At 42.7% G+C, this 123,809-nt stretch overlaps 5 protein-coding genes across 5 annotated transcripts in view; 2 read left to right on the top strand and 3 right to left on the bottom strand.

The window, feature by feature from the left end:
• Positions 1-10,241: 10,241 nt before the first annotated feature.
• LOC145413477 (carboxypeptidase B-like) lies at positions 10,242-34,312 on the top strand. Its single transcript, XM_080283177.1, has 9 exons — positions 10,242-10,306; positions 13,915-14,127; positions 16,871-16,958; positions 17,594-17,695; positions 18,185-18,400; positions 24,193-24,322; positions 26,916-27,076; positions 28,535-28,619; positions 34,137-34,312. The coding sequence occupies exons 1-9, from the start codon at positions 10,242-10,244 to the stop codon at positions 34,310-34,312; spliced, it is 1,236 nt and encodes a 411-aa protein (XP_080139303.1).
• A 5,966-nt stretch (positions 34,313-40,278) lies between these two features.
• LOC145413470 (carboxypeptidase B-like) lies at positions 40,279-56,241 on the top strand. Its single transcript, XM_080283169.1, has 9 exons — positions 40,279-40,343; positions 43,221-43,433; positions 43,880-43,967; positions 46,266-46,367; positions 47,570-47,785; positions 51,340-51,475; positions 53,796-53,956; positions 54,773-54,857; positions 56,066-56,241. Exons 1-9 carry the CDS (start codon positions 40,279-40,281, stop codon positions 56,239-56,241), a joined length of 1,242 nt encoding a protein of 413 aa, XP_080139295.1.
• Positions 56,242-62,211: 5,970 nt separating this feature from the next.
• Positions 62,212-79,284, bottom strand: LOC145413879 (carboxypeptidase B-like). Its single transcript, XM_080283538.1, has 11 exons — positions 79,223-79,284; positions 76,835-77,047; positions 73,709-73,796; positions 72,997-73,098; positions 72,245-72,460; positions 71,206-71,341; positions 68,822-68,982; positions 66,433-66,517; positions 66,009-66,161; positions 63,632-63,778; positions 62,212-62,321 (listed from the first exon to the last, which is right to left on the bottom strand). The coding sequence occupies exons 1-11, from the start codon at positions 79,282-79,284 to the stop codon at positions 62,212-62,214; spliced, it is 1,473 nt and encodes a 490-aa protein (XP_080139664.1).
• Positions 79,285-95,409: 16,125 nt separating this feature from the next.
• Positions 95,410-108,596, bottom strand: LOC145413863 (carboxypeptidase B-like). The gene is made up of 9 exons (XM_080283537.1): positions 108,532-108,596; positions 105,912-106,124; positions 103,381-103,468; positions 102,856-102,957; positions 102,104-102,319; positions 101,055-101,190; positions 98,176-98,336; positions 96,893-96,977; positions 95,410-95,585 (listed from the first exon to the last, which is right to left on the bottom strand). The coding sequence occupies exons 1-9, from the start codon at positions 108,594-108,596 to the stop codon at positions 95,410-95,412; spliced, it is 1,242 nt and encodes a 413-aa protein (XP_080139663.1).
• Positions 108,597-118,181: 9,585 nt separating this feature from the next.
• The window catches only part of LOC145413855 (carboxypeptidase B-like), a 16,972-nt gene continuing 11,344 nt past the window's right edge, over positions 118,182-123,809 (bottom strand). The window contains exons 8-9 of the mRNA XM_080283530.1: positions 119,409-119,493; positions 118,182-118,357 (exon numbers count right to left, since the gene is read on the bottom strand). Coding sequence (XP_080139656.1) covers positions 118,182-118,357; positions 119,409-119,493 — 261 coding nt within the window. The remainder of the gene's footprint in view (positions 118,358-119,408; positions 119,494-123,809) is intronic.

The following is a 123,809-nucleotide window of genomic DNA, read 5'->3' as shown; positions in this document are numbered from 1 at the left end:
ATGCCTAACACAAGAGGAACTGGAATTACTGAAAGAGAAAAGGAGGAAGCAAAAACAAAAAATGAGGGAAGATCAGAGGAGGACAAGAAGAAATTTTTTTACAAAGTAATAGGATTGCAGGTACGAAAGTGGTACACAAACAGGATGGAAGAAAAAGGAGGAAGTTAGTAGAACCATGTCATGACAAGTATATAAACAAGATGATAAAGTTGATGTACTCAAATGTGGATGGAATGGTATCTAAATTACTAGAGATGAATGATTATGTCAGAGAAAATGAACCACAAATAATATGCCTAACTGAGACAAAATTAACACCAAGGATATCCAATGACATACTAAACTTAGAGGAATACAATATATGGAGAAGAGACAGAAACTTAAAAAAAGGAGGAGGAATTATAATATTAACTAAGAAAAATCTAAAAGTCAAGGAAATAAACCTAGATATACCATCACAAGTAGAAATGATTGCAGTAGAGATTGACACATCTGAAGGTAAAGTAATTGTAGCCAATTTGTATATGCCACCCAGATCAAACACATGGGAAAGAGACGAATATGAGGACCTGGCAGAGAGTACAATTTAGAGTATAAGATCCTTGCTACATAAAATGGAAGAGAAATCGGAAAGAATTATACTAACTGGGGATTTCAATACAAATATAAATTGGAATACTCTAGATATAAATAGCCAAGAAAGCTGTTGGGACTAAAAGCTCCTGGATCTCGTACAAGAGTTTTTCTTAACGCAACATGTGAGGGAAACCACTAGAAAAAGAGGACTTGATGTACCTTCAGTGCTAGATCTAATATTTACTAGGCAAGAAAATGACATTGACAGTTTAATATATCACCCTCCACTCGGCAAAAGCGATCATGCAGTACTAAATTATAACTTCAGGATAGCATATGACATAGTAAACAGCAATGACAGTTACAAAAAGAGACTAAACTATAAAAAGGAAATTATCAAGACCTAAAGAAGTATTTCTTAGAAGTTGACTGGGAAAATGAGCTTAGAGGACAAGATTTAAATGCTGTATATAAAAAATTTTGTGAATTTTATGAAATAGGAGTCCAGAAGTACATCCCACAGCACAAAGAAGCAGATAAGAAAATACAGAAATGGTTCAATACAGAATGTAAAAAATCAAAAGAAAGAAGAGATTTGTTGTGGAATAGATACAGAAGACACAATAGTGAAAGGGCGTATAATAATTACAAACAGGCAAGAAACGACTATACAAGAATAAGGAGGGAAGCCCAAAAACAGTTTGAGGAGGATATAATAAATAAAAGTAGTGATCAACCAAAACTGTTTTACAGCTATATCAGAAGCAAAACCAAAGTAAAAGATATAATACAGTCCATCACGGACGAGGGAATCACTTATACACAAGAGAAAGATATTTGTGAAGCACTAAATATGAATTTCCAATTAGTTTTTACAGAGGAAAAAAATTTTGAGAGGGAATATGTGGAACACGCATGTCCACACATACTACCAGATATACAAATAGCAGAAAAAGTAATACAGGAGGAGTTAAGTAGATTAGACAGAGGAAAAGCAAGTGGTCCTGATGAAATTTCATGTTGGGTGTTACGAGAATGTGCAAAGGAGTTAAGTAAACCATTATTTTTAATTTTCAAGAAATCCTTGAGTCAAGGGAAACTACCTGATATTTGGAAAAAAGCAAATATAGTCCCCTTATTCAAGAAAGGAAATAGACAAAATCCTCTCAACTACCGACCAGTATCACTGACCAGTGTTGTAAGCAAGGTATTAGAAAAACTTATCAGAAAAGCTTGGGTAAATCATCTAGAAGAACACAGTATGATAACAGAAAGACAGTTTGGCTTCAGAAAAGGAAAATCATGTGTTACTAATCTGTTGAGCTATTATGACAGAGTAACAAACACAATACAGGAAAGGGAAGGATGGGTGGACAGTATCTATTTAGATTTCAAGAAAGCTTTTGACACAGTACCACACCAAAGACTTTTATGGAAGCTGTACCATCAAGGAGGAATTCGAGGCAAACTGTTTTGTTGGATGCAAGACTTTCTCATAAAAAGAGAAATGAGGACAGTACTAAGAGGAAACTACTCATCATGGAAAGAAGTGACTAGTGGAGTACCACAGGGTTCAGTGCTGGCACCAATCATGTTTTTAGTGTACATAAATGATATAAACAGTAACACTGGAAATGAGAGCTATCTGAATATGTTTGCAGATGATGCAAAAATACAAAGGAGAATTACTAGCACAGACTCTTGTAGGGAGCTACAAGAAGAATTAAATAAACTTCATGAATGGAGTAGTACATGGCAAATGGAATTCAGTGTGGACAAGTGTCATGTAATCAAGTTTGGTAAAAGTGGAAAAAGACCTAATTGGGATTATAAGTTAGGAAATAAAACCCTATACACATCAGAAAGAGAGAAAGACCTAGGTGTGATTATCAATAACAGACTATCTCAGGCTGACCACATCAGCGAGAAGGTACGGAACATGTATACACTGCTTACAAATATGAGAATAGCATTCACATACATAAATGAAGACATGCTAAGAAGGATAATAACATCATTCATTAGACCAACCCTGGAATATGCATCAATAGTCTGGAGTCCTCATCTCAAAAAGCATATAGACAAGATTGAAAAAGTTCAAAGGGCCGCTACAAGATGGATACCAAACTTAAGGGACCTAAGCTACGAAGAAAGACTAAATAAACTGAATCTACCAACACTACAGGAGAGAAGGAAAAGAGGTGACATGATAATGCTATATAAGTGCATATCAGGAAAGGAGAAAATAGACATAAATGATTACTTAACATATGGAGAAGCATCAGCAAGAGGACACTGCAAAAAACTGCATAAGAAGAGAGGTGATAAAGACGTAAGGAAATTCAGTTTCCCAAACAGAGCAATTGATCAATGGAATGCACTACCGAATGAAATAGTGTGTGCCAAAACAATTCACAAATTTAAGGATATGTACGATAAATATGGTCTAAGACACGGGACAATACGAGCTTGACTCACTCCTGTAAAGATACAATTAGGTAAGAACAATTAGGTAAGAACACACACACACACACACACACACACACACACACACACACACACACACACACACACACAAAACAGTACTGTCTTGAACAGAGGGTTTATGAGTTGGAAATAAGATATTTAACTTAATTGCTGGTAAACTCCAAAAATAGATTAGGAGCTGTGCCAGCAATATGTTGTTATCATATGCCACCACAGACTAACTGTGTCTTACGATGAGTAACCTCGTACATTGAACATGATTAGTCACCTGTGGTCGTAAAAACCAGGAAAGTGGCAGAGTAGTGTGACCTGAGCCAGCTGCAGCCTCATCTCTTTACACACCCGTGCGTGACCTTGTTCCCACCTTCCAGTTCTCACATTTCCAAAGCACAGGGCCGTACTGATAAACTCTACCAAGCGAGGGTTGTGTTTATGATTGTAGAGACGCCATGACAAAGTCCCTGGCTATTTCTGGTGATGGTGAGGCGCTGTTTATAATTCCTGTTTTGTAGGCTTGTCTTCAATCATGCAGCTACCAAACATTTCACAATCAAATCACTGTGATTATTATTAAAGTTAATATAAAAAATGCGAAGACCAAAACGATGTGTGATAATAGTTAACTGTTCTGGAGACTTGTTTATCGTAATATCTTGGAACTTTACAATTCACTTTAAATACAGCCACATATCTAATCAAAGCTAGGTACTTTCTCACGCCCGCATGAAAATTGGTTTATCTGTATCATGTTATTACTGTCCCGTGACAAACTTAATGAGAATCTGAGCACATGCCTCCTATAGTATTCCCCATTGCTTAGAAATGAGTTGCCTACTTCTGGTAACAACATTGCCGTCAGTTCTGAAATCCGAGACTGTTAGGCATCATTAAGAATCGTTACTAATGTTTGAATGAATTGTATTGAAGCATTTACTGTACAGGGATACGAGTTCATTGAGCTGTGTAAATTCTATAAATATGTAATGCTTTTCATGGCTAGGGTAATGATTCCTCAGTAGCCTAATTTGGCTCTCTCTTGTATTTTGTTTTTCTCTTGAAAGGAACGGTTTTGCGGGCTCATGACCTTTGGTTCCTTCTTCTTCACAAAAAAAAAAAAAAAAAAAAAAAAGGTTGCTGTGAGCTTACGTCCTCGGCAAGTAACGATTTTATGACATGGACTCAGATGGTTTCCCAAGGCTATGAGCGTGGGTGTACTTAGTTTCTTCTCTCTGTCTTCAGACGAATTTATGAAGAGACGTAGGCTGGTGTCCGGAAGCTCGTGATTTCGATCCCAAGCCGGGGCAGGGAATATTATGATTTCAATTTCGTTTAAGCGACTTTGCTGCTCCTCCCGTACATCCACCGACATAATAAGACCCTCGTTAATCAGGAGCACTGATATAAAAAATGAGGTGGCTATGACCAGTGTCCAAGCCTGATTATGAGATGGTCAAAAGAGCTCATCAGGGGGTGGGGCATTCAACCAGGATTTTGGGGTGGCCAGGTGTGTTGTGGGGGTGGCCAGCGGCCAGTATCACCCTGACCACCCCTCTGACTGTACCTCTGCCGCTAATACCATTGCACCGGTCAAGAATGGGACAGCCCTAGTGTGCAAATATTTGGTATGGACGGTGGGTATGAGTGTCTTAATGGTGACATGTGAAGGCGTGTGATTTGTAGGACTGTTGGCTTTTAGGGAACAGACTATTAAGTCGATGCCTATCATCATCATAAGAAAAATCGTTTTCAAAGGGTCTCAGATTGAAAATAATCGTGTAAAGGCCACAAGAATGAAATAAAAATAGACGTTATCACAGCGAAGAGGTTCACCTGCCTCAAGACATGACAAGCCGAGGCCAAGATACGCCACCTGTTGACTGCTGTAGCCAAAATTTGCAGTTGTAGGAAAAACAAATTTTGGTAAGGAAAGAACTACCTTGTATGTGAATAGCACTAACTGTTTCCATAACCATAGGTCGAGAAGCAATTGCTCCATCACGTAATGTTATGTGGGAAGGAGTACCGACGCGTATTCCCGTTAGCACCACTTCTTTAGCGATTTATTTTGTGTATTATACTGCAGTGCCCCCTTGTTTGCTGCGTCTAACCCCCTCAAGTTCGGACTGTCTTTGCTAAGCTGAATGAAATCGTCCGGGGTTGGCAAGACGTGAACTAATACTGTATATGTATAAGGATATCGCCATGTTGTAGGCTGTATGTAACCCCAGTAATTGAAAAATCCCCCTCAGCTGAATATAATGGTTTGGATGAGTCAACAATCCACCAAGATAAGACATCATCGCACTGAAGGGGTTGTTGGGGAAGGCCAGCATCGCCCCACCACCATCTGGTGTTTCTCGTGGGTCTTTCCTAAGCCACTAGTGACCTGGATTTACAAACAACCCAAGATGAAGTCTGCGCTTTACCTCAGTTCTTTCGTCTTTACTTGGCTAAGATTTTCATCTTTTTGCAGAGTAATTCATGTAGCTCAGTGGCAGAAAAGGGGCGCTATGGCAAGACACGGGGCTGAAGCCAAGCTTCCGTATAAGCTTATAGGCCACAGAAAGTCCTCCATAAAAAGGCCTCGGCCACAACCTCGAGCCCTGAAGCTTGGCTTCACCCCCGTGTATTGCCATGGCGCCCCTTTTCTGCCACTGAGCTACATGAATTACTCTGCAAAAGATGAAAATCTTAGCCAAGTAAAGACGAAAGAACTCGAGGTAAAGCGCAGACTTCATCTTGGGTTGTTTATAAATCCAGGTCACTAGTGGCTTAGGAAACACCCTCGAGAAACACCAGATGGAGGTGGGGCGATGCTGGCCTTCCCCAACAACCCCTTCAGTGCGATGATGTCTTATCTTGGTGGATTGTTGACAACCATTATATTCAGCTGAGGGGGATTTTTCAACTACTGGGGTTACATACAGCCTACAACATGGCGATATCATTATACATATACAGTATTAGTTCATGTCTTGCCATCCCCGGACGATTTCATTCAGCTTAGCAGAGACAGTCCGAACTTGAGGGGGTTAGACGCAGCAAACAAGGGGGTACTGCAGTATAATACACAAAATATATCGCTAAAGAAGTGGTGCTAACGGGAATACGCGTCGATACTGCTTCTCACATAACAGTACGCGATGGAGCAATTACTTCTCGACCTACGGTTATGGAAACAGTGCTATTCACATACAAAGTAGTTTTTCTTTCCTTACCAAAATTTGTTTTTCCTACAAATGCAAATTTTGGCTACAGCAGTCAACAGGTGGCGTATCTTGGCCTCGGCTTGTCATGTCTTGAGGCAGGTGAACCTCTTCACTGTGATAACGTCTATTTTTATTTCATTCTTGTGGCCTTTACACGATTATTTTCAATCTGAGACCCTTTGAAAACGATTTTTCTTATGATGATGATAGGCATCGACTTAAATGTCTGTTCCCTAAGACCCAACAGTCCTACAAACCACACTCCTTCACATGCCATTAAGACGCTAATATCCACCGTCAATATCAAATAAATTACAGATGCCCTATTCACTGATTCATTACTTTTCCTTTCCATGTTTCACTACGATAGTCGTATCTCCTCTGGCACTTTCCTATATAATTTCCACGTCAGGTTTTCCATACAGCGTGGTCTTTCTTCACACTTTTCCCAGCGTATTTCGGCTGTTAGGTTTGGGTGGGTGGGGGAGAGCCTTTTCTTTGCTATCCTTGTCATATTCTACTAGGTTAGCCACCCCTGCAGGAGCTTCCCGGTATGGGCTAATTAGACTAGTACAGTTATGGTCTCTTTTTATTATGTTTTCTATTTCCAGCCCCCTCCCTCTACACCCACCTACCCGTTCATCATCCCATTCTCTCTCTCTCTCTCTCTCTCTCTCTCTCTCTCCTAATATACTTCATTCCTTTGTAGATCCGGGTCCTTAGCGCCTGGGGGTCACCTTATGGTCTCCCTCTTTCCTATTTTCCCTCCCCAACCCCCTCAGTCACACCTGTTTCCCAAATCATCTTTACTTAATCCATCCCTCGCCTTTCTCTGTCTGTCCGCCTTTTTTTTTTTTTTTTATGCGGGGAAGAAAAAACCAAAGGCCAGGGGTCCGTAAACCGTTCCTTCCAAGAAAAAAACAAAAACAATGCAAAATAGAGCCAAATTCTGCCTGTCTCTTTCTCCTGTTTTGTGTACCAGAACTTGAAGATATTTTAACCGCACTCCAGGAAGCTACAGTCAGTGGCATGATTAAAATACGAGACTAAAACATAGATAACAAAGAAGAGTGTCTCTATAATGTCTCTGGTCAAATACTCTGAGATGTAAATTTTGTCTGCGTAAAACATGTTCCATCATATCACTTTTTTTCTCTCCACAAGTCAGTGCTCATGAAGTATTGCTGTTCCTCATCACATTACTTGCCAGGCGTTTGTAGTTTAACCAGCGTGTTAGTCTTATCACGGTGTCTCAACCTTCATGCTTTCATCTTCCCTTCCATATCCACCGTCCCCTACTCCCGTACCCCACCGCTGCCCCAACTCCATCCCAAACTCACATATTTCCTCTTCACTGTTTTGCTATACTCTGTTTTCTTATTTGTCTTCATAAAATTCGCTTAGAACTTTTATCTCTTTATCGCTTTCTCGGATCGTCCCGCTCTTGTTCGTCTTTTCCTAAGTGTGTGTGTACGTGTGTGTGTTCTTCCCTAACTGTTCTTACCTAATTGGATCTTTACAGGAATGAGTCAAGCTCGTACTGTCCCGTGTTTTGAACCTTTTTTATCACACATGTCTTTAAATTTGTGAATATTTTGGCACACTGTTTCATTCCGTAGTGCATTCCAGTAATCATTTGCTCTATTTGGGAAACTGAATTTCCTTACGTCTTTATCGCCTCTCTTTTTGTACAGTTTTTTTGCAGTGTCCTCTTGATGTTGCATCCCCATAGGTTATATACTCATTTACGTCAGTTTTCTCTTTTCCATTGATGCATTTATATAGCATAATCATGTCTCCTCTTTTCCTTCTCTCGTTTAATGCTGGTAGGTTCAGTTTCTCTAGTCTTTCTTCGTAGCTTAGATCTCTTAACCTTGGTGCCAATCTTGTAGCAGCCCTTTGTACCTTTTCAATCTTATCTACGTGTTCTTTGAGATGTAGAATCCAGACTACTGATGCATACTCCAAAGTTGGTGTGATGAATGATGTTATTATCTTTCTTAGCATGTCTTCACTTGTATATGTGAATGCCACCCTCATATTAGCAAGCAGTTTGTAGGCCTACATGTTCCTTAGTTTTTTATTGATGTGGTCAGCCGGTGATAGCCTGTTATTGGTAATCACTCCGAAATCCTTTTCCTTTTCTGATGTGTGTGGGATTGAACTTCCTAAATTATAGTCCCACTTTGGTGTGTGTGTGTGTGTGTGTGAGAGAGAGAGAGAGAGAGAGAGAGAGAGAGACGACGTGTACAGTACACGGCCTTGGAAATATCACGAGGCCTTTCCACATTTCACTTGACCTCGATGTCGAGACCAAGGTCAGAGCGAATTCGGGGACCAAGGCCGAGTTCGATGCCAAGACCTTGAAAATGTGACCTTAAAACCGAGGTCAAGCCTCAGTCCTACACCTGACTGTGGTTTTACATCCTTTTTACAGCAGCTCATCGTGACTAGCATCACAGGGTAGCGTTAATCTGTTGTTATAACTCAGCATTCGTGATGCTGAGTTAAAGTATAAGAAGCTCCATTCTCATTGACTTCATGCACCTCTTCCTTAGCAATTTCTTCTCCATACTAGGTAGGTAGGGGTGCCCATCATCCACTCACTTGATGTTGTGCTGCCTACATCATCCTTCACTTTTATCACCTTGTTTCCTTATCTGCTCCAATTTTCCTTCCTGTCACTTTTTATTACTCCTCTTTTCACTTCTGGTGGCTCTACGCTGAGTGACATGCCTACGGTAATGGTTTCCTGTAACCCAGGAAGCCATTTGCAAGCTGGGTGGTAACCATATAACCCCAAAACGGGGTTGAGTGGAGCCTACTGTGGTGCCCTTGTTGATTAGGTGAAGAAACGCAAATGCGGCATCCACCCACGAACCAAACATCACTCTTCAACGGGACAGCGATGGGCTCATTGCAAAGTTCGGCCCTGCAGGGCGGTTGCTTGCCTGCGGTTGACGGATCTGCCGGGCCAGACAGACACAGGTTTATCATCAACAACAACAATAACATTTTTATATCCTTTTGTAGTTTATATCTTTTAACTGTCGATGTGTCGATGTTAGCAACGGACTACAGGAAATGGAGGTGTAATGTTCAAAATATGTCGCCACGGATGATACCTTACATAATCATTTGTTTGCGTAGGAAGAATAAAAGCTCTGGCAGTATTCTGCATTCTCCATCCCTTGTCCTTCCTGTAAAAGCAAATACAAATTACATCAGGGAATGGGCCGTAGATTTGTTGGTGAATTAGCAAGCCTTAGTTCAGTACTCGATCACCATTAAGTTTTATTTCGCAGGAAGGAGAAGAGAAGAATATTACGGAATTTTCCCAGGCTTCTTGTCCATCCTTCAAAAAGAAACCCAAAATTATCTCACTTTTGTAATTCCAGGTGAGTGGTGGCTTTAGGTAAACAAACAACATTCGAATTTACTGTGGCCCCTAGAAGGAAAATAAGCATGCGTTAAAAATCCCGATTCTGATATCACCAAGTCAGGCTGAATGAAGGTAACAGGCTTGATACAGTAAAAAAGGTCGGAGAGTCTTTCATCACACTGCCCTTTCTCCAGTCACCCCTCTCCTTCTATCACCTCACTCCCTTCCCTCGTCTTCCCTCACCACTCCCCTCCTGTCCCTCCACCTCTTCTCTCCCCCCCCTCCTCTCCCTTCCCCCCCTCCCCTCCTGTTATCTCCCCCGTTCCCTCCTCTGACCCCACCCCTTCACTAACTTTACCATCCCACCTTTTTCCCTTTTCGTTATCACAATCCCTCCCCTACCTCTCCCCCGCACATCTCTCCCTCCCCAGTTCCCCCTTTTCTCACACCTCTCACTACAAGGCCTTCTACTATCCCTCCCCTCCCCTCGTCACATCTCATTCCCCTCCCCAACCTCACCCGTCCCCTCCCTGGTCGGTGTAATATATAAGGCTGGGGTGCGAGATGAATGTTACACTTCCTACAAGATGAGAATCACTGCACTACTGTTGCTGGCACTGACCGCCCTCACCTCCGCTGTATCGTACCATGGGTGAGACCACACTCTTCATTACTGTATATTTCCTTATGTATCAGGCTGATGTAGTCTTAACCTTATTGAATATTAACACACACACACACACACACACACACACACACACACACACACACACACACACACACACCCTGATAGTAGTTATCGGCTCATACAGCTGCGGGTCATAGCCAGGGCGAATTCGGACTTTCATAGTGTCTTAAACGTACTGAATTTAATCTTCAGAAACTCGTAAACAACAAGTGAAGAATAAATAACATTCCTATGTTCTGAAGCAGGCTGTACGGGGATCGTGTGTAGTGCAATCTCATCTGCTGACTCTTCTAATGGTGTGATTTGACGAGCCTTGACCTTATCTCAAGGTTTGCTAGAAATCGAGGTAAGTTTCTCGTAGGTATAGGAATTGCCTTCCAATATTCACGTTCCTGAAGTAAATATCTAATGGACAGAAGCATATACAAATGCAGCGATATATATACAACAGCGCCACTAACATGATGCAGCTTTAACCCGTAGCCTATTCCACACCTGACCTCCATACATCTCGCAACTTCAACATTGCTGTAAATGTCACTATAAAGTGTAACGATATTCTGGTGCGTTGCTTGTGATATCTCCATGTATTATGCACCTGTCATTACACAACGATATGGCCTTGCGAGGTTCCAGTGCGTTATATGAAGCAGTATAAAACCGTGCAACTAAAGGTTGATTCACAACTGTGGGCCTCATAATGTTTTCAGTATTTTCTTTACTAATCAGCCGATTGAAGTGAAATTTGGTACATAGTCTACTTTCTTCACTTCGTTATAGTTTATCCAATGTAACTCCAAGTTTTGAAATCGGCCATAATCAGTGGATAAACATGATTAAACCCGGATTTTCAAAACTATCCATTGCCATGGCTGCATTGTTCCTAGTAATATTTTCTTTTCCCAAACCAGTTGTGTGAGGCATGTTTTTAAATCCTTTTCCCTGAAGGTAACTCCAAAACTAGGGGAAAAAATCCTTAAGTACACAGTCACTTATCAAGTACGGCATGATCACTGGCCTAGTACAATTGACCAACTGATGCCCGCTCAGTTCAGCGATGGTGGAAGAACAGCATTCTCTTTTCAGCTTCTGTCTGCTTCATTCCAAATGTCAGACTTCTAAAATCAGTATATGACTGATATAGACCGAAGTTTGTAAGTACGGATCCGTTCGAGAATAATGTCTACATTGACGGTATTCTGAGGTCTCAGAGTAGTGAATCACCCTGTACAATGCTTCAGAGCATTAGTGGTGTGTTTCTAACATTTGCTGTAAATAGGCTATTCCTGCTGCCTTTATGACAACCCAGCAGCAGGGTAGACACAGATTCTAATTTGGAGTATAAGTCATTTAATTCAACACAGAGAAACTGTTTTAACAAAGTCGTGACATGCATTTTATTTGTTCATTGGTATTATATTCGGCAAATCTGAGCTGTTGTAGTGATATGAGTATCAAATGTCAAAGCAAATCAAGCATACCACCCACATAGATGCATACTAAAGCCTGCCACCAGAACCCGTGGGAGATGCTGTTGAAAAGGACAAATTGCCATGTGCTGTACCTGTAGTTGTGCCACTCAGGGTAAACAGAAGATAAAATGTGTCTCACTTGTCTGCTGTTTCATCCAAACTACAGAATACTGTCACCATGATGCTGTGGGCGATTATTTACTGATTAAATCCCGGATATAATATCAACCTCGTCACAATGGAGACAAACAAAGGTATAGGAGGCGCAAATGACAGCCTTCTCAGGTCCGTTTTAGTGTATGAAGTAAACCCTCGATATAACGAACTAATTGGTACCAGACCCTTGACGTTAAAGTTGAAAGCTAAAGCCGAACACCATGCTGTTCGGTTATTTCCCAAGCGTCGTGGCTTTTACCAATGAAAGATCGTTAAATGTAGGGTGTCATTCGGCCGTACACTCATACACAGTAACATACAGCTAGTTCTAAATGGCTCATTATCTCAATAACTGCTGTATTTACTAACTTATGTGTTTATTCAAACCTTTCAGGAAGTAATTGCACTGCAAATAAAGACTGCAAGTAGGCCTTGGGAAAATCCATGTTCGATCATCACGCCACACTGATCGGTGTTTCCTGCCCATCCATTCTTTTACCAAACAAAATTCGTTAAATGAACATAACGTTCAGCCAACTTAAGGTGGTCGTTAAAACTGAAATTGGCTAAAACAGAGTTCGGTATATCGAGGGTTAACTGTACAGTATATGATCAAGTTGATCATGTTAATTACTGATTATAAGATTATGTGATTTGAAGCCAGAATAATGCAAAACGTACCTTATACATATTTTTCTCAAAATGTTGCCTAAGGAAGGGGTACAGTAAGCCAATCTGTGTGGCGTTGTCCCAATTGCAATGTAAGTAATGTATTTGACTGTGGCTTATGTGAATATAATCAGCTTAATTTGATACTCTACTATAATGTTGTTTATTGCAGTCATGTGTGTTTGGCGCAAAATACCATGCACAAGAGCAGATGCATCACAAGAAAAGCAGAATAAAATTACATGTAATCTAATATGTTAAATTTTTCATATCTTTGCTACAACTCAGGTTCTAAAGACCTTGCTGTATCGAATTTAGTCATGTGTGTGCATCATTATAATATGAGTGAATCTGTGTGACCAATGTGCTAAAGGACTCTTTAACAAATGCATATGTATGTGTAACTCTTACTACAAAAGTAATATAATAAGGCTGTGGGTAGGCCAGCTTATTTGATAAATAAAACACTCATAAACATCATGATATTCTGACAATTCAGGAAAACATAGTAACTGTGAATATAATAAGCCGCATGGGATGCCAGCACTAGGGAGATAGGGAAAGTAGGTATATCAAGATGGCAGCCATGTGAGGATTGTCCTCACATCCCACTACGCTCCGAGATACCGGACCCGCACTCTAATATGAATCTTAGCCTGAGTCACACTAAGTGCCTCAGTGTAGTATGAGGAGTAAGGAAATTACTGGAAAGTTATTTCTCTTTGCGTAAAAAAATACCATCTCCACCCAACCAGCATGAGCCTCATTGGCCATTTTCATAGCCGTCAACCATATTTTTCGGACACTTTAATTTTGTTTGTTTTACAGGGCTTTGAAAAGAAATGTATTGCATCCAGCACATCCTATATAAGTAATCATGGTGCCTGTTTCAGGCAAAAGGTTAAAATTATCATGCCGTGTATGCTGGTTGAGACGCAGGTATTGTAGGATTCACAGCAGTGGCTGCAGTTGCAATGGTGCTGGATGTGGTATGGTGTCGAATAATTTGTAGCGGTAGGTCTGTGTGTCCGATATATTTAAGTAAGTGTATAAGGTTGTGAGTGTAACACTGTGTATGATGGCCGAAGCACAGGCATTGCGGGATGCAGTGCAGTGGTTGCAGCTGCAGCAGTACATGTACGTCCGTGTGCTTAAGATACAAGGTTGTGAGTGTAACACCATGTTTGATGGTTGAGGCGCAGGTGTGGCAGGATGCAGTGCAATGGTTGCAGCTGTAACAGTACATGTACACGTACGTCTGTTTGCGTGTTTCAGGTACAAGGTTGTGAGTGTAACGCCACGTACGACGGCTGAAGCGCAGGTGTTGCAGAATGCAGTGCAGCAGTTGCAGCTTGAGCAGTGGACTCATCCTCAAAGTCTGGGAGTGCCTGTCGACGTCCTGGTTCCTCCCAGCCTCGCTTACGTCTTCCTAAGTGGACTCCGTGCCAGACACATCCCCGTCCAAGTCAAAATCACCGACGTACAGGCGTGAGTCTAATGTTGTCACACTCACTCTACTATTGCCCAATGTTGTCACACTCACTGCACTATTGTCCAGTGTTGTCACACTCACTCTACTATTGCCCAATGTTGTCACTCTCGGTGCACTATTGTCCAATGTTGTCACACTCAGTGCACTATTGCCCAATGTTGTCACACTCAGTGCACTATTGTCCAGTGTTGTCACACTCAGTGCACTATTGTCCAGTGTTGTCACACTCAGTGCACTATTGTCCAGTGTTGTCACACTCACTGCACTATTGTCCAATGTTGTCACACTCACTGTACTATTGCCCAATGTTGTCACACTCAGTGCACTATTGTCCAGTGTTGTCACACTCACTGCACTAATGTACAGTGTTGTCACACACTCTCCAAGTTGTCATACTCACTGCACAAGTGTCCAGTGTTGTCACGCTTTCCGCACTATTGTCCAAGGTTGTCACACTCACTGCACTGTTGTCCAATGTTATCACACTCACTGCACTGTTGTCCAGTGTTGTCACACTCACTGCACTATAGTCCAATGTTGTCACACTCACTCCACTATTGTCCAATGTTGTCACACCCACTGTATTGTTGTCCAGTGTTGTCACACTCACTGCACTGTTATCCAGCGTTGTCACACTCTCTGCACCGTTGTCCAATGTTGTCACACTGCACTATTGTCCAATGTTGTCAAACTCACTGCATTATTGTCCAGTGTTGTCACACTCACTGCACTATTGTCCAGTGTTGTCACACTCACTGCACTATTGTCCAGTGTTGTCACACTCACTGCACTATTGTCCAGTGTTGTCACACTCACTGCACTATTGTCCAGTGTTGTCACACTCACTGCACTATTGTCCAGTGTTGTCACACTCACTGCACTATTGTCCAGTGTTGTCACACTCACTGCACTATTGTCCAATGTTGTCACACTCACTGCACTCTTGCCTCATGCTGTTGTTAACACAGCAGACTTCGTAGTGATTTCTTTTAGACGCTGCACCTTAATATTCTCGCGTTTTTTTATGTCTGATTTTCAGCCTATGGATCTGGACCAAAAGGAAGGTTGCGAGAGGAATATTGAGTCGCAGAGACAGAACAGGCTAAATCTTTTCATTGTATTTCATTTATATTGTTGACATGATAATCATCATAACTACACTGTGGACATATAACAACACAATGGACTGACTACTACCTACTCACTAAAGATTGATGCAGAACGTTATTACACCTCTCATCTCTAAGTAGGCCGGTATCAAAGGTGTAGTTTGTCGTTTTGTTAGGACTGCTGCACCCACCCACACAGGACAGTTAAATGCATCATGAATGTCAAACTGACTCAGTAATACAATCAGTCCTATTGAGAAACTATTTTGTGCGTGCGTGCGTGCGTGTGTGTGTGTGTGTGTGTGTGTGTGTGTGTGTGTGTGTGTGAAATGTTGCATATGTTCGGTGATAGCACTGCACACGATAATATTAGCATCATGATATGGCACTGTGTGGATGGTAACGATAAGGGGAGACCGATGAAAAATAGGCTGGAGGGTGTACGATCTTCCAGCAGTTTAAAGTCAGTGTTTAATTTCCATGACTCAAGTTGTATGTATATTATTGACCGACTGAAACGTTTATTGTTGTAAAAGTAAATAAACTGCAAATACAACAAAAGAAGCTGCTAGTCTTGCCACTCACCTTCAGCAAATGGAAATATAATTACATACAGTCAGTGGTTGCATACAGTAAAATATAAGAGAATTCATAATTTCTTTTACTCACATAATATATAAAACTACAGTAGCTACAGAATAAAATAAAAATAGGAAGTAACTCATTATCGTAAACATAAAAATAGCTTTTCTTTTTTTCTTTTTTCTTTTTTTTAAGTAATCCTACTACCTAAAAAGCGAGTTGAAATTGTCTCTGACCAATTTACTGTGTTGTATATTAGTTTCTTTTCCCTTAATTAGTACAGAAACTCAGAATTTGGTAGACGGGTTCGGCATTATCAAGAAAATCGACACGGGGTAACTCGACCAACTCTCATGATAACACCAACTCAGCCAACCAAATTCTAAGTTTCATTACCATTTTTAAAAACTAATAGACAGCAGAATAAACTGGTCTCACGGTTTCAGCTTTCTCTTTATTACTACTTTGTATACTTCTAAAACTACTACATTTCAGTCAGTAACATACATATAACTTGTTGCAACGAAAAGGGACACTGTGAGCCGTCAGAATATCCCTAACCCCCAAGTCTGTTTTTCGTTGATCTCTCCTTATCCTTTTCTTATTTCTCAGTCCTCTCCATCCTTTTTATTGATGGAAAATAAGGTTAGGTTGATGATATGAATTAAGTGTTTCGTCTGCATTTATTTTTGTACACAGTTCGCATTTCCCTGATCATACTGCATCTGTTGACCATGTGCAGTAGAGGGTGTAATTAGAGACAAACTGAAAATTGAAGTGTGTAGTTGGCTGTAGTGTGTGGTTGTGTGGTGTGTGTAGAGTGGAGTGTGTCATTGATTGGTGTGTAGAGTGGAGGGTTGTTGTGGAGTGTGTACAGTAGATGGTTGGTAATGTAAGTTAGGTGGTTGGAGTGTGTAGAGTGTAGTGAGTAATGGTTGTTTTGTGTAAAGGTGGAGTGTGTAGTTACTGAAGATGGTTGGAGTGTGTAGTTACAGGAGGTGGTTGGAGTGTGTAGAATGGATGATATAATTGGGTGTTGTGTGTGCAGGATCATCGATGAGCAGGCAGCCACAAGGACCGTCAGTCAGTCACTGCCCCGCGCCTTTGACCACACCGAGTACCACAGCCTGGACGAGGTGAGTCCCTACGCCATATAATACCATGGTGGAGTCTGATATTATTAAGTGCTGACTCCACACATTTATAGTCACTGATTCATTAGTGTTAAGCTTCGTATTGATCCATCTCACTTTTTTCCAATTTTTCTTTGCTATTTTGATGCCTTTCCAGTATCTTTGTTTCCTATTTTATGGCACATTTTGGTGTATCATGTTTATATACAGGATGTCCTGGGTGGAAGGGGCATAACTTTGGGAAATGATAGGTGAAGTATGTTTAACCAAAAAATGTTATATCATGTGCCTTAATCTCGACCGATACTGGGCTACAGTTACTGATAACATGGGCGAATTTTTGAAGTAGACCTTTTTTCACCCATAAGGTCATCAGTATCTGTAGCCACGTAACGGTTCTGTATTGGATACGTGCTGATATAACATTTTTTGCTTAGAATTCCCTTATCTAGCATTTTCCAAAATAATGCTCTTTCCTTCCGGGACACTCAGTATGCATTGAGTCATTCCTAAGCATCCTAATCCCAACACATGGGTTGGAAGTATGTTAGTTAGCTCTTCAGCTTTTGGTGCACTGAAAGAACTGATAAATTCTGTCATGATGCCAGTAGCCTTACTTGGTGACTTGTTGTTCACAGATCTACTCCATCCTTGATGGTGTTGAGGCGGACTTCGGTTCCCTGGTGTCTTCTTACATTGCCGGCACCACCTACGAGGGCAGAGACATACGTGTGGCCAAGGTAACTAGCTATATACAGGCCATCAGTATATTTTAGAATAGTGTTACATAAAACTGGAACTCTTCCATAAAACGATTGCAATAAATTGGGAGAACAGGACGAATCTTAGTGGCCAAGGTAACTTGTTATTTCTCACTGCAAGTGGTCCACGTATGCAGTCAGATGAAAAATAAATAATTTTACGTAATATTTGACAGTTAAAGTCCCTGCCATCTACTGTGGAAATTTTCAGTCGATGGCTGTTAATGGTGTCATGTGCTTGGCTCACGAATGGCTATGAGACATGCATGAGATGGACCCAGTAAGGATAACTTGTCTTTGGATAAGAGACATCTTTTAGCGGTTGACTGCAACTCAGTCCATGGTGTGAGTGACGGCAAATCGGATGGTTCCAGCAGCCAATCCGGCTAATGTACAGAAAAACTTGTCTGTAAAAACTCGTGGTTACTCCAGTAGGTAAATACATGTCTGGTACACTAACACTTTCAGGTGTCAAGTGGCGGCGGTGACACAAGACCGGTGGTCTGGATAGACTGTGGCATCCACGCCCGTGAATGGATCACTCCAGCCTTCTGTCAGTACTTCCTGGACCAGCTGACTTCCGGCTACGGCAGCAACAGTGACGTAACAGCACTCCTTGACACATACGACTTCCACATCATGCCCGTTACCAACCCCGATGGCTACGAATTCACCTGGAGCGATGTAAGTTAGACCTGGGGTTGGATTGACTACACTTCCGTTGCGAAGATACAATCAGAAGTCTTCCGTGCCTCACCCAGATACGGAAACTTTCTCTGCGGTGGGATTTACTAAACACTCCAATCTGTTATACCCCAACCTGTTGGCGATCGTGGCCCAAGGAAGGTCGGAAGCATGAAATTCGTTCATAACTCTAAAGATAATATTTTTTAGTGCTTACTTAAAACAGTTTTGTAAGTAACGTATCGTACTTGCATAAAATTGAGTTATATTTAACCACCAATGCTATTTTAGGTTTTAAGAAGGAATGTAGGTATCATGAAGTCTGGAGACGACACGCAGGAGTATGATGGCTTTCCTTGATGATGATCATTTGTGCTGTGAACCTGCGCTTAAAGGTAATCAAAATCTTATTCAGACTACTGACGAACACTTTCTGAGATAATAATTATTTTGATAAAACTGAATGAGACTTCCTCAATCAATGTATCATTCAAACCAGATATATACATAGAAAATTTTGGCCATGCTTGAAACACCTTTATACAGTATTATGATTTATAACTTAATTCCTGCATACGTTTGTTACTTCATTTCAAGTTTCAACCAGGTTTCTGAGACAGGAAATATTCAAGTTGTGTAATAATCTATGTATGGCCGGTAAATTGAGACAAGCGAAGAGAAATGAAGCAGACACAGTGATTAACGCATCAGTCATAGCTTCCCTCACCACTTGATAAATTGTTGCAGTGTCAAAATTTAGACAGGAATCAATGCAGCCATGCCACTTTCATGTATTTTAAGGAAACTCCCTTTGCCCCATTTGTAACCAAGACAGTCGCACCACCAAGTGTTTATTGATTGATGGTTTCCACTCATTTCAAACTACAGCAATACGATGATTGGCTTTGGAGATCATTGACGACACCACTCACATTTATTTTCTCCATAGTCTAAGAAGTCGTAGAAGCAGACAGAAAATAACACCATAGAGAAATTCCGTAGCTGTTCGTAACTGTGGCAGTAAGAATGATCGTATCTATAGTCTTTCTGAAATATCGAGATCGTTTGGGCATTGTCCCTCACGAGAATTCACCCACCCTCGGTGCTGCCGAATCTTTACCAACACACACCTCTCTCTCATGTCAATTATTTAATACTTCTAAATGAAATTTATTTAGTGTATATATATATATATATATATATATATATATATATATATATATATATATATATATGTATGTATAATTCTCTAATAAGGCTATATAGTGTAAGAAATGTCTGTTGTTTTTAATAATAACAATGACTTTTTTTAAGTACCTCAACACTTGGCAACGTTGCTCTCCAACGCTGTCACGCTTGTAGGTGAGTCAGTGAGGGTGGGTCAGGTGTCACCGTGTCAGTCAGCAGGTCACTTCCTCTCTGACCGCCATCGAAGATGGAAGCTCCTACCCCTGCAACTCTAATAGACTTTTTATAGAACCATATAGACATTATATAGAAATCTCCATAAAATGTTGATTTCGTATGTTGAGAGAGAGAGAGAGAGAGAGAGAGAGAGAGAGAGAGAGAGAGAGAGAGGCAGTCAGGAAGCTCTTCCTCAAATTCTAATAATTCATAAAACCGGATATACTTTTTATAGAAATAAATCTACATAAAATGTAGATTTTATATGTATGCAGAGAGAGAGAGAGAGAAAGAGAGAAAGGGGGGGGGATAGTGAGCTGGGAGTGAGGGATGTCCCTTGAGCTTTGTTTCTAATCCAATATTTTGCCCAGTACAAAGTTTGGCAACGTCGCGGGTAGGGGAATGTCCATGAGGGACAACGCCCAAACGATCTCGATATTTTAGAAGGACTATAGGGGGTGTTAGTAAATCCAGGCCCGGAGGTGTGTGTGTGTGGGAATGATATCAGGTTGGGGTATGTAAGGTGAAGGTGCAATCAATTTCCCATCTTCCACACAGTAACCCATCAGCTTGAAACGACCCAGTTCCTGTGCACTTGAGCTATGGCTTTATCTTTGTCTTTGCCTGCACCTGTACACAAGAAAAGTGACGATTGTTGAGAGAGAAGTTGATTCTAAGTGTAATGTTATGGTGAATGAGGAGATTTGAATTGGTGAGAGAGTTGAAGTACTTGGGTGCAGTTATAGAAAAGGGAGATAAAGGTGCAGGAAAAGTGGAAAGTAGAGTGGCACGGGGTAAGAGGTTGGTGGTGCTATGAAAGTCTTAATAGAAACGGAGGTCTGAGTGAGGAGGCTGCGAGAAACTTAACTGTGGGAACTTTAGAACTCATTTAACATTAACATTCGGGTGAGAGGCTATGGTGTGACATAACACTGAATAGACAAGAATAAGAACAGTGAAAATGAAGTTGTTGAGGAATGTGTGTAGTGTGGGGAGTGGACTGGAGAAGGAATAAAGTGATTCGTGAAAGATGTGAAGTTAGGAATCTATGGACACCAGAGCTGAAGAGAGTGTGCACAGATGGTATGGTCACGTGCAGAGGACTGATGTGAATAGAACATTGGTGTTTGGTGCTTGTTGTCATAGGATGTGCTACAGTGGTCAAAATATTTTATGTACGAAATTTACTTTTATACATAGCCTGAACACAGCAGATTGCTAAGTATCTATCTAAATATCTATAGCCAGACGCCTTCATTCCCTAAGGGGTGGCCACAGACATATCGCCTCCATGTCGCCCTGTCCCCTGCCATTTCGCAGCCCTCCCGCCAGCTCACACTCCCCTCTCTCATATACCTCTCCACTCCATCCCTCCACCTCATCCATGGCTTCCCCATCCCTTTCCCCCCCTCCACCTCACTCACATAAACTCCCCTGGTCTGTCTCTCGCTCTCCATCCTCTCGACATGGCCAAACCACCTCAGGGTATTTCTCCTAACGCTTTCTATCACGTCCACATCGAAACCACAATGCTCCTTCCCGTCCTTTATTATCACTCTGTCTCTCCATGTAACTCCACATGCTTCTCTCAAATAACTCATTTCCACTGCTCACACTCGTGACTTGTGTCCTTCCGTCAAGGTCCAAGTTTCGCTTCCATACGTAAGAGTTGGTATCACAATACTGTTATGCAGCGACTCTTTCACTTACATGCTCACGTCCCTATTCCTTAACACTGCTTTCAAAGAACCAACAACCTTTCTTCTCTGTTGTACCCTTTCAAGCATTTCATCTTTCAAACTTCCATCCTTACTCGTAACACTGTCCAAGTACTGTACTTAAATGGACTCTTATTTTCCATTTCCTCATTATCCAACCTCACTGTGCATTCAGTGACTTCATTTCACTCGAAGACTACAACTTTGCTTTTCCCTACATTCACCTTTAGATTCCGTTTGTTATACACTCTCCCAAACTCATTCACTAAGTCATGCAATTCCCCCTCGACTTCACTTAACAGTACAGTTATCATCTGCAAACAACAGTACAGGGAGTTTCCACACACTGCCCTCTTTCATTAAGGCTGCTCCAACGTCCACTGCCCAACCTTGTATCTCTTTCTTAACTCCATTTAAATACAGAATGAACCATGGGGACATTACATATCTCTGTTTCAGTCCCGCATTGAGATAGGAAAATTCACCCAGTTCACCGTCCACACGCACTGCAGCCTTAGTCCTCTCACACTCATACCGGTATATACTCTTCATGGCATTCAGCAGCTTCCCATTTACTCCATTTATCCTTCATATTTTCTACATTCCTTATCTATCCACAATGTCATATGCTTTCTCCAAATCCATGAAGGCCGAATACGACTTCTTTCCCTTCTCTAGGAACTTTTTTACTAAAGATCTAAGAATGAATATCTGATCAACACAACCTCTTTCCTTCCTAAAACCTCCCTGTTCTTCTCCATCTAATTCATCTGTAATTTCCCTAACTCTGTCAAAAAGTATCCTATCATACACTTTTCTATTATACTAAGACGACAGTTCCCCTATGTTTACCACACACTTCTTTTTCCCCATTTCCTTTGTACATGGGAATAACTATACCTGACTTCCAATCCAAGACTCTACCTTCCTCCCAAACCAGTCTGCACATCTTCCATATCCATTCTACTATTATCTCTCCCCCATGCTTCAGCATTTCACCACACACTCCATCAATTCTGGGGCTTTCTCCATTTTGACTTTCTTTATTGCTTCCTCTACTTCCATCCTACTGATCTCTCCCTTCCGTCTCATCTCCCTCCTTCTCCCAGCCATTCCCCAGCCACTTACAGTATACTCGCATTACTCTCATTCTGTATGCACAACAATGCTATATAAATTTGTAAGCAGAGCAGGGTGTAACACAAAATTTATGACTTGAATTTAAGTCCATAAATCGCAGAAATGGCATGATAATGGGCGTCTGAGCACAGTCTCTTTAATACGTGTCTTGTCATGTCTGAGTCTGAGGGACGAATAGGGTTGTGGCAGTATAATACCGAATCCGTTAGCCAGATTCTCAGCTTCATTACCAAATTTAGAAAAATACTGGGCAACACAGTGAACTGGTCATATGCAGCTTTAACTTGTTGTTTAGGCAATTAGAATATTATAGCAAATATGACAATGATTCAAATAATGAATTGTATGCATCACAATATACGGTAAACAAGTGTTTGAGAAAGCCAGGTATGGGGATTACTGAGGCCAGACAACTGACAGTGGATCAAGCTTATTGAAAGGATGTGGTGGGAGTGTGTTACAGGAAATTGACAGTCGTCGGATTGACGCTAGCTGGTAGGTGGTATGAAGCCCATAAGTGAGGTTGTTTATACCTATGAGATGGGTCAGGATTCAGAGAGTTTCAGTAGCTTTTGAATTAGTGTGAACCATTTGCGTGGGCAGAGTGGTTAATTTTTCCCATCAGGTTTTTCCTTGCTGCCTGGACCCTACCTGAACTCAGCCTTAGATGGCATTACAGATATAAATGATGATGATGATGTGAAAATCAGCTTTCCAAAAACTTCGATATTTTTTTCGTTTTCATTAATCGGACGCTCCACTGTACGTTGACCAAACTTCACCAAGACCTCATTATTATTTGTTATTACTTATTAGTAAATATATTATTTGGATGTTAAAGGCACAGCACCAGCTGATAGAAGTTCAGGACCCGCAGGACAGGCTGTCAAAGCTTCTCTCGCTGTAGGATCCGTGAAGAAAACCATCTACCTAGTGTCTGTTGGTTAGGCAGCGCGACAACAAAACACGCCCATGTGTGATGATCCCTTGGTCACTGCTTCCTTTATGGGTTCCTCTTTTTTGGCGGTTTTCTATTTTAACTAATTTTTGAAATCCTTTGTGGGTTGATTTAATGTTGTAGGTTGTCGGAAAGGAAATGTTAGATGGTAAATAAACCTCATCTCTCCAAGTCAAAGTATATTATAACGTACGTACACAGATTACACTCCTTCATCATATGCAGCAAGAAACAGTGCTCATCCTCACCACAACACCTGCTTGTCTTTTTCATAATATATCTGGTGCAGGTACGGATGATGTTAGTATAATTTTAAAAACCATATTTCCCACCACCTACTACAACAACCCACAAAGGAAAAAAAAAGAACTTAAAAAAAGCTTATATGAAGACCCCATTATGTAAATATTGTTCTCTCTCCGCTAGTTGTTTCGGCTAAACAGTGAACATGTTGACCAAAAAATGCCCAGTGTCATGTCATAAGATATGTAGCTATACATAGATACAGTAATCGTAGTACATCTGATAGGTAAATCTAATCCCGCTGCTTCTTCATCTTCGCTTTCTCACAGGATCGGCTGTGGCGTAAAAATCGTGTGCCGAATGATGGCGGATGTCATGGTGTTGATCTCAACCGCAACTTTGACGCTGCCTTTGGCGAAACTGGAGCCTCTGGCAACCCCTGCTCTGATACTTACTACGGTGAGGGAGGTCAAGGAGTGTACTCTTATAGTTTTAATAGACTTTCAAGCATCTTTCATCCTTAACGATGTATTTAGTGTACACGGAGTCCCAGGAGTTGTACTAACTTTAGAAGGTGATTCCTGAGGTCATTCTAAGACATAAATCTATGTTTTACTCTTTAGTTTAACTGTTTATAGTGTATTGTTTTATTTTTCTTTGCGTAGTCTCAGTAAAAATGATGCAGTGAAGTGTATTGACGAGGGTAAAACGGGATGCAGGTGGTTAATTACTCCCATAGCCACCATTCTCGTTTAAATGTCTTTTTTGCTCCATAACCGTCGCGTATGAGACGGATGTTCGTAGAGTATTCGTTGTCTTAGAATGACTTGGAATCACCTGAAGTTAGTAGGTCAGCTCCTGGGACACCCTGTATATGCGTTTAATATTATCCTCTGTGGTTTGTATTATGTTATATCTACGCAGTTTGCATACTGATGGACCATACACAGAAATAAATTAGTAGCCTAAGGAGGTTGTGATAGGGAGCCCCCAGACCTGACAGGAATGCAGCACGAAATATGAGGCTGTTACACCAAGGCGCAGCGAGAGGAAAGTTACGCGTTTGGTCCAGTTTGCTTTTTTTTTTTTTTTTTTTTTTTTCAGTCTGTCCCTTTTTCTGTGTGTTGACAATATTATTAAAAACGATTATTGGATAGAATTGCACCAAATTTGGCATAATGATTTAGGACCATCAGAGAAAGATTAATTTCTGGCCGAAGAAGTCATCGGTATTAGGTCAGGGGCAGTGTCAACTCAGTTTTGACCCGATTTGACCAAATCTGGTAGAAGGGTTGAGGAATAAGAAAGGGTGATGTGAGTCAATTTCGAGAACAAACGGATAAAAGTACACGACTTTAAAAGACACACTGGGAGGTCAGACATAGCGTAAGGGTTAAGGGTTAGACGATTATGTACTAAATCTTATTTTCAGAACCATGGATCAAAGATCAGGGTCACAGGGTAAGGTCTGCATAAACAGATTTGACCCAGAGTGAACCAACCGTGATGGATGGGATAATGGTGACATGGTTCGGTATAGATGAAGTAATTTTGTTTTGAAAGCAATCGGCCAGAGGTCTAGGACATTGTGCAGGGTCAAACGTTGAGCCATAAAATTCACCCACCAGTGGTCGCCTGGCGTCCCAGCACCTTAAGTACTCATCAGTTGCGAAGCATGATGACGAATCCTCGATAGACAGCAGAACAGAGGCGAGGAATGTACTTCAGTTCATTACTTCTACACAGTTATTTTCCAGCATTTTTAATTGCCATACTCCTAAACCACAGGTGCCACCGTTCGTGTGGATGGGCCTTTAGACCGCTTTTACGGCGCGGAGTTACACTCTCTGATTTGTTTAGCATGAAGCAAAACAAATGTCACCAAAGTGTGTTTTTATTTCCCGCACCATAGAACAAAATTCTCCTCTACACTCTTGTCATCAGTACCTTCACCATCACGACCACAAAATGATTTTTTTTTTTTTTTTTTTTTGGGGGGGGGGGCCGGAAGAGGTTTGGCCGTAACCAAAGTTATATAGGAATCCTGTAGCGTCTCTTTCTATGTAATTTATTTTGCATATACCGTAACATGCTTTTGATTGTTATTCCTGAAGTAGAAGTCGAGGACCTTGAGGCAGCTGATGAGAGTGAGTTGTTCCATTCGTCCCTGAATTAGTTCGCAATATACTGTATAGGGCAAAGTTACCCGCGTTTTATAATGACTGATGTGTCAAAGGAATTCTCTCAAGCTTACTATCTCCTCTTGGTGTGACACGGTGAAATCAACTCCAAGAAGAATAAAAGTTTAGGTAAATCAGATGGGAGTCCATTGTTATGTCCCACCTGCGTTAGAGCCTGCCAGCCAACCAGTGGCCGACACCCTCACATATCCCGCCCACTCTCAGTGCACCCCAGGATTTGAATACAGAGATAGGTAGGTAAATATGTAGATAAGTAAGTAGGTAGGTACGTAGGTAGGTAGGTAGGTAGAGAGAGAGAGAGAGAGAGGGTGAGAGAGACTATTTATGGCAAAGGAATAAGATAAACTTTAATACCATCCAATGAGAGGATCACATAGTTTACCACTGGTTGTAAAACCTATACTCAGTTTTTTTTATCGAGGCGAAGATGCACTTAACAGATTGGTGATGATTGGCTGAATGCAACGTTACTTCATAATCTCTTTACTCGTTGGCATTATTAATTGACAACATATCTCTGAGGGGGAAATTTGGGTTAGTAAATGTTATTCGGACATGTTGCATTTAGCCAATCATCACGAACGTGTCAAGTGCATCTTCGCCTTAACAAAAATAAAATGAGTATAAGATCAACACATAACACCCAGATAACTGCACTCGACAAGGATCATATGAACCTTTGTCTTCGGCACTGGCACAGCATCACGCAGCTAATATCATTCCAATATCGACATCAGCAACACGCGAGAGGGTACTGAGTGGTTATGTGCAGAATAAATGGTTAAAAAAGAGGTGTTTGGAAATGTCAGAGCCAGGGACATTGATGCGACCCTATACCGTATCCTGAACAGGCACATCAGCTTTCTCGGAGAAGGAGACGCAGACGGTGAGGGACGCATTGGGGGCCCTGGGCGATCGTGTCGTCATGTATTACAATATGCACTCCTACTCCCAGCTCTGGATGTTCCCCTACGGCTACAACTATGACTTGCCCGCCAACTACGACGAACAGGTAAAATACATATACATTATTTTCCCTTCGACTTGGCCTTATATTGCGCTCTCTCCGTCATGAATGTTGAGCTGAACAAAAGATAGGTAGACAATGCTGGTAGTCACATAGTGAAGTGCATTGGCAAGGATGAAAAGCCATTGTATTGTCTTTTTCAGCCACAGGTACTTGAATTAAGATACAAATGAACGTAAATCTGGACCAAGTTAAAGTGAAAAGAGTGTGGGAAAAGTTGACCTCAATAGGCAAACGTCGTGAGTGTGAGAACTGGAGTAAGAGCAGTGGAAACAGGACTGGTGAGAACTGTGTGTTGTATGAGCTGATTGGAAAGGGTAAGAGAACCACAGTGGTTCGTGGAAGATGTGGAGAACGGAGGCATGTTAGTAATAGAGTTGAAGTGTGTGTATTTAGACAGTAGGGTTATATGGAGAGAACATATGTAGACAGGATGGTGAAACGGGTACATGAGTGAATTTTATGGGAGAACGATTTGTAGACAGAATGGTGAAACGGGTACGTGAGTGAGTTTCATGGGAGGAGGATTGGTAGATAGGATTGTGAGACGGGTTTATGAGTGAGTTTCATGGGAGGAGGGTTGGTAGGTCAAGCAGGTGGGTGGATATGGCGTATGAGTGTGTCAGAAAGCACGGAATTAAACCTTGTGAAGATAATGAATTGACAAGGGATCGCAATGGTTGGATGAAGTACGGATATAACTGTCATGGGGTTGACCCCTTTATTCTTAGTTATCTTGTGAATGGAATGACTTCATTTCATCGGTGTGAAGTGCATTTATAATCTCACACACACACACACACACACACACACACACACCTCGCCTCGTGCGTCATCGGTCTTGAGGGGTTAATCCCGAGGATCCCTCGGTTCCTTGTATGGGACGGCCCTGTGGGGGGCGGTCGCTTGCCTGTGGTTGATGGGTGTGGTCAGTCAGACAGACCGGAGATGATCAACAACAATAACTCTGGCACTGACAAGGAACCCACACGTGGTGGCGCTATGTAGCATGGGTGGAGCGAGGCAGGTGGGGCGTCCACCCGGGACCCAATATTTCACTGCATCACGGTGTGGGAAGGACCTTGGTCCAATCTTGATGAAACTCAATTAGCCACAGTGGAACGTCGGTTCCCTATAGGGTGTATATACTATACCGTACCCGTAGAACGGCTCCACAGAAGCATTTACTAATGTGTAGTCGACTGGTCAGCTCGGTCAGACAGACCTGGGTTGCGTAACAGCAACAAAACCATTTTTACTCTAACTTAGCCTAAAACTGACATCACAGAAGGGTGCCACAGAAAGATTGCACAGCCGTAGCATTGGCTTTCGTACTGCTGAGCTACGCAGAATTAGCTAGAGAAGGCCGAAAATCTGTGGAAAGTGAAGGCGAGAGGTATAGTGTTGGTGGTGCCAGTACTTATACAGTGCCTGTGTTGACAGAACCGTGTTGCCGGGGTGGGTGTGGCAGCGCTGGAGGCTGTCCATGGCACACCCTACGAGTATGGCCCCATCGCCAGCACCATTTGTAAGTACTGGATTGCTCCCTTGTGCCTCTGGTCTCCTCTGTGTAGGGCAGGAGGGCTTCTTGCACATCTTTTTATTCATTTGTTTCTGCCCGCAGCACCTCACAAATTTCTTCCATGTTAAATTTTTAATATCGACAGAATTTACAGCAATAATGTACAGGATGATTAGGTGAAAATGTAGGAGAATTCCCATGCACTTATTTTTTTTCTTATTTAGCTGTAGCGTATTTATGATAATGGCACTTTTTAAAAGTTGCGGACAAAGGGCACTTTTGAAGGTTGAGCAAGATTATGCAAGACCATCAGATTTACAAACTGTGGCAAAATGGCACGACGCCTTGTAGTTCTATTATGTCGACTTTGTACCAAGGTTAATCTGTCCCCAGTGGTTACGTTTCTGTTAACCTAGCCTAATCCTACCTAGCTTATCCTAATTTAATCTAACCTAACTTAACTTACCCTAACCTAACCTAACCTAACCTAACATATTAACCGAACCTAACAGAAACGACAGAAAGCCGAATGGATTTTTAGATATAGTCGCGGCGCACGACTCTGAGGTTGTCATTATCGCACCCTGGCAACCTACCATTCAAAAGTGCTTCCGATTTCGTATCATATTTTACACGAATCATATTTTTAGGCACGAATGTATTATACACGGATATGATTGTACACGAACATATTATACACGAATCACATGCGTCTCATATTATACACGAAATCACACGCATTTTTTAATGATAGGTTGCCAGGGCACGATGATATCAACCTCTGAGTCGCGCGCCGCGACGTTAATGGCCTATGATGCTTATTGTCATTGGATGTACTACTATGAAGGACCTAATCATCTGGTATAAGAATCACCAAATTATATATATATATATATATATATATATATATATATATATATATATATATATATATATATATATATATATGGTAGATACAGTACACAGTGTATCGATAATACTTCTATATTTATCCTGGTATAGACAGCAAATTGCCAAGTGAACCATATGAATATAATGAATAAACATAATGGATAAAAACAAAGCATGGACTGAGAAGTAACGTAAGATTTGAACTGAAATATATAAATCACTGAAATGGGTCGATAATGAGCGTCTGGGTACCACCATCGAGTCGAATCTTCCTACCATATTCTGAGTTTCATTACCGAAGTAAAACATATAACAAATTGGTCACACGCAGTTTAGCTCGCTTTTTAGGCTTTAGGATTATGATAAGAAATATAATAATGTTGAAAATGATGAGTTATTTGCTGCACAGTGTACATATGTGTTCACGGAATAGGACACTGGGAGTTGTTGGAAGATTGCTCACTCTCCAACCTAGTTTTCGTCGGTCTGCCTATATCACGACCATTTACTATACTGTATATTATACCATGGTGTTCCTAAGTATTAGCATTAGTGATTTCGGCGGATATTGGCTGCCATTAGTAATTTACACAACTATGAAAATTTTACTCCTAAATTTTCCATCGTAAAAAGTCTTCCATTGTTATGGGGAATATACTTTTTATCAATTCTTTAAGTCGTATGAGATGACAGTGAGTACGTTAGTTGATTATCCAGACTGAGTTGGGGTCCACGTGAAGGCGGACGTGTGAGTGAGTGTAGTACTATGACCTCACATATGCTCTCACCTTAACGCATTCTGTTATATCTCATTCGATGACATAATATACAGGTCCGTATTCTCGTGGGTATGGAAGCTCCCTGTCACCTTTCCCTAAGCGATTTACTCTTCTTATTTTACGTTACTATAGCCTACTCTTCCGCTTTGCTTAAATCGTTCTATTATCGCCATACCCTGCATATGTAAGGTACAAGAGGATAGTAAACAGTTAGATCCAAAAATAAATCGTAAAGGAAAAGGTGATAGGGAGCTTCTTTACCCGACCAGAATACGTGCCACAGACTGAGCACCTCTTAACACCCCTTCCATATCGATTTATTTTTGGATATACCTGGTTAATATCCTTATGTACGTTATTTATGCAGAGTATGGCGATATTTTAAGAATTTTTATAAGAATAGGTAACCCAGGTGTAATAAACAAAACAAATCGCGTAGGAAAAGGTGTTAGGGAGCTTCCTTAACCGATGAGAATACGGGTCAAAATGTGAAATACAGCGGCTTCAAAAATGTCACTACTTATTTTTGTATTTTGTAACCAGCTCTAATACAAGACGTAAACCCCGACACAAGACGTAAACCCTGACACAAGACGTAAACCCTGACACAAGACGTAAACCCTGACACAAGACGTAAACCCTGACACAAGACGTAAACCCCGACACAAGACGTAAACCCTGACACAAGACGTAAACCCTGACACAAGACGTAAACCCCGACACAAGACGTAAACCCTGACACAAGACGTAAACCCCGACACAAGACGTAAACCCTGACACAAGACGTAAACCCTGACACAAGACGCAAACCCTGACACAAGACGTAAACCCTGACACAAGACGTAAACCCTGACACAAGACGCAAACCCTGACACAAGACGCAAACCCTGACACAAGACGTAAACCCTGACAAGACGCAAACCCTGACACAAGACGTAAACCCTGACAAGACGTAAACCCTGACACAAGACGTAAACCCTGACAAGACGTAAACCCTGACAAGACGTAAACCCCGACACAAGACGTAAACCCTGACACAAGACGTAAACCCTGACAAGACGTAAACCCTGACACAAGACGTAAACCCTGACACAAGACGTAAACCCTGACACAAGACGTAAACCCTGACAAGACGTAAACCCTGACAAGACGTAAACCCCGACACAAGACGTAAACCCTGACACAAGACGTAAACCCTGACACAAGACGTAAACCCTGACACAAGACGTAAACTGACACAAGACGTAAACCCTGACACAAGACGTAAACCCTGGAGACGTAAACTCAGGAGACGTAAACTCTAACAGGACGTAAAGGCGTAATTTTTCGAAGACGACACGAGAAATTTACCAGTGCGATTACCAGTTATATAAAGTCTGTATAATTTTGTTTTAAAGTCCTACCCACGCAGCGCAATACAGGCTAGAAACCCACCATGTTCAAGGCCTGGATTCACTAACAAATTCGTGATCAGCTCTCTTGTTCCTAAGGCTCCCATTTTCAGAAGGAATTATAAACATGGCAAGATTCTGCATCAGAATTTCCCCTTCCCAGCTTCAAAAACAAATATAATGTACAGTAATTTTACCAACGTGACGAAGGTTGTGTTTTTACAGGAGAGACAAGAGGCATGGGGAACCTCTACACTTTCTCTTAGTCATCCCTCCTGCAAAAACAAATCATGGTTACGACAGAAAATTGACGAAGTGTGTTTCTGATTCCGGGTCAAAAACTTATAGAAAACTTTAGGTTCAACGGCCAGGTTACTATTCCTTTGTCCCTTCAATCCGAAAACGATTTTTTTCTTTTATTAATTTCTACCTCTGCACAATTTTATTTACTGTAGAGAGACGTTGAATTGGAGAGGCTAGATGTACTTTATTTACCCAAAGCTGAATAGTCTTCCTGAGGTAGCGAGAGTAGGTCAGTACATTATTTCACTGGTTGGCAAGGCTTTGTTATTTGATATTACCCCTTGTGATTGGCCAGGCTGTAGCGGCCACCGAAATACAACTAAATATATCAGTACTGGCTCTTCAGGTGCAGATAATGGTGTCCAGCGGCAGCAATGATTGGACTCCTACGTGACTTACTTTCTAGGACCATACAGTACATCAAGATACAGTACACCCCCAGGGTCAGCTCACTCAGGGTGCTTACAGGGACAGACTTTGGCCAACATACAGAATCAGTTTCTCTGTTCTAAAAACAGTTTATCACATCAGTGATGCTCCATGCCTTCCCGGCATTGGACGCCTGTCAAATGACCACTAAAACACTACAGATTGTACAGAACAATGCTCCACTCATCTTCACTGGCTGCACCAAAAGCACCCCTATAACCTACCTACACTTTGTAAAGAAAGTCTTCCCGGTTAAGGAATATCATGATTTGAGAAGCACATAGTTCTGTGCAGCAGTCCTTGCAAAGGCATAACACCCAACAGAACCACAAAGCACATCTAGGTGCGTAAGACAATCACCGCAAAACCATTATCAAATTCTCGTCAACAACATCCCACCTCCAGACATTCCAACACTAAAAATGGAGAAAAGCCTACATATTCACTTCAGGTGTTGGGCAGTACAACATTTCAGTCAGAACAATGTATTACAAACCTCTCCTCCCGGCACGCACTTCAGTCATCCTTAAGCAAAACTGAGTTCACCTAGCTAGGCTTAGATGAGGACATCACACATCCCTCCACAGTTACCAGTTCAGAATTCAGGTTGGGTGGAAGCACAGATGAGATGTTCATCCCTTGCAGAAAGGTCCACATGCTACAACGTACGTTATGAGGCACTACGGAGCACATACCACTGTAAGACACAACATAATCAGTGTAGGGAACCTATGGGACAATCCCAAAGGGGCAGGTCAACGGGTGTGCATACCCAGACAGACCATGATTAAGCAACAGCAACAACTACGACGTTTTCACGTCTGCATAATTGTCAGACCCTGCCAGCAGCAGGGGCCGGCTTAGGAACACAGTAGTTTTTGAGTCCCTGAGTCACTTGCTGTTCCCAGGAGAGAACTGGGTCAGACCAGGCCCCCACGGTTTCTCCAGCAATCTTCCTTGTGTCCAACTGGATGCTAGGCGATATTACCTGATCATGTCAGCTGTAAGCTGACGGGGTTCTTTGGGAGAACCTTTTTAGGTCTTTTAGGCCTTTCTCAGGCTCTTTATGTATTGTACATCAGCCAGCCTGATGCCCGTCATTCAGGCTGAGGCCTGACACCACCATTGCAGTTCACACTATTTTACCATAACAGTAGACTTCTCATGTGATTATGTTCACAGCCTCCAGATATATAAAATATATACAAAATACAATGTATGTTTCACAAAAAAATTAGTCATACAGACAGACAAATGAGCAAAAGCAAATGTACATCGTTGTCAGCTTGTAGACCCCTGACATCCCATAGCAGGCTGGGTGTATGACATACCCGTCTGATTCTCTCTCTCTCTCTCTCTCTCTCTCTCTCTCTCTCTCTCTCTCTCTCTCTCTCTCAGTGTGGCTGTAGAACTGGATAGGGAGACAATAACTGTTCTGCATCCTCCCTCTCTCCTTTCCCTAATCCCCTCTAATTATTGACATGTAAGTACAGCATATGAAACAAATATTCCTGTTTAGTTTAGTAGTGTCTTTTGAAGGATCAGGCAGAGACAACATGTATTTCACTACTAGCTCTTGAGATGCAGATGTCAGGCGGCAGCAACAACAGGGTCAGTGATGCTGTGGATATCAAGCACACTTATAAACCATAACTCTGTTGTCTAGTCCTTCCTGAAAAAACAGTTCTAAGCACAGGGAATCTATTGTATGTTTGTGAATTCCACCCCAGATATAGCGTCAGGCAGCAGCGTTGACTGGGTCTATGACTCTGCCGGTGTCCAGTACTCCTACACCATCGAACTGCGGGACCAAGGCAGCTGGGGCTTCCTCCTCCCGGCAGACCAGATATTGCCCACAGGAGAGGAGACCTTCGCTGGTGTCGTGGCTGCTATTAATGCCATCTAGACCCCTCAAGGAAGTCATGCATTTTATTGGCTGACCTTTGTTACTTCCAGAAGGTTTTAATCAACTTGGGGAAAGGATCAAATATTATTCACAGGAGAGGAAGCATCGGCTGGTGTCATGGCTACGGCTTACCCTCCATCAAGATAATGTAACTCACTACTGGTACTTTCAAACGATTTATTCAACTTAGGAAAGCTACATCTGACACTTCTGATTCAAAAAGCCAGTCATTAGCAAAATAAAAGCCTGTGGAAGAAGCAAAAACGAGGAAAACGACGCTACATTGCCAACAAGATGACATCGATGCGGCAAATGCTACTCTTACTCCTCAGTATTTTGGCGTTATTTTTTTTTATTTTTGTTATTTCTAGACGATTTTACCCAGTCTAGGAAAACAGTGTTAGTGAAGGGGTTGATGAAGGCTGTACCTGCCCTCCTGTGTTTGAAAAGTCCCCCTAAGTAAAATAACAACCTCTGAAAATTCAAAGATTCAAACAAGAAAGACGTCATCAGTGTGAATTAGAGTTAGACATAGCTTTAATCCTGTGCAGTGAAAGATCCTCCAGTAATTGAAAAAAGTCGTTTGTAAATAGGAAGTAAAAATAAACTGTCATCTGAGTGAATAGAAAAAAGTCGTTTGTAAATAGGAAGTAAAAATAAACTGTCATCTGAGTGAATAGGGTAAATCAGGCAACTCTCTTCAATCCCTGTGACGTCGACAATGTACCGGGCGGTTAAAAGAAATACAGATTACTTTTGAAATGTATCTTTTATTTCCCCATTTTTAGTCTTTTATTATTCTTGTCGCATATCAGATATTCTTGGACAGGTGGAGTGGAAGTGGAGTATCTGAAAGGAGTGTGTGGAGTTACGTGAGGACAGACAGACAAATGAGAAAGTTCGAGAGTGCTGCGGGAGTAATATTGATGGGCTGGAAGTGTTAGGAGTACCCTGGAGTGGTTTGGCCGTGTGGAGAGAACGGAGTATGAGAGATTAACTAGGAGAGTCTTTAAGTCGGGAAGAACGGTAGAGAGTCGGGATGAGGTGGAGAGACGAGATGGAGAGGTTTGTTGACAGAGGATGATGTAAGTTGGAGGAAGGGCAGTCTGATGGCGGAGAACATTGTGACATGGAGGGGATTTGTTTGTGGGCAACCCCTCCGGAATTTAGGCTCTTGGTTTGTAGATACACGTAGATGGAGAGAGAGAGAGAGAGAGAGAGAGCGGGCGGGCGTGAATCTTCTCTCTACAAAATAATTAGATAACTAGAAACGAGCAAAGTGGATGGTCTTGGTGGTGCTTATAAGATGGAACCAGATTCTGAAGGCTTGAGAGGGAGAGAGAGAGAGCGGGTGTGCGTGAATATTCTCTCTACAAAATAATTAGATAAATAGTAACCAGCAAAGTAGAAGGTCTTGGTGTTGCTTGTAAAACTGAACCGAATTTGAAGGCTTGGATGCAGGGACTATATTTTGGGTGTGTCGGGTCTGCTTCGCTTATCCACAAAAAAATAAATAAATAAATAAAATGTATCATAACTATTAGGTTCACGTAATGTAATTGATTCTAATGGGAAAGTAGTATTTAGTCTCTTTGAAATATTGTGGCAGGTGTACCGTGATAGCTCTGCACATTGGGTGGTTGGCGAGGATACGGAGAGACGGAGGGAAAATGGGATGGAGGATGAGGATGAGAGGCTGAGGAAAAATGGGGTGGAGGGCGAGGATAAGGAGAGACCGAGGAATAATAGGTTGAGGATAAGGAGAGACGGAGGAAAAATGGGGTGGAGGGCGAGGATAAGGAGAGCGAGGAAAAATGGGCTGGAGGGTGAGCGATCTTCATACAGTTGACTGATGATGTTCGTTTTTGTATGTATTTATGTTTATTTATTTATTAATTTATTTATACATATGCACAAGCATGGACGGTACAAGCAAGAGAGCGTGTGAACGTCTTCTGATAACGTGAAGGTTTGGGTGATTACGTGTAAGCTGAAAGTGTCTGTTTGCGTAAATCATGGGCAAGGACAGTACTTATCATGGGTTATATAATTTTCCATAAAAACTACTCCCATCTTCCCAAATTACTCACAGCTGTGAAAAGTTACGTGGGTTATTCATCAACGCTCTCAAGGGAGTCTTATAACTGTGAACAGCAGCACACTTAGCACTTGCTTGTGAGTATTTAGTCTTGCTACAGTTTGCAAAAGCGCTTCACCAGTCTACCTTGTCTGACTGATATTTTGGATGAGTGTTGGATTGGAAGTACATAATAAACACGTTGATATATCTAAATATAAACTCCGATAATTCCACAATTATACGCTCTTATTTTCAAATAAAAATATTTCAGCAGTTGCCAGTTGCATTATTTTGGACTGTTATCAAAGTTGGTCCTGGGAAAAACTATGGCAAGCTATGAATTTCAGTAAATTATGTTCTTTATAATAAACATTTCAATCACCTTGAAAATAAATGTGTTTCCAGTAGGCAGGGAAACCAAACTTATTGGTAGTGATGACAGGAGAGAAAAAATTCAAATTAATCTTTGAGGTTCGGTGAGATCAATCTTATTGGTCTCAGGAGCTTACCTTGCCTCACCTCATCTCACTTCGCACTTACCTTGCTTCACCTCATCTCACTTCGCAGCTTACCTTGCTTCAACTCATCTCACTTCGCAGCTTACCTTGCCTCACCTCATCTCACTTCGCACTTACCTTGCTTCACCTCATCTCACTTCGCAGCTTACCTTGCTTCAACTCATCTCACTTCGCAGCTTACCTTGCCTCACCTCATCTCACTTCGCACTTACCTTGCTTCACCTCATCTCACTTCGCAGCTTACCTTGTTTCAACTCATCTCACTTCGCAGCTTACCTTGCCTCACCTCATCTCACTTCGCACTTACCTTGCTTCAACTCATCTCACTTCGCAGCTTACCTTGCTTCACCTCATCTCACTTCGCAGCTCATGTCACATCGGAGCTTACCTTGCTTCACCTCACTCACTCACTCACTCACTGTCGGAAAACACACTGCATGTATATGCATAGATAAATAATACTGTAACTCAACTGTTGCAGAGTATGCAATGCCCTCATCAGCATTTCACTTTTGCATTTTCCCGATGGCTAATTATCTCATTGTTAAAGCCACATGTATATCTGCAATCACACCTTGATTCCTGTCAGTGGTGTTGCCAATCACTGTCGACCTAAATCAGTCATACGTGAGGTCAGCACGAGCCAAGCTGTAATCTGCGAGGACGACAATGGGAAGAGTGACGGATTCAGAGTTGTTGTTGGTTGATGATGTTAAACGCAAGAAAGGTATAAACTGTAGCCTGCTGACCTCGCTCATGTGACTGAGTTCGAGGGTGAACGGCAGCGGCACTGAGTGGAGTCAGGGATTAACAGCAGACATATAAGTGGCATTAACAGTGAGATAATTAGCCAGCGGGAAATGCAACAGTGCTGTGCTGATGACAGTATTGCATACTCTGGATGAATTGAGTTGCCACAAATGCTATTCATGTATGCACACACATGCAGTGTATTGTCCGAGAGAGTGAGTGAGTCAGGGAGTGAAGGAGTGATGTGAGATGCAGCAACGCATGTTTCTTGAGACCTAGAAGGTTCTCACCGGTTTTCAAGGATTAATTTTAACTTTTTTTCACCTTTACCACCATATGTTCTCTTTACCTATTCCAAACAGTTTTTATTGTAATAAAGTACCTGAAATCTGGATTACAACTAATATAAAAGGATGTCCCCAGCTGTCTCAAAATTGTTTTAAAATAGACCAAAAAGACGAAACCGGCAACTCCTCAAACTGTATTTGAATATAATTACGAATAATTGTCAAAATATCGATATGCTAGTATGGGTTCTGCCATGCCTATCAGTATGCTTATTTGTATTAATAACCAAGTATTTCTGCAAAATTGCTGTCAGACAAGCCGAATGAGTTATTTAAAGACAAAATTCTCATGCTAACTGAAACCCGTGTTTTTATCAACATGCTGGTGATACGAGTGCGTATGATTATAGTTGTGAGATTTTCCAAGTGTTGATGAATACCTCCGTGGAACTTTTCACAGCTGTGGGTAATCTGAGGAGATGGGAGTGTATACTTGTGTAAACTCATAGCATCTATGATGAATACGGATCCAGAAGTTTACATACATTTTGCGTTTCATACATCGTTAATGACCAAGACTTGGCTTCGTTTTTACGAGTTAATATGATATACTATTTGTTTACTGATGGAGTGGTACGTACCTTTAGGGAATGACAAAAGTTACGGCACCGTATGTGCTTTATCATGTTTCCTAGTATTTGGCCAGTGGCAAAGACGCTGCTTCTTGACGTATTAATATGCCTTAATAACATCTGAAAATATAAAGGTATACTACAGTTATCACTTTATATCTTTTTTAAAATAAAAGGGCAGATATAAAAGCTAAAGAAATTATAATATTTCCATGTAGTTTATTTTATATATATATCTATATCTATCTATCTATCTATCTATCTATATCTATATATATATATATATATATATATATATATATATATATATATATATATATATATATATATATTACAAAGTACCCACGTTTTTCGCGTTAGTTAAAATTAGACTTGCAAGTACCGACCCCTCACCAGACGGGAGGAGGAGGAGCTACTACGTATAGGGAGGAGCAGGGTCAGGTTACGGCGGGAAGATTAGGGTCAGGTCGCGACAGGACCTTTAGGTCAGGTCAACACAATACAGGAGGGCAGCCAGTCAGCAAAAGACACGACAAAGGTGCCAGGAACGTGCTATGTATAAATATTTCAGATGTCCTAACCTTTTGCACAGTCTCTCTGAGGATGGGTTCTGTTTAGTCCCAGACGATAGAGAAATATAGAACGTAATGCTCATTCCTGTTTATCCCTCCCACCCAGTGCCATCCATCAACACTTAATTCCCTAAAGGCCAGATAGGCAGCGATATTTGTGTGTATTATTTATTATTTACATTTTACTGGAGATAAATAGAAATTAATGAAAAACTAAATTTCTACTCACCGCTCTTGTATCACCAAAAATACACATACCATAAGTCCTGCCGTGTATGGAGCACCGCCAGTGTACGTCACTAGTGTACCGCCTGACTCGTAGGTTCCTACCTGTTCGCCACAGCACCTTGACAGACGTCCAGGTATTGTTATTGTGACGAGTTTCATTCTGACCAGCGATATAATATTATGGTCTAAATAGTCCGTACGGTTTAGGTCAGGCATCATACACTTAAGACATTGAACATGATGTGGGATGCGACCGTATTTTTGTAAAGTATATTATAATTACACTTAGCGGTACAGAAACAAGCGCTACAAGACTTATTAGCCTCGAGGGCCAGTGGGTAATAAGTAATTATTTTTCCTCGTTACTCAGCTGACTCCGATACGAATCCGATTATATAAGAATTTTCTATTACTATATTGATATCAGTATTAACTGGCCTTTGCTTGCCGGTTTACAGCACTGTTAACGTGTGTGTGTGTGTGTGTGTGTGTGTGTGTGTGTGTGTGTGTGTGTGTGTGTGTGTGTGGGTGGGTGGATGTGTGTGTGTGTGTGTGTGTGTGTGTGTGTGTGTGTGTGTGTGTTAGGAAGAAGGAGAGTGATGATTCTTCTCATTTGTCTTGTTGATCCTACGAAAAGGAATGATAGTTACGAGAGGGAAATTATCAGCAATTTACTTTTTTAATGAAAAGAAAAGGAGAGAGAGAGAGAGAGAGAGAGAGAGAGAGAGAGAGAGAGAAGCTTGCTCATCCGTCTTGCAGTTAAAAAGAATCACAGCTACACGACAGAACAGACAGCAGAGCGTGTTAGTAAATTTTGTCTCTGTCCTTGACCTGCCTAGACTGAGGTGGAGGTAATATAAAGCGAGGCGGTGAGCTGAGGGACACATTACAGCAGCGAGATGAGGACCACGGCGTTACTTCTCTTGGCACTGGCCGCTGTCACCTCCGCCGTTACCTACCATGGGTGAGCCCTTAACTTTACCATTGTCTTTTGTATTCTAACTTGGCCCAGATTTTCGTCCATTTGCAGCTTATTTCACGTACTTCATTGGTAGGGAAAGCTAAAACTAAGGCTCTTCATTCTTTCCAGTGCACTTCTTCATGACTAGCAGCATATTCTAGATTATTACAACTCAGTATTCAAGGTGGAGAGGTGGCACTTATGGCACTTTTGCTTCAGCTTGGAATAGAAAAATAATGTGCATTTTCTAACCATAACTTTGCCTATATATTTATCTTTTTGCAGCTTCCTTGACGCATCTCAGTTGCAGAGTAGGACAGTGCAACATCTCTGCATCTTTTCCAAAACACCCCCAGACGAGTACCATATTCTACGTTTAACCTAACCATACTCTTTTCACATTAACTTGAACTGAATTTCTTGTCGTTTTCATGCATCTTAGTAGCCGAGTACGACAAGGGTACGGTTCTGGGTGCTTTCCATAACACTTCTTGATTAGTATTTTATTTTGATTTTGATTTAGTGTTATAACTGAGCACTCGGGATGGAGAGAGCAAATTTAATCCAAGTTAGATTAAAAAGGCGTATAATACATTTTCCTTGCCAGTTTATTTCTTTTTGTGATTCGATAAGATATTCCTGTTGTGTGTGTAGTCTGTGTCGATGGAAAAGAGATGTTTATAATGTGCAATATTCAGATTAAATCCTTAGGGAAGACATGCTATACTCTTCTTACTCTAACTTGACCTAAAACTTCCATCTCTTCATCTCTCAGGCCGAGTTATAAAAATAGATCAACACTAGAACGCCATACTAGTCACGAAGAAGTGATATGGCCATGATGTAGCCCTGTAGCATAGTCTTACTGTGCCACTGAGCTACGTAAATTAAGCTGCAAAGGGGAAAAAATCTCGGCCAAGTTAAAGTAAAAGAACTATAGAAATTGAGAATACGAGTCTGGGGGTGATATTCTTGTTGGTTTAGGAGGCTCCCAAGCACCTGTTTGTTAGCGATTTATCCTGAATATTACACCTCGGTATTATTATTATTATTATTGTTATTATGTTATTATCATCATCATTGTTGTTGTTATTATTATTATTATTATTATTATGTCATTTATACATTTCTAATACTGATTTAACTGTGACTCCCTAGCACCTCCTTGTTAGCGATTTATGCTGACTGTTACACCACAGTATTATCTTTTGTGTTACTCATCTCCGTCATTTCCATCTTATCAAGGCAGAAAGGAAATCGTTGCCAGGTTTCCACACAAAATGAAAATCTGTTGTCGATATTTACGTTCTCTTGACCTTAGCCTAAAATTGCCATCCCTCCATCTTGAATGCTGAGTTGTAACAAGGGACTAACACTATAGTAGCCGCAGCGAAAAATGAACGCTGTGGTGGGGCAGCCGGTCATCCGGGGATTCCCCCACTGTAGCCATATCCTCATGTCACCGACCATAGAGGTAGGATGTCACCGACCATCGGCCACCGCTGCAGCCCCGCTCCATGATCCTTACCCTGTGTCTCTGGCTTTCTCTTTCTCTCTCGGTTTCTATATAAACTGGTGTATTTCCGAAACTAATTATGAAATTATTATGACTTTTGTTCCACACCACCTTTGAGGTAAAAATCAAGGAGAGTTTTCTGTATAAAGGTTTCCCCCCCCCTTGTCTGAGGGCAGGTCAGTTCTGGCGAGTGTATAATTATAGGTCAGGCGGAGGTATCGGCAAGGCCGCACTCCCCCGCTCATATGCCACATTTAGGAGGGGGGGGAAACCTTTATACAGAAAACTCTCCTTGATTTTTACCTCAAAGGTGGTGTGGAACAAAAGTCATAATAATTTCATAATTAGTTTCGGAAATACAGCAGTTTATATAGAAACCGAGAGAGAAAGAGAAAGCCAGAGACACAGGGTAAGGATCATGGAGCGGGGCTGCAGCGGTGGCCGATGGTCGGTGACATGTAAATATGGCTACAGTGGGGGGATCCCAGGTCATCCCGGCTGCCCCACCACAGCGTTCATTTCTCGCTGCGGCTGCTATAGAAGAAGACGCTAATCACGAGGAAGTGCTACAGAAGAGATGTAGAGCCACAGTATTGTCTTTTTTTCCTGCCACTGAGCTACGTGAAATAAGCCCCCCGAGGATGAAAATTTGGGCCAAGTTAAAGTGAGTGAAGTATTGTAGCAGTGCCATCACCAACTGTCCCTTGTCCAGTCTAGCAAAACTGTAGACTGTCTTAACACTGGACGACAGGTATTTATTTGATGTCATGCCCTGGCCACGACTTCCCTCCAGCTCGGCGTAGGGGTTGAGGGTGAGAGAGGGTAATGATTGTTAATGAAAGTACAAAGAAGTGTGTGTGTGTGTGTGTGTGTGTGTGTGTGTGTGTGTGTGTGTGTGTGTGTGTGTGTGTGTGTGTGTGATGTGGCAGGTGTGATGTCTGGTATATGCCGTACACTCCTGACCATCACTTTCCCCCTACCCATGCCTTTGACTGAAAGGAGGTCGTAAACATGGTAGAAAACGGGACGAAGATCTTTCGTTCAGTGTTGAGGTGGTTGTTTGAAGGTTTGTTAGACTGCGTGTATAATAGTGTCGTTATGCACTGTTACTCGTACTGTTAGTAAAGCTTCGACCTGCCACCCTAACAGTGGGCAGTAAAGGTTTTTTTTGTTGTGATGGTATGGTTCACGATTATACAAATGTCCATTTTGGTGTCCGACATGTCGTACTTCTTTTGGTGTGGTGTTCAGGTACAAGGTTGTGAGTGTAACGCCACGTACAATGGCTGAGGCGCAGGTGTTGCAGGATGCAGTGCAGCGGTTGCAGCTGCAACAGTACATGTACGTCTATGTACGTGTTTCAGGTACAAGGTTGTGAGTGTAACGCCACGTACGACGGCTGAAGCGCAGGTGTTGCAGAAAGCAGTGCAGCTGCTTCAGCTGCAACAGTGGACTCATCCTCATCGTCTGGGAGTCCCTGTCGACGTCCTGGTTCCTCCCAGCCTCGTTTACGTCTTCCTAAGTGGACTCCAAGCCAAACACATCCCCGTCCAAGTCAAAATCACTGACGTACAGGCGTGAGTCTAAGATCTATACCACAGTCATTACAGTACCGACTAGGGTGTTCTTGTTTGACCAGTAAGCGTAAAAGAATGTCTCGTGTGCATATATATATATATATATATATATATATATATATATATATATATATATATATATATATGTGTCTCTCTCTCTCTCTCTCTCTCTCTCTCTCTCTCTCTCTCTATATATATATATATATATATGTATATCTATATAGATGTATATACATATATATATATATATGTATCTCTCTCTCTCTCTATGTGTATATATATATATAAGTATAATTTATGAGCAAAATTTCAAAACCATCATTTAAGCGAATCAGTCAAACATAAGTTGAAGCTATCGCCCACCATAATGTATATACTCGTGTACTGTACATACGGCTGGAGTGTGTAGAGTGAAGGATGTAACAGGTTTGTTGTTGTGTGTGTAGGCTAATCGAGGAGCAGGTGGCCACCAGAACACCCAGCACGTCCCTGCCCCGCGCCTTTGACCACACCCAGTACCACACCCTGGACGAGGTTGGTGTCTGTGCTGTACACTTTCATTTATACCTAAATTATCATATCTCCATCTTGAATGCTTATAAGTAACTGTCATCGGTTGGTTTTCATATGACGGAGCTGAGCCACTCCCATGTATTAAATATTGTCACGATTGCATAAAATTTGACGAGTCGTACTTATGAGGCAGGAATGAGTCTTCTTGGTTACTAGCCGAATTAACGCTCCAGTCTGACCACACTTGGCTGTCTACGGAGCTAAAAGGGGCTATGAATCTCTGTTAGGTTTACTGCTCTCTAGAGACTAACACTACAATATGGTAATAGTCACAAAGAAATGCTATGGAAAGGATGCAGAGCCGTAGCATTGTCTCACTTCTGGAGTTTTTTTTTTTTTTTCTTTTTGTTGTCATTCACCTGTAAGAAGAATTGAGACGTAGAATATCATGCAGGTTACGAGTATGTGCTATTGTTTTATTATATGACTGAGCTCTAACTGTAGATTGACACTAGAATATGGTGCTAGTCACGAATAAGTGGTACGGAAAGCACACAGAACCTCATTGTTGTATTTTGTCACAGGATTGTAAAAAAAAAGATGTTAACTATACAATATCGTGAAAGTCACGAAGAAGTGCTATAGAAAGGATGCAGAGAACAGTGTTGTTTAATTCTGCCACTGAACTGCAACAATCAGTAAACACTAGAATATGGTACTAGTCACGAAAAAGTGCTTCAGAAGTGATGTCGATCCTTAATGTGGTCGTATTCTGTTCTTGAGCTGTAAGATGAGATTAACACTAGGTCACTAGAATATAATGCGAGCCACGAAGAAGTGCAATAGAAAGGGTGCAGAGCCTTAGTATTGTGTTATTTTGATGTTAAGAGATATCATTTACAAAAGGGCAAAAATATCCTCCACGTTAGGCGGACGAACGATGACAGAAAGATGGCAAATTAGGCCAAACTTGTGCAAAATGAATATAGTTTCTTTTATAAGCATGACCCACTAAATCATCACAGTGCTAAGAAAAAAAGAAAATCACCTATCTCGTTTCATCTGTCTATAGCCAGACGCCTAATCCCGTAAGAGGTGGCGACAAACAAATCGCCTCCGTGTCGCCCTGTCCCTTGCCATTACGCTACTCTCCCCCAACTCACACCTCCCTCTCCCATATACCTTTCCACCCCATCCCTTCATTTTATCCTCGGTCTCCCCCTCCCTCTCCCCCCTTCCATCTCACTCACTTACACTCTTCCAGTTAGTCTCTGTCGATAAATAAATAAACGAATTAACTAACTCAAGATGGTACACCTATAATAACAATTCTCTGTTCACTTTAACTTGGCGTGAAATTGCCATGTATTCATCTTAAATATTGAACTGCAACAAGGGGTTAGCTTTAGAATACGGTGCTAGTCACGAGGAAGTGCTATGAAAAGGGTGTATAGCCGCAGTATTGTTGGATTCTGCCACTGAGCTACGTGAAAGAGCTGCAGAAAGTCGAAAATCTGGGTCAAGTTAAGATGAAAGAACTATAGCTGTTTTGTTTTTGCTGCCTTATACAGTCGATAGTTTTTAAGACTTCATATTATTATTATTATTATTATTATTATTATTATTATGAACACATTCTGTTGAGCTCTTATTGATAATGTAGATATTTTTTTGTGGGAGGGGGGAGGGTTGATCTAGAAGGCTGGTATTCCAAGACCGTTGGAGATAGAGATTGAAATTTTCAGGGATGATGTATCTTGGTGTTAGGCTTCTTTTGGCACATTTTTTTTTTTTTTCCCTAGCACTAGCGCCGTCTGTGTTGTTTATCCAGTTCTTGCTCTCCTGCACAGTAAAAACTATTGAATCGATTGCTTTGCAAATATTGCAGTATGTAGTCGTCAACATATACTGGTGCACCTGGGTACTGAGATCCAACAAATACTTTCTGAGATATTGAAGAAAATCAAAATGGCCGCCTCATGCCTGAAAGTGATAAATCGTAAAGTGTTTTGCTGAATTTGACCAAACTCCATGGTCATGAGTGAACATGATTTTGCATAGTATGAATGACACTGACCTTGATCTCAAGGTCACAGATCAAAATCCGTAAAAATTTTTGAGTGATAACAAAAGTCCTTTAATATTAGGTATAGTGATAAAATATTTTCATCTAGAGAGTGGGGATCTTTGAATATCGCTTCAACAATTTTAGAATTCTAGTTATTATTATTATTAGTAGTAGTAGTAGTAGTAGTAGTAGTAGTAGTATTTTTATTATTATTAATCTCTTCCTCCTTCTCCTCCTCCTCCTCCTCACAGATCTACTCTATCCTTGACGGTGTTGAGGCGGACTACAATTCCCTGGTGTCCAGCTACACGGCCGCCACTACATATGAAGGAAGACCCATTCGTGTGCTCAAGGTATATACAAGCAGCCTTTAGTCCATCATCATCATCATCATCATCATCATCACATTGCCTCGATACCCTGTGTAAACCTAACAAGATCCTTCTAATCTAACCAGTTATAATCAAGAAGGTGGTGTTATAATCGCACCTTTTTTCGGAGCCACAGATACAGAGAGAGTATTGGAGAGGCACAAACAGATTATGAGAGACGTGCACGGGGTAAAGGTGAAATGTGAGCAAATTCCTTCACGTATCAGGTGACAGGAGTGACAGGAAAGTATAAAAACTCTGGTGAAGCAGGAATAGACTCTAGACAAGAAGTATTACTCAGGAATTGCAACACCCGCGTCCACCAGCTGATCTAAGGGCTGAACACTTGACTTTGCTTTGTGACCTTGACCTTCACCCGACTGCTGTCAAAACTTAATTAGCCTTTTCTTGCCTGATCCCTAACCCTTCTACAAACTTTGGTTCTGATCATATTAAAACAGTTTGGGTTGACCTTGTCCTGTTACCTTAACCTTTGACCCTTCCCTGTGGACTTGACCTTTGATTGATCGTCCTCAATTTCGAACCCTTTTATCCTTGGCACACCTTGAGCCGTTCCACAGAGCTTGGTGTAAATCGGATGAAAATTGCGTAAGCTGACCCTTCCATTGTGACTTTGACCTTTGACTTGTTGCTATATATATATATATATATATATATATATATAAAGTTAGCTCTTGTCTGATCGTCAACCTTCCCACCAAGTTTGGTCCAAATCAGATTTTTTTTTTTTTGACAGACACACTGATCAAAATTTTACTTTGCCCGGTGACCTTGACCTTTGATGGGTTGTTCTCAAAATGGAACCACATTGTTCTTGCCCTGCCCTCAACCCTTCAACCAGGTCTGGTCTAAATCGGCATATGTTGGCCTTGCGAGATCAATCTTTGACAAAGCCCTAAGATTTTTCCTTTGACTTGTTGCTCTAAAAAAAAATTTAATCATCTCCTTGGCCGCCCCTCAACCCCTCTAATTTGGTTATAATCGGATGAAAACTGCTTGAGTTATTTAGTTCACACACACACACACACACACACACACACACACACACACACACACACACACACACACACACACACACACACAAAACACCCGTTCTCTCTTTGCTAGTGCAGGTGTAATGACGTGTCCTCGTTAAAGAGACTCATGTAAACAAACCCCATCAGGTATCAAGCGAGGAGAGTGACACCAAACCTGTCATCTGGATAGACTGTGGCATCCACGCCCGTGAATGGATCTCTTCAGCCGTCTGTCAGTACATCCTGGACCAGCTGACTTCCGGCTACGGCAGCAACAGTGACGTCACGGCACTTCTTGACACATACGACTTCCACATCATGCCCGTTACCAACCCCGATGGCTACGAATTCACCTGGAGCGATGTAAGTTGCATTCCCGCTGTCCATTGCCAATCCCAGCAAAGTTTTAGCTACGTTCCCTCTCCTCATTGTCCTCCCCATTGGCTGCACCTGCGCTGCACCTGGGAAAGCCTCAGTCCAGCATCCTTGTGTCATAAAAAGAGGGGCCCTACCCAATGTTTATTTTAATCTTTTTTTTCACTGTTTTCCCCTCCTGTTTGGTTGAGGAGTGTCTGGTAGTCATACGAGTGAAAATGAAATTATTAACATTCTTGTACACTTATGAAACTCAGGAAACTTTATGAACACCGCCACTTCGTCTGCTAGTCCTAATAATAGTGTGAAAGGTAAATGGAATAAAATTATTAGAATTGTTTTCTTCTTGATACAAGGTAGGGCAGTGGATGTTGGAGCGGCCCTAATTAGGGTGAGCAGTTTGGAAACTTCGTGTTCTGTTGTTTGCAGATGATACTGTATTTTTAAAGGAAGACGAGTGGGAACTGAAAGAGTTTGTGGATGAGTTTGGGAAAGTGTGTAAGAAACGGAATCTAAAGGTGAATGTAGGGAAGAGTAAACCTTTGATCTTTGAGAGAAATGAAACTGAATGCACAGTGAGGTTGGATAATTAAGAAATGGAAAATGTAAGTACACTCAAATACTTGGGTATTATGATGAGTAAAGATGGAAGTTTGGAGGATGAGGTGCTTGAAAGGGTACAGCAGGGAAGACAGGTTGCTGGTTTTTTGAAAGCTGTGATAAGAAATAGGGAAATGAGCATGGAAGGAAAAAAGTTGTTTCATGACAGGATTGTGATCTCCACTCTAACTTATGAAAGTGAAACTCGGATCTTGCTGGAAGGACACACGTGAAGAGTGAGGGCAATGGAAACTAGAAGGGCACTCAGTGGAGCGCATCTCTCCGACAAGGGTAACGTAATCCCCAAACCAGTCTTCATAATGGGTTAGGGTTTCTCACCGTTGATCAGGGTTTTGCAAAAAGTGCTTTCCGGATCCAGAATCTGTAATACGATCCGGATCGGTCCCAAAAGTTAATCGATTGTTCCTTGGGACATGGGCATCTACCCACCAGATATGGGCCAAATCTCTCTTTTAGTTTCTGAGTAATCCTGCTAACGGACAAACAAACTAACAAACTAGAGGGGCACTCACTGGAGCGCATCTCTCCGACAAGGGCAACGTGATTTCCAAACCACTTTTCATAATGGGTTAGGTTTTCTCATCACTGATTCGGGTTTCACGAAAAGTGTTTCCCGGATCCAGAATCTGTAATATGATCCGGATCGGTCCCAAATGGTAATCTGTTGTTTAGTGGGACATGGGCTATCTGTCTAGCAATTTTGGTCAAAATCTTTTTTTTAGTTTTTGAGTAATCCTGCTAACAGAGAGAGAGAGAGAGAGAGAGAGAGAGAGAGAAAAAAAAAAAAACAGGTGAAAACATATTCTCCTTGTCGGAGAGAATGAGTTATTTGAGAGAAGCATGTAAAGTGGAGCTTGCACCTTGTTGGAGGGACACAAATCAGGAGTGAGAGCAGTGGAAATGAGTTATTTGAGAGGAGCCTGTGGAGTTACATGGAGAGACAGACTGACATATGAGGAAGTGAAGGAGTGTTGTGGTGTGGATGTGGATGTGACAGAAAGCGTTAGGAGAAACACACTGAGGTGGTTTGGCCATGTGGAGAGGATGGAGAGCGAGAGACTAAGGAGGAGAGTGTATGCGAGTGAGGTGGAGGTGGGGAGAGGGAGGGGGAGGCCGAGGATGAGATGGAGGGATGGAGTGGAGAGGTATATGAGAGAGCGGGTTGTGAGCAGTGAAGTGGCAGTGAAGTGGCATTGGACAGGGCGACATGGAGGCGATTTGTTTGTGGCCACCCCTTATGGGATTGAGGCTTGTAACAATAGATAGATAGATGTGGTTATAATGAAGAGACAGACTGACAGACGAGGAAGTGAAGGAGTTTTGTGGTGTGGATGTGGATGTGGCAGAAAGCATTAAGAGAAATCCTTTAAGGTGGTTTGGCTATGTGGAGAGGATGGAGAGTGAGAGACTAACTAGGAGAGTGAATGTAAGGGGGGGAGGCCGAGGATGAGATGGAGGGATGGAGTAGAGAGATATATGAGATGGGGGGGGGAGTGTAAGATGGAGAGAGGGCAGATAAATGGCAGGGGACAGGGCGACGTGGAGGCGATTTGTTAGTGGCCACCCCATACGGAATTGAGGCGCCTGGCTATAGATGGACTGATAAATAGTTTTCTTTTGAACAACTAAGTCTTGTCACTCGTAAAATTTCGTGAAGGTCTGAGTGAATATAGATGAATCCAAATCCCCGTTCTTTTTATAAACGACGAGTCTCGGACTCTGCCTTCCTCTAGAACAGCATTTCCCAACCTGGGGGAAATTTTCCCCTGGGGGGAAATTTCAGGATTCCAGGGGGGAAATTTATTGAGGGAAATACAGATTACTAGCTATTAGCCGACAACAAAAAAAGCTCATAGAATGTGGCGATTGACTTTTCTTCAAGTTCTGTATAAAAATATAAACATTTATGCTACGATTGCCTTTAGTCAGAGAGAGAGAGAGAGAGAGAGAGAGAGAGCGGGGGGGAGGGGAGGAATCCCAACAGGTGAACTGGCTGAAGGGGGAAACGACAGAGAAAAGGTTGGGAACCACTGCTCTAGAACATAATATTCTGCCTGAGACGCGCCGGGTTCAGTGAGTGTAAAAATACTGCCTCAGTCTGGTAAGGAAAACGTATACATATCAATATTTCAGTCTATATTCGCTCCTTTTAACGAGAACAGACATGAATTCAAATATCGATTCAGTCACTTGGGACCCTAAGATAGCAAGCGTAAAATATCTTAAATAATTCTTACAGTAAATAAGTCTCCCGTAACAACGCACACACCAACAGTGTGTGTGTGTGTGTGTGTGTGTGTGTGTGTGTGTGTGTGTGTGTGTGTGTGTGTGTGTGTGTGTGTGTGTGTGCATAGTCACGTTGCTGTACACAGACTCGCCATCTTGAACGGGGTGGAGACTGGATTCAGGTACACTCACAGACACCCATGAACTATGACGAGTGACAGTACCTTGGATTGATCTGCACTCCATTAATTATATGTGGATTGTTTATTAATTTATTCATGTGTTTATTTATTGACATATTTATTCATTTATAGCCAGATTTTTTATTTCAAGATTGGTTTTAGCGCAAGAGCCACTCCTCATCTTGTCTCCTGAGCTGTCACTGTGTCAACTCCAGCCAAACAGAATCTCCCCAACATTTCCAACTATAAAGAACTGCTTATCGGAAAAAATAGTCAACTTCCTTAACCCCTTTAGCCGGAGGAAGTCATATATTTTACCTTTGACATTTTTAGATGATTTAGGTTAGTTTAAGAGAGAATTTTGAGTTGGAGGAACTGATATAGTCTTCATCTACTCCTTCATAGCCAGACGCCCCTCTAAACTGAACTAAGAGTCGCCTAGAAGTAAGAAGATTTAAATAAGGAAATTGCCACCGTACCACAGGCGTTTACGTGGCCCTGTGTGTGTTTCAGGATCGATTGTGGCGCAAGAACCGGTTTCCCTCTGGCGGGGCTCTGAACTGTCACGGCATCGACCCCAACCGCAACTTTGATTCTGACTTCGGTGGCCCCGGGACCTCTGACCAACCCTGCTCTGACATATACCACGGTGAGGCCTGCAGGGGTTTCTTATCTTATTTTCACTGTTCTCTTATCTGACTTTCATCGTATTTTCATGGTTCCCTTATCGTATTTTCATGGTTTTCTTATCTGACTTTCATTATTCCCTTATCGTATTTTCATGGTTGTTTTATCGTATTTTCATGGTTCTTTCATCGTATTTTCATGATTCTCTTTATTGTGTTTTCATGGTTCTCTTATCGTATTTTCATGGTTGTCTTATCGTATTTTCATGGTTTCCTTATCGTATTTTCATGGTTGTTTTATCGTACTTTCATGGTTCTTTCATCGTAGTTTCATAGTTCTCTCATCGTATTTTTATGGTTCTCTTATCGTATTTTCATGGTTCTCTTTATTGTATTTGCATGGCTCTCTTACCTTACTCTCATGGTTCCCTTATTTTCATGGTTCTTTTACCCTACTCATGGTTTTAATACATGGTTCTCTAATCTTGCCTTCATAGTTATAATACATGGTTCTTTTATCTTGCCTTCATAGTTATAATACATGGTTCTGTTAGCTTTCCTTCATAGTTATAATACATGGTTCTGTCATCTTGCCTTCATGGGTTTATTTGGTTCTGTTATCTTGCCTTCATGGGTTTAATACATGGTTCTCTTGCCTTCATGGTGTTATTTGGTTCTCTCATAGGTTTCTTCACATGGTTCTCCTATCTCACATTCATGGTTTCCTTTTCCTTATATGTTTTTATCTTGCCTTCGTGTTTTTTTTTTTTTTGGTTCATATCTTTCATGGTTTTAATACATGGTTCTCTTATCTTGCCTTCATGGTTGTCTTACCTATAACCCATGCTCTGACTCGTACCATGGTGAGAGCTTGATGGTTCTTTAATCGCGTGACTCTTCGCTTCGTAGGTCCGCATTCTCATTGGGTAAGGAAGCTCCCTAACACCTTTTCCTAAGCGATTTATTAAGCTCCCTAACACCTTTTCCTAAGCGATTTATTAAGCTTTCTAACACCTTTTCCTAAGCGATTTATTAAGCTCCCTGACACCTTTTCCTAAGCGATTTATTAAGCTCCCTAACACCTTTTCCTAAGCGATTTATTAAGCTCCCTAACACCTTATCCTAAGCGATTTATTAAGCTCCCTAACACCTTTTCCTAAGCGATTTATTAAGCTCCCTGACACCTTTTCCTAAGCGATTTATTGAGCTCCCTGACACCTTTTCCTAAGCGATTTATTGAGCTCCCTGACACCTTTTCCTAAGCGATTTATTAAGCTCCCTAACACCTTTTCCTAAGCGATTTATTAAGCTCCCTGACACCTTTTCCTAAACGATTTATTAAGCTCCCTAATACCTTTTCCTAAGCGATCCATTTTGCCTATTTGCTTATTACATCTGACTGTCTTATTCTGGTACATAAATCCTTAAAACATTCCCATATTCTGCATAAACAGCGTACAAAAGAATATTAACCATCCAATCCAAAAATAAATCGCTAGGGAAGAGGTGTTAGGGAGTTTCTTTACGGCCCTTCCTCCTATGGTTCTCTTCTTATTTATTTATTTATTCATTCATTTGTGTGTTTGTTTTGCTACCTTAAGACAACTTCATTTAGCTGTGGGCGACTTTAAGAACGGAAGAGGTTGCAACAGCTGGTTTTCCTTCTGTGTACTGTTGTTTGCATTTTTTTTTTAATCCAGGAAAATCTAGGTTAGGGATGAAAGGTGAGAGGAAACAACGGCTCTCCAGTGTACAGGAAAATTTAGCAGTTGTGCACCGGCTTCTAAGGAAAGATTGGGAATTGGCTTAAGGTTAATTATCAGCCTTAATGAGCACATCCAGTTGGTTAATTATCAGTCAGTCGACATCACTTATTTTTTTTATATAAGCCCCCTCCAGGACATCACTTATTTTTTTTTCTAATCCTCCTCCTGGACATCACTTTTTTTTTTTTTATCTATTCTGGACATCACTTATTTTTTTTTTATCTGTTCTGGACATCACTTATTTTTTTTTATCTATTCTGGACATCACTTATTTTTTTTTTATCTGTTCTGGACATCACTTATTTTTTTTTAATCTAATCCTCCTTCTGGACATCACTTATTTCTTTTATCTAATCCTTCTTCTGGACATCACTTTTTTTTTTTTTTATCTAATCCTTCTTCTGGACATCACTTTTTTTTTTTATCTAATCCTTCTTCTGGACATCACTTATTTTTTTTTTCTAATCCTCCTCTTGGGCATCACTTATTTTATTATTATTTTCTTTTTTATCTACTCCTCCTGCTGGACATCACTTATTTTTTATATCTAATCTTCCTTCTGGCCATCCTCACACAGGCACAGCAGCATTTTCGGAGAAGGAGTCCCAGGCTGTACGTGACTCTGTTCAGGCCCTTGGTTCTCGGGTCAAAATATTCTTCACCCTGCACGCCTACTCCCAGCTCTGGATGACCCCATACGGCTACACATATGACCTCCCTGATAACTATGATGAACAGGTAACCACTGCTAATGACACTTGAAGATGTATGACCTATGTAACAGAGTGTACAGGGTGGTTCAGGAAGCATCACTGCCGCATTGCATTCGTTATCAAACATGCAGTCAGTGAACGTAAAAGAGTAGACACTATAAAGTACGAAGCAGGAAAAAATGCGAGGTAAACACTTACAGTGCTAGCTGAGCCGTGCCCGCAACACACGAGAATTTGTAAGGTAAAAGGCAAAGGTGCTTTATAGGGACCTAGAACTACCCTGTATAGATAGATAGACAAATAAGAGATAGATAGATATGCACCGTAGGAAAAGGATGGGTGTTTACTTTCTTCATGTTCTTGTTTTCAAAATTCATACCTCTACCTGGACCACCTTGACGCTTATCTGCTGTGCTTATGTTGTTTGATTTTTAGCTAAGGTTATGATTTTACAGTGGCATTTGTAAACCGCGTCAGCGCTGAGATCGATTGCCCCACTCCCTTGAACTTTCATATACATTAGAGTGCCACACAGCTTTTTCAGTGTAAAGTATAAGAATTATACATATCGATTGGAGATCTGAATTGCTTTCTTCAGCTCCTTAGAAAACAAGAGTATTCATAATCTTAGAGTGGCATTACGAATGATGTGTTATATATTTTTGGTGTAGGTCAGGGCTTGAACACACTTACCCAATGTGTGTGTAAGATCATAGGAAACGAAGCACCGAGTCACCTTTGATGGAACCCTGTGCCTCGTTTCCTCCTGCTGATCACATATTTTGGGCAAGTGTGTCGACGCCCTTAGTGATGTCAATACTAATTAAGACATGTTCGGCAGTATCGTGTGTCCAAGGTGGGTGTGGATGCCCTCATCGCCGTCCATGGAACCGAATTCATCTATGGCAACATTGCTGACGTCATCTGTGAGTGCCATATGCTTTTTGTTGTTTTTATTTGCATGTTTATTTTTTTAAGATAATGATGCAGGAGCTAACACATCCAGCTCACAGTTCGGATCGAGTGCCGGTACAATTCTTGCACTGGTCAGGTTGTTGGACAGTTTTCGTTTCCCCCATGTATTACGTCACACAGAACTATAATTAGGGATTTTGAGGTACAGTTCATGGGCTGTTGCGTATTGCATTTTAGGGCAAGACTGGGACATGTCTAAACTTGATTGTCAGTCATAATGGCCCAGTTCCAGTCATTAGGCGTCAAATGACTCGTCCTCAACATCCATGTCCCCCATGTAATACTGGTATGTTGTTGTTATTGTTTTGTTGTTGCTAATCCCCAGTCAGTCCGGCAGAATAGACCCTACGACCAGAGACGCAATTGGTTATGTGGAGCCGTCCTACGGGTTCAGTACAGTACACCTTGCAGGGAACCAGCGTCCCCATGTGATAGACAGTGCCTCGCTGGGATCGAACCAGGATCCTTGCCACTGTGAAGTGCAGGGCTAAATGAACAGGGACAATGGGAAACTGTTTACCCGGAGTACTGCTGGTCCAGTGGGTGACCTGAATGTAAATATACTGTGGCTTGTGTTCTAAGAGAAGATTTGAACTTGGTAAAAATTGACTGTCTTTATAACCCTCGTGCAGTCGATAGGCAGAAATCTAGCCCTACTTCCACGATTTCTTTGGATTAGGTCTTCGGTGCCAAGCTTTTTTACTCATAAATTGAAATAGGGACATGCACTGCAAAATGATGGTTGCGTGTCGTGGTCTGGGGAAAGGTTTGGAATGCCTTCTACAGCAAAATGATGAAGAATGTCTGTGTGCATGCCTTGTCAGCCACACTCGTCTTTCCGAGGTTTAGATATGGTAGTTGGTGGTAGCAGTGACTGGATGGAAGACGGGTATCCAGTTCCAATACGCCTATGAGGGACCTGGATTGTAAAACAGCAGTTGCATGGGGGAATGTATTGGTGGTTTCCGTGTCAGCCATGTTCCTCTTCATTGGCTTTAGACTTGATAGTGTGTGGTAGCAGTGGATGGGTGTAGGACTGCGCGGCCAGCCATCTAGCAGGTTTTCAAGAGACCTAGGCTGCAGGGTGACGGTTGAGCAGGTGAATGTTTTGATGCTTTCTCTACCAGCCAGTAACGCTTTTCTTCTTGCCTGTGTGCAGACATGGCGGCAGGTGGCAGCACTGACTGGGCATACGACGCCGCCGGCATCCAGTACGCCTTTGCTCTGGAACTCCGCGACCAGGGCAGCTACGGCTTCCTCCTGCCACCCGAACAGATCGTACCCACTGGAGAGGAGACCCTGGCTGGCATTGTGGCTGCTATTAACGCTGTGTAGCCTTGTAATATCACACTTTGGCCTTTATTATGCCCACGTGACCAACAATAAAATACAGGATATAGTAATACGTAACATCTCTTCGGTATATTAATGTTTTCCCTCCAAATAATCATCATTCAATCCTGTCTCACTCCTAGAATCAAGAGCATAAGGGACCAGGATTAGTCTGCTTAATCCAGACTTTGAAGGTGGTATTATAAGTGACACAAGAGGCTTTATAGCACCTCTTCCTTAGCGATTTATTTCTTCATATTACACCTAAGCATTTTTTAAGTTATTTATATCATTTTTGTTGTGTGTGTGTGTGTGTTTAAACTTGCAAGTCGTCTGGTGGAGGTTGATGGGTGGGTGGGTGGGATGACAAGGTGGAATGAGTAGGGAGGTCAAGGGTGAGATGAGTAGGCAAACAGGAAGGGTGAGTTGCGGTGGGTACGGTGGGGGTGAGGTGAGGTGGATGGGTGAACTGAAAGGGTATGTGGGCAGGGCTCGGTAAATAGATGGGTGTGTGGGTGGGGCTGGGTGAGTAGATGGATAGGTGGGTGGGGCTGGGTGAGTAGATGGATAGGTGGGTAGGGCTGGGTGAATAGATGGGTGGGTAGATGAGTTGGTGGGTAGTGAGCAAATAGATCCATAAGGAGTCAGTCTCTGGATCCAAATGGGTAAATACGTGTCCACAGCGGCAGTAGGTCCATGGTGGGAATAGGTCCATTGGAGAATCTAGGTCTATGTGCAGGTCCGGTGTTTCCCCTTAAAGAAAAAGTAGGTCCTTGATTGTTCATGGAGAAAATAGGTCCAAGGTGAAGTTACACTAGGTCTAAGGGGAGAATAGGTCCATGGAGAGAGAAATAGGTCCATGGTGGAAAATCGGTCCATGAGGAAAATAGGTCCATGGGAATGACAGGTCCATGAGGAAAATAGGTCCATGAGGTAAGACAGGTACAAGGAAGAAAACATGGGGTAAGGTAGGTACAAGGAAGAAAACATGGGGTAAGGTAGGTACAAGGAAGAAAACATGGGGTAAGGTAGGTACAAGGAAGAAAACATGGGGTAAGGTAGGTACAAGGAAGAAAACATGGGGGAGACAGGTACAAGGAAGAAAACATGGGGTAAGGTAGGTATAAGGAAGAAAACATGGGGTAAGGTAGGTACAAGGAAGAAAATAAGTCCATGCGTGAACAGGCCCCTGGGGGATGAAAAGGTGTTTGGGGGGATAACGAAAACGGGACGTAGCCGCGGATGGAATTAGGAGCTCCTGTAGTAAACAAAGCGATGAGTAATAAACATGTTTTGAGTCACTGAGGTGCAGGCAGCCTTAGAAGTCTGGTATCGTATTGGGACGTGGTAAGGGTAGAGTAAGGGTGAGGTGGGTGGAGTGTCGTGAACAGAATTGGTTACTGAAGGTAGCCTTAGAAGTCTGATAACGTGTTGGGACGTGGTAAGGGAAGAGTAAGGGAGAAGTGGGTGGGGAGTCGTGGACGGAACTGGGTATTGATGGTGGTAGATGTGGGTTGGCCTTATGGGCGTGACGATTATCTAATTCAGAGATTTCTTCAATACATATAAGAATAACAGGAACAGTAAACACGCATTGCACTCATGTACCTGGCACGTTGCGGTGCATTTTAAAATTAAGAACATTAAGTCATCCTGGTTATCAATCAGCTCAGTGGGTATTTTGTCACACGCCCCTCCTCATTTACATAACTATACGGGGCGATGGTACGCAACTAACCTTAACCCCTTCAATCCGGTGACGTAGTTATTTGTTACTCTTTATACCACCAGACAGTTTACTTAACGTAGGAGAGACCCATAGTAGTAGCTGCTGTTGCCTCCGGTCTGTCTGGCCTCGCAGACCCGTCGAACACAGGCAAACAATTGCTTTTATGGGTTCATCTTATGAGTACATTACAGTACATATACCGTGTAGGAATCCGGTACCCCCTTGTTGGAGACAGTGTTTGACCAGGGTCGGACCAGAGTGCTTCCCATGGAGAGGTGCAGGGAAACATGAGGAGGTTGTGTTGCCGGGTGGACACTGCAGCTGCTCCACTCACCATGCACAGCATCACCACATACAGGCTTCTCGTCACCTCCCACTCCTTGGCAGTGAATGGCGCTACTGAACATTATCTAAACCTTCCTCATCGGAGTCTCTTGTAAGCCGAATAAGATCATTTGAAGGTAGCAAGAACAATTTATTAAAAAAAAAAAAAAATCAAAATATTGTGCTCGTTATGCCCACCCCCAACCCGCCGTTTCGAGGTTGGTTTGTCCAGCACCCTCATACAGAACCTTCCCCCCGACTGAGTATAACTGGAGTAACAAGAAAACAGTTAAAGGGAAACCATTGCTTAGTATTCTCTCTCTCTCTCTCTCTCTCTCTCTCTCTCTCTCTAATTTGACCTAAAATTACCGTCTCTCCATCTCGAATGCTTAGTCGTACCAGCAGATTACCGTCAGCATACGGTACTAGTCGAGAAAAAGTGCAGCGGAAACGAAGTACAGCCGTAGCATTGTCATATTCCGCCACTGAGCTACGTGAAATTAGCCGCAAAAGTAAGAAAAACTAGGCCGTGTTAAGGTAAAAGGAGTACAGTAAGCTGCAAAAGTAGGAAAATCTAGGCCATGTTAAGGTGAAAGGAATACAGCAAGCTGCAAAAGGGTGAAGATCTAGGCCAAGATAAGGTGAAAGGAGTATAGTAAGCTGCAAAACGATGAAGATCTAGTCCAAGTTAAGATGAAAGGCGTATAGTGTGTTGAATTAAGTATATGCCTATCGACTGTGCAAAGGCCACTAATGGAGATGGCCAGTTTGGATTTAAGGTCTGAGGAAGAAAGGATGTGCCACCTGTTAAAGTATTGACCCTTCAGTGCCATGACGTATTTTGTGTTCTGGCCTTGTTACCTTCACACGATTGTATTCACGTTAGGACGGACTTTGGAACTGGAGTGTATAGTTACGGCCCTTCACTGACTTTCACTGTTACATTACTCTCTTAAGTATTATCATTGCTGTCATCAAGCCATTTCACATTAGAGATGGCTTTTGGAGTTAGAGTTATCAGACAGCATTCACTGACTCTCTCCCTGCTTTGGAAATGGAGTGGTTAAACACGGCCTTCACTGACTCTTTCACCGTTATACTACTCTTTTAAGTATTATCATTGCTGTCATCAGATCTTTTTATTCACATTAGAGATGGCTTTTGGAGCTGGAGTTATTAGACAGCCGTCACTGACCCTCTCACTACCAAACTACATTAATCTCTCAAGTATTATCCTAGCGATCTTCAAACCACTTTATCCACTTTAGGGCAAGCTTTTCCAACAGGAGTAATTAGACTCTTCTTTCATTCACACTTTCACTGTTACATTACTTTCTTAACCCTATCTTACCGATGAATGCATTATGTACTTTGTTTATGCTCCTTCCAGATCATTTAATTCAGCCAGGAAGGGTACCCACGCTGTGTAGAGGCAAATGAAGGCTTCAGTTGGAAAAGTGTCCCTGTGATTACTGGTGTGGGTGGAAGGAGAATTTATGTGAGTGAGGTGGAGGGGCGGAGACTGAGGATGAGATGGAGGGGTGGAGTAGTGGGGTATTTGAGAGAGGCGGGTGTAAGCCTCCTGTGCCAACGGGAATATGTTTCAGTAAGTCGAGGTTTGAAAGGATCAGAGGAATTTCGGAGATCCCGTAACCCCTCTGCCTTGGCGATTTGTTTTGTCAGTTTTACCTTAGTTCTCCCTTGCACACTGCGTAAGTCTTTTATCATCGAAATAATTTGAATCTTTAACACAGAAAATAATGTTAAGGCGTGATGGACAAAAAATATTACCACAGAGGAAGAATCGATGCAAAGTGTCCTGTAAGAAGTAAAGTAAAAAATAAATAAATAAATAAAAAATAGCCGTTTTCTATACCCTTCGTTGTCTACCGTGGCGCCATCTCTCCACCTTGAATACTGAGTTGTAACAAGAGCTTAACACTAGAATGTGATGCTATAGTTCTCTCACCTTAACTTTAATATTAATAAATTTAATGTTATTACCAATATTACCTACCTCTTTGTTTTAGTTGTTTTGCTACAGACGGTTCACTTAACCTGAAGTCAGTGTCTATGTAAGTCTCTATTTGTCTATCTGTCTGTCAGTTTATCTATCTATCTAGAGCCAGATGCCTTAAAACCGAAAGGGTTGCCCACAAACGAGTCTCCTCCATGTTACCCTCTCAGCCATTAAGTTGCCCTTCCGACTTTCATCCACCCTGTCTGAATACACCACTAAATCCCAACCAGGGATGTTCTACGTACGATAATTATCGTATTTGTACTATAATTTGGGATGCTTGTACGATGTACGATATCACATTCAAAATATACGATAATTTTTGTCTATTTCAGCTTCCCTAGATTAATTTTTTTATATATACTGCAGGTTAACAACACTCACTACTGTATTCCCGCCACACGGTTCATTGTGCCCACACCCCAGTAACCCACGCTTCCCCTGAGTCACTCACGAAATTCCTTTCCCCTCCCAGTCCCATGGGAGGTCAGGGCCAAGCCCGGCCGACCCCATAAATGTCAAGGACTTAGAAGTTCAAACTTTACTTGGTGCTTGGTAGTGGTCTGGTTCAATGCCCTGGCCAAGCTGTAGTGCTGCTGTACCCACTACCCACTCTGCAACTTTGTATAGGACTTCAGTAAAGTCGTAAGTACAGTTGATTTGCTGGTATACATAAAGCTTTGTAGGATATTCTTAATTTCTTACCGGGAAACGTGAGTGTAAGGAAGGCAAAAGTAATGTACCGTCTTAATTACTAGTTTGTATTCACCTAATTGTGATTCTCCTGGATTGACTCAGTCAAGCTCATGATGCCCCGTCTACATTTACCATTTCATCATACTTTTTTTTACACACCATCTCGTCTGGTAACTTGTTTTAATTGAAAATTTACCTGTACGATAATTTTAGGGTAAGATACGATAATTTTCATGCTACGGTACGATATATTGGGTCTCTGGGCAGAACATCCCTGATCCCAACCCTTCACCTAAGGGGGAGTTCGATCAGAGCAGCCATGAAAGACGGACGTGCTGACATTGCCTGCGGCCCGTTGAGGGGGGCAGCCAACCAGCCACAGTCGCCTGTAGCTCAGAAGATCCGGGGGACCGTGGTTTAGTTTAACGTACGAGCGGGGTACGGATTCATCAAACGCCAGGATACTGGCGTTGATGTTTTTGTGCACCGCCAGGCAATAGTTAAGCCAAACCCACGGCACCTCCAACGCTCCTTAGGTGATGGAGAATCGGTGGAGTTCAGTCTGTTTGGAACTCCCAAGGGTCCTGAGGCTCGGGATGTTACTGGGCCAGGTGGTGTAGCCGTACAGGGTTCTGCCCATGCACGGCGGTGCCTCACGGCCCGGGGACGTCAAGCCAGTGATCCTGGGAGTTCAGGACAGATGAACCTCGTCGTGGAGATGTGTATTGTGACGGCGAAGGCTTATTGTGGGGGTGATAAGGGGGCTTTGCGCATTCTCCTCCCAAAGATCTTTGAGGAGAATGGGCTGCCTAGGCATATCGTCCCCAAGTGCTTTGCCCGTGATATACACTCTGCCCCTTGCCGACGGGAGCGTCAGTCTCGTCGATCGCAGCCATGATCTGCTGCTCCTTGTCAGACACCGAGGAAGAGGCTTAGGCTGGAGGCCCCCCTCAACTGACGGACTGTCTCTGAGAATATCGACCCGGCCCCGGACCCGACCAAGGCTACGACTACTGCGACCACGGTGGAAGTCCACCATCCGCCAGCAATGTCTGAGGAGGAGCGGGACTCGACTGACACCGCCTCCATGGTCGAGGATGCATCGACCGGCTCCTCGACCGAGGAGGAAGTTGGTGAGTCCCCCCCTCCTCAGACAGAGGAGGGCACCCCATCTCGCCCTCCCATCATCGACCTAAAGGATCGGCTAGACGTAGCCTCCTATAGACACCTCCTGGCTCTCGGCGCTCACACTCGGTCGTACCAGCTCAGAGCAATGACATATACCACCCTTTACGATCTGCTCCGAACTGTCGACTAGGGTGAGAACATAAGACCTGTGCTGATTGTCAGGTGGGAGAAGGTGCGTCTAGCCGACCTTAGAGCATTCTACCATATGCTCCCACCTCGTCTGGCCCCTTAGACCGTCGATGATGTGCAGTGAGCGAGTGGCTACATTTTGTCTACATACCCTAGTTGGCCAAATGCCCCACATCGGAGGCGATGGCCATTAAGCCACAATTAAACAAACAAACTTCACCTCATTCTGGGTCTCTCTGCCATTGTTGACTTACGTAGACTCTCTTAGTTATTCTCTCATACTTGATATACTCCACATGGCCAAAACCATCCCAGGATACCACTAACACTTCCCAGCACATCCACATCGACACAACAATGCTCCTGAACTTCCTCATTTGCTTCTCTCTCCATGTAACTCCACACGCTCCTTTCAGATAACCCATTTCCACTACTCTTGCTTTTGACTCGTGTTCAGATTGATGTAGGACAAGACATGAGTAGATCAATAAAGAGATAAAATGGAAAATAAATTAAAGACGTTCTGTATTTTTTAAGTATTGTGTATTTCCTTTAATCAATTGCCTGGTACAGTGTGGAAGTCCATCTGGTTGACGGTACAGTAAATGATTTATCTTATTTACTGAGATGATTTGTTTTATATGTATTACTTCCTGTTGACAATTTTTTATTCAATGGAGGGTCTCTAACTTTGAGGGGCTGGTAGAAGCTATAACTAATACTGTCAATGTCTCTCCTAAGCTGACAATAATCAAGTGAAAGTATTAGGATTGAAAGTAGAGTGACCCAGTTCCCTGAGGTGATGTTTCCTTTCTGGGAGACTTTTCAAAGTGAAGGGGTCAGATGTAGCCTTCATATGGTCCTTCAGTTATAGACTCCACCCTAAGCTGAAAAAATAATCTAAAATGATAAAAAATAAACACCAAAATACTTCACATAATTGAAGGGAAAGACAGCATTAGCCGCACCGTATTACACTCGTGTGGCCCATATCGCGTCTGCCTTTTCTTTTTCTTAGTTTTAGGTTCTAGAGGCTTTTATTATCCAAATGAGAGGTTTTTCGAATGCAAAAAGTCATCTATACCTTTGCTAAGTTGAATAATTGGTTTGAAAGTACCAGCACTGAGTTACACCAATACGTTGTCTTAATGTAGGATTAGTTGTAGCCATGACACCAGCCAATGTTTCCTCTCATGTGGGTAATGTCTGTGCCTTTTCCAACCTGAATACAACCGTGTGGAAGTAACACTGATAATCGGCATTTAAATGGCCAAGGGTTTAGATGGCAGCAGCAGCAGCCACAATACCAGCGAAGGTTTCCTCTGCTGTGGGCAGGATCTCCTCTTCAGGGAGTAGGAAGCCCCAGGTGCCTTCGTCCCGCAGCTGGATGGTGTTGACGTACGGGATATTGGCAATTTCGTAGGCCCAGTCGTAGCTGGCACCAGACGTCACATCTGCCGTGCAATGCACACACTTGTTTATAATACATTTCCTGTCTTATCTGTTTTTACAGGAAGAACTACATCATGCAGTTATATGGTGTTTATAATACATTCCCTGTCTTATCTGTTTTTACAGGAAGAACTTCATCGTGCAGTTATATGGTGTTTATAATACATTCCCTGTCTTATCTGTTTTACAGGAAGAACTAGATCGTGCAGTTATATGATGTTTATAATACATTCCCTGTCTTATCTGTTTTTACAGGAAGAACTACATTGTGCAGTTATATGGTGTTTATAATACATTCCCTGTCTTATCTGTTTTTACAGGAAGAACTACATCGTGCAGTTATATGGTGTTTATAATACGTTCCCTGTCTTATCTGTTTTTACAGGAAGAACTACATCGTGCAGTTATAGGGTGTAAGCTTATTGGATATTCCAACCGCCTTAAGCCCAGTCGCTCTCCCTCGTGAAAACCAAACGGGTTTCACGAATTACACAACAGGAACGTACCTTTTGTTATTATGCCTGTGTACGCCGCTGTATTGTACAATATATTGAGTCTGTATTTGTCATCCAGAGATACATGACACGGTGTGTTATAATCCTAACACTTTATTTTGCCATATGCCACCTTAACCCGAGGCATTCCATCAACATATGGGCACGTTGCAACATTTTGTCACAGCTAGTCCCGTCAGCGTACTGGTACGTCATCCAATTGCAAGGTTCATAATTTGCACAATTTTCAATTTTCGCACGTGATTTTTCGTACGTATACACAGGATGCCTTCCTCTGTTCCTCTGCAAGATGCCAGGCAGGGACAATGCCTTACACCACATAACCTCCCTCCCCCCCTACATGCCATTGTCTTGGCAATTCACCTGTTACCAGTGACCTCGCCAATAAAGACATTCAGGGCCAGAGTGATTCACCAGTCGATGACAATGTGGAGGACAAAGTTTACATAGCATTAGAGGAAGAAACAGTCAAAAATGATCAGGTAATGTCGCCAAAAAAGGTCAGGTATGTTGATGAGTTAGTGAGTGAAACAATGCTTATAATGCCTATATTACTGTTTGAAAACCAGTATACTCTCGCACTACATATAAATTCGTACCAAATAAATAAATACCGTTTATGAGTGGTGTGGAATAGTTACCCTCTCATAGAACTCATTTTCTTTGGAGCCAGCCTGATAGAAAACCCAGTAAGGTAAGGAGGTACTGCTACCTGTATCGAGTATTTTAAACCTCAGGTGAGCGATTTCTCTATGAATTTTCGTTTTCTCAAAAAGTGGAGGTTTTAGCCAAAAAAATTTTTTTCCAAAATAGCTCGGGATTGGGGGGTGTCAGAGGTGCGAAATAGCTCGGGATGTGATGTGTTAATAATATCATGGCTTATATCACCATATCCCACCTTATTAATATTATTCTTTATTTCACCATATCCCACCTTAATAATATTATTGTTTATTTTCACATATGCCACATTAATATTATTGGCCAGAGTCTACAAGAGTTACCATTAACAAAGAGTACAATTTTATGACTGGGACTACATTTCATTATTGTTTAATTAATTTATGGCAGGTAAATCCCGAGGAAATAGCTAATACTGTACATGTGTTGTGATATTTAAGTGGTATACAGCAAGACCGCCGTGTTACCGTGGCTATGGACTGGCGAACAAACCATTGCTTTTGCGAACCGGGTACAGTCCAGAGCCCGAAGATTGTACAAATGACAATTATTGGAAGCGGCAGCAGCTGCTCAAAAGCCTAGACAAACCGAGGAATGACCAGTAGGGGCGAGAGACTGGCTGCTGTGCCACCAAGATGCAGACCAGCAACACTCAAGCCACCACCAGTCATCCCCAAAAGCAACAACAACAGATAAAATACTGCAGTAGAGGGGTTTCCACATGAGGCGAGAGTTTATCACCGATACTAAGGGCTTTGTTTACATCAGTGGTGGCATCCTGCATGGGCTAACAGGTCGATTCGGATCCAAAACCTATTCATCCCAAAGTCACTACAGCTGATTAAGGTTAAATAAAGTTACTGTAACTTGGGTTAGATTTTGTTAGTTTCGCAGGGACGTAATGAATGGTAACGGACTGACCTTGGGGCCAAAGCGACGTATGTGCCCTACATGGCGGGGTACCATTTCGCCGTGGTTTGCGTGTAAGTCATGAGCTTGTATAATTAATGCCTTCAAAATGACCCATTTCCGCAACCTTCTAAGCCTATATGGGCAGCAGGGTGGCTCCGTGGAACAAAGTGTGACTCGAAGTCAAGAGTTTGCTCCCCGCCCGGGTAGCTGCCTTTGCTGGGAGGAGTAGCGCTCTCCTGTAACCCAAGCAGGCTGTGTGATCTGTCTTGGTTTAGCTCTGGAGAATAATCCCTTAAACCCATCACAGTGAAAATTACGTTACAGTTCACAGAGGAAATAATACTATTGTAAATTATATCCATGGGAGTTCTAGTTTTTCACCGTGCTCTCGTGTATGTTATTGCTGCAGACTTTATCGATATTAAAAAGTTAACATGCAGTCAGTAGTAAGGTGTGGTAGGGAAGATAAATGCTTAAGAAAGAGGTTTAGGAGAGACTTCTACACTGATAGTGATACAGGCGGAGACAAATGGCAGTCCAGTACTTACGCATGGTGTTGGCGACGCTGCCATAAGTGTAGGATGTGCCAAAGACGTCCTCCAGCGCTTCCACACCCGCCTCAACAACACGGATCTGACAACACAGGCACCATATGAGTACTGACACCACCATCACTACACCTCTTTCACCTTAACTTAGCCCAAACTTTCGTCCTTTTGTAGCTTTCTTTACGTAGCTCAATGGCAGAAAAAATAAATGCCACGACTGCACACCCTTTCCATAGTACTGTTCGGTGATGTGTATTGTGTTCAAGACGATCTAGTCCTCGTACACGATATTCAGTCAAAATGGAGATATGTCAATTTTAGGCCAAGTTAGAGCTGAGTTAAATCTCTAGGTATTGGTGATAATAATACACAAAATACGTCATCGTAGTGAAAGGATGAGTACGATATTTTGTCATCATCCAGACACACAGAATGAGAAGACAACTACAGGAGAACTATCGAGCATAATGCACAGTGAAATGAACCACATAATTATCGGTGAACCCTTCGAAATTCTGCCTCTACTTCAGTCAGATCTCTCTCTCTCTCTCTCTCATTACCTTTGGATGCACATCAGATACACCTGTGGAATGGAGCAGTTGTGTCGAAGGTAAAGGCAAAATGCATATCATACTTCCTTCATCCAGCCATTGCGATCCCTTGTCAATTTATTTTATTCACCAAGTTTAATTCCGTGCTTTCTGACACACTCATACAACATATCCATCCACCTGCTTGACCTACCAACCCTTCTGCCATAAAACTCACGTATACCCGTTTCACCATCCTGTCTACCAATCCTTCTCTCATAAAACACAAAGTTACCCGTTTCACCATCCTGTGTACCTGATGCTCTCTCCATATAACCATACTGACCAACCATACACACTTCTAATCCATTAATAACATACTTCCATTCTCCACATCTTTCATGAATCACTGTGGATCTCTTACCCTGTTCAATCAACGCATGCAACATACATTTATTACCAGTCCTGTTCCCACTGCTCTTACTCCTGTACTCACACCCATGACGTTGGCCTACTCAGGTCACACTTTAACTTGGTCCACATTTTCATCCTTTTTTTTTTTTTTTTTTTTTGAAATCTTATTTACGTTGTTCAGTGGCAGGATAGAGATAATACTACTACCCTACACTCTTTTCATGGCACTGCATCGTGGAGAGATGGCAATTTTAGTTCAAGTTAAAGTCTATCTATCTATTGCCAGGCGCCTCAATCCCGTTTGGGGTGGCCACAAACAAATCTCCTCCACGTCACCCTGTCTCCTGCCATTTCACTGCCCTGCTGCCAACTCACACCCCCCTCTCTCATATACCTCTCCACCCCATCCCTCCATCTCATCCTTGGCCTCCCCCTCCCTCTTCCCCCCTCCACCTCACTCACATACACTTTCTTCGTCAGTCTTTCACCCTCCATCCTCTCCACATGCCAAACCACCTCAGTGTGTTCCTCATAACGCTTGCTATCACATCCACATCCACACCACAACTCTTCTTTATATCCTCATTCGTCAGCCTGTCTCTCCATGTGACTCCACAGGCTCCTCTTAAATAACTCATTTCCACTGCTCTCACTCTTGGCTTGTGTCCTTCCAACAACGTCCAAGCTTCACTTCCATACGTTAGAGTTGGTATCACAATACTCTCATGTAGTAAATTTTTCACTTCCATGCTCACTTCCCTGTTTCTTATCACTGCTTTCAAGGAACTAGCAACCTTTCTTCCCTGCTGTACCTTTTCAAGCACTTCACCCTCCAAACCTCCATCCTTACTCATCATACTACCCAAGTACTTAAACGTACTCACATTTTCCAATTCCTCACCATCCAACCTCGCTGAACATTCACTGACTTCACCTCTCTCAAAGACCATCACTTTACTCTTCCCTACATTCACCTTTAGATTCCGTTTCTTACACCCTCTCCCAAACTCATCCACCAAGCCTTGCAGCTCCCCTTCGTCTTCACTCAACAATACAGTATCATCTGCAAACAACAGTACAGGGAGTTTCCAAACACTATCCTCTCTCACCAGGGCCACTCCAACATCCACTACCCTACCTTATACCTCTTTTATTACCCCATTCATGTACAGATTGAACAACCATGGAGACATGACACATCCCTGTTTCAACCCAACCATCAAAGAGAAAAATTCACTTACACCATTCACACACACTGCAGCCTTAGCACCGTCATACATACTTTCACAGCATTCAACAACTTCCCATCTACTCCATATATTCTTAATACTTTCCACAATCCTTGTCTATCCACCCTGTCATATGCTTTCTCCAAATCCATGAAAGCCGCATACAACTTCTTTCCCTTCTCTAAGAGTGAGACGAGTATAATTAATATATATTACCATTTCGTCATAGTCATCGGGTAAGGCATCGGTGTAGCCGTAGGGAGTCATCCAGTCCTGGGAGTAGGCATGCAGACTGTAAAACACAGTGACCCGACTGCCCAGGGCCTCAATACCGTCCCTCACTGCCTTCGACTCATCCTCCGAGAACGCTTCCGGGCCTGTACGGGATAGACGGGTGTTTGGCCACTTTGATGATTACCAGCCACCTCTTCCTCAGCAATTTGTTCTGCACATAGCCACTCTGTACCCCCTTGCGTGTTACTGATGCAAACAATGTGGATATTAACCCTTATGCGTTGGGGGTTTTCTGCTGTTGCACACTCCTCCCTATGGGGGATAATTCCTGAAGGAGAAAAATAGCCTTACTTCAAACCCTAATATACATAGGACTTACCAACATAAGACATATGATACATAAGACTCACCAACTCCTCTTCTTTCAAATGAAAGTAAACCCACATCTCCAGGCGGTCCCGTCAATGCGTAAGGATAATTTAAAATTCAAAGGGTGGAGGGAAGACACTTTTGGCTATACACGTCAACCGGCGTTGCTCCGCACCCCAAATTGTGAGGGCTATACACGTCAACCAGCGGGCAGGGAGCGCCATTACAGTAGCTGCCTGATGCCGTGCTAGGGTGCCTAACCTCATATCGTCCTTGTCATGTAATGGATTGGGTGCTATGGGCTGATCTCAGGTTATACTACCACTGTTAACTATGGCATCCTTTCATAGTTATTCATTTAGTGCAAACAGTCTCTCTCTCTCTCTCTCTCTGTCTAAAACATTCATAATCTTGGATGTCTGGTGGCTCTGATGCATTTAGGTCTTCACAGGCAAACCCATCTGATTGCCATTTGCTTTTTTTTTAATATACTGTGACCCTGGGGTAGACCTGAGGATGTTGACCACTAAAAAAAGGGCACATCATCATCCTGTGGGGATTCACATGACAACCTAGTCGTCAAAATCAGGCCAGAATTAAAGCCTTTACAGTGCCAACAGACGGACAGATGTAAAATTTTTCCCTGCTCAGGTGCACCTCGACTTTGTTTTTGGGAATGTAAATAACAGTCCAGAGAATGCTAAGGTGTATGCAAGTAAAGCGCTCAGAAAGTGTTGCTACAAAGCCTTCTCTCACTTAGATCATGGCCACAGTAGTGGTAAGAAGAAAAAGAATGGAAAAGTAAAAGAAAAATGCTTGATTAGTCTGTGGTACTGATGATTTAAATATTAATTAAAGAGGATAAATATGAATTTGTTTTTAATCATGGTGGAAACAAAGATGCGCAGTGTAGTTGGGTTCCACTTGTTTTGTTTCCTGCTAAACAAGATGAAGCAGTCATAGGTTGCCACACCCGCGCCCCGCCATCAGTGTAAAGGCTGGTCCGCACGATCAGTGGCCACCTGTGGTTTTGGAATATGGTTTGGGTAACATGTTGGCAAATACTGGTGTAGACGTAATGAATTGACGCAGCTTCCCCGCTTGTGATTACTGTTCATCGTGTGATTCGTCACGTGGTTTGAAACTTGAGCAGCGTGCTCGGACGCGACACGCACCAATTCTCCAGGTGAGTAGAAAGATCCAATGTTTGACCCTGCCCTGTGCCCTTGACCTTTGACTGTTTTCAAACTCGAATCACTTACCTGATCATCATTAACAGATCCACCAAGTTTGGCTTGAATCAGATACAAAATGTTTGAAGATGACTTGACCGTTTGACTTGGACCTTTGACCTACATTTCTTAGAATAAAATAATTTAATCATCTCTCAACCTTAAGCCCTTCCACCAAGTTTGGTCAAAACCGAATCAGATCTGAGCTAAGAGGCCTAACATTTTGCATTACCCTGTCACCTTTACTGATGACCAGTTGTTCTCAAAATCTACTCTCTTCACCATTTGTCATCCGTAGCCTTTCCACCAAGTTTGATCAAAATCGGATCAAAATTCTGAGTTGACCCAGACCTATTGTGTATGACCGCATCGGCCAAAAAATAATCACCTGTTCCTCTTATTGTCGTAAATCATTATGCCAGTTTTGGTGTAAAGCCAGCCAGCAATGCTTTTTATTATCTTGCTCACAGACAGACATATAGATAGACAGACAGAAAAGAACAAAGGTGACCAAACACTGAACCCCTTGGCGCGTGGGTGTAACAGCCTCATGTTTGGTGCTGCATCCCAGTAAGGTGTGGAGGCTGCCCATCACAACTTCCTGAGGCCAAGTACTTCAGTATGCAAACTATGTCCATGTAGCAAAATACAAATGACCTACTGAATAATATTAAATGCATTGATACGAAATACATCATTAGGAATGAAAGGTATTAGGAGATTCTGCTAAAAGCACAGGAGAGTACGGCCCTTGACCTCCCTCACCTTGGTAAAGCTCAGAACAAGGTTCATCAGAAGCTCCGGGTTCACCGAAGGCAACCTCAAAGTTGCGGTTGACATCGACACCATGACATTCCAGGACACCTTCATTCGGCACACGATTTTTGCGCCACAGCCGGTCCTGTGCGAGGAGGAAGAAGCAGACGGATTAGATTTATACCTGTCAACTGCACCAGAGTTATTCCATCTACCTGTGTATAGCCACAGGCCTTATTGCAGTGGCCATTTTTGGCTAACATGTTAGCTGTTTTTGCTAATCGAAATGGATAATGAAGCGATATACTTAACGGTCTCCAAATTGTTCAGCCTTTTCTCTTAAGTTCTTTTTTGTCCTTTGTGGGATTATTTGACGTAAGTGGTCGAGAATATGTTTTCAGACATGAAATTAGCCTCATCTAGCGCCGCCTAAGATATATTGTGAAAGATAAAGGGTGTTTTATTGATGGGCACCACTTGTTGCTACGCATGACGAAATAGTACAATCTGTATACGTTATATTTTTGTTAAGGTAGAAGAGATTAGCTTCATATTTAAAAAATCGTTTCCGACAACCTACATCATCAAATCAACCCACAAAGGATTTCAAAAGATTTGTGAAAAGAGAAAACCGCCAAAAAGAGAGATCCCATAAAGTAAGTATTAACCAGGCGATCATAACACTGGCGTGTTTTGTTGGCGCGATGCCTAACAACAAAAAACACTAGGTAGATGGAATTCTGCACGGATTCTACAGTAAGAGAAGCTATGACATTCTATCCTGTGGGCCTTGCAACTTCTATCAATTGGTGCTGTGCCTCTGCCATACAAATAATATATTTACCAAGAACAGAAGTTGCAAAAGAGGACTTCGTAAAGGTCTTTTGGTTAACATCCTATGAAGTCTGAGTAATGATTTTATAAAACTAGTAATAATTAAAATGATTAATCAGCATAAGATTTTTACATTATTACAAACATCATCGTCATAATCAAAATAGTAACCAAAATAACGGCGGTTGTGAAATATGGATCGGGTTTGACTTACGGTGGTCCAGGAGTATTCGTAGCCATCGGGGTTGACAACGGGTATGATGTGGAAGTCGTATGTGTCAAGAAGTTCTGTGATTTCACTCTTGGTGTCGTAGCCGGAAGTCAGCTCGTCCAGGATATACTGGCAGACGGCTGGAGAGATCCATTCACGGGCGTGGATGCCACAGTCTATCCAGATCACCGGTCTTGTCTCACCGCCATCACTTGACACCTGAAAGTGTTAATGTACCAGACATGTAATTACCTACTCGAGTAACCAGTAGTTTTAAAGGAGAGTTTTCATTGTGCTTTAAGCCGGGTTCATGGCTGGAACTTTGCTGATTGCCGTCACTCACGCTGTGCACTGAGTTTCGGTCAACCGTTAAAAGATGTGTTCAGTATTGTCTTATCTGAAGGCAAGTTACGGTACTGGGTTCATTGCATGCATGTCTCGCAGCAGTTCGTTAGCCAAGCACATGACACCATCGATGGAGGCAACAGGAGTGTACAGATTTTATATATCTATTGCTGAAATGACCATCGACCTAAAAGTTCAACAATACATGGCAAGAATTTTATTGACAATGACGTAGACATCTATAGACGTTATACATCTTCTTACACAGACGAGACAATTGTAGTAAAGAACAGCGAATTATCTTCACCACAAGGACTTGCCAATTTTTCCTAGTGTCTTGTACTAAGTTTATGTAAAAGGAGATATAATGGAACACATCCCTAAATGTACAATAATGAATATACAGTTACCTGAGCCACAAGTATCTCTCTGCCCTCGAAGGTGGTGCCGGCAGAAGAAATGGTCACCAGGGAAGGGAATTCCTCCTCAACACCTTCAAGGATGGATGCGATCTGTGAACACCAGGTTACCAAGTGAGGCTACTGGCATCATGCAATATACACGATCAAATTTATCAGTCCTTTGAAGGCAATAACAACTGGAGACCTATCCAGCAGGTTTCATGGCAACCCATGTATTACCAGTACAATGATTATGAATGATGAAGTCCAATTTGTTCATTTATATTATAAACAATATACACCAACGCCTGACAAAAATAGGAAAAAAAGGCAGGTGGTTCAGTACGAATCTTACTACTTGGTATTGAATGTGTGACTGTAAATGTGTGGAGTCAACACTTAATATTTTGCGACTGCCCACGATATTATGTAAGGCGTAGGGACTAACACTTACTATTGAATCACTGACTATAAATGTGTGGAGTCAGCACTTAATATTACCACACTGCACCATGATATTATATGGCGTAGGGACTAACACTTACTATTGAATCAAGGACAGTAAATGTGTGGAGTCAGCACTTAATATTACCACACTGCACCATGGTATTATATGGCGTAGGGACTAACACTTACTATTGAATCAGCGACAGTAAATGTGTGGAGTCAGCACTTAATATTACCACACTGCATCATGATATTATATGGCGTAGGGACTCACCTCTTCCAGGCTGTTGTACTTGTTGTGGTCAAAGGTGCGGGGCAGCGACTTACTGACGGGCCTTTTGGCTGCCTGCTCATCGATGATCCTGCACACACAACACTCAATTATATCATCCACTCTACACACTCCAGCCACCTTCATTAACTACACACTCCACCATTACACATAATAGCCATTACGCAGTATACTCTACACACTCCAACCACCTTCATTAACTACACACTCCACAATTACACTTAACAGCCATTACGCACTACACTCTACAAACTCCAACCACCTTCAGTAACTACACACTCCACCATGATACATAACAGCCATTACTCACTACACTCTACACACTTCAGCCACCTAACTTACACACTATACCAACCTTTTACACTCTCCACAATAACCTTCCACTCATATTACTCTTTCTCATATTACTGTTTTTCATATCAATCTTTCTAATATTACTCTTTATACCTCCGTCGAGGAGGTTATGTTGTCACCCCTGTCCGTTTGTTTGTTTGTTTGTTGGTTGGGGTTTGAGCAAGATTACACAAAATCTGCTGGACGGATTTCCACGAAACTTGGAAGAAGAATGAGGCTTGGCTCAGAACAGACTATTCAAATTTTGGTGAGGATCCGGATAAAGGTGCGGATCCAGTATATATATATATATATATATATATATATATATATATATTATATATATATATATATATATATATATATATATATATATATATCACATTCTTTAACACTGCGAGATAGGGCGTTTTTCGACATTTTCGTGAAGTTTTCAGTGGATATTGCATGGATCTTGATGAAAAAAAAGAGCCAGGCATGTTTAGGATGTTGTTATCTACGAATGTGTACAGTTTGGCGCGGTTCCATAAAAAATTCCGGATCTAGCGGATTTAAATATGCTTTTATAGGGGGATAGTCTTTTTCCAGCTACCTTACAATAACAAGTAGGACATGACTGAATTAAAAGGAACTGCATGTTGGGCCTTGGCGGAGGTATGCGCTCTAATGAGTGCCATTCTAGTTTCATATTGTTCTTCATATTACTCTTTTCCATATCACTCTCTTTCATATTACTCTTTTTCGTGTTACTCTTTTTCGTTATGCTCTTGCTACCTACAGACGATTTTTGTCAGCTGAAGAGATGTTTGTGGAATTAGAGGGTTTAGACAGAACCCCCCTAAACCGCGTCAAATACGTCCTTGGGCATCAGGAGGCTTAAGAGTAGTCGTAACACCTTCTCCCTTGTGAATTATTTTCCATTATTATGCCCGAACATTATCTCATGTGTTATCTATACCTCATGTGTTATTCTCTCGCGTGTTATCAATATCTTTTATAAAGACACAGATTGCCTGAACAGCATACAAGTGTTAAGTTGCCATATGCAGAAATAGAAGTGTTAAAGACGAGGTGCTGGTAACGCCCTCAGCCAAAAGCAATGCAACTTTACGACCTTTAAAGAGAGAAAGAGAGAGAGAGAGAGAGAGAGAGAGAGAGAGAGAGAGAGAGAGAGAGAGAGAGAGAGAAATACATCTTCCCACCTGTGGTTAATTTGGGCAACTAGATGAGGCAACGACGATGATGGTGATTGACTCATGCCTGGCTGTTTGTGATTTACTTTTACTGGTCATGCAACATCCCTCTTTAGCACAGCTGCAATGACTGTGGCAGAACTCTTGTTGACTATGATTTATTAACACTTCCTCTTCAGCGATTTAGTTTGCATACTTAATCTTCATATACATTTATTTTACTGATGCAAACTATTGTATGTCGATAGACAATATACAATAACACACGAGAGTATTAAGGAGGGGCAGGTATAGGAAATTGCTATAGAATTATGAAGTCCGCTATGTTAGGAACAAGAGGAGTCATTAGTGCAGTGATTGTGACAACACTGGACAATAGTGCAGTGAGTGTGACAACACTGGACAATAGTGCAGTGAGTGTGACAACACTGGACAATAGTCCAATGCAGTGTGACAACACTGGACAATAGTGCAGTGAGTGTGACAACACTGGACAATAGTGCAGTGAGTGTGACAACACTGGACAATAGTGCAGTGAGTGTGACAACACTGGACAATAGTGCAGTGAGTGTGACAACACTGGACAATAGTGCAGTGAGTGTGACAACACTGGACAATAGTCCAGTGCAGTGTGACAACACTGGACAATAGTGCAGTGAGTGTGACAACACTGGACAATAGTACAGTGAGTGTGACAACACTGGACAATAGTGCAGTGAGTGTGACAACATTGGACAATAGTGCAGTGAGTGTGACAACATTTGACAATAGTGCAGTGAGTGTGACAACACTGGACAATAGTGCAGTGAGTGTGACAACAATGGACAATAGTGCAGTGAGTGTGCTAACACTGGACAATAGTGCAGTGAGTGTGACAACATTGGACAATAGTGCAGTGAGTGTGACAACACTGGACAGTAGTGCAGTGAGTGTGACAACACTGGAGAATAGTGCAGTGAGTGTGACAACATTGGACCAACTTTGGACAATAGTGCAGTGAGTGTGACAACATTGTACAATAGTGCAGTGAGTGTGACAACACTGGACAATAGTCCAATGCAGTGTGACAACACTGGACAATAGTGCAGTGAGTGTGACAACACTGGACAATAGTGCAGTGAGTGTGACAACACTGGACAATAGTGCAGTGAGTGTGACAACATTGGACAATACTGCAGTGAGTGTGACAACATTGGACAATAGTGCAGTGAGTGTGACAACACTGGACAAGAGTGCAGTGAGTGTGACAACACTGGACAATATTGCAGTGAGTGTGATAACATTGGACAATTGTGCAGTGAGAGTGACGAAATTGGACAATAGTGTAGTGTGTGACAACATTGGACAATAATGCAGTGAGTGTGACAATACTGGACAATATTGCAGTGTGACAACATTGGACAATAGTGCAGTGAGTGTGACAACACTGGACAATAGTGCATTGAGTGTGACAGCACTGGACAATAGTGTAGTGAGTGTGACAACACTGGACAATAGTGCAGTGAGTGTGACAACATTGGACAATAGTGCAGTGTGACAACACTGGACAATAGTGCAGTGAGTGTGACAACATTGGACTCACGCCTGTACGTCGGTGATTTTGACTTGGACTGGGATGTGTTTGGCTTGGAGTCCACTTAGGAAGACTTCAACGAGGCTGGGAGGAACCATGACGTCGACAGGGACTCCCAGGCCATGAGGTTCGGTCCACTGTTGCAGCTGCAACTGCTGCACTGCTTCCTGCAACACCTGCGCCTCAGCCGTCGTATGTGGCGTTACACTCACAACCTGGTACCTGAAACATGCACATAGATGTACCTGTACATTTACTATTCCAACTGCAACCGCTGCACTGCATCCTGCAACACCTGCACCTAAACCGGTGTACGTGGTGTTACACACAACCTTGTGCCTGAAACACGAACATAGACGTACATGTACGGGATATGCAGCATCTCACGTTCACAACCTCGTACAGTGAAGAAAAAAAGTACTCGACCTCTGTGGCAGATGGTTATGGAGGGACCAATGCTGCCAGCGTTGTTTTAGTAGGGTTGGTATGCTTGAATCGTATTTGCATTTCATACTAACATCATCACAATGTTCAGATTTAGTGAAAGTAACATCAATGAGCACTTAAAAATACTTATCACATTTGTATTCAAACAGTGTTTAGTATGGTGGTAAAGATTTACACTCGAAATTAGAATCAGTATCTAGCCCAGGCGCTGTGTTGCCATACAGGCAGCAGGAATATTTACAGTTTTAGAAACATACTGGTGATGCTTTGTAGCATCCTTGTTTCGCGGTTTGATACTATGTCACGTAGCGTACAGGAACCTATGATGGTTGATATCGTTATAAGGCTGACGCGTGTTTATATATATATATATATATATATATATATATATATATATATATATATATATATATATATATATATATATATTGCACGATTTTGTCACAACATAGGCTTTACTGACATCAAAATGGTTGAAATCATTATCAACGTGGCGCTGTGTATTGAAGTCTTAATAGTCGTACGCATAAATAACAGCTTGTATAATAAGTCATGTGAGAAACTGTTAACAGTTAAAGATGAGAGAGAGCAGGAGATGGACAGCAATAAGTCAACGATTATAACCTTAAGAGTTGTTAATGATGGTAATGAAGCTTGTGTCAGAGTATACGGTAGGTGGTTGTCAAAGCGAGTGGTTTCATATCAGTGGTGGAGTAAGACAAGGATGTGTGATATCACCAATTCTGTTCAATGTGTATATGAATGTGAATACGAGAGATCTAAAAACTGGAGTTATGGAGAGAGGCAGGAGTGTACTAATGAATGGTGAAGGTTGGAGTATCACACACCTGATGTATGCAGATGATATTGTGCTGTTTGTGAGAAGAGTGAACAATAACTTTCCAGGCAAGCAGAGATTTGCTGGTGACTGTGAGCATCGTGCCTTCATAGTACATATAGATAAAGAGTAAGGTGGCGGTTATTGAGAAACAGGGTAACCTATATTATAAATGGAAAAAGACAAATTGATGAGAGGCCTGAAGAAAGTCGGTGCTATGAGAGAGATGCAAATGTGCAAAAGAAGGGGAAGCTGGCGTGGCACAGGGAGTGATATTGGCAGGTGCTTTGTAGGCCCTGATACCAGATACCTGAGTACGGCATGAAGGAGATATCGTACCCACGTTATTAACATTTGGATGCGAGACTGATGCGTCAGGAAACTGAAAAGACAGACGTTAATGCGGTGACTTGGGGTTGCTGAGAAACGTGTGTGGAGTGTGTATTGAGTGGATAGGCTAAGAAATAATGTGATTCGTGAACGATTGTGAGTAAAAAGGTTTCTGGACAACTGAACTGAGAAGAATGTGCTTGGATGGTATGATCATGTGGAGAGAAGTTTTGCAAAATTTTGGTGAAAAGGGAATATGTGAGTAAGGTTAAATGTGGGAAAAGTTGTGGTAGGTCAAGAAGTTGGCTAGAGATGGTGAATGAGTGTGCAAGAGAGAGAGGTAGGCGGCTGATAAGGGACGGAATATGACACGGAATCGAGCTGACTGGATTACGAAGGAGTGCATCACAAGGGTTTCGTATCCCCTTTTTAACCTGACAGTCTTTTGATTTGCTCTGCCTGATAGGTAATGATGATGCATCATGTGTAAGGTGTACCTACGAGGTGCATCCAGGTTCCCGGGTGTTTCTGAACCGTACCCCACCCCACCTACTGGTAAGAAAAGAGGCGGAATGATGATGACGATGATGATGATGACGATGAAGGTGGTGGTAATGGTGAAATAACCGTTAATAACTAGGAAGTTTTTGCATAGGTTAAAGGGGCAATACGAATATATTTTTTCTTGTAGTCACAAAGATAGATTGTATATTAAAATTTAATTCTGTACACAGTAAATCAGGCATGTACAGTATAATGAGTCAGTTACTAAGTTAATTTACTGTCTACAATCGATGGCCTCTTCAGACTTTCTCCAAGCGCTCCCAGACTCCTTGAGCCACATCTGGCTATCAGTTTTATTTTTTTGTGTGTGTGTTTGTCCGTGTGTGTGTGTGTGTGTGTGTGTGTGTGTGTGTGTGTGTGTGTGTGTGAGTTAATATTCAATAAGGTTAAGACTACATCAGCCTGATACATAAGGAAGTATACAGTAATGAAGAGTGTGGTCTCACCCATGGTAGGATACAGCGGAGGTGAGTGCGGTCAGTGCCAACAACAGTAGTGCAGTGATTCTCATCTTGTAGGAAGTGTAACATTCTTCTTGCACCCCAGCCTTATATATTACACCGACCAGGGAGGGGACGTGTGAGGATGGTGGGGAGTGAGGTGACGAGGTGAGGGGAAGGGTAGGAAGAGGTGAGAGAAAAGGGGGATTGGGGAGGGAAAGATGAGGGGAGAGGGATGGAGAAGGAAAGGGGGGGGGATGGGATAGTGTAAAGGTAAAGAGGTGGGATGAGGATGTGAGTGGAGGGGAGGGGTGAAGCAAGAGAATAGACCAGGGATGGGGAGTGGGGGAAAGGGTTCAGTGGCCTTAATCAGGGTGACTTTCTTTCAGATGCGGGATTTTTGTAGAAAACATTTGTCTTTTCCAGCGACAGACACTAAAATCGAATGTTACTTGTTTACTTAAGTCACTGCTGACTTGGAATCAAACATAAGATGATTTCCAGGTCGTAACTAAGCTTTGTTTTTTGAAGGATGGAAAAGTAGCCTGGGAAAGTCCTGTAAAGTCCTTTGCTTGTCCTTACTGTAAAATAAAACCTAAGCCCCGTACAGTAGACCTTGGTAACCTTTCTAAGTCGGGTGTCCGAATTATGATTTTGGTATCCATCCGCCGGTCACTGTCCTCTTGGAGAAAATCAAAAGATATTTTTTACTACGAAATACATGCTTGTTAATATGAGTTTGTTGGCGTTTATTTTAGTAAGTATAAGAGTAACACAATTCAAATCCATACAAGTAATAATACGTGATGGTCGATTGTCACGAATCAAATTCGCAACATTTTCCTTTTGTGAGAAACCACAAACTATTAGTGGAAAACTCACTGTGTATCGTTCAGTTAACCGTTTCTCTCTCCATTTCGATAGTATACTTTTTTCAAAACATTCGTCACTGTTTCAAAAGTGACTGTTCTAATGCACGTCATTAAGTGCTCTACTGAGCGATGTTATTGTTTCTATATTGTTCGCCCCTGCTTGCCTCAACCGTTGGCCATGCCTTCTCTTGGCTGGCCTGTATTTTTGAGTGCAGTCAAGTGTCTGTCGCGACGGAATGAGGTTCTGTGCTCCAGAAGTGAGAGTGAGAGAGGTCAGCTAGCACCCAGACTCCACTAGACTACAGTTCTCCAGGCTCCCACCCTTCCTTGGTGATACGCTACATTGACCAGTATTTTCTTTTCGTTTTCCTAGACGTAAGAGTTTAGTTAAGTGTGATGTTTCCTCACATGCTGGCCGGCTGCGCCGCATGTTGTTTTTCCTAGGCGTAAGAATTTAGCTTTTGAGTGAGTGAGTGAGTGCGATCTCTTTATTTTGAATTCATTTGAAATGTAATGTTAAATTTATTTCTTTGTAATCAATAAATTTAACATTTCTTTTTCTTGAGCTTAATGTAATGTAAACTCGTGTTTCATTTCTCGACAGTTAAGCTCATTTCCCTTATAGCTCCTAGCTTGCATAAACGTTTTGCCATTCATAACTGGTACTTAGGCCAGTCTTGCTGTATTAAGCTTAAAATCCGTTGTGCAATCTAGGAGTTACGGATCAGCAAGAACCTGATCTTATTAATAGTATTAGTTATTTATTGTCAGGGGTGAAGTAACTTTCTCCAGAGGCTAACAGTACTAATAAACAGCAATTGAGTAATTAGTCTCTGCTGTGTACTGTTGAGAAAGTTTATAAATTCTCGTTCTGAGAGAGTCGGCGAAGCGGGCCGGTATAAAGTAATCATTGCTTGATTTAGCAAGACAATTCATTGTCCCTGCTCTTCAGTATTATTGAGAATTATCATTTAATAATTGCATTTATTTTAAAAAACCCGTGACAATTGGCGACCTCATTCCAGGATATTAACTCCTAGCTCTAAAGCTATTCACGAGATAATACTCACTCGTTCATATTTAGGTATTTATCATTAAAGTTTATAGGCACAAGCTTACTTGTGTTTACCGTTAGTTTAGCAAGTGAATTTTTGCTTTATTAATCCACAGAGTACTTAACTCTATTTAGTACTTTATTCTTGGTAACGCCAGACGATTTTATTCGCTCCTGGGAAGTCGCCGTACCCATTGCGTTAATTATTGAGTCTTCCCAGTCATTTGCATTTTTGCTTTATTCTTTGCCAATTAAGTAGATAAGACTGGTCACCACTAGCTTGTGTCTGTATTCTTTACTTATGTTATTAGCATTCGTTTGCGAAGCAGCAGTTAGTACTCAGTTTCGGCTTGCTTGGTAAATTAGCGACATGGCTACCACCATATTTTTACAGGAAGCCAAAGATATGGGTCTTACAGACCCAACTGAAATTAAAGAGTACATACTCTCACGGCATAATCAGGAGCAGCAGCGCGAGAACGATGCCCGTGAAGAGCGTAAGATTCAGCGCGAATACGAGCGAGAACAGCGCGAACACGAGCAGAAAAAGCGCGAGCTCGAGTTGGAACAAGAGCGACAACAACATGAACGCGAGCGCGAACAACGTGAAAGAGAGCACGAACAAGAGCGAGAACAACGCGAATACGAGCGGGAACAACGTGAATATGAACGTGCTGAACGTGAGGCACGAGAAAAACATGAGCTTGAGGTTTTGAAGCTCAAGCGAGATTTCTTGGCTTCAGGCACATCTGCTGCAGCCAACCCAAGCTCCACCAGCGCTCTTCCTACACATGTCCTGGCGACCCCACGCATCAAGCTTCCTTCATACAAGGAAGGCGAACGAATCGAGCTGTACATAGCTCGTTTTGAGGACATGGCAGACATGTATCAACTGGATGAGGCAGCTAAGCGGCTCCAATTTCTTAGTTTATTTGAGGGCCCTACCCTCGATATTCTCCACAGAATTCGTGGAGACAATCTCACGTATGAGATGATGAAAGCTGCACTCATTAAGGCGTATGGTCTCACAGTAGACGACGCCAAACTTCAGTTCATGCGAGCTCTTCTCCAAGACAAGGAGACAGCTGTTCAGTTCCTCGACCATCTCACTGCTTACTCAAATGAGTGGATGGAGAAAGATGAAACTCCTTCTATGCGTGAGGGGATAATTGACCTTATGCTGCGTACACAGCTAGAGAGGTCGTGGCCTGCTGAGCTCATAGCACAGCTTAAGATCTGCCAGGTGAAAGATGCCAGCCAAATGGTAGAAAAGGCTGACGCATATTTCACTGCATACGGGTATCAAACTCGTAAGCAAAACACCTGGAACAGAAAAGCTGATAAATCTGGGAAACCGTCTCAGATTGAACCCCACCAACAAGGCCATTCTCAGAATAATGACCAAGGTCCAAAACCGCAGTGGAAGGACCAGGGGCAAAACACTCAGAAACCTGAGTGGAAGAGGTACAACAAGTACACTAACCAGCAGCAGTATCAGCCACGCAACCGACCGTCGGGACTGTCCTTTTCACCACCAGCTCAAGTGAATAGGAGGCAGGAAGCAAACGCAGCCTTCATTCCTCAATGGCAGCAGCACGGTGGTGACGTCCCTACCAGTATGGGTACTCCCCCACAGTTCACTAGTCCCACAGTGACAGTGAACCCCCCTCCACAGATGGCCAATGTTCCATCTCCACAGGCAGTGAGTACGACTCCTCAAGTATCTAATTCTCAAGGCACCATGTTTGCCGCATCAGTTATTCAGCAGCCTCATGAGTGGCTAGCTGCTTCCTCCACAGGCCCTCCCACAGGTGACAGTACCTTCCTTGTTCAGCCAGAGTTTGTGGGAGGCATTCCAGTGAAGGTCCTGAGAGATAATGGATCCTCAGGTTGCTCTGTCAAGCAGAGTTTAGTTCGACCTGAGCAGTACACAGGTCGACAGATCCATGCAAACCTTATTGATGGATCAGTGAGATTGTTCCCTGAGGCATGTATCCAGGTGGCATCTCCATTTTATACTGGTACGACACTCGCAGTTGTCATGCCAGAACCTTTATTTGACCTCATTATAGGTAACATATCTGGTGTCAAGGATAGTTGCACCGAAGATGACACTACTCAGACTTCGGTTACAGTAACACAAGCCATGACTGAGGCTCCAGACTGTGTCACCCCAGTAACCATTGAATCACCGCAAGATCTGATGTGTAGCCAACTTGTTGTTCAAGAACAACATTCTGACCTGACACTTGCTGCCGTGCGGAACAAACAAAAGGGTAGAGTGATTAAGTATTCACTGGGAGGTCGAGCCAAGTTCCTTCGTAAACAAGGACGGCTCTACCATGAGTCACGAACACCCGAGGGCGAGGTTCGACTGCAGTTTGTCGTTCCTGCCAAGTACCGCCTACCAGTGTTAGAATGGGGTCATTGTTCAGGCTCAGGAGGTCACATGGGCAAAAGGAAAACCCAGGGCCGTATCCGAGCTGACTTTTTCTGGCCAGGGATGGGACGAGACATAGTTTTGTGCGTTCCTGCAGTGTGTGTCAAAGTACCACTAATCAGGGACATGTCCTTCCTGTGCCATTTGAAACCACACCTGTAATCTCTGAGTCAGTTGAGAGACAGGGCAGTGGTAATGTGGGTGTAGACCTGATGTCTTACCTACTAACTAGCAACTGTTGTATGCTGGGTTCTGTAACATAGGCGTTCTAAGAGATTTGAGTAATCCAAGGACCAGCCTGGTTCCCAGTTAAAAGTGTAGACCTGACGTCTCACCCGTTGGCCCCACAGGACACAGTATGTCCAAGGCCTGTACATACTTATATACCATAGGTTAAGGGGGAAGTTTGAGAACTCCGCAGAGACAGTCCGAGGCTGTGTATGAATTACCTTGTGGAACGTCTCAAGCTGTGGGCCTTTCTGAGGATTCCCGGAGAATGCACATTATCCACATGAGTGTTCACACCCGCAGTGGGTGTTAAAACATGACCTGCCCGAGATTGCATAGCGATTCTCAGCTTCTTGTCATTAATCGTAAACGTAGAGTTAGTTAAGGTGCTGTTCCCTCACATGCTGGCCGGCTGCGCCGCATGTTGAGCGAGGTGGACGCCAGGTTAGAGCTCCCCCTAAACTGGGTGATGGGATGTTGTTAAGGTGCTGTACCCTCACATGCTGGCCGGCTGCGCCTCATGTTGAGCGAGGTGCATGCCAGGTTAGAGCTTCCCCGCTAAGAACCCTTACGACTACGATTCCTGGTTAATAATGTATCTAATAAATTAATGGCGACCTCGAATGTACGAAGCTTAGGCTGTCACTCGTTCAGCTAGAGCGTACCTTTCGTAGCATGTACCAATTGCTAGGCAGAGAGAGTAATTGTAATGTAATAAGAATTTTTGTCTCATTGACACTTTTGATGCTCCACCTTAACTGATTTTGCAGGTACAGCGATGGGTGTAGCAGTTTTGCTATGCGGGCCAGCTGATCGTCTGCCGCACGCTGCCACCTCTTCTTCTCTGCCTTCGTCGTCGCCATATTATTAATATTTACTATAAATTTGTATTACATGATTTTACACGTAGGTACAGTTACACTACAACTGTCACACCTACACCGTGTATTATATACACCACGCTACACAACAATTAGTTATCAGTGTAAATGTAGTGAACTTTCGCTCAGTTTGACCTGAGTACAGGATTTTCACCGTCGTCACGGAGTTTTTTTCCCTGAAGCTTGCCTCTATTAACTTAAATATGAGGTTTTTACGCTCATTGGCGATAGTGATTTTCTCCTGTAGCAGGATAGCACACACACCACAGTGTGAATCTTTTGTCAATGAGTTAGGATGTCTACATATATATACATAGCCACAAATTTTTTCCCATAAGGAAAAAATTTCATTTTGTAGGGGCGTAATGTCACGAATCAAATTCGCGACATTTTCCTTTTGTGAGAAACCACAAACTATTAGTGGAAAACTCACTATGTATCGTTCAGTTAACCGTTTCTCTCTCCATTTCGATAGTATACTTTTTTCAAAACATTCGTCACTGTTTCAAAAGTGACTGTTCTAATGCACGTCATTAAGTGCTCTACTGAGCGATGTTATTGTTTCTATATTGTTCGCCCCTGCTTGCCTCAACCGTTGGCCATGCCTTCTCTTGGCTGGCCTGTATTTTTGAGTGCAGTCAAGTGTCTGTCGCGACGGAATGAGGTTCTGTGCTCCAGAAGTGAGAGTGAGAGAGGTCAGCTAGCACCCAGACTCCACTAGACTACAGTTCTCCAGGCTCCCACCCTTCCTTGGTGATACGCTACATTGACCAGTATTTTCTTTTCGTTTTCCTAGACTTAAGAGTTTAGTTAAGTGTGGTGTTTCCTCACATGCTGGCCGGCTGCGCCGCATGTTGTTTTTCCTAGGCGTAAGAATTTAGCTTTTGAGTGAGTGAGTGAGTGCGATCTCTTTATTTTGAATTCATTTGAAATGTAATATTAAATTTATTTCTTTGTAATCAATAAATTTAACATTTCTTTTTCTTGAGCTTAATGTAATGTAAACTCGTGTTTCATTTCTCCACAATTAAGCTTATTTCCCTTATAGCTCCTAGCTTGCATAAACGTTTTGCCATTCATAACTGGTACTTAGGCCAGTCTTGTTGTATTAAGCTTAAAATCCGTTGTGCCTTCTAGGAGTTACGCATCAGCAAGTACCTGATCTTATTAATAGTATTAGTTATTTATTGTCAGGGGTGAAGTAATTTTCTCCAGAGGCTAACAGTACTAATAAACAGCAATTGAGTAATTAGTCTCTGCTGTGTACTGTTGAGAAAATTTATAAATTCTCGTTCTGAGAGAGTCGGCAAAGCGGGCGGGTATAAAGTAATCATTGCTTGATTTAGCAAGACAATTCATTGTCCCTGCTCCTCAGTATTATTGAGAATTATCATTTAATAATTGCATTTATTTTAAAAACTCCGTGACATCGATGCCATATATTGTATTACTGAACATTTTTAGTGGCACCGCAATGCACTGGAAACGAAATCTTATCCTTGCATTGTGAATCGAATATTGTTGCTACATGATCAACATTTATGGAAAGATACACAAATAACTGACCTTTACTTACCGATAATTCGTACGTCAAGTAACAGAGGGAATGAAGATGTATTCCACTTCAATCAGTGTTACTGTTTATGTATGAGACTCTTGGGTTTGCATATCTTTGAGAAGCCCGTCAACATTTGAAGGAATATTTGATGTTCCACGCTACTCCATCCAAACATTAAGGATGACCAATATATTTCCTAAATAACAAAAATACAAGAAAAAACATATACATAAAGATAGATTATAATATTTTTGGTATTATCAATGGACTTAATAATATAGGCGCACCGATTCATTGCCAAATTTACAGAGTCGTAGCAAACGTACTTATAACTGCTCAGAGAACCATATCTGGTACGTCAGCAAGAAAAACGTTCAATTACTGACATTCTTTAGTCCAGGTGAATATTCATGTATTTCACGGTTCGGTTGGCCGTAGGAAGGGTGCACCAGGGCAGCATACAGCCTGCGTGCCACAGTTACCCTTGTCTGCCCTTGTTTGAATTTAGGTTTGCTAATTAAACAGACAAATCCAGTCATTTCCCTGTCGTAACTCATACATGCTTTTGCAGCAAGGCTAAGGGATGCAGATGCAACTTCTTTCCATCACTTATTCTGCCTGCAACAACAAATCAAGGGTCGTGTTCTGACTGGATAAAGACATTTTGTAAGGCATCATCCGTGGCGATATATTTTGCACATTACACCTCCATATCCTGTAGTTTATTACTGATGTCGATAGTCAGTAAAGGTATTAGTAACATATAAAACAATGTAAATGTGTAATATGCAAAATGAATCACTGAGGAAGAGGTGCTACGAGGCCAGTGAGAATCCACTTGTTATGGTCTTTCATTTTAACTTAACATCATGAACGCTGTGTTGTAGCAGTAAATTAACACTGCCACATGACCATATGATGCCACTCACGAGATGGTGCTATGGAAAGGATATAGGGAAGTAGCATTGTCTTTTTCCATCGTTGAGCTACGTGAAGTTAACCGCAAACAGACAAAAATTTTGGTCAAGTTATGGTGAAAGAACTATATTTAAGACAAGAATTTCAAATTGGCCGCCAATCTGGTCTTCGTGTGGCGTGTGGTCAGACCACCGAGTCGTCATCAACAGGACACACTTCTCCTCCAGACCCTGGCCACTCCAGGAGACCCACATTCTACTGTTGACGAACCTTGCCAGTCTATTGGACTTTCTAATACCTCTTTCCCATCTCTGGAGCCGCCAGAAGACATGGAGTGCTGGACAGTGTGTCGACCATAGTCTTGTACCCTATCTACCCAGCTGAAGCAAGGGTAAGGGGAGTTTTCGAGAGAGATGTCCTAAGCCCTCCAAGAAAACTTTCAGTGCCACCACTAAGACCAAGCTTGGTGTCTTTTTACCTTATCATTGCGAGAACATTCTTGTACTGAAGCTGGCTGAATGTATTTCCTTCAGAGTCCAGAATGCTTCTAAAGACAGACCTGCTCAATGCTTTTGGTTCATCTACAGTGTTTGTCCCATAGGCAGATGGATTTCACCTCTTTGAGGGCAGGGATGCAGATGAAAGCTCCCACGTCCAGGCCATCAAAGCTTTTGCTTCCAAAGAAGTGTACGTCACCCTTCACACCACACTGAGCCAGACTCGAGGAGTACTCTTCTCAAGAATTTCCACAGGTACACGGAATTGGACCTCTTGGGGTAGCTGGCTAACCATGGGATTTTGAAAGTTGACAGGATCAAGAAGATGGGAGACGGAGTCATGCCAGACACACTTCCATTAATTATGACATTTGACCGGTTGACATTCCTCGATGCCCTCGTGGCACCTTGGCACCGTCGTCGGGTCATAGCCTACGTGCTAAATACTACGAGGTGTTTCCATGGCCAAAGATTAGGGCATGTCAGCCGATCCTATTGTCAAAAACTGCTGGATGTCCCACAAGTGTATATCAGCTGTGGTGGTGATTCTCATGGTGAGATGGATTGCCTGAACCCCCACCACCACCCTCTTGTGTCAACTGCCTTGTGCTTACCCAGTTTCCTCAACTCAGAATGACCCACATAAATTTGACAATGAGATCCTGTCTGTCCAATCCCGTGAGAGGCTTTCATCAGAGGAAATGGACACCATGAGGGGACTTTTTATCCACACTGGGGTCACCTTTGTTTCAGCTTTGTCACGTCGTGAAGAAACCCCAACAGTGCAACGGAATACCCATCATGTTTCTTCACCTGCCTCTCAAGGCAATCGGTTGCTAAGGGCGTCTCGGTCAGTGACACTTGGGAAGGCAGTTTCCGGGTGGGGAGGGGGGGATCGAAAATGGGATTGCCCTGCTCTGTCTACGCGTCTCAGTACAATGACCTGGAGGCGGGAAAATCAACAGCTGGACGCACGTTTCTTTTTTCATGAAGAACAATAACCATGGGAAGATTGAGCAATCTCATTCAGTTGTGCTTCCTGCAAAAATCCACCTTGATAACAGCAGTCAACAGGTGGCGAATCTCAGCCTCGGTTTGTTATATCTTGAGACAGGTTAACGCCCTCACTGTCATGACTCACAGTTTTAGTGCCTCACCCTTCCCGCCTCAACACCATCACTGGACACTCACCTCATAACAGACTTTATGAATTTTTTATTTATTTATTTTTTTATTATGGTCATCGATTTCAGAGTTTGTTCCCCAAAACCTAGCAGTCCTATTACATGACACACTCCTTCATGTGTCACTATCTTGGCACTAATGTCCACGGTCCATAATGAATAAATTACATGCTCCTTCTCTCTCACTCAGGACAGATATTGTACTATTAGTGCTTATTAATGTTGTTATTATTGTTGTTGTTGTTGCTTATTCTCGGTCTGTTTGACCGAACAGATCCGTCGACAACAGGTAAGCAGCTGCTCTTGTAGGGACATGCTATAGGTAAAGTCGGCCACAGTTCTAGCTGGTACAGACAGTGTTGCAAGCGCCCATCTTCACAGGGAGTGAACCACAGGTGCTTCAGACGTCAGGATTTGGAGCATAGGGAGGGTAGGGAGGGGAGGAAGTTGAACAAGAGGGAGGGAGGGGAGGATGTTGAACAAGAGAGAGGGAGTTAGGGAGGGGAGGATGTTGAACAAGAGGGAGGGAGGGTAGTGAGGGGAGGATGTTGAATAAGAGAGAGGGAGGTAGGGAAGGGGAGTGTGGTGACTAAGGGGAAAGGAGGATTAGGAGGTAACGTTCTCATCATCATCCATCATCCAATCCTATGTTCCCCCATGAGGAGCGTAGGATGGCAATGTTATACAATAGGTAAATAAAATGATGCAACGTTTTGTTCAACAAATTACGTGTCCACGCGGTATGTCTTTTGATTCGGAAAACATTTATTAGATATACCTTGTCCTGGACGGAATAAAAGTATCATCGTGCCAACACTACTCAGGCCACGCTTACCCCCACTTGTGCACAGGCAGACAGTCCTACCTCTGACTTGCATGGTTTCCACCTCTCACTTTCCCGCCTCTTACAGCACCACTATGAGAAGACGAATTCATTCCTATGCAGCTAGTGACACTTAACATCACTGAGTTATGTAGAGCTTAAGGAACCTGACACTTCTGCCTTTTGTTTGCATATACGTGGTTTGCAGATAACACACGCCATTTTTTTTTCCTTCTCAATATACTTCCAAACTTTTATGAACCAACTAATGAAGGATTCGTCGTTGACAATGTTGGAAGTTATGACCACGGGTGAGATTATCCTGTGGTGGGGAGAGAACTTCATCATGACTTCATTATAATCAATGAATATGGTCTTAAAGTGCTTCTCATTCCCTGTCCGTGTTTAAAGTTGCCAATACGCGATCAGCTTACGCGCGAATTTCAAAACACTGCCTACTGCTGGGGAATGGGATCAGTGTGTAAGGGAGCTGGATCCTGTATCAAATAACTTTCATGTTTTCTTTGCATTATCCTTCATATCTCTAACACAGACACCTACCAGTGGCCATCCCTGCTCCCAGCCCCACGCAGACAGTCAGATATCGTGCAGTGGCTTATCCACACATCTATTTAAATATCAGAATGATGATTCTTTATGTTACATTAGCTGTTGGTTGGAAAATATTCACATACCCAAATAACTTCCTCCATTCGCTGTTCTTAAGGGAAATGTTAGTTTATTATCTGGGATAATATTTATCGGCAGAATAATATAACGGAAGTATTTAAAATGATGTTAATGATAATAATAATAATTCATCCATCCATCCATCATCCAATCCTACGTTGCCCCATGAGGAGCGTAGGAGCCCGGGGCTAGGGTTGTTGGTCCTGACATTTAAGATGAAAGTGAAATAATACTAATACTAATACTAATAATAATAATAATAATACAGCTGCAATTATTATTATTATAATTATTATTATTATTATTATTATTATTATTATCATTATTATTATTATTATTATTATTATTATTATTATTATTATTTCATTATTATTATTATTATTATTATTATTTCATTATTATTATTATTATTATTATTATTATTATTATTATTATTATTATTATTATTATTAATGTTGTTGTTGTTGTGTTTGCTGTTGTTGTTTTTATTATTACTATCATCATCATCATCATTATTATTTTACGCAAATGCGAGTTTTATATTTTATTAAGCGCAAGCCCTTCTGTGTGTGTGTGTGTGTGTGTGTGTGTGTGTGTGTGTGTGTGTGTGTGAGCGAAATACCTCAAAGTTTTTTAAACAAACTTTAACCAAACTCGGTGGAAGGGTTGAGGGTTAGCCTATGAGTAAACCTTTTCTAGATCAAAGGTCAGGGTCGCAGTGCTAGGTCGAATGCTGACCTGGTAAAGTCCTTAAGCAATTTTTGGCCATTTTAGGTCAAACTTGAGGGAAAATGTTGAAGGTCAGGCAGGACTGAAGTGATACAATTTTAGAAGAATCAGTCAGCGGTCAGGGTCACAGGGCAAGGTCAAACATCGACCGGTAGGTGTGGGTGTTGACAAAGTAATTCATAAGTTTGGATCCGATTTTAACCAAACTAGGTGGAAGGGTGGCAGATCAGCGAAGGAGGGTACTTACTGTTATGCTAGGTGTTTTTAGGGCGGCTTCCCGTCCTAAGAACGCCTGGCCTAGTATTGGGTTGTTTTCAAAACCTGGGTGATACCACAAATATAGGAGGAACAGGGCATAAAAACTCAAAGCAACACCTTACACGTATATTCACTAAGGGTCTAGAAGGACAGTACGATATCTCACAATATTATTGATTCATCAATTCTGGGGCTGCTGAATAGGGGTGAGTGTATCTTGCAGGATACTTGACAGACACAGTTCACGATTCAGGATGGTACAATTCACAGCACAGTTCACAGTGCAGGGTGATACAGTCCACAGTACAGTTCACAGTGTAGTTCACAATATAGGGCGTTACAGTTCACAGTGCGATTCTAGGAGCCTCAGGATATTTATTTATATTCAGTCTCTAGGAACACTGGCTCCGGGTTACGTGAGAGTCCATAAGTCCAACCTCGTGATGATCACTGGGGAGGAGGGCACTGACTTGACTTTGTTGCAGGGAGCACACAGAGGGGTGGGGGGGAAGAATCTAGGTTGGCACAATTGCAAGGAGGGGGAGGAGAGTTTGTTGAATCTTAATTTCACTACTTCGGGTACGGGAACCTTACTTCTATCACGCTGCACTTTAAGTCACTGTCTGATCACAGTCAGTTAATGATTTCACTGTTGGCACTTCCGCTGTATATTCTCGTACTGTTACACACCTGAATCACTTTAGAGTCCGGGCAGTTTGACGCCGTCCCCTGTGGGCGTGATGAAGGGCACCGGGTGCTGGGGCTGGGGACAGAAGTCTGGCTTGTGGGGTAGGGGCCAAACAACACCTCTAGATGCCATCTGAGCCAGTGGGTGGGGGGTCCACGTCGCCTTGGCCAGGAGTGGAGCGGTTCTCGCCCTGGGGAGCCAAGGGCGCCATCAGGGATCTGGGGGCTGTGGTCCATTCCAGGAGGTAGTTGCAGCGTCGTTCTTGGGAGGGGTCCATCAGGGGTGGGTCCTCCTCAGGGGCAGGCTGCAGGGAGAATTGCCCCGGGAACACTACAGGGCCATGCCACCAGGCTGTCAGTGGTGGACTCCCTGGCTGGAGACTGGTACTATGGCAGGTGGAAGCGGGAGGACGACGTGCCGGTGTAGAGTGGCTGGAGGCCGTCTCTTGTCTGCAGGCACGGCAGGAGGCTGTCACTGGTGTCTTGTCCTCAGGACTGCTACCGATTCTGTGGCTAGGCCTTGTAGAGCGGCTTGAGGCTGTCTCAATATTCAAGTGGCTTGAGGCCGTCTCGTTTGTGGAGCAGCTGGAGGCCGTCTCATGTGTGGAGCGGTTTCAGGCCGTCTCGAGTGGGGAGTGGCTTGAGACCGTCTCAGTAGTGATGCGGCTTGAGGCCGTTTTTGTAGGCCTGTAAGAAGCATAGGATTCAGCTCCACCCCGATCCTGATGCAGGCTCGGCTGGCGAGAAGGTAGTGCGCCTGGGCTGAGGTGTACGGATTGGGTCGGTTCTGGGAAGTAGGGGCGCGTGGCTACCTGGGACTTGTGTCCATATGGTACGGACGCCACGTACGCTGCATCGACCCCTCTGTTGTCGCCCCTGGGGGTGTCGATTCATCTTCCTCTGTTATCGTGTCTTCTGCTGTTATCATTTCACTTACTGTTTTGTAGAAACTAGGTCAAAGGATTATGTAAAAGAGTAAAGGCAACTGGTGCAGTTTTATCCTGTATAAACCTAATTCTGTGGAAGGCTTGAGGATAAGGCAAAAACAGGATTCAATTTGTTAGACTAAACAGTCAAACGTCAAGGTCACAGGAAAAGGTCAAAGTGCAAGAGTACTGAGCAAGGCTAAAGCAAATTTTTGCTATGATTTGAAGGATTAAGGATAAGACAAGAACGAAGTAATTCAGTTCTGAGAACACTCAAAGAACAAGGGCACGAGGGAAGGACAAACCTTGGCCCTTGTGTCTAGTTGACTAAGCTACTTGAAAAATGAAAAGAAAAACTGAGCCAGGTTAAGGTAAAAGACGCATATGTGGCTGGCGGTGCACTGGCTGGGAACACATCGATTAGGTAACTCTTTATTTCGGTCACCATCACCCCAGAGTCTGTGGCTTTGAGGTCAGGGTCTGGGGACGGCTGGGTTAGGCTTGAGGGTCCTAAGATAAGTGGCATTGAAGGCTTAGTAGCACCTGTTCCATAGCGATTTATCTCACATATTATGGTTTAACATTGTCTTACACGTTATTGTGTAATATGAAATGGCGGAGGACAGGGCGACATGAAGGTGATATGTTTGTAGCCACTGCCTTACGGGATTAAGGCGTCTGGCAATAAATAGATAAATAGTGTAATGTGAACAAGAGATCACTAAGGGAGAAGTGTTACGAAATCTGGAGAGCCACTTAGGATGCGACCCTGATTCACGTGTAAGAGATCTAGAAAGGAAGGAAGACAAACACAAACCATGGAGAACTATCAAACGGCGTGTCCAGAGAAATGAGTTAAATATTTACACACCATCCAACCCTTCTACATGCTGGCTCCATCTCACAGCCAATACCAGAATTATCTACCTCTCTGTTTTAGTTGTTTGCTGGAGACTGTTTACTTACGTCTGATGTCAGTATGTCTGTCCATATACCTGCCTATCTGTGTATCATTCAGTCCATGTGTCTTTAGCCAGATGCTTTAAAACCAAAAGGGTTCCCACAAACAAATCGACTCCATGTCACCCATTCCATTACCAGGCTGTCCTTCTTCCAACTGACGCCTTCTTTGAATCTACCTCTCCATCCCATCCCTTCACCTCATCCTCGTGTTGTCCCACTCTTCACTTACATAGACTCTCCTAGTCAATCTCTCATACTCCATACTCCCCACATGACCAGACCATCTCAGGATACTACTAATACTTTCCAGCACATCCACATCAACACCACAGTACTCTTGAACTTCCTCATTTGTCTGTCTGCCTCTCCACTAACTCCACACGCTGCTTTCAGATAACCCATTTCCACTACTCTTGCTCTTGACTTGTGTTCAGATTGATGTAGGACAAGACATAAGTAGATCAATAAATAGATAAAATGGAAAATGAATTAAAGACGTTCTGTATTTTTTAAGTATTGTGTATTTCCTTTAATCAATTGCCCGGTACAGTGTGGAAGTCCATCTGGTTGACGGTACAGTAAATGATTTATCTTATTTACTGAGATGACTTGTTTTATATGTATTACTTCCTGTTGACAATTTTTTATTCAATGGAGGATCTCTAACTGTGAGGGGCTGGTAGAAGCTATAACTAATATTGTCAATGTCTCTTCTAAGCTGACAATAATCAAGTGAAGGTATTAGGATTGAAAGTAGAGTGACCCAGTTCCCTTAGGTGATGTGTTTCCTTCTGGGAGACTTTTCAAAGTGAAGGGGTCAGATATAGCCTTCATTTGGTCCTTCAATTATAGACTCCACCCTAAGCTGAAAAAATAATCTAAAATGATCAAAAATAAACCACCAAAATACGTCACATAATTGAAGGGAAAGACAGCATTAGCCAGACCGTATTACACTCATGTGGCCAATATCACGTCTGCCTTTTCTTTTTCTTTGTTTTTGCTTCTAGAGGCTTTTATTTTCCAATGGAGAGGTTTTTCGAAACCTAAAAGTCATCTATACCCTTGGTAAGTTGAATAATTGGTTTGAAAGTACCAGCAGTGAGTTACACCAATACGTTGTCTTAATGTAGGATTAGTTGTAGCCATGACACCAACCAATGTTTCCTCTCCTGTGGGTAATATCTGTGCCTTTTTCAACATGAATACAACCGTGTGGAAGTAACACTGATAACCGGCATTTAAATGGTCAAGGGTTTAGATGGCAGCAGCAGCAGCCACGATACCAGCGAAGGTTTCCTCTGCTGTGGGCAGGATCTCCTCTTCAGGGAGTAGGAAGCCCCAGGTGCCTTCGTCCCGCAGCTGGATGGTGTTGACGTACGGGATATTGGCAATTTCGTAGGCCCAGTCGTAGCTGGCACCAGACGTCACATCTGCCGTGCAATGCACACACTTGTTTATAATACATTCCTTGTCATCTGTTTTTACAGGAAGAACTACATCATGCAGTTATATGGTGTTTATAATACATTCCCTGTCTTATCTGTTTTTACAGGAAGAACTACATCGTGCAGTTATATGGTGTTTATAATACATTCCCTGTCTTATCTGTTTTTACAGGAAGAACTACATCGTGCAGTTATATGGTGTTTGTAATACATTACCTGTCTTATCTGTTTTTACAGGAAGAACTACATCGTGCAGTTATATGGTATTTATAATACATTCCCTGTCTTATCTGTTTTTACAGGAAGAACTACATCGTGCAGTTATATGGTGTTTATAATACATTTCCTGTCTTATCTGTTTTACAGGAGGAACTACATCGTGCAGTTATATGGTGTTTATGATACATTCCCTGTCTTATCTGTTTTACAGGAGGAACTACATCGTGCAGTTATATGGTGTTTATAATACATTCCCTGTCTTATCTGTTTTTACAGGAAGAACTACATCGTGCAGTTATATGGTGTTTATGATACATTCCCTGTCTTATCTGTTTTACAGGAGGAACTACATCGTGCAGTTATAAGGTGTAACCTTATTGGATATTCCAACCGCCTTAAGTCCAGTCGCTCTCCCTCATGGCTTATTTCATCATATCCCACCTTAATAATGTTATTGTTTATTTTCACATATGTCACCTTAATATTATTGGCCAGAGTCTACAAGAGTTACCATTGACAAAGAATGACAATTTTATGACAGGAACTAAGCTTCATAATTGTATGACTCATTTATGGCAGGCAAATCCCGAGGAAACAACTAATACTGAATATGTGTTGTGATATTTAAGTGGTATACAGCAAGACCGCCGTGTTACCGTGGCTGTGGACTGGCGAACAAACCACTGCTTTGCGGATCGGGTACAGTCCAGAGCCCAAAGATTGTTAAAATGACGATTATTGGAAGCGGCAGCAGCTGCTCCAAAGCCTTGACAAACCGGGAAATGACCATTAGGAGAGCGAGACTAGCTGCTGTTCCGCCAAGATGCGGACCAGCAACACTCAAGCCACCATCAGTCATCTCAAAAAACAACAACAACGGATAAAATACTGCTGTAGAGGGGTTTCCACACGAGGCGAGAGTTTATCACCGATACTAAGGGCACTAAGCTAAGTTAACATGCAGTCAGTAGTAAGGTGTGGTAGGGAAGATAAATGCTTAAGAAAGAGGTTTAGGAGAGACTCCTACACTGATAGTGATACAGGCGGGAGACAAATGGCAGTCCAGTACTTACACATGGTGTTGGCGACGCTGCCATAAGTGTAGGGTGTGCCAAAGACGGCCTCCAGCGCTTCCACACCCGCCTCAACAACACGGATCTGACAACACAGGCACCGTATGAGTATTGACACCACCACCACTACACCTCTTTCACTTTAACTTGGCCCAAAATTTTGTACTTTTGTAGCTTGCTTTACGTAGCTCAATGGCAGAAAAAATAAATGCCACGGCTGCACACCCTTTCCATACTACTGTTTAGTGATGTGCATTGTGTTCAAGACGATCTAGTCCTCGTACACGATATTCAGTCAAAATGGAGAGATGTCAATTTTTAGGCCAAGTCAGAGCTGAGTTAAATGGCTAGACATTGGTGATAATAATACACAAAATACGTCATTGTAGTGGAAGGATGAGTACGATATTTTGTCATCATCCAGACACACAGATTGAGAAGACAATTGCAGGAGAAGTATCAAACATAATGCACAGTGAAATGAAAAACATAATTATCAGTGAACCCTTCGAAATTCTGCCTCCACTTCAGTCAGATCTCTCTCTCTCTCTCTCTCTCTCTCTCTCTCTCTCTCTCTCTCTCTCTCTCTCTCTCTCTCTCTTATTACCTTTGGATGCACATCAGATACACCTGTGGAATGAAGCAATTCTGTCGAATGTAATGGCAAACTGCATATCATACTTCCTTCATCCAACCATTGCGATCCCTTGTCAATTCATTTTCTTCACCAGGTTTAATTCTGTGCTTTCTGACACACTCATACACCATATCCATCCACCTACTTGACGTACCAACCCTTCTGCCATAAAACTCACTCACGTATACCCGCTTCATCATCCTGTCTACCAATCCTTCCCTCATAAAACACAAAGTTACCCGTTTCACCATCCTGTGTACTTGATGCTCTCTCCATATAACCATACTGACCAACCATACACACTTCTAATCCATCAATAACATACTTCCATTCTCCACATCTTTCATGAATCACTGTGGATCTCTTACCCTATCCAATCAACGCATGCAACATACATTTATTACCAGTCCTGTTCCCACTGCTCTTACTCCTGTACTCACACACATGACGTTGGCCTACTCAGGTCACACTCTAACTTGGTCCACATTTTCATTTTTTTTTTTTTTTTTAAATCTTATTTAACGTTGTTCAGTGGCAGCAAAAAGACAATACTGCAACCCTACACTCTTTCCATAGCACTGCATCGTAGAGAGATGGCGATTTTAGTCCAATGTAAAGTGAGACGAGTATAATTGATATATAATACCATTTCGTCGTAGTCGTCGGGTAAGGCATCGGTGTAGCCGTAGGGAGTCATCCAGTGCTGGGAGTAGGAGTGCAGACTGTAGAACACGGTGACGCGACTGCCCAGGGCCTCAATACCGTCCCTCACTGCCTTTGACTCATCCTCCGAGAACGCTTCCGGGCCTGTATGGGATAGACGGGTGTTTGGCCACTTTGATGATTACCAACCACCTCTTCCTCAGCGATTTATTCTGCACATAGCCACTCTGTACACCCTTGCGTGTTACTGATGCAAACAGTGGATATTAACACGATATTAGCTGCCTGATGCCGTGCTAATGTGCCTAATCTGATATCATCCTTGTCATGTGTAGTGGATTGGGTGCTGTGGGTTTATCTCAGGTTTTACTGCCACTGTTAAACAATGTGATCCTTTCATAGTTATTCCTTTAGCATAAACTCTCTCTCTCTCTCTCTCTCTCTCTCTCTCTCTCTCTCTCTCTCTCTCTCTCTCTCTCTCTCAAACCATCACAATCCTGGGTACACTAAGGGGGTTGTTGGATGTCTGATGGCTCTGATGCATTTAGGTCGTCACATGCAAACCCATTTGATTGCCCTGAATTTTTTTTTAATATACTGTTGCCTTGTGGTAGACCTGAGGATACTGACCACTAAAAAAAAGGGCACATCATCAGCCTGTGGGGATTCACGTGACAACCTAGTCGTCAAAATCAGGCCAGAATTAAAGCCTTTACAACACCAACAAACAGACGAACAGATGCAAAATTCTTCCCTGCTCAGTTGGACATCGAGTTTATGTTTGGGAATGTAAATAACAGTCCAGAGTATGCTAAGGTGTATGCAAAATAAATTTTTTTTTTTTTTTTTTATGCGAGGAAGAAGGAACCAAAGGCCATGAGCCCGCAGTAACAGTTCCCTCGAAGAGAAAAACAAAATACAATAGAGAGCCAAATTCAAGATCCGATCATTTTGAGATGCCTGGACACACTGCGTTTGAAAGACTGGAGATCATAGGCAGGAGGAAATACAGACAGAGGGAGACAGTTCCAGAGCTGACCTGTTGCATGAATGAAAGACTGGGAGTAACGGTTAACTCTTGCATTAGAGAGTTGGACAGAAAAGGGATGAGAGTTTGCTGCCAGACGGGTGCTACGCGCCCGTCGTAGAGGTGGAGGAATGCAAGCAGACAGTTCAGAGGAGCAGTGACCATTAAAGTAGCGATAGAAAAGAGATAAAGATGCAACAGTGCGGCGAAGAGACAGAGGTTGAAGGGAGTCAGTAAGAGGAGGAGAGTTAATGAGACGAAAAGCCTTTGACTCCACCCTATTGAGAGAAGCTGTATGTGGGGAGCCTCCCCACACATGAGAGTTGTACTCCACACAGGGGCGGATAAAACCCCTGTATAGAGTCAACAATTGTGCAGGGGTAAAGAAAGAGCGGAGTCGGCTTAGCACACCCAATCTCTTGGAAGCAGATTTTACAAGAGATGTAATATGATCTTTCCAAGATAAGTCCCGAGTAAATGAAACCCCAAGCATGTTCAAGGATGATGCAGGATTAATCTGAATATTATTAAACATTAGTGGGTATACCTGTGGAAGATATTACTCAGAAAGAGTTGCTGCCAAGGCTCCTCTTACTTATATCACGGCCTTAATAGCGACAAGAAGAGAAAAATACAAAAATAAAAGAAAAATAATGCTTTATTAGTGACTGATGCTAATGATTTAAATATTAACGAAAGAGGATGAATACTAATTTGTTTTTCATGATGGTGGAAAGAAAAACGCGCAGTGTAGTTCGGTTGCATTTGTTTTGTTTCCTGCTAAACAAGATGAAGCAGTCAGAGGTTGCCACACCCGCTCCCCACCATCAGTGTAAAGGCTGGTTCGCACGATCAGTGGCCACCTGTGGTTTTGAAATATGGTTTGGGTAACATGTTGGCAAATACTGGTGTAGACGTAATGAATTGACGCAGCTTCCCCGCTTGTGATTACTGTTCATCGTGTGATTCGTCACGTGGTTTGAAACTTGAGCAGCGTGCTCGGACGCGACACGCACCAATTCTTCAGGTGAATAGAAAGATCCAACGTTTGACCCTGCCCTGTGCCCTTGACCTTTGACTATTTTCAAACTCGAATCACTTACCTGATCATCATTAACAGATCCACCAAGTTTTGTTTCAATCAGAAACAAAGTGTTTGAAGGTGACCTGACCCAGTGACCTCGACCTTTGACCTTCATTTCTTAGAATAAAGCAATTTAATCATCTCTCAACCTTAAGCCCTTCCACCAAGTTTGGTTAAAACCGAATCAGATCTGAGTTAAGAGGCCTAACATTTCGCTTTGCCTTGTCACCTTTACTGATGACCAGTTGTTCTCAAAATCTACTCACTTCACCATTTCTCATCCGTAGCCTTTCCACCAAGTTTGGTCAAAATCGAATCAAAATTCTGAATTGACCTAGACCTATTGTGTATGACCCCGTCGGCCAAAAAATAATCACCTGATCCTCTTATTGTCGTAAATCATTATGCCAGTTTTGGCGTAAAGCCAGCCAACAATATTTTTTATTATCTTGGTCACAGAGAGACATACAGATAGACAGACAGAAAAGAACAAAGGTGAGCAAACACTGAACCCCTTGGCGCGTGGGTGTAACAGCCTCATGTTTGGTGCTGCATCCCAGTAAGGTGTGGAGGCTGCCCATCACAACTTCCTGAGGCCTAGTACTTCAGTATGCAAACTATGTCCATTTAGCAAAATACAAATGACCTGAATAATATTAAATGCATTGATACGAAATACATCATTAGGAATGAAAGGTATTAAGAGATTCTGCTAAAAGCATAGGAGAGTACGGCCCTTGACCTCCCTCACCTTGGTAAAGCTCAGAACAAGGTTCATCAGAAGCTCCGGGTTCACCGAAGGCAACCTCAAAGTTGCGGTTGACATCGACACCATGACATTCCACGACACCTTCATGCGGCACACGATTTTTGCGCCACAGCCGGTCCTGTGCGAGGAGGAAGAAGCAGAGGGATTAGATTTATACCTGTCAACTGCACCAGAGTTATTCCATCTACCTGTGTATAGCCACAGGCCTTATTGCAGTGGCCATTTTTGGCTAACATGATAGCTGTTTTTGCTAATCGATACGGATAATGAAGCGATATACTCAGCGGGCTCCAATTGTTCGACTTTTTTCGCTTCAGTTCTTTTTTTTTGTCCTTTGTGGGATTATCTGAAGTTCTAAGTGGTCGGAAATATGTTTTCAGACATTAAATTAGCCTCATCTAGCGCCGCCTTAGATATATTGTGAAAGATACAGGGTTTTTTATTGATGGACGGGCACCACTTTTTCCTGCGCATGACGAAATAGTACAAGCTGTATACGTTATATATTTGTTAAGGTAGAAGATATTAGTTTCTTATCTAAAAAATCGTTTCCGACAACCTACATCATCAAATCAACCGACAAAGGATTTGAAAAGATTTGTGAAAAGAGAAAACCGCCAAAAAAAGAAATTCCATAAAGTAAGTATTAACCAGATCATAACACTGGCGTGTTTTGTTGGCACGCTGCCTAACAACAAAAAACACTAGCTAGACGGATTTCTACACGGATTCTACAGTAAGAGAAGCTATGACAGTCTGTCCTGTGGGTCTTGCAACTTCTATCAATTGGTACTGTGCCTCTACTATACAAATAATACATTTATTAAGAACAGAAGTTGCAAAAGAGGACTTCGTAAAGGTCGTTTGGTGAACATCCTGCAATGAGTATGAGTAATGATTTTATAAAACATGTAAAAATTAAAAGTGATTAATCAGCATAATATTTTTACTTTATTACAAACATCATCGTCATAATCAAAATAGTAACCAAAATGACAGTGGTTGTGAAATTTGGATCGGGTTTGACTTACGGTGGTCCAGGAGTATTCGTAGCCATCGGGGTTGACAACGGGTATGATGTGGAAGTCGTATGTGTCAAGGAGTTCTGTGATTTCACTCTTGGTGCCGTAGCCGGAAGTCAGCTCGTCCAGGATGTACTGGCAGACGGCTGGAGAGATCCATTCACGGGCGTGGATGCCACAGTCTATCCAGATTACCGGTCTTGTCTCACCGCCGTCACTTGACACCTGAAAGTGTTAGTGTACGAGACATGTAATTACCTACTCGAGTAACCAGTAGTTTTAAAGGAGAGTTTTCATTGTGTTTTAAGCCGGGTTCATGTCTGGAACTTTGCTGTTTGCCGTCACTCACGCTGTGCATTGAGTTTTAGTCAACCGCTGAAAGATGTGTTCAGTATAGTCTTATCTGACGGCAAGTTACCTTACTGGGTTCATTGCACGCATGTCTCGCAGCCATTCGTTAGCCAAGCACATGACACCATGGATGGAGGCAACAGGAGTGTACAGATTTTATATATCTATTGCTGAAATGACCATCGACCTAAATGTTCAACAAAAGATGGCAAAAACTTTATTGACAATGACGTAAAATTCTTTAGACATTTTTCATCTTTTTACACAGACGAGGCAATTGTAGCAAAGAACAGCGAGTTAACTTCACCACAAGGACTTGCCAATTTCTCCTAGTGTCTTGTACTAAGTTTATGTAAAAGGAGATATAATGGAACACAGCCCTGAATGTACAATAATGAATATACAGTTACCTGAGCCACAAGTATCTCTCTGCCCTCGTACGTGGTGCCGGCAGAAGAAATGGTCACCAGGGAAGGGAATTCCTCCTCAACACCTTCAAGGATGGATTCGATCTGTGAACACCAGGTTACCAAGTGAGCCTACTGCCATCATGTAATATACACGATCAAATTTATCAGTCCTTTGAAGGCAATAACAACTGGAGACCTATCCAGCAGGTATCATGGCAACCCATGTATTACCAGTACAATGATTATGAATGATGAAGTCCAATTTGTTCATTTATATTATAAACAATATACACCAACGCCTGACAAAAATAGAAAAAAAAGGCAGGTGGTTCAGTACGAATCTTACCACTTACTATTGAATGTGTGACAGTAAATGTGTGGAGTCAGCACTTAATATTACCACACTGCACCATGATATTATATGGCGTAGGGACTAACACTATTGAATCAGCGACAGTGAATGTGTGGAGTCAGCACTTAATATTACCACACTGCATCATGATATTATATGGCGTAGGGACTCACCTCTTCCAGGCTGTTGTACTTGTTGTGGTCAAAGGTGCGGGGCAGCGACTGACTGACGGGCCTTTTGGCTGCCTGCTCATCGATGATCCTGCACACACAACACTCAATTATATCATCCACTCTACACACTCCAACAACTATCAGAAACTACACTCCACCATTACACGTAACAGCTATTACACACTACACCCTACTGTACATACTCAAACCACCTTCTACACACTGCACAATAACCCTCCACTGATATTACTCTTTTTCATATTACTCTTTTTTCCTTCGCCAAGGAAGTTATGTCTTCACCCCTGTCCGTTTGTTTGTTTGTTGGTTGGTTGGTTTGTGAGCAAGATTACACAAAAACTACTGGATGGATTTCCATGAAACTTGGTAGAAGAATGGGCCTTGGCCCAGAATAGACTCCATTAAATATTGGTGCAGATCAGGATAAAGGTGCGGATCCAGGAATTATTTTTAACTTTTTTTAAGAATGCGAGATAGGGCGTTTTTCGACATCTTAAAATTTTCAGCGGATACTGCATGTATCGTGATTAAAAAAAAAAAAAAATCAGGTATGTTTGGGATGTTGTTATCTACGAATGTCTACAGTTTGGCGTGGATCCATATAAAGTTCTGGATCTAGCGGATTTAAATATGCTTTTATAGGGGGATAGTCTTTTTCCAGCTACCGTACATTAACAAGTAGGACATGACTGAATTAAAAGGAACTGCATGTTGGGCCTTGGCGGAGGTATGCGCTCTAGTGAGTGCCATTCTAGTTTCATATTGTTTTTCTTCATATTTCTCATTTTCATATTACTCTCATATTATTCTTATGTTACTCTTTTTCGTAATACTCTTGCTACATATAGACGATTTTTGTCAGCTGAAGAAATGTTTGTGGAATTACAGGGTTTAGACAGAAACCCCCAAAACCGCGTCAAATACATCCTCGGGCGTCAGGAGGTTTATGAGTAGTCGTAACACCTTCTCCCTTGTGAATTATCTTCCATTATTATGCCCGAACATTATCTCATGTGTTATCTATACCTCATGTGTTATTCTCTCGTGTGTTATCTGTATCTTTTATAATGACATAGATTGCATGAACAGCAAAGTAGAAAGTGTTAAGTTGCCACATGCAGAAACAGAATTGTTAAAGACGAGGTGCTAGTAACGTCCTCAACCAAATGCAATTTAACTTAACGACCTTTGGAGAGAGAGAGAGAGAGAGAGAGAGAGAGAGAGAGAGAGAGACGCATCGTCCCGCCTCGGGTTAATTTGGGCAACTAGATGAGGCAATGACGATGATGGTGATTGACTCATGCCTGGCTGTTTGTGATTTACGTTGACTGGTCATGCAACATCCCTCTTTAGCACAGCTGCAATGACTGTGGCAGAACTCTTGTTGACTATGATTCCTTAACACTTCCTCTTCAGCGATTCAGTTTGCATACTTAATCTTCATATACATTTATTTTAATGATGCAAACTTGTATGTCGATAGACAATATACAATAACACACGAGAGTATTAAGGAGGGACAGGAATAGGAAATTGCTATAGAATTATGAAGTCCGCTATGTTAGGAACAAGAGGAGTCACTAGTGCAGTGATTGTGACAACATTGGACAATAGTGCAGTGAGTGTGACATCACTGGACAATAGTGCAGTGAGTGTGACAACATTGGACAATAGTGCAGTGAGTGTGACAACATTGGACAATATTGCAGTGAGTGTGACAACACTGGACAATAGTGCAGTGAGTGTGACAACACTGGACAGTACTGCAGTGAGTGTGACAACACTGGACAATACTGCAGTGAGTGTGACAACACTGGACAATAGTGCAGTGAGTGTGACAACATTGGACAATAGTGCAGTGAGTGTGACAACATTGGACAATAGTGCAGTGAGTGTGACAACACTGGACAATAGTGCAGTGAGTGTGACAACACTGGACAATAGTGCAGTGAGTGTGACAACACTGGACAATAGTGCAGTGAGTGTGACAACACTGGACAATAGTGCAGTGAGTGTGACAACACTGGACAATAGTGCAGTGAGTGTGACAACACTGGACAATAGTGCAGTGAGTGTGACAACATTGGACAATAGTGCAGTGAGTGTGACAACATTGGACAATAGTGCAGTGAGTGTGACAACATTGGACAATAGTGCAGTGAGTGTGACAACACTGGACAATAGTGCAGTGAGTGTGACAACACTGGACAATAGTGCAGTGAGTGTGACAACACTGGACAATAGTGTAGTGAGTGTGACAACATTGGACAATAGTGCAGTGAGTGTGACAACATTGGACAATAGTGCAGTGAGTGTGACAACACTGGACAATAGTGCAGTGAGCGTGACAACATTGGACAATAGTGTAGGGAGTGTGACAACATTGGACAATAGTGCAGTGAGTGTGACAACATTGGACAATAATGAAGTGAGTGTGACAACATTGGACAATAATGAAGTGAGTGTGACAACATTGGACAATAGTGCAGTCATTGTGACAACATTGGACTCACGCCTGTACGTCGGTGATTTTGACTTGGACTGGGATGTGTTTGGCTTGGAGTCCACTTAGGAAGACTTCAACGAGGCTGGGAGGAACCATGACGTCGACAGGGACTCCCAGGCCATGAGGTTCTGTCCACTGTTGCAGCTGCAACTGCTGCACTGCTTCCTGCAACACCTGCGCCTGAGCTGTTGTATGTGGCGTTACACTCACAACCTTGTACCTGAAAGACACACATAGACGTACATGTACATATACTGTTGCAACTGCAACCGCTGCACTGCATCCTGCAACACCTGCACCTCAACCGTCATACGTGTCGTTTCACACAACAATGTACCTGAAACACGCACATAGACGTACATGTACGGGATATACAGCATCTCACTTTCACATCCTTGTGCAGTGAATCAAAGAAATTCTTGACCTGTTTGGCAGATGGTTATGGAGGGACCAATGCTGCCAGCGTTGTTTCAGTAGGGATGGTATGCTTGAATCGTATTTGCATTTCATACTAAAATCGTCACAGTGTTCAGATTTAGTGACTGTAACATCAATGAGCACTTAAAAATACTTATCACATTTGTTTTCAAACAGTGTTTAGTATGGTGCTAAAGATTTAGACTCCAAATTAGAATCAGTATCTAGCCCAGTTGCTGTGTTGCCATACAGGCAGCAGGAATATTTACAGTGTTAGAAACATAGGAATGATGCTTTGTATCATCCTTGTTGCGAGGTTTGATATTGTGTCACGTAGCGTACTGGGATCTATCAGGGTGGAAATCATTATAAGGTCGACGCATGAGTATACATCATATATATATATATATATATATATATATATATATATATATATATATATATATATATATATATATATATATATATATATATATATTGCACGATTTTGTCACAACATAGGCTTTACTGACATCAGAATGCTTGAAATCATTATCAACTTGGCGCTGTATACTGAAGTGCTAATAGTCGTATGGTTAAAATAACAGATTGTATAATAAGTCATGTGGGAAACTGTCAATATTTAAAGATGATAGAGAGCAGGATATAGATATGAAAGTCAACGATTATAAGCTTAAGAGTTGTTAATGATGGTAGTGAAGCTTGTGTCAGAGTATACGGTACGTGGTTGTCAAAGCGAGTGGTTTCATAGTAATGGTCGAGTATAACAAGGATGTGTGATATCACCAATTCTGTTCAATGTGTATATAGATGTGGATATGAGAGATCTAAAAACTGGAGTTATGGAGAGAGTCAGGAGTGTACTAATGAATGGTGCAGGTTGGAGTATCACACACCTGATGTATGCAGATGATATTGTGCTATTTGCGAGAAGACTGAAGAATAACCTTCAGGCATGCAGAGTTTTGTTGGTGACTGTGAGCATCGTTCTTTGTTAGTACATGTAGATAAGGAGTAGAGTGGCGGTTGTTGAGAGAGAAGATGACCTATATCATCATTGGAAAAAGACATAAATTAGTGAGAAACTTTAAGTACTTGGTTGGAATGAGAGAAAGTGATGGTAATGTGCAAAAGAAGGGGAAGCTGACGAGGCACAGGGAGGAATATTGGCTGGTGCTCTGAAGGTCCTGATACCAGATACCTGAGTGCGGCATGAAGGAGATATCGTACCAACGTTAACTTATGGATGCGAGACTGATGTGCCAGGAAACTGTAGACAGGAGTTAATGCGGTGAGTTGGGGTTACTGAAAAATGTTTGTGGAGTGTGTATAGAGTGGATAGGCTAAGAAATAATGTGATTCTTGAACGACGTGGAGTAAAATGGTTTGTCGACAACTGAACTGGGAAGGATGTGCTTGGTTGGTATGGTCATGTGGAGAGAAGTTTTGCAAAATTTTGGTGAAAAGGGAATATGTGAGTAAGGTTAAACGTGGGAAAAGTTGTGGTAGGTCAAGAAGTTGGCTAGAGATGGTGAATGAGTGTCCAAGAAAGAGAGGTAGGCGGCTGATAAGGGACGGAATATGACAAGGAATCGAGCTGACTGGATTACGAAGGAGTGCATCACAAGGGTTTCGTATCCCCTTTTAACCTGACAGTCCTCTGATTTGCTCTGCCTGATAGGTAATGATGATGCATCATGTGTAAGGTGTACCTACGAGGTGCATCCAGGTTCCCGGGTGTTTCTGAACCGTACCCCACCCCACCTACTGGTAAGAAAAGAGGCGGAATGATGATGACGACGATGATGATGACGATGATGGTGGTGGTAATGGTGATATAACTGTTAATAACCAGCAAGTTTTTGCATAGGTTAAAGGGGCAATACGAATATATTACTTCTTGTAGTCACAAAGATAGACTGTATATTAAAAATTAATTCTGTACACAGTAAATCAGGCATGTACAGTATAATGAGTCAATTACTAAGTTAATTTACTGTCTACAATCGATGGCCTCTTCAGACTTTCTCCAAGCGCTTCCAGACTCCTTGAGCCACATCTGGCTATCAGTTTGTGTGTGTGTGTGTGTGTGTGTGTGTGTGTGTGTGTGTGTGTGTGTGTGTGTGTGTGTGCGCTAATATTCAATAAGGTTAAGATTACAGCAGCCTGATACATAAGGAAGTATACAGTAATGAAGAGTGTGGTCTCACCCATGGTAGGATACAGCGGAGGTGAGGGCGGTCAGTGCCAACAACAGTAGTGCAGTGATTCTCATCTTGTAGGAAGTGTAACATTCATCTTGCACCCAAGCCTTATATATTACACCAACCAGGGATGGGTGGCGTTAGGATGGGGGGGAGTGAGGTGACGAGAAGAGGGGAAGGGTAAGAAGAGGCTAGAGAAAAGGGGGATTGGGGAGAGAAAGATCAGGGGAGAGGGATGGAGGAGCAAGGGGGGGGGATGGGATAGTTTAAAGGTCAAGAGGTGGGATGAGGAAGTGAGTGGAGGGGAGGGGTGAAGCAAGAGGATAGACCAGGGGTGGGGGGTGGGGGGAAAGGGTTCAGTGGCCTTAATCAGGGTGACTTTCTTTCAGATGCTGGATTTTTGTAGAAAACATTTGTCTTTTCCAGCGACAGACACTAAAGTCGAATGTTGCTTGTTTACTTAAGTCACTGCTGACTTGGAATCAAACATAAGATGATTTCCAGGTCGTAACTAAGCTTTGTTTTTTGAAGGATGGAAAAGTAGCTTGGGAAAGTCCTGTAAAGTCTTTTGTTTGTCCTTACTGTAAAATAAAACCTAAGCCCCGTACAGCAGGCCTTGGTAACCTTTCTAAGTCGGGTGTCCGAATTATGATTTTGGTATCCATCCCCCGGTCACTGTCCTCTTGGAGAAAATCAAAAGATATTTTTTTACTACAAAATACATGCTTGTTAATATGAGTTTGTTGGCGTTTATTTTAGTAAGTATTACAGTAACACAATACAAATCCATACAAGTAATAATACGTGATGGTCGATGCCATATGTTGTATTACTGAACATTTTTACTGACACCGCGATGCACTGGAAACGAAATCTTATCCTTGCATTGTGAATCGAATATTGTTCCTACATGATCAACTGTTATGGAAAGATACACAAATAACTGACCTTTACTTCCCCATAATTCGTACGTCAAGTAACAGAGGGAATGAAGATGTATTCCACTTCAATCAGTGTTACTGTTTATGTGAGACTCTTGGGTTTGCATATCTTTGAGAAGCCCGTCAACATTTCAAGGAATATTTGATGTTCCACGCTACTCCATCCAAAAATTAAGGATTACCAATATATTTCCTAAATAACAAAAATACAATAAAAAACATGAAACATAAAAATAAATCATAATATTTTTGGTATTATCAATGGACTTAATAATACAGGTGCACCGATTCATTGCCAAATTTACAAAGTCGTAGCAAACGTACTTATAACTGCTCAGAGAACCAAATCTTGTACATCAGCACCAAAAACGTTCAATTACTGACATTCTTCAGTCCAGGTGAATATTCATGTATTTCAGGGTTCGGTTGGCCGTAGGAAGGGTGCACCAGGGCAGCATACAGCCTGCGTGCTACAGTTACCCTTGTCTGCCCTTGTTTGAATTTAGGTTTGCTAATGAAACAGACAAATCCAGTCACTTCCCTGTCGCAACTCATACATGCTTTTGCAGGAAGGCCAAGGGAAGCAGATGCAGTTTCTTTCCATCACTCTTATTCTGCCTGCAACAACAAATCAAGGGTCGTATTCTAATTGGCTAAAGACATTTTGTAAGGCATCATCCGTGGCTATATATTTTGCACATTACACCACCATATCCTGTAGTTTGTTACTGATGTCGATTGTCAGTAAAGGTATTAGTAACATATAAAACAATGTAAATGTGTAATATGCAAAATGAATCACTGAGGAAGAGCTGCCACGAGGCTAGTGAGAATGCACTTGTTATTAAAGTGGCTCTTAATTTTAAGTTTACATCATGAACGCTGTGTTGTAGCAGTAAATTAACACTGCCACATGACCATATGATGCCACTCACGAGATGGTGCTGTGGAAAGTATATAGGGAAGTAGCATTGTCTTTTCCGCCTTTGAACAACGTGAAGTTAACCGCAAACAGACGAAAATCTTGGTCAAGTTAAGGCGAAAGAACTATAGTTAAGAAGAATTTCAAATTGGCCTCCAATCTTGTCTTCGTGTGGCGTGTGGTCAGACCACCGAGTCGTCATCAACAGGCCACACTTCTCCTCCAGACCCTGGCCACTCCAGAGGACCCTCATTCTACTGTTGACGACCCTTGCCTGTCTATTGGACTTTCTAATAACTCTTTCCCATCTCTGGAGCCGCCAGAAGACATGGAGTGCTGGACAGTGTGTCGACCATAGTCTTATGCACTATCTACCCAGCTGAAGCAAGGGTAAGGAGAGTTTTCGAGAGAGATGTCCTAAGCCCTCCAAGAAAACTTTCAATCCCACTACTAAGACCAAGCCTGGCGTCTTTTTACCTGATCATTGCGAGGACATTCTTGTACTGAAGCTGGCTGAATGTATTTCCTTCAGGGTCCAGAATGCTTCTAAAGACGGACCTGCTCAAGGCTTTTGGTTCATCTACAGTGTTTGTCCCATAGGCAGATGGATTTCACCTCTTTGAGGGCAGGGATGCAGATGAAAGCTCCCACGTCCAGGCCATCAAAGCTTTTGCTTCCAAAGAAGTGTACGTCACCCGTCACACCACACTGAGCCAGACTCAAGGAGCACTCTTCTCAGGAATTTCGACAGGTACACGAAGTTGGACCTCTTGGGGTAGCTGGCTAACCATGGGATTGTGAAAGTTGAAAGGACCAAGAAGAAGGGAGACCGAGTCATGACACACACACTTCCATTAATTATGACATTTGACCGGTTCACATTGCTCGATGCCCTCGTGGCAGCTTGGCACCGTCGTCGGGTCATAGCCTACGTGCCAAAGCCTAGGAGGTGTTTCCATGGCCAAAGATTAGGTCATGTCAGCCGGTCCTATTGTCAAAAACTGCTGGATGTCCCACAAGTGTATATCAGGTGTGGTGGTGATTCTCATGGTGAGATGGATTGCCTGAACCCCCACCCCCACCCTCTTGTGTCAACTACCTTGTGCTTATCCAGTTTCATCAACTCAGAATGACCCACATAAAATTGACAATGAGATCCTGTCTGTCCAATCCCGTGAGAGGCTTTCATCAGAGGAAATGGACAGCATGAGGGGACTTTTTATCCACACTGGGGTCACCTTTCTTTCGGCTTTCTCACGTCGTGAAGAAACCCCAACAGTGCAACGGAATACCCATCATGTTTCTCCACCTGCCTCTCAAGGCAATCGGTTGCTAAGGGCGTCCCGGTCAGTGACACTGGGGGAGGCAGTTTTCGGATGGGGAGGGGGGGATCGAAAGTGGGATTACCCTCCTCTGTCCACGCTTCCCAGTACTGTACAATGACCTGGAGGCGGGAAAATCAACAGCTGGACGCACGTTGCCTTTTTCATGAAGAACAATAGCCATGGGAAGATTCAGCAATCTCCTTCCCTTGTGCTTCCTGCAAAAATCCACCTTGATAACAGCAGTCAACAGGTGACGAATCTCAGCCTCGGTTTGTTATATCTTGAGACAGGTTAACGCTCTCACTGCCATGACTCACAGTTTTAGTGCCTCACCCTTCCCGCCTCCACACCATCACTGGACACTCAGCTCATTGCAGACTTTATGATTTTTTTTTTTTATTATTTATTATGGTCATCGATTTCAGAGTTCATTCCTCAAGTCCTAGCAGTCCTATTACATGACACACTCCTTCATGTGTCACTATCTTGGCACTAATGTCTACGGTCCATATTGAATAAATTACATGCTCCTTCTCTCTCACTCAGGACAGATGTTGTACTAATAGCGCTTATTAATGTTGTTGTTATTGTTGTTGTTGTTGCTTATTCTCGGTTTGTTTGACCGAACAGATCCGTCGACAACAGGTAAGCAGCTGCTCTTGTAGGGACATGCTATAGGTAAAGTCGGCCACAGTTCTGGCTGGTACAGACAGCGTTGCAAGCACACATCTTCACAGGGAGTGAACCACAGGTGCTTCAGACGTCAGGATTTGGAGCATAGGGAGGGTAGGGAGGGGAGGAAGTTGAACAAGAGGGAGGGAGGTAGGGAGGGGGAGTGTGGTGACTAAGGGGAAAGGAGGATAAGGAGGTAACGTTATCATCATGCAATCCTATATTGCCCCATGAGGAGCGTAGGATGGTAATGTTATACAATAAGTAAATAAAATGATGCAACGTTTTGTCCAACAAATTACATGTCCACGCGGTGTCTCTTTTGATTCGGAAAACATTTATTAGATATACCTTGTCCTGGACGGAATAAATGTATCATCGTGCCAACACTACTCAGGCCACGCTTACCCCCACTTGTGCACAAGCAGACAGTCCTACCTCTGACTTGCATGGTTTCCACCTCTCACTTTCCCGCCTCTTACAGCACCACTATGAGAAGACGAATTCATTCCTATGCAGCTAATGACACTTAACATCACTGAGTTATGTAGAGCTTAAGGAACCTGACACTTCTGCCTTTTGTTTGCATATACGTGGTTTGCAGATAACACACGCCATTTTTTTTTCCTTCTCAATATACTTCCAAACTTTTATTAACCAACTAATGAAGGATTCGTCGTTGACAATGTTGGAAGTTATGAGCACGGTTGAGATTATCCTGTGGTGGGGAGAGATCTTCATCATGACTTCATTATAATCAATGAATCTGGTCTTAAAGTGCTTCTCATTCCCTGTCCGTGTTTAAAGTTGCCAATACGCGATCAGCTTACGCGCGAATTTCAAAACACTGCCTACTGCTGGGGAATGGGATCAGTGTGTAAGGGAGCTGGATCCTGTATCAAATAACTTTCATATGTTTTCTTTGCATTATCCTTCATATCTCTAACACAGACACCTGCCAGTGGCCATCCCTGCTCCCAGCCCCACGCAGACAGTCAGACATCGTGCAGTGGCTTATCCACACATCTATTTAAATTAAAAAATGATGAATCTTTATATTACATTAACTGTTGGTTGTGAAAATATTCACATACCCAAATAACTTCCTCCATTCGCTGTTCTTAAGGGAAATGTTAGTTTATTATCTGGGATAATATTTATCGGCAGAATAATATAATGGAAGTATTTAAAATGATGTTAATGATAATAATAATAATTCATCCATCCATCCATCATCCAATCCTACGTTGCCCCATGAGCAGCGTAGGAGCCCGGGGCTAGGGTTGTTGGTCCTGACATTTAAGTTGAAAGTGATATAATAATAATAATAATAATAATAATAAGAATAATAATACAGCTGCAATTATTATTATTATTATTATTATTATTGTTGTTGTTGTTGTTGTTGTTGTTGTTGTTGCTGTTATTATTATTACTATCATCATCATCATTATTATTTTACGCAAATGCGAGTTTTATGCTTTATTAAGCTCATGCCCTTCTGTGTGTGTTTGTGTGTGTGTGTGTGTGTGTGTGTGTCTGTCTGTCTGTCTGTCTGTCTGTGAGCGAAATACGTCAAAGACTTTTAAACAAACTTTAACCAAACTCGGTGGAAAAGTTGAGGGTTAGCCTATGAGTAAACCTTTTCTAGATCAAAGGTCAGGGTCGCAGTGCTAGGTCGAATGCTGACCTGGTAAAGTCCTTAAGCAATTTTTGGCCGTTTTAGGTCAAACTTGAGGGAAAATGTTGAAGGTCAGGCAGGACTGAAGTGATACGTTTTTTGAAGAATCAGTCAGCGGTCAGGGTCACAGGGCAAGGTCAAACATCGACCGGTAGGTGTGGGTGTTGACAAAGTAATTCATACAGTTTGGATCCGATTTTAACCAAACTAGGTGGAAGGGTGGCAGATCAGCGAAGGAGTGTACTTACTGTTATGCTAGGTGTTTTTAGGGCGGCTTCCCGTCCTAAGAACGCCTGGCCTAGTATTGGGTTGTTTTCAAAACCTGGGTGATACCACAAATATAGGAGGAACAGGGCATAAAAACTCAAAGCAACACCTTACACGTATATTCACTAAGGGTCTACAAGGACAGTACGATATCTCACAATATTATTGATTCATCAATTCTGGGGCTGCTGAATAGGGGTGAGTGTATCTTGCAGGATACTTGACAGACACAGTTCACGATTCAGGATGGTACAATTCACAGCACAGTTCACAGTGCAGGGTGATACAGTCCACAGTACAGTTCACAGTGTAGTTCACAGTATAGGGTGTTACAGTTCACAGTGTGATTCTAGGTGCCTCAGGATATTTATTTATATTCAGTCTCTAGGAACACTGGCTCCGGGTTACGTGAGAGTCCGTAAGTCCAACCTTGTGATGATCACTGGGGGGGAGGGCACTGACTTGACTTTGTTGCAGGGAGCACACAGAGGGGGGGGGGGAAGAATCTAGGTTGGCACAAGTGCAAGGAGGGGGAGGAGAGTTTGTTGAATCTTAATTTCACTATTTCGGTTACAGGAACCTTACCTCTATCACGCTGCACTTTAAGTTACTGTCTCATCACAGTCACTTAATAATTTCACTGTTGTCACTTTCGCTGTATATTCTCGTACTGTTACACACCTGAATCATTTTAGAGTCCGGGCAGTTTGACGTCGTCCCCCGTGGGCGTGATGAAGTACCCCGGGTGCTGGGACTGGGGACAGAAGTCTGGCTTCTGGGGTAGGGGCCAAACAACACCTCCAGACACCATCTGAGCCGCTGCGTGGGGGATCCACGTCGCCTTGGCCAGGAATGGAGTGGTTCTCGCCCTGGGGAGCCAAGGGCGCCATCAGGGATCTGGGGCTGCAGTCCATTCCAGGGTGCTTTGCCATCAGGAGATAGTTGCAGCATCGTTCTTGGGAGGGGTCCATCAGGGGCGGGTCCTCCTCAGGGGCAGGCTGCAGGGAGAATAGCCCCGGGATACTACAGGGCCGTGCCACCAGGCTGTCAGTGGTGGACTCCCTGGCTGGAGACTGGTACTATGGCAGGTGGAAGCGGGAGGACGATGTGCCGGTGTAGAGTGGCTGAAGGCCGTCTCTCGTCTGCAGGCACGGCAGGCGGCTGTCACTGGTGTCTTGTCCTCAGGACTGCTACCGACTCTGTGGCTAGGCCTTCTGGAGCGGCTTGAGGCTGTCTCAACAGTCAAGTGGCTGGAGGCCGTCTCGTTTGTGGAGAGGCTGGAGGCCGTCTCATGTGTGGAGCGGTTTCAGGCCGTCTCGAGTGGGGAGTGGCTTGAGACCGTCTCAGTAGTGATGCGGCTTGAGGCCGTCTCTGTAGGCCTGTAAGGAGCATAGGATTCAGCTCCACCCCGATCCTGATGCAGACTCGACTGGCGAGAAGGTAGTGCGCCTGGGCTGAGGTATACGGGTTGGATCGGTTCCGGGAAGTAGGGGCGCGTGGCTACCTGGGACTTGTGCCCATATGGTACGGACACCACGTACACTGCATCGACCCCTCTGTTGTCGCCCCTGGGGGTGTCGATTCATCTTCCTCTGTTATCGTGTCTTCTGCTGTTATCATTTCACTTACTGTTTTGTAGAAACTAGGTCAAAGGATAATGTAAAAGGGTAAGGGCAACTGGTGCAGTTTTATCCTTTATAAACCTAATTCTGTGGAAGGCTTGAGGATAGGGCAAAAACAGGATTCAATTTGTTAGACTAAACAGTCAAACGTCAACGTCACAGGAAAAGGTCAAAGTGCAAGAGTACTGAGCAAGGCTAAAGCAAACTTTTGCTATGATTTGAAGGATTAATGATAAGACAAGAACGAAGTAATTCAGTTCTGAGAACACTCAGTCAAAGATCAAGGGCACGAGGGAAGGACAAACCTTAGCCCTTGTGTCTAGTTGACAAAGCTACTTGAAAAAAGAAAAGAAAAACTGAGCCAGGTTAAGGTAAAAGACGTATATGTGGCTGGCGGTGCACTGGCTGGGAACACATCTATTAGGCAACTCTTTATTTCGGTCACCGTCACCCCAGATACTGTGGCTTTGAGGTCAGGGTCCGGGGACGGCTGGGTTAGGCTTCAGGGTCCTAAGATAAGTGGCATTGAAGGCTTAGTAGCACCTGTTCCATAGCGATTTATCTCACATATTATGGCTTAACATTCTCTTACACGTTATTGTGTAATATGAAATGGCGGAGGACAGGGCGACATGAAGGTGATATGTTTGTAGCCACTGCCTTACGGGATTAAGGCGTCTGGCAATAAATAGATAAATAGTGTAATGTGAACAATAGATCACTAAGGGAGAAGTGTTACGAAATCTCGAGAGCCACTTAGGATGCGACCCTGATTCACGTGTAAGAGATCTAGAAAGGAAGGAAGAGAACCACAAACCATGGAGAACTGTCAAACGGCGTGTCCAGAGAAATGGGTTAAATATTTACACACCATCCAACCCTTCTACATGCTGGCTCCATCTCACAGCCAATACCAGAATTATCTACCCCTCTATTTTAGTTGTTTGCTGGAGACTGTTCACTTACGTCTGATGTCAGTATGTCTGTCGATATACCTGTCTATCTGTGTATCATTCAGTCCATCTATCTTTAGCCAGATGCTTTAAAACCAAAAGGGTTCCCACAAACAAATCGACTCCATGTCACCCATTCCATTACCAGGCTATCCTTCTTCCAACTGACGCCTTCTTTGAATCTACCTCTCCATCCCATCCCTTCAACTCATCCTCGTGTTGTCCCACTCTTCATTTACATAGACTCTCCTAGTCAATCTCTCATACCCCATGCTTTCCACATGGCCAGACCATCTCAGGATACTACTAACACTTTCCAGCACATCCACATCAACACCACAATGCTCCTGAACTTCCTCATTTGTCTGTCTGTCTCTCCACGTAACTCCACACGCTGCTTCCAGATAACCCATTTCCACTACTCTTGCTCTTGACTCGTGTTCAGATTGATGTAGGACAAGACATAAGTAGATCAATAAATAGATAAAATGGAAAATAAATTATAGACGTTCTGTATTTTTTAAGTATTGTGTATTTCCTTCAATCAATTGCCCGGTACAGTGTGGAAGTCCATCTGGTTGACGGTACAGTAAATGATTTATCTTATTTACTGAGATGACTTGTTTTATATGTATTACTTCCTGTTGACAATTTTTTATTCAATGGAGGATCTCTAACTATGAGGGGCTGGTAGAAGCTGTAACTAATATTGTCAATGTCTCTCCTAAGCTCACAATAATCAAGTGAAGGTATTAGGATTGAAAGTAGAGTGACCCAGTTCCCTCAGGTGATGTGTTTCCTTTCTGGGAGACTTTTCAAAGTGAAGGGGTCAGATATAGCCTTCATTTGGTTCTTCAATTATAGACTCCACCCTAAGCTGAAAAAATAATCTAAAATTATCAAAAATAAACCACCAAAATACTTCACATAATTCAAGGGAAAGACAGCATTAGCCGCACCGTATTACACTCATGTGGCCAATATCACGTCTGCTTTTCTTTTTCTTTGTTTTAGCTTCTAGAGGCTTTTATTTTCCAATGGAGAGGTCTTTCGAATGGTAAAAGTCATCTACAGTATACCTTTGCTAAGTTGAATAATTGGTTTGAAAGTACCAGCAGTGAGTTACACCAATACGTTGTCTTACTGTAGGATTAGTTGTAGCCATGACATCAGCCAATGTTTCCTCTCCTATGGGTAATGTCTGTGCCTTTTCCAACCTGAATACAACCGTGTGGATGTAACACTGATAACCGGCATTTAAATGGCCAAGGGTTTAGATGGCAGCAGCAGCAGCCACGATACCAGCGAAGGTTTCCTCTGCTGTGGGCAGGATCTCCTCTTCAGGGAGTAGGAAGCCCCAGGTGCCTTCGTCCCGCAGCTGGATGGTGTTGACGTACGGGATATTGGCAACTTCGTAGGCCCAGTCGTAGCTGGCACCAGACGTCACATCTGCCGTGCAATGCACACACTTGTTTATAATACATTCCCAGTCTTATCTGTTTTTACAGGAAGAACTACATCATCCAGTTATATGGTGTTTATAATACATTCCCTGTCTTATCTGTTTTTACAGGAAGAACTACATCTTGCAGTTATATAGTGTTTATAATACATTCCCTGTCTTATCTGTTTTTACAGGAAGAACTACATCGTGCAGTTATATAGTGTTTATAATACATTCTCTGTCTTATCTGTTTTTACAGGAAGAACTACATCGTGCAGTTATATGGTGTTTATAATACATTCCCTGTCTTATCTGTTTTTACAGGAAGAACTACATCGTGCAGTTATATGGTGTAAGCTTATTGGATATTCCAACCGCCTTAAGCCCAGTCGCTCTCCTTCATGGCTTATTTCACCATATCCCACCTTAATAATGTTATTGTTATTTTCACATATGCCACCTTAATATTATTGGTCAGAGTCTACAAGAGTTACCATTAACAAAGAATGACAATTTTATGAAAGGAACTAAGTTTCATAATTGAATGACTCATTTATGGCAGGCAAATCCCGAGGAAACAACTAATACTGAACATGTGTTGTGATTTTTAAGTGGTATGCAGCAAGACCGCCGTGTTACCGTGGCTGTGGACTGGCGAACAAACCACTGCTTTGCGGATCGGGTACAGTCCAGAGCCCAAAGATTGTTAATATGACGATTATTGGAAGCGGCAGCAGCTGCTCCAAAGCCTAGACAAACTGGGAAATGACCAGTAGTAGAGCGAGACAGGCTGCTGTGCCGCCAAGATGCAAACCAGCAACACTCAAGCCACCACCAGTCATCTCAAAAAACAAGAACAACGGATAAAATACTGCTGTAGAGGGGTATCCACACGAGGCGAGAGTTTATCACCGATACTAAGGGCACTAAGGTAAGTTAACATGCAGTCAGTAGTAAGGTGTGGTAGGGAAGACAAATGCTTAAAAAAGAGGTTTAGGAGAGACTCCTACACTGATAGTGATACAGGCGGGAGACAAATGGCAGTCCACTACTTACACATGGTGTTGGCGACGCTGCCATAAGTGTAGGGTGTGCCAAAGACGGCCTCCAGCGCTTCCACACCCTCCTCAACAACACGGATCTGACAGCACAGGCACCGTATGAGTACTGACACAACCACAACTACACCTCTTTCACTTTAACTTGGCCCAAAATTCTCTCCTTTTGTAGCTTGATTTACGTAGCTCAATGGTAGAAAAAATAAATGCCACGGCTGCACACCCTTTCCATAGTATTGTTTAGTGATGTGTATTGTGTTCAAGACGATCTAGTCCTCGTACACGATATTCAGTCAAAATGGAGAGATGTCAATTTTAGGCCAAGTCAGAGCTGAGTTAAATGGCTAGACATTGGTGATAATAATACACAAAATACGTCATTTTAGTGAAAGGATGAGTACGATATTTTGTCATCATCCAGACACACAGATTGAGAAGACAATTGCAGGAGAACTATCAAGCATAATGTACAGTGAAATGAACCACATAATTATCAGTGAACCCTTCGAAATTCTGCCTCTACTTCAGTCAGATCTCTCTCTCTCTCTCTCTCTCTCTCTCTCTCTCTCTCTCTCTCTCATTACCTTTGGATGCACATCAGATACACCTGTGGAATGGAACAATTTTGTCGAATGTAAAGGCAAAATGCATATCATACTTCCTTCATCCAACCATTGCGATCCCTTGTCAATTCATTTTCTTCACCAGGTTTAATTCTGTGCTTTCTGACACACTCATACACCATATCCATCCACCTGCTTGACCTACCAACTCCTCTGCCATAAAACTCACTCACGTATACCCGTTTCACCATCCTGTCTACCAATCCTTCCCTCATAAAACACAAAGCTACCCGTTTCACCATCCTGTGTACCTGATGCTCTCTCCATATAACCATACTGACCAATCATACACACTTCTAATCCATCAATAACATACTTCCCCGCTGAGGGGGGTCACCTTGACGTGGTGGCGGGGCTTGAAGCGTGGCTGGCAGTGCCACCTACTTTTGAGGCATGCCTACCTTTGTAGGGTTCGGCATTTGTCAGTGTCGTGGACCAAGCACCCCCTACATCACTGGTAGAGGAGGCCTACTGGTGATGTCAGTCCCTGCCCATTTGCCATCTAGGGCGGGACTGTTGCCTCCCCACGTGTTTGCCGTGCGTGGCGTCCCGTAATGCTGGGAGACGGGAGTCCTGGAGGTTGAGTGATGCTGCATGGTGCGCCCTGCAGCTAGCAATACATCTCTTTGGTCCCTTATTCTGGCTAGACGGGTGGCCTGGTTGGGCCCGACCAGGTCAATCGGCTGGTCACTGGCTAGCCATCCAGGCTAGTCAATTAGTGGCTTTAGGGTCAAGCGGGCACTGGGGGACCTGGTGGCTCCTATCGTCCTGGAGTCACCCTTGTCAGGGTCCCTTGGTGGTTACCTGCGTATACTTTCCCACTACCTCTGGGGTCGCCAGTGGTGTTTTCCCTGGCATATGGCCTCCCCTTGTTGGGCTCCATGGTGGGTGGAGGGGTGGGGGAATGAAGGTAGTTTTCTTATTATGGCTGCTAAAATTTCATCTGTTGACGACCCTGGTTCTGTCCCTGACCACCCTTTACAATCTCCCTCCTGTGCGCCTCTTGTGACTCTGGCTGGTGAGACCCATATTGCCACCCTGGATCCATACCTACCTGGTTCCAGTGGTTTACGGTCAGCGGCCACTACAAAGAAGAGCCGGACACAGACAACAACATATAGTGGACATGCCCGTGAGGTCCTGCCGGGTGTCTTTGAGAGGGTTGACTTCGCAAGGTACTACACCATTCGTACTTTGGATGGTCAACCTATTGCGAATTTGGATATTTTTACGGTTCATCGGCGAATCATGTCAATCTGTGGGAGGGAGCCGAAGATTTCACCTCAGGGGGATGGTAGCCTACTAGTGGAGGTTACATCCCCTGAAGAGGGTTCCGGCTGGCTGCCCAGTGTAAGGACCCGGATGCGCTGTTTTCTTGTGTCCCTCATGCTTTTTTCAATCAGTGTCGAGGTGTTGTTTTCTCCAAAGACTTACTTCGCTACAGTGAAGAGAAGCTACTTGAAGAACTTCAGGTCCACAGGGTTGTCAAAGTGGAGAGGTTTCGGAAGAAGGTTGATGGTGTACTTACCCCAACTCCATCCTTGTTGCTGACATTCGACTGTACTGTTCTGCCTTCATCCATAAAGGTGGCTTGGTTGTCCCTTAGGGTTAAACCCTTTGTACCAAATCCACGACGCTGCTACCACTGTCAGATGTACGGGCATGTTGGGCGAGTCTGTCGTCGTTTGCAACAGGGCCTCCCAGTGGTGTGTGTCAGTTGTGGAGAATCCACTCATGCAGGACAGGACTGTCCTGGACCTGTTTGTTGTTTGCACTGTGGCGAAGCACATCCTGCTTCATCTAAAGACTGTGCTCGGTTTTGCTTGGAGAAGGAGATCCTCCTCATCCGTAATCGTGACAAAATAAGCTTTTCTGAGGCCAGGAGTAGAGCCATGTCATCTGTTTTCCGTAACGGAGTGTCTTATGCGTCAGTTTTGTCCGGTCATAGCCGTCCTCATCGACCTGTCCAGCAGCAGACTCGAGTTCCTCCTGTTGTGTCAGCTCCTATGCCTTCATCTGTTGATCCCATGCCAGTGCAACAATCTTCCGCACTTGAGATGGTTGCCGCTACAGTTCAAGATTCGACCTCTACATCTATGGTATCCCCTGTTAGTCATGGTGCACATTCTTCATTCGCTAAACGTCATCGTGGTTCCTCAGAGTCTTTGAGTCTTGAAGATCCTCCAAGCAAGGTGTCGGTCGTGGAGTCCACACCCTCTGTAGTCACGCCATCTGTGCAACAGCCCTCAGACCCTGCTTCTGGGTCTTCGGGGGCTTCTGGGGTGTCAGGTCAGTCTGGCACCTCTTCCTCCGGGGTATCGGATGTTCCTCCTCCGGTTACCTCTGAGGATCCTGTCCTGCCCCCTCCACGTTTGGAGGCCAGGACCCCAATCCCTCCTGCTCGACCTCTTGGTTCACTGGGGGCCCCGGGCAGGGTTCGGAGTAGCTCTTCCTCTCCTGCTGGGCAGCGACGGGTGTCTGTGAAGTCTCCCAACACTTCGCAGACCCCAGGCCCTCGTTCTAGCCATGCTGCTGCCCGTGACAAGGCCCTTCGTGGGCGTATCCGCATTCCCAAGAAGATTGTCTCCCAGGGTCGCTCAGTGGTTTCCACTAAGTGACCCTTTCTTTTGGGTATATAGTTCCTCCATTTTAATATTTTTAGTATTTTTTTTTATTATTATTATTTTTTTTTTTTTTATGGTTTTCTGTTTGTCCCTCTCCCCTGCCCCTTTTTATTTCAATAGTTTTAATGGCTAATATTATTCAATGGAACTGCCGTGGTTTACGAGCCAACTGGGAGGAACTCCGTTGGCTTCTGGCTGAGTATTCACCTGTGTGTGTTTGCCTACAAGAGACAATGGTTGGTGATGCTGCACCTCCCAGTCCACCTGGTTACCAGGTTTTTTATTCAGATCCTCTTCCTGGACAGGGTCATGGTGGGGGTGTGGCTATTCTAGTACGCAGTGACATACCTTTCACTGCTGTGAATCTTAACACTCCACTGCAGGCTGTTGCTCTCCAGATTTTCCTTCCCCGTCATTATACTGTGTGCTCTTTGTACCTCCCTCCTAGTGCCATTATTCAGAGGGTTGATCTTGAAAATCTTATTCGTGCACTTCCCTCACCCTATTTCTTGCTGGGTGACATGAACAGTCATCATCCCTTGTGGGGTGGCTCCACAGCTGACTCTAGAGGTACTATGTTAGCCTCCATTGTGGAGGATGTGGATCTGTACATTTTAAATTCTGGTGAAGTTACTTACTTCCATAGTCAAACGGGTATTTTTACTGCTATTGATTTGTCTCTGTGCTCTGCAGGGATAGCCCTGAATTTTACATGGGCTGTGTTACCAGACTTACATGGCAGTGACCACTTCCCTATTTTATTAAGATCGACACAAAGCGAGCCTCGGAGTCGTCTTCCCCGTTGGCGCTTGGATAGGGCAGTCTGGCCGGTTTTTGAGGAGCTGTGTTCCCCGAGCCGATGTGTGGAGGATTTTGTCAGCACTGATGCTGCTGTTGATTATTTCACAGACTTACTTTACTCGGCGGCACTGCAGAGTATTCCGAGAACAGCTGGTCACTTTCCTCGCCGTCCAGTTCCCTGGTGGACCAATGAGTGTGCTTCTGCTGTTCGGGCTAAACGTGCTGCTTTCTCCCGACTTCGTCGTCACCGAGGTGACCCTGGCTACTTAGTGGCATATAGGAGGGCCCGAGCTCATGCCCGGCGGGTTATGAAGGAGGCTAGGAGGAAGTCTTGGGCGTCATTTGTTTCTT

This window comes from Coenobita brevimanus, chromosome 12, assembly GCF_032717465.1.
Source record: "Coenobita brevimanus isolate Jiangsu-jjx chromosome 12, ASM3271746v2, whole genome shotgun sequence".
Classification (NCBI taxonomy): Eukaryota; Metazoa; Arthropoda; class Malacostraca; order Decapoda; family Coenobitidae; genus Coenobita; species Coenobita brevimanus.
The sequence above is the reverse complement of the archived record's forward strand: the minus strand, read 5'-3'. Positions and strand labels throughout refer to the sequence as shown.

What these genes read in the sequence shown, in the direction of transcription:
- LOC145413863 (XM_080283537.1), bottom strand. Translation starts at nt 108,596, where the DNA reads ATGAGAATCACTGCACTACTGTTGTTGGCACTGACCGCCCTCACCTCC. An exon ending in AGTACAACAGCCTGGAAGAG is followed by an intron (nt 102,958 to 103,380) that starts GTGAGTCCCTAC and finishes TGGTGTTCACAG; the next exon opens with ATCGAATCCATCCTTGAAGG. An exon ending in ACGAATACTCCTGGACCACC is followed by an intron (nt 101,191 to 102,103) that starts GTAAGTCAAACC and finishes CTCCTCGCACAG; the next exon opens with GACCGGCTGTGGCGCAAAAA.
- LOC145413879 (XM_080283538.1), bottom strand. Translation starts at nt 79,284, where the DNA reads ATGTGGCTCAAGGAGTCTGGGAGCGCTTGGAGAAAGTCTGAAGAGGCC. An exon ending in AGTACAACAGCCTGGAAGAG is followed by an intron (nt 73,099 to 73,708) that starts GTGAGTCCCTAC and finishes TGGTGTTCACAG; the next exon opens with ATCGCATCCATCCTTGAAGG. An exon ending in GAGAGATACTTGTGGCTCAG is followed by an intron (nt 72,461 to 72,996) that starts GTAACTGTATAT and finishes TAACACTTTCAG; the next exon opens with GTGTCAAGTGATGGCGGTGA.
- LOC145413477 (XM_080283177.1), top strand. Translation starts at nt 10,242, where the DNA reads ATGAGAATCACTGCACTACTGTTGCTGGCACTGACCGCCCTCACCTCC. An exon ending in TCCGCTGTATCGTACCATGG is followed by an intron (nt 10,307 to 13,914) that starts GTGAGACCACAC and finishes TGCGTGTTTCAG; the next exon opens with GTACAAGGTTGTGAGTGTAA. An exon ending in CTGCTCTGATACTTACTACG is followed by an intron (nt 24,323 to 26,915) that starts GTGAGGGAGGTC and finishes TATCCTGAACAG; the next exon opens with GCACATCAGCTTTCTCGGAG.
- LOC145413470 (XM_080283169.1), top strand. Translation starts at nt 40,279, where the DNA reads ATGAGGACCACGGCGTTACTTCTCTTGGCACTGGCCGCTGTCACCTCC. An exon ending in AGTACCACACCCTGGACGAG is followed by an intron (nt 43,968 to 46,265) that starts GTTGGTGTCTGT and finishes TCCTCCTCACAG; the next exon opens with ATCTACTCTATCCTTGACGG. An exon ending in CTGCTCTGACATATACCACG is followed by an intron (nt 51,476 to 53,795) that starts GTGAGGCCTGCA and finishes ATCCTCACACAG; the next exon opens with GCACAGCAGCATTTTCGGAG.